At 33.2% G+C, this 144,179-nt stretch overlaps 3 protein-coding genes across 8 annotated transcripts; 1 reads left to right on the top strand and 2 right to left on the bottom strand.

Annotated features, from left to right (window-relative positions):
- Positions 1-41,791: 41,791 nt before the first annotated feature.
- On the top strand, positions 41,792-69,428 carry LOC143243902 (terminal nucleotidyltransferase 4B-like). 2 transcript variants are annotated; one of them, XM_076487670.1, is made up of 11 exons: positions 41,792-42,422; positions 53,246-53,369; positions 53,829-53,875; positions 56,206-56,326; positions 57,483-57,578; positions 57,940-58,080; positions 60,998-61,211; positions 62,760-62,883; positions 65,545-65,727; positions 65,982-66,111; positions 66,394-69,428. In XM_076487670.1, the coding sequence occupies exons 1-11, from the start codon at positions 42,058-42,060 to the stop codon at positions 66,784-66,786; spliced, it is 1,938 nt and encodes a 645-aa protein (XP_076343785.1). In that variant the 5' UTR covers positions 41,792-42,057; the 3' UTR covers positions 66,787-69,428. The 2 variants fall into 2 exon arrangements, with proteins under 2 accessions (XP_076343785.1, XP_076343786.1); XM_076487671.1 differs by having other exon boundaries at positions 41,822-42,422; positions 66,455-66,618.
- Positions 69,429-73,232: 3,804 nt separating this feature from the next.
- Acsf3 (Acyl-CoA synthetase family member 3) lies at positions 73,233-91,940 on the bottom strand. Of its 2 annotated transcripts, none has more exons than XM_076487668.1 (5): positions 90,662-91,940; positions 82,876-83,048; positions 81,526-81,671; positions 75,397-75,633; positions 73,233-74,172 (listed from the first exon to the last, which is right to left on the bottom strand). In XM_076487668.1, the coding sequence occupies exons 1-5, from the start codon at positions 91,490-91,492 to the stop codon at positions 73,787-73,789; spliced, it is 1,773 nt and encodes a 590-aa protein (XP_076343783.1). In that variant the 5' UTR covers positions 91,493-91,940; the 3' UTR covers positions 73,233-73,786. The 2 variants fall into 2 exon arrangements, with proteins under 2 accessions (XP_076343783.1, XP_076343784.1); XM_076487669.1 differs by having other exon boundaries at positions 75,397-75,629.
- Positions 91,941-98,728: 6,788 nt separating this feature from the next.
- LOC143243899 (RNA-binding protein fusilli-like) lies at positions 98,729-124,281 on the bottom strand. Of its 4 annotated transcripts, none has more exons than XM_076487664.1 (10): positions 124,211-124,281; positions 123,547-123,601; positions 120,912-121,022; positions 115,545-115,720; positions 113,649-113,743; positions 112,002-112,217; positions 109,665-109,898; positions 107,211-107,406; positions 105,441-105,694; positions 98,729-100,753 (listed from the first exon to the last, which is right to left on the bottom strand). In XM_076487664.1, the coding sequence occupies exons 4-10, from the start codon at positions 115,633-115,635 to the stop codon at positions 100,595-100,597; spliced, it is 1,245 nt and encodes a 414-aa protein (XP_076343779.1). In that variant the 5' UTR covers positions 115,636-115,720; positions 120,912-121,022; positions 123,547-123,601; positions 124,211-124,281; the 3' UTR covers positions 98,729-100,594. The 4 variants fall into 4 exon arrangements, with proteins under 4 accessions (XP_076343779.1, XP_076343782.1, XP_076343780.1 ...); XM_076487667.1 differs by having other exon boundaries at positions 105,513-105,694; positions 124,211-124,271; XM_076487665.1 differs by lacking the exons at positions 123,547-123,601; positions 124,211-124,281 and adding an exon at positions 121,764-121,783.
- Between the last annotated feature and the right edge of the window lie 19,898 nt (positions 124,282-144,179).

Raw genomic sequence — 144,179 nt, 5'->3', positions numbered from 1 at the left:
ATTCTATCACTAAATACTGGTTAGTTGTAAACATTCTATCACTAAATACTGGTTAGTTGTAAACATTCTATCACTAAATACTGGTTAGTTGTAAACATTCTATCACTAAATACTGGTTAGTTGTAAACATTCTATCACTAAATACTGGTTAGTTGTAAACATTCTATCACTAAATACTGGTTAGTTGTAAACATTCTATCACTAAATACTGGTTAGTTGTAAACATTCTATCACTAAATACTGGTTAGTTGTAAACATTCTATCACTAAATACTGGTTAGTTGTAAAACATTCTATCACTAAATACTACTGGTTAGTTGTAAACATTCTATCACTAAATACTGGTTAGTTGTAAACATTCTCACACTAAATACTGGTTAGTTGTAAACATTCTATCACTAAATACTGGTTAGTTGTAAACATTCTATCACTAAATACTGGTTAGTTGTAAACATTCTATCACTAAATACTGGTTAGTTGGTTAGTTGTAAACATATCTATACTGGTTAGTTGTAAACATTCTATAACTAAATACTGAATAGTTGTAAACATTCTATCACTAAATACTGGTTAGTTGTAATCATTCTATCACTAAATACTGGTTTGTTGTAAACATTCTATCACTAAATACTGGTTAGTTGTAAACATTCTATCACTAAATACTGGTTAGTTGTAAACATTCTATCACTAAATACTGGTTAGTTGTAAACATTCTATCACTAAATACTGGTTAGTTGTAAACATTCTATCACTAAATACTGGTTAGTTGTAAACATTCTATCACTAAATACTGGTTAGTTGTAAACATTCTATCACTAAATACTGGTTAGTTGTAAACATTCTATCACTAAATACTGGTTAGTTGTAAACATTCTATCACTAAATACTGGTTAGTTGTAAACATTCTATCACTAAATACTGGTTAGTTGTAAACATTCTATCACTAAATACTGGTTAGTTGTAAACATTCTATCACTAAATACTGGTTAGTTGTAAACATTCTATCACTAAATACTGGTTAGTTGTAAACATTCTATCACTAAATACTGGTTAGTTGTAAACATTCTATCACTAAATACTGGTTAGTTGTAAACATTCTATCACTAAATACTGGTTAGTTGTAAACATTCTATCACTAAATACTGGTTAGTTGTAAACATTCTATCACTAAATACTGGTTAGTTGTAAACATTCTATCACTAAATACTGGTTAGTTGTAAACATTCTATCACTAAATACTGGTTAGTTGTAAACATTCTATCACTAAATACTGGTTAGTTGTAAACATTCTATCACTAAATACTGGTTAGTTGTAAACATTCTATCACTAAATACTGGTTAGTTGTAAACATTCTATCACTAAATACTGGTTAGTTGTAAACATTCTATCACTAAATACTGGTTAGTTGTAAACATTCTATCACTAAATACTGGTTAGTTGTAAACATTCTATCACTAAATACTGGTTAGTTGTAAACATTCTATCACTAAATACTGGTTAGTTGTAAACATTCTATCACTAAATACTGGTTAGTTGTAAACATTCTATCACTAAATACTGGTTAGTTGTAAACATTCTATCACTAAATACTGGTTAGTTGTAAACATTCTATCACTAAATACTGGTTAGTTGTAAACATTCTATCACTAAATACTGGTTAGTTGTAAACATTCTATCACTAAATACTGGTTAGTTGTAAACATTCTATCACTAAATACTGGTTAGTTGTAAACATTCTATCACTAAATACTGGTTAGTTGTAAACATTCTATCACTAAATACTGGTTAGTTGTAAACATTCTATCACTAAATACTGGTTAGTTGTAAACATTCTATCACTAAATACTGGTTAGTTGTAAACATTCTATCACTAAATACTGGTTAGTTGTAAACATTCTATCACTAAATACTGGTTAGTTGTAAACATTCTATCACTAAATACTGGTTAGTTGTAAACATTCTATCACTAAATACTGGTTAGTTGTAAACATTCTATCACTAAATACTGGTTAGTTGTAAACATTCTATCACTAAATACTGGTTAGTTGTAAACATTCTATCACTAAATACTGGTTAGTTGTAAACATTCTATCACTAAATACTGGTTATAAACATTCTATAAATGCTGGTTAGTTGTAAACATTCTATCTAAATACTGGTTAGTTGTAAACATTCTATCACTAAATACTGGTTAGTTGTAAACATTCTATCACTAAATACTGGTTAGTTGTAAACATTCTATCACTAAATACTGGTTAGTTGTAAACATTCTATCACTAAATACTGGTTAGTTGTAAACATTCTATCACTAAATACTGGTTAGTTGTAAACATTCTATCACTAAATACTGGTTAGTTGTAAACATTCTATCACTAAATACTGGTTAGTTGTAAACATTCTATCACTAAATACTGGTTAGTTGTAAACATTCTATCACTAAATACTGGTTAGTTGTAAACATTCTATCACTAAATACTGGTTAGTTGTAAACATTCTATCACTAAATACTGGTTAGTTGTAAACATTCTATCACTAAATACTGGTTAGTTGTAAACATTCTATCACTAAATACTGGTTAGTTGTAAACATTCTATCACTAAATACTGGTTAGTTGTAAACATTCTATCACTAAATACTGGTTAGTTGTAAACATTCTATCACTAAATACTGGTTAGTTGTAAACATTCTATCACTAAATACTGGTTAGTTGTAAACATTCTATCACTAAATACTGGTTAGTTGTAAACATTCTATCACTAAATACTGGTTAGTTGTAAACATTCTATCACTAAATACTGGTTAGTTGTAAACATTCTATCACTAAATACTGGTTAGTTGTAAACATTCTATCACTAAATACTGGTTAGTTGTAAACATTCTATCACTAAATACTGGTTAGTTGTAAACATTCTATCACTAAATACTGGTTAGTTGTAAACATTCTATCACTAAATACTGGTTAGTTGTAAACATTCTATCACTAAATACTGGTTAGTTGTAAACATTCTATCACTAAATACTGGTTAGTTGTAAACATTCTATCACTAAATACTGGTTAGTTGTAAACATTCTATCACTAAATACTGGTTAGTTGTAAACATTCTATCACTAAATACTGGTTAGTTGTAAACATTCTATCACTAAATACTGGTTAGTTGTAAACATTCTATCACTAAATACTGGTTAGTTGTAAACATTCTATCACTAAATACTGGTTAGTTGTAAACATTCTATCACTAAATACTGGTTAGTTGTAAACATTCTATCACTAAATACTGGTTAGTTGTAAACATTCTATCACTAAATACTGGTTAGTTGTAAACATTCTATCACTAAATACTGGTTAGTTGTAAACATTCTATCACTAAATACTGGTTAGTTGTAAACATTCTATCACTAAATACTGGTTAGTTGTAAACATTCTATCACTAAATACTGGTTAGTTGTAAACATTCTATCACTAAATACTGGTTAGTTGTAAACATTCTATCACTAAATACTGGTTAGTTGTAAACATTCTATCACTAAATACTGGTTAGTTGTAAACATTCTATCACTAAATACTGGTTAGTTGTAAACATTCTATCACTAAATACTGGTTAGTTGTAAACATTCTATCACTAAATACTGGTTAGTTGTAAACATTCTATCACTAAATACTGGTTAGTTGTAAACATTGGTTAGTTGTAAACATATCACTAAATACTGGTTAGTTGTAAACATTCTATCACTAAATACTGGTTAGTTGTAAACATTCTATCACTAAATACTGGTTAGTTGTAAACATTCTATCACTAAATACTGGTTAGTTGTAAACATTCTATCACTAAATACTGGTTAGTTGTAAACATTCTATCACTAAATACTGGTTAGTTGTAAACATTCTATCACTAAATACTGGTTAGTTGTAAACATTCTATCACTAAATACTGGTTAGTTGTAAACATTCTATCACTAAATACTGGTTAGTTGTAAACATTCTATCACTAAATACTGGTTAGTTGTAAACATTCTATCACTAAATACTGGTTAGTTGTAAACATTCTATCACTAAATACTGGTTAGTTGTAAACATTCTATCACTAAATACTGGTTAGTTGTAAACATTCTATCACTAAATACTGGTTAGTTGTAAACATTCTATCACTAAATACTGGTTAGTTGTAAACATTCTATCACTAAATACTGGTTAGTTGTAAACATTCTATCACTAAATACTGGTTAGTTGTAAACATTCTATCACTAAATACTGGTTAGTTGTAAACATTCTATCACTAAATACTGGTTAGTTGTAAACATTCTATCACTAAATACTGGTTAGTTGTAAACATTCTATCACTAAATACTGGTTAGTTGTAAACATTCTATCACTAAATACTGGTTAGTTGTAAACATTCTATCACTAAATACTGGTTAGTTGTAAACATTCTATCACTAAATACTGGTTAGTTGTAAACATTCTATCACTAAATACTGGTTAGTTGTAAACATTCTATCACTAAATACTGGTTAGTTGTAAACATTCTATCACTAAATACTGGTTAGTTGTAAACATTCTATCACTAAATACTGGTTAGTTGTAAACATTCTATCACTAAATACTGGTTAGTTGTAAACATTCTATCACTAAATACTGGTTAGTTGTAAACATTCTATCACTAAATACTGGTTAGTTGTAAACATTCTATCACTAAATACTGGTTAGTTGTAAACATTCTATCACTAAATACTGGTTAGTTGTAAACATTCTATCACTAAATACTGGTTAGTTGTAAACATTCTATCACTAAATACTGGTTAGTTGTAAAACATTCTATCACTATCACTAAATACTGGTTAGTTGTAAACATTCTATCACTAAATACTGGTTAGTTGTAAACATTCTATCACTAAATACTGGTTAGTTGTAAACATTCTATCACTAAATACTGGTTAGTTGTAAACATTCTATCACTAAATACTGGTTAGTTGTAAACATTCTATCACTAAATACTGGTTAGTTGTAAACATTCTATCACTAAATACTGGTTAGTTGTAAACATTCTATCACTAAATACTGGTTAGTTGTAAACATTCTATCACTAAATACTGGTTAGTTGTAAACATTCTATCACTAAATACTGGTTAGTTGTAAACATTCTATCACTAAATACTGGTTAGTTGTAAACATTCTATCACTAAATACTGGTTAGTTGTAAACATTCTATCACTAAATACTGGTTAGTTGTAAACATTCTGGTTAGTTGTAAACATTCTATCACTAAATACTGGTTAGTTGTAAACATTCTATCACTAAATACTGGTTAGTTGTAAACATTCTATCACTAAATACTGGTTAGTTGTAAACATTCTATCACTAAATACTGGTTAGTTGTAAACATTCTATCACTAAATACTGGTTAGTTGTAAACATTCTATCACTAAATACTGGTTAGTTGTAAACATTCTATCACTAAATACTGGTTAGTTGTAAACATTCTATCACTAAATACTGGTTAGTTGTAAACATTCTATCACTAAATACTGGTTAGTTGTAAACATTCTATCACTAAATACTGGTTAGTTGTAAACATTCTATCACTAAATACTGGTTAGTTGTAAACATTCTATCACTAAATACTGGTTAGTTGTAAACATTCTATCACTAAATACTGGTTAGTTGTAAACATTCTATCACTAAATACTGGTTAGTTGTAAACATTCTATCACTAAATACTGGTTAGTTGTAAACATTCTATCACTAAATACTGGTTAGTTGTAAACATTCTATCACTAAATACTGGTTAGTTGTAAACATTCTATCACTAAATACTGGTTAGTTGTAAACATTCTATCACTAAATACTGGTTAGTTGTAATTCTATCATAAATCTAAACATTCTATCACTAAATACTGGTTAGTTGTAAACATTCTATCACTAAATACTGGTTAGTTGTAAACATTCTATCACTAAATACTGGTTAGTTGTAAACATTCTATCACTAAATACTGGTTAGTTGTAAACATTCTATCACTAAATACTGGTTAGTTGTAAACATTCTATCACTAAATACTGGTTAGTTGTAAACATTCTATCACTAAATACTGGTTAGTTGTAAACATTCTATCACTAAATACTGGTTAGTTGTAAACATTCTATCACTAAATACTGGTTAGTTGTAAACATTCTATCACTAAATACTGGTTAGTTGTAAACATTCTATCACTAAATACTGGTTAGTTGTAAACATTCTATCACTAAATACTGGTTAGTTGTAAACATTCTATCACTAAATACTGGTTAGTTGTAAACATTCTATCACTAAATACTGGTTAGTTGTAAACATTCTATCACTAAATACTGGTTAGTTGTAAACATTCTATCACTAAATACTGGTTAGTTGTAAACATTCTATCACTAAATACTGGTTAGTTGTAAACATTCTATCACTAAATACTGGTTAGTTGTAAACATTCTATCACTAAATACTGGTTAGTTGTAAACATTCTATCACTAAATACTGGTTAGTTGTAAACATTCTATCACTAAATACTGGTTAGTTGTAAACATTCTATCACTAAATACTGGTTAGTTGTAAACATTCTATCACTAAATACTGGTTAGTTGTAAACATTCTATCACTAAATACTGGTTAGTTGTAAACATTCTATCACTAAATACTGGTTAGTTGTAAACATTCTATCACTAAATACTGGTTAGTTGTAAACATTCTATCACTAAATACTGGTTAGTTGTAAACATTCTATCACTAAATACTGGTTAGTTGTAAACATTCTATCACTAAATACTGGTTAGTTGTAAACATTCTATCACTAAATACTGGTTAGTTGTAAACATTCTATCACTAAATACTGGTTAGTTGTAAACATTCTATCACTAAATACTGGTTAGTTGTAAACATTCTATCACTAAATACTGGTTAGTTGTAAACATTCTATCACTAAATACTGGTTAGTTGTAAACATTCTATCACTAAATACTGGTTAGTTGTAAACATTCTATCACTAAATACTGGTTAGTTGTAAACATTCTATCACTAAATACTGGTTAGTTGTAAACATTCTATCACTAAATACTGGTTAGTTGTAAACATTCTATCACTAAATACTGGTTAGTTGTAAACATTCTATCACTAAATACTGGTTAGTTGTAAACATTCTATCACTAAATACTGGTTAGTTGTAAACATTCTATCACTAAATACTGGTTAGTTGTAAACATTCTATCACTAAATACTGGTTAGTTGTAAACATTCTATCACTAAATACTGGTTAGTTGTAAACATTCTATCACTAAATACTGGTTAGTTGTAAACATTCTATCACTAAATACTGGTTAGTTGTAAACATTCTATCACTAAAATTCTATCACTAAATACTGGTTAGTTGTAAACATTCTATCACTAAATACTGGTTAGTTGTAAACATTCTATCACTAAATACTGGTTAGTTGTAAACATTCTATCACTAAATACTGGTTAGTTGTAAACATTCTATCACTAAATACTGGTTAGTTGTAAACATTCTATCACTAAATACTGGTTAGTTGTAAACATTCTATCACTAAATACTGGTTAGTTGTAAACATTCTATCACTAAATACTGGTTAGTTGTAAACATTCTATCACTAAATACTGGTTAGTTGTAAACATTCTATCACTAAATACTGGTTAGTTGTAAACATTCTATCACTAAATACTGGTTAGTTGTAAACATTCTATCACTAAATACTGGTTAGTTGTAAACATTCTATCACTAAATACTGGTTAGTTGTAAACATTCTATCACTAAATACTGGTTAGTTGTAAACATTCTATCACTAAATACTGGTTAGTTGTAAACATTCTATCACTAAATACTGGTTAGTTGTAAACATTCTATCACTAAATACTGGTTAGTTGTAAACATTCTATCACTAAATACTGGTTAGTTGTAAACATTCTATCACTAAATACTGGTTAGTTGTAAAAATAGTTGTAAACATTCTATCACTAAATACTGGTTAGTTGTAAACATTCTATCACTAAATACTGGTTAGTTGTAAACATTCTATCACTAAATACTGGTTAGTTGTAAACATTCTATCACTAAATACTGGTTAGTTGTAAACATTCTATCACTAAATACTGGTTAGTTGTAAACATTCTATCACTAAATACTGGTTAGTTGTAAACATTCTATCACTAAATACTGGTTAGTTGTAAACATTCTATCACTAAATACTGGTTAGTTGTAAACATTCTATCACTAAATACTGGTTAGTTGTAAACATTCTATCACTAAATACTGGTTAGTTGTAAACATTCTATCACTAAATACTGGTTAGTTGTAAACATTCTATCACTAAATACTGGTTAGTTGTAAACATTCTATCACTAAATACTGGTTAGTTGTAAACATTCTATCACTAAATACTGGTTAGTTGTAAACATTCTATCACTAAAACTGGTTAGTTGTAAACATTCTATCACTAAATACTGGTTAGTTGTAAACATTCTATCACTAAATACTGGTTAGTTGTAAACATTCTATCACTAAATACTGGTTAGTTGTAAACATTCTATCACTAAATACTGGTTAGTTGTAAACATTCTATCACTAAATACTGGTTAGTTGTAAACATTCTATCACTAAATACTGGTTAGTTGTAAACATTCTATCACTAAATACTGGTTAGTTGTAAACATTCTATCACTAAATACTGGTTAGTTGTAAACATTCTATCACTAAATACTGGTTAGTTGTAAACATTCTATCACTAAATACTGGTTAGTTGTAAACATTCTATCACTAAATACTGGTTAGTTGTAAACATTCTATCACTAAATACTGGTTAGTTGTAAACATTCTATCACTAAATACTGGTTAGTTGTAAACATTCTATCACTAAATACTGGTTAGTTGTAAACATTCTATCACTAAATACTGGTTAGTTGTAAAACATTCTATCACTAAATACTGGTTAGTTGTAAACATTCTATCACTAAATACTGGTTAGTTGTAAACATTCTATCACTAAATACTGGTTAGTTGTAAACATTCTATCACTAAATACTGGTTAGTTGTAAACATTCTATCACTAAATACTGGTTAGTTGTAAACATTCTATCACTAAATACTGGTTAGTTGTAAACATTCTATCACTAAATACTGGTTAGTTGTAAACATTCTATCACTAAATACTGGTTAGTTGTAAACATTCTATCACTAAATACTGGTTAGTTGTAAACATTCTATCACTAAATACTGGTTAGTTGTAAACATTCTATCACTAAATACTGGTTAGTTGTAAACATTCTATCACTAAATACTGGTTAGTTGTAAACATTCTATCACTAAATACTGGTTAGTTGTAAACATTCTATCACTAAATACTGGTTAGTTGTAAACATTCTATCACTAAATACTGGTTAGTTGTAAACATTCTATCACTAAATACTGGTTAGTTGTAAACATTCTATCACTAAATACTGGTTAGTTGTAAACATTCTATCACTAAATACTGGTTAGTTGTAAACATTCTATCACTAAATACTGGTTAGTTGTAAACATTCTATCACTAAATACTGGTTAGTTGTAAACATTCTATCACTAAATACTGGTTAGTTGTAAACATTCTATCACTAAATACTGGTTAGTTGTAAACATTCTATCACTAAATACTGGTTAGTTGTAAACATTCTATCACTAAATACTGGTTAGTTGTAAACATTCTATCACTAAATACTGGTTAGTTGTAAACATTCTATCACTAAATACTGGTTAGTTGTAAACATTCTATCACTAAATACTGGTTAGTTGTAAACATTCTATCACTAAATACTGGTTAGTTGTAAACATTCTATCACTAAATACTGGTTAGTTGTAAACATTCTATCACTAAATACTGGTTAGTTGTAAACATTCTATCACTAAATACTGGTTAGTTGTAAACATTCTATCACTAAATACTGGTTAGTTGTAAACATTCTATCACTAAATACTGGTTAGTTGTAAACATTCTATCACTAAAACATTCTATCACTAAATACTGGTTAGTTGTAAACATTCTATCACTAAATACTGGTTAGTTGTAAACATTCTATCACTAAATACTGGTTAGTTGTAAACATTCTATCACTAAATACTGGTTAGTTGTAAACATTCTATCACTAAATACTGGTTAGTTGTAAACATTCTATCACTAAATACTGGTTAGTTGTAAACATTCTATCACTAAATACTGGTTAGTTGTAAACATTCTATCACTAAATACTGGTTAGTTGTAAACATTCTATCACTAAATACTGGTTAGTTGTAAACATTCTATCACTAAATACTGGTTAGTTGTAAACATTCTATCACTAAATACTGGTTAGTTGTAAACATTCTATCACTAAATACTGGTTAGTTGTAAACATTCTATCACTAAATACTGGTTAGTTGTAAACATTCTATCACTAAATACTGGTTAGTTGTAAACATTCTATCACTAAATACTGGTTAGTTGTAAACATTCAATCACTAAATACTGGTTAGTTGTAAACATTCTATCACTAAATACTGGTTAGTTGTAAACATTCTATCACTAAATACTGGTTAGTTGTAAACATTCTATCACTAAATACTGGTTAGTTGTAAACATTCTATCACTAAATACTGGTTAGTTGTAAACATTCTATCACTAAATACTGGTTAGTTGTAAACATTCTATCACTAAATACTGGTTAGTTGTAAACATTCTATCACTAAATACTGGTTAGTTGTAAACATTCTATCACTAAATACTGGTTAGTTGTAAACATTCTATCACTAAATACTGGTTAGTTGTAAACATTCTATCACTAAATACTGGTTAGTTGTAAACATTCTATCACTAAATACTGGTTAGTTGTAAACATTCTATCACTAAATACTGGTTAGTTGTAAACATTCTATCACTAAATACTGGTTAGTTGTAAACATTCTATCACTAAATACTGGTTAGTTGTAAACATTCTATCACTAAATACTGGTTAGTTGTAAACATTCTATCACTAAATACTGGTTAGTTGTAAACATTCTATCACTAAATACTGGTTAGTTGTAAACATTCTATCACTAAATACTGGTTAGTTGTAAACATTCTATCACTAAATACTGGTTAGTTGTAAACATTCTATCACTAAATACTGGTTAGTTGTAAACATTCTATCACTAAATACTGGTTAGTTGTAAACATTCTATCACTAAATACTGGTTAGTTGTAAACATTCTATCACTAAATACTGGTTAGTTGTAAACATTCTATCACTAAATACTGGTTAGTTGTAAACATTCTATCACTAAATACTGGTTAGTTGTAAACATTCTATCACTAAATACTGGTTAGTTGTAAACATTCTATCACTAAATACTGGTTAGTTGTAAACATTCTATCACTAAATACTGGTTAGTTGTAAACATTCTATCACTAAATACTGGTTAGTTGTAAACATTCTATCACTAAATACTGGTTAGTTGTAAACATTCTATCACTAAATACTGGTTAGTTGTAAACATTCTATCACTAAATACTGGTTAGTTGTAAAAACATTCTATCACTAAATACTGGTTAGTTGTAAACATTCTATCACTAAATACTGGTTAGTTGTAAACATTCTATCACTAAATACTGGTTAGTTGTAAACATTCTATCACTAAATACTGGTTAGTTGTAAACATTCTATCACTAAATACTGGTTAGTTGTAAACATTCTATCACTAAATACTGGTTAGTTGTAAACATTCTATCACTAAATACTGGTTAGTTGTAAACATTCTATCACTAAATACTGGTTAGTTGTAAACATTCTATCACTAAATACTGGTTAGTTGTAAACATTCTATCACTAAATACTGGTTAGTTGTAAACATTCTATCACTAAATACTGGTTAGTTGTAAACATTCTATCACTAAATACTGGTTAGTTGTAAACATTCTATCACTAAATACTGGTTAGTTGTAAACATTCTATCACTAAATACTGGTTAGTTGTAAACATTCTATCACTAAATACTGGTTAGTTGTAAACATTCTATCACTAAATACTGGTTAGTTGTAAACATTCTATCACTAAATACTGGTTAGTTGTAAACATTCTATCACTAAATACTGGTTAGTTGTAAACATTCTATCACTAAATACTGGTTAGTTGTAAACATTCTATCACTAAATACTGGTTAGTTGTAAACATTCTATCACTAAATACTGGTTAGTTGTAAACATTCTATCACTAAATACTGGTTAGTTGTAAACATTCTATCACTAAATACTGGTTAGTTGTAAACATTCTATCACTAAATACTGGTTAGTTGTAAACATTCTATCACTAAATACTGGTTAGTTGTAAACATTCTATCACTAAATACTGGTTAGTTGTAAACATTCTATCACTAAATACTGGTTAGTTGTAAACATTCTATCACTAAATACTGGTTAGTTGTAAACATTCTATCACTAAATACTGGTTAGTTGTAAACATTCTATCACTAAATACTGGTTAGTTGTAAACATTCTATCACCAAAATACTGGTTAGGTTAGTTGTAAACATTCTATCACTAAATACTGGTTAGTTGTAAACATTCTATCACTAAATACTGGTTAGTTGTAAACATTCTATCACTAAATACTGGTTAGTTGTAAACATTCTATCACTAAATACTGGTTAGTTGTAAACATTCTATCACTAAATACTGGTTAGTTGTAAACATTCTATCACTAAATACTGGTTAGTTGTAAACATTCTATCACTAAATACTGGTTAGTTGTAAACATTCTATCACTAAATACTGGTTAGTTGTAAACATTCTATCACTAAATACTGGTTAGTTGTAAACATTCTATCACTAAATACTGGTTAGTTGTAAACATTCTATCACTAAATACTGGTTAGTTGTAAACATTCTATCACTAAATACTGGTTAGTTGTAAACATTCTATCACTAAATACTGGTTAGTTGTAAACATTCTATCACTAAATACTGGTTAGTTGTAAACATTCTATCACTAAATACTGGTTAGTTGTAAACATTCTATCACTAAATACTGGTTAGTTGTAAACATTCTATCACTGGTTAGTTGTAAACATTCTATAAATACTGGTTAGTTGTAAACATTCTATCACTAAATACTGGTTAGTTGTAAACATTCTATCACTAAATACTGGTTAGTTGTAAACATTCTATCACTAAATACTGGTTAGTTGTAAACATTCTATCACTAAATACTGGTTAGTTGTAAACATTCTATCACTAAATACTGGTTAGTTGTAAACATTCTATCACTAAATACTGGTTAGTTGTAAACATTCTATCACTAAATACTGGTTAGTTGTAAACATTCTATCACTAAATACTGGTTAGTTGTAAACATTCTATCACTAAATACTGGTTAGTTGTAAACATTCTATCACTAAATACTGGTTAGTTGTAAACATTCTATCACTAAATACTGGTTAGTTGTAAACATTCTATCACTAAATACTGGTTAGTTGTAAACATTCTATCACTAAATACTGGTTAGTTGTAAACATTCTATCACTAAATACTGGTTAGTTGTAAACATTCTATCACTAAATACTGGTTAGTTGTAAACATTCTATCACTAAATACTGGTTAGTTGTAAACATTCTATCACTAAATACTGGTTAGTTGTAAACATTCTATCACTAAATGTTGGTTAGTTGTAAACATTCTATCACTAAATGTTGGTTAGTTGTAAACATTCTATCACTAAATACTGGTTAGTTGTAAACATTCTATCACTAAATACTGGTTAGTTGTAAACATTCTATCACTAAATACTGGTTAGTTGTAAACATTCTATCACTAAATACTGGTTAGTTGTAAACATTCTATCACTAAATACTGGTTAGTTGTAAACATTCTATCACTAAATACTGGTTAGTTGTAAACATTCTATCACTAAATACTGGTTAGTTGTAAACATTCTATCACTAAATACTGGTTAGTTGTAAACATTCTATCACTAAATACTGGTTAGTTGTAAACATTCTATCACTAAATACTGGTTAGTTGTAAACATTCTATCACTAAATACTGGTTAGTTGTAAACATTCTATCACTAAATACTGGTTAGTTGTAAACATTCTATCACTAAATACTGGTTAGTTGTAAACATTCTATCACTAAATAAACTGGTTAGTTGTAAACATTCTATCACTAAATACTGGTTAGTTGTAAACATTCTATCACTAAATACTGGTTAGTTGTAAACATTCTATCACTAAATACTGGTTAGTTGTAAACATTCTATCACTAAATACTGGTTAGTTGTAAACATTCTATCACTAAATACTGGTTAGTTGTAAACATTCTATCACTAAATACTGGTTAGTTGTAAACATTCTATCACTAAATACTGGTTAGTTGTAAACATTCTATCACTAAATACTGGTTAGTTGTAAACATTCTATCACTAAATACTGGTTAGTTGTAAACATTCTATCACTAAATACTGGTTAGTTGTAAACATTCTATCACTAAATACTGGTTAGTTGTAAACATTCTATCACTAAATACTGGTTAGTTGTAAACATTCTATCACTAAATACTGGTTAGTTGTAAACATTCTATCACTAAATACTGGTTAGTTGTAAACATTCTATCACTAAATACTGGTTAGTTGTAAACATTCTATCACTAAATACTGGTTAGTTAGAAACATTCTATCACTAAATACTGGTTAGTTGTAAACATTCTATCACTAAATACTGGTTAGTTGTAAACATTCTATCACTAAATACTGGTTAGTTGTAAACATTCTATCACTAAATACTGGTTAGTTGTAAACATTCTATCACTAAATACTGGTTAGTTGTAAACATTCTATCACTAAATACTGGTTAGTTGTAAACATTCTATCACTAAATACTGGTTAGTTGTAAACATTCTATCACTAAATACTGGTTAGTTGTAAACATTCTATCACTAAATACTGGTTAGTTGTAAACATTCTATCACTAAATACTGGTTAGTTGTAAACATTCTATCACTAAATACTGGTTAGTTGTAAACATTCTATCACTAAATACTGGTTAGTTGTAAACATTCTATCACTAAATACTGGTTAGTTGTAAACATTCTATCACTAAATACTGGTTAGTTGTAAACATTCTATCACTAAATACTGGTTAGTTGTAAACATTCTATCACTAAATACTGGTTAGTTGTAAACATTCTATCACTAAATAGTTGTAAACATTCTATCACTAAATACTGGTTAGTTGTAAACATTCTATCACTAAATACTGGTTAGTTGTAAACATTCTATCACTAAATACTGGTTAGTTGTAAACATTCTATCACTAAATACTGGTTAGTTGTAAACATTCTATCACTAAATACTGGTTAGTTGTAAACATTCTATCACTAAATACTGGTTAGTTGTAAACATTCTATCACTAAATACTGGTTAGTTGTAAACATTCTATCACTAAATACTGGTTAGTTGTAAACATTCTATCACTAAATACTGGTTAGTTGTAAACATTCTATCACTAAATACTGGTTAGTTGTAAACATTCTATCACTAAATACTGGTTAGTTGTAAACATTCTATCACTAAATACTGGTTAGTTGTAAACATTCTATCACTAAATACTGGTTAGTTGTAAACATTCTATCACTAAATACTGGTTAGTTGTAAACATTCTATCACTAAATACTGGTTAGTTGTAAACATTCTATCACTAAATACTGGTTAGTTGTAAAACATTCTATCACTAAATACTGGTTAGTTGTAAACATTCTATCACTAAATACTGGTTAGTTGTAAACATTCTATCACTAAATACTGGTTAGTTGTAAACATTCTATCACTAAATACTGGTTAGTTGTAAACATTCTATCACTAAATACTGGTTAGTTGTAAACATTCTATCACTAAATACTGGTTAGTTGTAAACATTCTATCACTAAATACTGGTTAGTTGTAAACATTCTATCACTAAATACTGGTTAGTTGTAAACATTCTATCACTAAATACTGGTTAGTTGTAAACATTCTATCACTAAATACTGGTTAGTTGTAAACATTCTATCACTAAATACTGGTTAGTTGTAAACATTCTATCACTAAATACTGGTTAGTTGTAAACATTCTATCACTAAATACTGGTTAGTTGTAAACATTCTATCACTAAATACTGGTTAGTTGTAAACATTCTATCACTAAATACTGGTTAGTTGTAAACATTCTATCACTAAATACTGGTTAGTTGTAAACATTCTATCACTAAATACTGGTTAGTTGTAAACATTCTATCACTAAATACTGGTTAGTTGTAAACATTCTATCACTAAATACTGGTTAGTTGTAAACATTCTATCACTAAATACTGGTTAGTTGTAAACATTCTATCACTAAATACTGGTTAGTTGTAAACATTCTATCACTAAATACTGGTTAGTTGTAAACATTCTATCACTAAATACTGGTTAGTTGTAAACATTCTATCACTAAATACTGGTTAGTTGTAAACATTCTATCACTAAATACTGGAATGAAACTACACAATAATTTATCATCAACCGTTGATTTTTCTGTTATAAATGTTTCTTCTTTTAGCTGACCATCAATTAGTTCGAGAATTTAATGTCATCCTTCAGGATAACAAAGCTCATGCTCTTTTAACAATAAAGTAGCAAACCTTTCTCAGATTACAGCAATTATAAAAGACACGAGCTAACAGCAAGTTAGGCACAGCGTGACTAAAGCACTGTTACTCATCATTATTTAAATAGAGCGTCTGCTACAAGGGCGAACTTTCTACAAACGACAGTTAATCTTAGGGCACCACACAATCAGTACTTGGGCTTCACAGCCAATGCTGATTGTTTACTGACACATTACTCCAAGGATACAGTTTCAACCTCGTAAATTACGTTTAACGTTCATTAATAATTTCAATCACATAAAACTTTCTTTTTTTTCCAAGACAAAAGTTGACAGGTCTTGAAATTGTGTAGCATCCTTCAATTAGAAAATATTCTGTCACGTGAGTTTTTGGTTTGTAATTAAGTACAAAGCCCCACAACGGGCTACTCTGTACCCTGCCAATCACGGGTATCAAAATCCAGATCCTAGCATTGTAAGTCCGCAGATATACCACTGCACCACTAGGAGGGGCACCACATAAGTTACCCACATATTATACCGTATGAGTTAACCGAATGATCTGTCGCAGGTATTGCTGGATTTTGAACAGCAGGAGACATCTTTATATCACACTCATTTATTGGAATTCATTGGTGCTCTGCCCACCACGGGTATCGAAACCCGGTTTCTAGCGATGTGAGTCCGCAAACATACCGCTGTGCCACTGGGAGGTGGATATTATGTTCAATAATGCGGTGCGTCAGCAAACAAAATGTTTTATTTTAAACATATATATATGTTATGACCTTTTTTTTTAATACCTTTCATATAATGATGGAAAACATTCACTGTTAAATAATAAAAACTTGTAATAAGTACTTTTAAAAGTTTCTTTCAAAACGATTAGTTACTTGTCTTTTATCCTTTTTCATCTAACTTCTTCATTTGTTTTAGTTTTTATCTTATTTTCAATTCGTAAAAAATACCCAAAGTGATGGTAAAAAATAAACTCTAAAGAATTACCTTTACAGCTAGTAATGTAACATACCTTTCTCGAGCTGGCAAACCCGTAAAACATTTAAAAGTCCGCAGGTTCCGATGTGCTTGGGATTTGATTTTTTACATATAAATATTTGTGAGCGTTTTTATACCTGAGAGGCCGAGTGATAAAACATTTCTGTGAGTAATATTTCACTTTTGTAATGAAAGCTTCTCTGTACATTACACGGGCCCTCTTCTGAAGTTTTATATTAGATTTAAATACATTCTTTGGTGGAGTTTTATATCGTATATAAACAGTTCATCTAATATACAGACAAAGACATTCGCTGTAGAGTATAGAAGTTAAATATTATTTCCAGAAATGTTTTTTTTTTTCATATAACTTTTCAATTGTGAAAAGCTCTTAAAAACCCCTATGTATGTATATATCAATACTCTTGTTTACGTATGATGTATGTGTATGTATAAATAAATACTCGTATGTCTGTATTTGTTAGATAAAGTCACAATAATGAGATCAGGAAATTTAAATTTAAAATCACTCCGACACAGCTACTGCTCTCCACTCTAGTTTCAAAGTTGGCCACTAGGATATTAAGTTTGTTTGTTTGTTTTTGGATTTCGCTCAAAGCTACACGAGAGCTATCTGCGCTAGCATTTCCTAATTTAGCAGAGTAAGACTAAAGATAAGGCAGCTAGTCATCACCACCCACCGCCAATTCTTGGGCTACTCTTTTATCAACGAATAGTGGGATTGATCGTGCCATTGTAACGCCCCCACAGCTGAAAGGGCGAGCATGTTTGGTACGACGGGGAATAAAACCCGCAAATTACGAGTCGAGTGACTTAACCACCCGGCCAAGTCGGTCCTGTATGTATTTGTATGTTCTTATCCAGCTTTAAGCAAAGTCGACAACTATATTTCTATAATGAGATTAGATTAACGCAAGTTTGGTAATATATGTGTATATATACGTATTTACCAAACTAACAATAGTGCGACTACTCCAGTGTTATTATCTCTGTTGCTAATGGATACCAAACGTAGGTTCGTAGAATAACTTCAAATGCTCTACAGTAGACGTGCGCAATGACAAGTGCAAACTATTACACTTCGGGCATCAGTTTAAAATGTCAAACATATAGAGAGTGAATAGTTTAATTACAAGCTAATAAGAGTCGAGTACTCTATGAAAAAATGTCAAACAAATACGGCCCCCAAAAAATATCATGTACGATTCGTTACTCAATATAATATAGTATATTTGATATTTTAGCATTACAAGACAAGAACCACATTGGTAGTAAGATAATCTCGACGGCCTTAAGTATTGTTACACGTGAAAGAACAAATGTTCGTATTCATAATTCAATTCAGAAAATAGAGATATTTTTGGATACGTATAAAGAACATTATTAGCTTAAGTACTTAGCTGTCGCGAGCCTTTAAAAATGTAACAGTAAAACCTACGAAAAAGATATTAATTACTGACTTTTTTTAATTCGCGTGAACGACTATTAGTTTACATCAATGACCTCCTTAAAATGACCTGCTTAACTACTTAAATTAATTGAATACATTAGTGTTAATGATTTTGATTAAGATATGAGTCTGTTATAATACTATCGATGGTTGCGGGTTCGAATATCCGTCACATCAAACATGCTCGCCTTTTCAGCCATAAGAGCGTTGTAATGTGACAGTCAATCCTACTATTCATTGGTAAAAGAGTGTTCCAAGAGTTAACGGTTGGTGGTGATGACTAGCTACCTTCTCTCTAGTCTTACACTGCTAAATTAGGGAAAGCTAGCGGAGATAGCCCTCGTGTAGCTTTGTGCGAAATTCAAAAACAAACAAACTGTTATAATACTAACACACTTGTTATATATATATACGTCAACCGTTGTATAGTATACCTCAAGGAAAAATGGACAAGTGGTTAGAAAGCTCGACTCGCAGTCTGAGAGCCGCGTATACGTGTTCTAATCCACCAAACATGCTCGCTCTCTCAACCGTGGGGACATTATATTATCACGATCAATCCCACTGTTTGTGGTACCTCCATCGTATTTAAGAAAATACCATATGATATGATATTAGTGTTGAAAGAATGGTTTATTATCATTTTATTATACACTTCATGTTTTATTATTTATTGTTATACTTTCAACACTGATGTACCTTGAGCAACTGTCCTGTTTGCCCAGGTCCTGAGGGCTCTACTAATTTTAACCGAATAACCTGACTTTCAGTATCAAATCAAGCTAAATATACCTTACGATGAACCATACACAGAGAGAGATTCAGAAAGATTATGGGACCATCAGATCTATTATTACAGTTTTAATTAATCTGAAATGCAATAACAATTACAACTGATAATACTGGGTATAAAGATGTTATTAACACGATACGAAAACTCAGAAGCTATGTATGTGAAACGAACCTTTATCGCGCATTTTTGATATAACTGCCCTGTGCTGCCATCTTCTAGCTAAATAATGAGATATAAAAAGAAGTTCCTGTCGTTTAATGCAAAGTCCTCTTGTTGGCCAGCAATAAATTTATAATGTTAAAATCTGAGGTTCGATTCCCCGCAGTAGATATTGTGTAGTTTTCGCTTGATATATTACTCTTGTTTTCTTAATACAAAGCTAACTACACAAGTTGCAAGTCCATAAACGAACCCTTGATCTAACGTGAGAAATACAAAATTTAAACAAAATGAAAATATAAATATAATTGCAGCTTAAAAATCAGACGACATCACTTGCGATATGTTTATACGGTATGATTTAATTTCTTTGTATTCGTTTTACAAATAAAATTTTTTTAATAAATAAATGTTTGTGTTTCATAACCGTAGTAAATAAAGTAAACATCACAGACTCGGGTAAATAAGGCAAACGAAATCTTAATTGAGTGCAGTTTAAAAACAAATTTAGTTAAAAGATGCTACTGTTTCTACCAGCTATTGTTTATATTTCAGTCATAATATGATATTATAAAAACCTGCATTATTCATTCTGATTCTATTGTTTTTTTGGTTTGTTTGTTTTTCAGCACTGTCCTTAATTGTTAAAATGTAAAATTTGTATATTACAGCTTTGTGTGGCAAAGTAAAGGTTCGCCGCAATAATCGTTTCCATGCCCACTTAATCTTACAGAATTATCCACAGTTTCAGTCCTGCATGGTGAAGACCACTTTTTACCTCGTGCTCTTTGCAGGCCCTCCACAAATTTCAATGGTCCTATAATACTGTTTCAACTCCCCATGGCCCCTTGTTCCATATAACCGTGTTTGTTTGTTTTTTAGTGATCTTTTTTAGACTCTCCCTGAAATTACCCTCACTGTAATCACGGGTTACACTTTGTTGATTAAAAATTGCAAGATTCTACTTTTGACCAACAGATGTCAACAGTATCTGTAAACCTTTGAGACAAGCAAAACATTTGTAATCCTCAATACTCATAACTACTTTTAAACTGAATCACTGAAATCACACAAATACATATTATTTTTTTATTTGTGTTTTTACAACCTACAAGTTTCATTCAATGTCTGCTCACTTGTGGTTAATTTGTGTAAATCATGTTAATCAGATATTAGCTGAAACGCATTACAATCATCTCAGTTTCTAATTTAACTATTCAGTTAATTTAAAATACATTTGGCCTAGCGCGTAAGGCGTGCGACTCGTAATCCGAGGGGCGCGGGTTCGCGCCCGCGTCGCGCTAAACATGCTCGCCCTCCCAGCCGTGGGGGTGTATAATGTGACGGTCAATCCCACTATTCGTTGGTAAAAGAGTAGCCCAAGAGTTGGCGGTGGGTGGTGATAACTAGCTGCCTTCCCTCTAGTCTTACACTGCTAAATTAGGGACGGCTAGCACAGATAGCCCTCAAGTAGCTTTGTGCGAAATTCCCAAAACAAACAAAAAATACATTTTATTGGAAAGCAAAACACGAGTTAATATTCTTAACTTTGTTTAACGCAAACTGGAATTTAATGAACATGTAGGACATCGACATATCTTGATGAAGATGTAATAACAAAACATTGTGCTAATAAAGTTACACTCTGGAGATATAGGTCGTGATTTTATTAAAATTTATAGAACGAACGCAAATTAAGATAACAATTGGATTTGATAGTTTTGTAAAAGTGGTCTTCAAATATCAAGATAAAACTTCATTCTAATTTAAATTCAAAATTAATTAAACATATTAACGTTTGTCAGATAAACGCGTTATAAAGTAGACGACAAAATTTCCACATCTATATATTTATAATTAGTTTTGCATGACGAAAGATATTTTTTAAAACGTCTTTTTTTCAATACATTCTAGTAGCGCAAACTGGCCTTGAAATTAAAATTTAGATTTGGTGATCTGTGTACTTATCTTTTTCAATACCACAAAATATTATTCACACGTTATAAACGAGGAACTAGCTTCAAAAAGGATTGTGGATTTCTCATTTCTTCAATTAACTTCCACATCGTAAGTGGAAAACGCCATTAAAACAATTGAATAATAATAATAATAAAACATTTAATTGTATTTTTTCACTAATGTTCATTTCATAAGCTTCCTTCTCTCAACAGCTCAGCGGTAAGTCTAAGAGTTTACAACTGAGTTTCACTACTCATAGTTGGCACAGCCCAGATAACTCATTGCTTAACTTTGTGCTTAACTATAAAAATAAAATAATTTCACAATAAATTTTAAGATGCACCTTTACTGCAAGATATACATTGGGTACTCCAACCCAATTAGTTCTATTTATTAATCAATCCAGTACTCGACGTTCCCCTTTGAGTTGGCGAAAGATGTCACCATGGGCTGTTACACACGAGCTGGATTGTACTCAGAGTTGAGGGCTTACTGCAGGGACAATCAACTAAAATTATAACTTAAAGCTCACTTGGCAGTTCATTCGGATGGTATGAGTGTGTTATGAAAATGACTAGTAACATCTTATCGTTGATGGTGAGTGGTAGGTAAGTTGCTCCTGATTGGTTGCCTTCCTTCAGGCCAGTAGTTCAAAATTAGACAGTCTTCGTAATTTAGCAGTGTAAGACTAGAGAAATGGCAGTTAGTTATCACCACACACCGCCAACTCTTGAGCTACTCTTTAACTAATGAATAGTGGGATTGACCGTCACATTATAACGCCTCCATGGCTGAATGGGCAAACGTGTTTGGTGTGACGGGGATTCGAACCCGTGACCCTCAGATCATATGCTGGGCCTTTTATTCAATGACGAAGGCAGGTTTATCAGTCGAAAGCTCTCGAATTGTATTAGTTGTTATTTGTTTGCTATTCCTTCGCTTCAGGAATAATTCTGATAAACAACAACTGCAAAATTTGTTTAAAATTTAGAATGAGTTAAATAAAAATCTTTGGCCAAGTCCGTTATTTGTACGATTTTATTGTTATTGTTGTGTATGAAATCTGGGCTAAGCTACACCACCGCCCTCTACGTTAGTCATTCCTAATGTTGAACTCATGAACAAATTAAAAACAACCCCTAAAGAAATCTTAGGCTACTCTAGCCGAATAGTGAGATCTGACATTTACTCTTATGACATACCCACGACAAAGTGCATTTCCTGCGGCAGCGGAGCTCGCATTGTAGGCCCTTAGTTTCACAGTTAGGCATGTTCTCATTAGGTCACACCCAGCCCGCACAAAATAACAGCAATAACACGTGAAATTAAAGTAAAAAAACAAGGATAGTATAAGGTATAATGGTGATAAGATGGTTTTGTAACTGACTGCTTATCCAACAACAAATCAAACGAAGACTCGTCAGGACTATCTTATCTGATGTAAGTTGTATTTATTAATGACAGACAGTATTTCACGAGATCGGTTCGAATAAAAAAATAGGACGAAACAAAATGTAGACCAAAGAACTGGTGGATTAAGCCTTTTAACCTACTGCTTAGGGATGTGAGTCAAATTTCACTACTCTGGTTGTAGCTACGTAATCGTGATTTGAAGCACGCAAACCTGATGATTCGTGTAAGTAAAGAACATGAACGTCGTTCGTTATATAAAAGCTTATCAGTCTTTCTGTGATTGTGAATCATATCAACATTTATAGAATAATATACCTTCTTAAACTTTTTGAAGACTTTCCTTGAAAGAACAAACATATTTGGTGAATCTGGGACGCAAAACTTAAGCAGTGCAACATGACTACTCTCGGACGCAGATAAACAAACGATCGTGCGTCACAACACTTACGTGAGTTTGATCGTACAATATATTTATTAAACAGGACAATGGTTTATCAGTTATAAACAATGGAACTTTCACACCGATCAAAAAAGAAACCACGGCTGTTGTTTGTGAGCTATAACTACATTCTGTTTAAACTGTAAACAGAACAAATATGTGTTCTAAACAAGGTGTTTGGGTGAAAACTTGCGATAAAAAGAATTTAAAATATTCGTAAAAACTATTCACAATATTTTACGAACCTCAAAATGTCTAACATTGTATGAGATTACGTTACAGAGTGGATTGTTATTCGTCCAGGCTTCCTGTTCGACATGTCTGTTTTTAGGTCTTTATTTTAATGAAATGTTTCAACTTAACTCAGTGACCTATTGACTTCTTAATACTCTGTCACGCAATTTGTCGTCCATTAAGTGGTTATTGAGTGTAGAAATCCTGGCTTTAAAAAGAGACGTTTCCTGGTGTCCTCTTATCAAAGTTTGTCACGTCACTTATTATGCTTATAAACCGTTGTTTGGTAACTTATTGTTATACTAGCTGAATGTTCTTAATAACATACAAAAGAATCTTTCTTCGTAGAATTTAGTAAAAATCACTGCCATCTTGCATTTACACAAAGTGTTTTGTTACGGTTCCGAAAGAAAGTAGCTGTCGCCCTGAGACTTTGTTTGTGTTATTTTTAAATTTCGCGCAAAGCTACACGATGGCTATTTGTGATAGCCGTCCATAAGTTAACAGTGTAAGACTAGAAGGAAGGCAACTAGTCATCACCACCCACCGCCAACTCTTGGGCTATTCTTTTACCAACGAATAATTGGATTGACCGTTACATTATAACGCCCCAAGGCTGAAAGGGCAAGCATGTTTGGTGTAACGGGGATTCGAATCAGCGACCCTCAGATTACGAGTAGAGTGCTTGAACCACTTGGCCATGCTGGGCCGTGTACTGAGATAGGTCATGCATGTGAATGTTATCGTGACAGTGCAAACATCAGAAATCTCTAGTTTACAGCGTCACAGGAAACTAGCAGTTAAAAAAATAATAAATCAAAAAAGAAAGAAATTCTTAAGCTCAGCCAGAGTAATAACACTCTACTGAAATAAAAAATGAAAATTCGTGAATTATAAAACAATAGTAGCGTGACTTCTCAAAGAATTATGTTTCTAGTCCCCCTATTGCCAAGTAAACCAAATACATTATGAAAATGTGCCTCGACCTAATAGGAATTATTTATGAGTTGTCCCAGCAAATAATATAAATGTCTTTTTGTTTCTTTGTTTATATCCTGGATTTGAAACTTTGAAGCATATAAACCTACCGCTGACCGACTGAGAGACACAAATATATGTATATATGTGTAATGTAGATAACTTTACATGAAAAAGACTTGAGTGCTGATTTAAAACCTTTTTGCAAGCATTTCAAACCCCCTGAATTTTATACCCCAATGGGACAGCGGTGCGTTTAAAGGCTTACGACGTTTATATTTGGGTTTACGTTCCTAACATTGAACAAAGCAGATAATCAAGTGTGGCTTTGATCTAAAACAAACAAGTAAAAACGAATGTTGATTTGGATTTTTTTTAACTTGCTTGTGTTAATTTTAGCAACTTTAAAGAAGATTCAAAAGTTTTCAATGGTTTCGAAGTTAGATAGTTCATCTTTAATAGGTTTATAATCTTTAAATTAATAAAAACCACATAAGTCACTTCATCCGCTTCGCTCTCACACGATCCTTGATAAAAGTTTGAAAACTTTATCATTATGTGGTGTGTTGGTGAAATGAAGATTTATTTTCAACACATTCACTGGATATTAGTAATCGACTCGTTTATCGAAAAGGTTTGCTTGGTGAAAAAGCGAGACACAAGTGTGATAACAATAAGCATTCATTACGATTCCATCACAAGTAATCTACAAGTATAAAACAAACAACCAATATTTGTAAATACAACAAATATATAACACGAGAAAAAAAAACAGTGGCACAAATGAAATGTTTAAATTAAAATAGAATTATTTTGGGAAGGATTTGTGCGTGTGTGGGATTAAGTACATAGATTCACTTCCCACCACATCGTGTCTACCAGTGTGAGTCCACAAACATACCGTTATGTTTCTTGGAAGTTTTTTTTTTAAATTTCGTAGAACGATACACGAGGAAATATTTGCGCTACCCGTAGAGAGAAGGAAGCTACTCATCACCACCAACCGCCAACTCTTGAGATACTCTTTTACCAACGAATAGTGGGATTGACCGTCACATTATAACGCCCCCACGGCTGAAAGGGCGAGCATGTTTGGTGCGACGGGGATTCGAACCCGCGACCCTCGGATTACAAGTCGAACGCCTTAATACACTTCGCCATGCCGGGCCCGTCCATTAATAACACACAATATTCACTAGATTTAAACCTATTTTAATTTAACTATTACATTTGTGCCACACTTTTACACTTTCTCGTCTTATACTAATATATTCAAATTGTTTACTCTTATTTCTGTTGTAATTATATATATTGTTTGTTCGTTATGTAGCTCTAGATCACATGTGATGGAATTTTGATTGTTCCGAAACGTTTAAAAAGTGTTTCCTTTTATCACGCTTGTGCTTTGCTTCATCTACTGGATACTTAAGGAACTATTAATTTAAAAAAAAACTGGTCCATAAATATTTACTTACAAAGATGAATAACTGAGACGAGTAATACAATAGTTTTGGTGAATTGTTTTAACTTTGTTGCAAGAGAATGATAATGAACACGTGACAGCAAAATATCACGAGATTTACCAGTCACGGGAGTTATTTTTAGAAAATCAAGAAAGAGGTGAAGAAAGAATAGAAAACGTGGACAGTAACTGTCCTAACAACGTGGATAGTAAGTAACTGTTTCTGTCCTAACAACCTGAACAGTAACTGTTTCTGTCCTAACAACCTGAACACACTCATGAAATTAAAAATAAAATGTTATTGGTCTGAGGTTTTTAATCATATGTGATTGGTCTGAGTTTTTTAATCAAAAGTGATTGGTCTGAGTTTTTTAATTAAAGGTGATTGGTCTGAGTTTTTTAATCAAAAGTGATTGGTGTAAGTTTTATAATCAAATGTGATTGGTCTGAGTTTTTTAATCAAATGTTATATGTCTAAGTTTTTAATCAAAAGTGATTGGTCTAAGTTTTTTTAATCAAATGTGATTGGTCTGAATTTTTAATCAAATGTGATTGGTCTGAGTTTTTTAATCAAATATGATTGGTCTGAGTTTTTTAATCAAAAGTGATTGGTCTGAGGTTTTTTAATCAAATGTGATTGGTGTGAGTTTCTTAATCAAATTTGATTGGTCTGAGTTTTTATTCAAATGTGATTGGTCTGAGTTTTTAATCAAGTGTTATTGGTCTAAGTTTTTAATCAAATGTGATTGGTCTGAATTTTTTAATCAAATGTGATTGGTCTGAGTTTTTTAATCACAAGTGATTGGTCGGAGTTTATTAATCAAATATGATTGGTCTGAGTTTTTTAATCAAAAGTGATTGGTCTGAGTTTTTTTAATCAAATGTGATTGGTCTGAATTTTTTAATCAAATGTGATTGGTCTGAGTTTTTAATCAAAAGTGATTGGTCTGAGTTTTTTAATCAAATATGATTGGTCTGAGTTTTTTAATCAAAAGTGATTGGTCTGAGTTTTTTTAATCAAATGTGATTGGTCTGAGTTTCTTAATCAAATTTGATTGGTCTGAGTTTTTAATCAAGTGTTATTGGTCTAAGTTTTTAATCAAATGTGATTGGTCTGAATTTTTTAATCAAATGTGATTGGTCTGAGTTTTTTAATCACAAGTGATTGGTCGGAGTTTATTAATCAAATATGATTGGTTTTAGTTTTTTAATCAAAAGTGATTGGTCTGAGATTTTTTAATTAAATGTGATTGGTCTTGATTTTTAATCAAATGTGATTGGTCTGAGTTTCTTAATCAAATTTGATTGGTCTGAGTTTTTTAACCAAATGTGATTGGTCTGAGTTTTTAATCAAATGTGATTGGTCTGAGTTTTTAATCAAGTGTTATTGGTCTAAGTTTTTAATCAAATGTGATTGGTCTGAGTTTTTTAATCTCAAGTGATTGGTCGGAGTTTTTTAATCAAATGTGATTGGTCTGAGTTTTTTAATCATATGTGATTGTTTTAATTTTTTAATCAAATGTAATTGGTCTGAGTTTTTTAAGTAATTTACGGAAACGAACAAAACTTTATATAGGATCTTGGGAAATGAGTACTTTCTAAGACTCGGTGGGACAGAGGTGACTAGATAGTTGTTTCATTTTAAACACAATTTGATTTCGAACGTCATAGTCCGAAATAAGCAATAAACAGATTGGTTTGAGCTTTCTTCGTAACGTTTTCTTTAGCACTAATTATATAACAACAAATGTACCAACTGCAGCAACTTTTGTATCGATGTATTAAAATATAGCTTGTTGATATACGTGAAAACTTATATTTGCTTTTGTCGGAACATACTTCAAATCCAAATTTAAACGTAAAATGGAAAAAAATGAAGAGCAAGATCTTTGATCCATAAGTGTTCATATTAGTAAGATGCTATACCTACCAATATTAGTACGGTAGACACATGTCTGTCAGATTACTTATCCGTCCAACTCTCTGTCGATTTATTTATACGTTTTTGATAAACCTTCAACTGATTTATACGCACATTCACATAAATGTATTGAACAACATACCAAGAAAATCACCACAAAAATACAATTTAGTTTAGCAAGTTAATAAAGTTTCGAATCTGGACGCAAGAATATCCGTTCCCACTGGAGTGTTGTTTGAAATCATACACAACGAACTGTCTGTGCTCTGCCGATCACGAGTATCGAAACTCGGATTCTAGCAATTTCAATCCGCAGGCTACTAGAGGGCCACACCAACTAGTTGTTTTGGCTAGTTGTTTACTTGTTTGTTGACTAGTTGGCTAGTTGTTGCACAAAGCAACAGAAAGAGCCATATGTGCTCTGCATACCACAGGTATTTAACTAAGTTTTAAGTTGTTTTTATTTTTTGTAAAATGTTTCTACTTTATTTAAGTGAAACTGGTTATTCTTAAAAAGGGTAGCTATTAGTATAAAAAATGGGATATTTCCAATGAATAACGCAGCTCTGATGAAACATTTATCATAAAGTAATATAATGTTTATTTTCTGAGTTCGTAAGAAGGACATAAAGAAGGTAGATACGATGTAAAATACAAGAGTACAATATTACATAGAAAACAAACACACTATGTGTAGCTACTTAAAGGATGGACAGCTGCTTTTACTGGAACGGAACTCTTATTTATATCAACCGACTTTTTCAAGATCAAGTTTTCTTTCAGAAAATAAACTATCCTATTTAAATATATCATCCTTTATGTGTTTCAAAACGGCTGGTATGGGTATTAACACCTTTATTTTTTTAATTTCGCGCAAAGCTACTCTAGGGCTATCTGTGCTAGCCGTCCCTAATTTAGCAGTGGAAGACTAGAGGGAAGGCAGCTAGTCATCACCACCCACCGCCAACTCTTGGGCTACTCAACGAATAGTGGGATTGACCGTCACATTATAACGCCTTTACGGCTGAAAGGGTGAGCATGTTTGGTGCGACCGGGATTCGAACCCGCGACCCTCGGATTACGAGTCGCACGCCTTAACACGCTTGGCCATGCCGGGCCCATTTATACCTTTATCAAAATAAAGCAGAGAAAAATGTTTCGACCTTCTTACGTCATCTTTAGGCTAACAAAGAAGGTTAGCCTGAGATACATTTTACTTCAAGTGGGTTTCTTAACATCACGAGTATCATTCTTTACTTACTTGACAAGTAAGGTCACATATACTGAGTGACTAGCACTACACCTATGACTAATGATTTTCGTTCAAACGTAGGTGAAATTAACATTAAGATATTACCTGACCAACCATTGGCAAACATTACTGTCAAGATCAGGGGTGGGCAACTCCATAACCACTGACCACTGACCAACCATTGGCAAATATTACTGTCAAAGTCAGGGGTGGGCAACTCCATAACCACTGACCAACCATTGGCAAATATTACTGTCAAGATCAGGGGTGGGCAACTCCATAACCACTGACCACGTACGACCAGCTCGAGTTTAGGAACTAACATTTTCCATCATTTATTTTTTTTTATCGCAAATTTGGCAATCAACGACTGCACTGCCTCACGTCATCACTATTATCGCGAGCTTCATCACTCATACATCACTCCGCCCATTTTGTAACGTCAGTCTGGTTTGGATGTTTATTATCGAGTGTTCGTTGTTTTAAATGCACTTGCAAACGTATTTCACCGTGCAACTTTCAAGTGTTTAAATATATTTTGTTTTTAATCCCGTAATATGGATAAGTGGATAATTAGAAAAGGAAAGAATCCAGATGATGGTAAACACAGAAAATAAAGACAATTTAAGTGGTGCTGGTATTAATGACGAAAAGAGAATGGCACGTGACTTGAAAAACGTGAAACGAGAATTTAATGAAAGTTGGGAGTTGAAGTGATTGAAGTAAATAATAAGTCAGTGAATCTTTTGCGTAACAAAGTTTTTAGTAATAATAAAGTATACAACACTTTAACAATTTTCACAACGAATTTGATGTAAAATTTCCGGTTGATAGCAAAAATCGTATGAATGAAATTAGCCGTTTGAAAGTACAACTTCATGAACAAAACAGAGGCCTAAATGGAAATAATTACGTTAGCTAACTATAAAGTAGCTTGGGTTTTAGCTCAAAAAAAGAAATATTTTTCTGATGCTGGACTACTGAAAGAAATATTGATTGTGGTAATTGAAACTCTGTTGGAAAATTATGATTCAAAAATAAAAGATGATACTCTTCAAAAGGTAAATAATTTGCAATTAAGTCGAAGAACAATTGTCTGCAGAATGCTAGAGTTAGCGAAAGACAGAAAATCAGTTGCTTGAACAACTAAAAGACTGTTTGTATTTTTATTTAGCACTAGATGAGTCAACAGATGTTAGTGACACTGTACAGCTGATATTTTGGGTTCGATATGTAACTTCAGATCTTGAAGTGAGGGAAGAAATGCTTATCCTTTGTAGATTACGAGATCGAACATGTGGAAAAAAGACATCTTTGAAAGATTTCTTGAAATATAAAAAAAAAAATTCAATCTGGATTTTAAAAAAGTGGTTTCTGTCACAACATACGGTGTTCCCACCATGACATGGTTGAAATTAGGATTTGTTTCTCTTTTGAAGCAACATTTAATTGATAATAATGTGAAGTCCACGCTGCCATCTTTCCATTGCATTTTGCATCAAGAAAATTTATGTGCTCAGATGTCTAAAAGTGATGAATTGAAAAATTTGATGGACATTATTGTAAAAATTGTGAATTATATTAGAAATGAAAGCTCTTTTATCCATCGACAATTTGTTGAGTTTTTAAAGAAAAGCAATAATTTTGCAAATGTAAGATGGTAAAGTAGATGAAAAGTCTTGGAACGATTTACTTTATTATTTCCTCAAATAAAAGTGTATCTTGTTGAAAAAGGTAAGATTGAAGATTTCCCTGGAACTGAAACTTTGTCATAGCAGTGTGGTTTGCACTTTCTGTGCGACATGATGACTCACTTGAATAATTTGAATACGAAGCTTCAGAGAAGAGGTAAAATGATAAGTGGGTTATCACAGTCTATTCACGAATTTGAATTAAAGCTAAACCTCCTTGCGGAACAATTACAAAATAATGATTTGACACATTTTGCAAAGTTGAATAGTTTTCAGAAAAAAATAAGGACTCTGATTTCTCTGATGCTAAAGATGATCTCCATGTAAACTGGATCAAAAATCTATTTAAATTTTAAATCACGTTTCTACGAATTAAAAAACTTAAAACTGATATTTAAATTTTTGCATGACACATTTCAATTTGACTTAGGAAATTTCATGAAGGAAATTACATAATTTTAGTCTTTGGAGAAGTGTGGATTTGAAGGCGAGATACTTACCCTGCAATGGGTAAAACACATAAAAGGTAAACAAAAATGTTCTATCAGAGAGCTGTGGCTCACTATTCTGATAAATTAGTCTTCCAAATTTAAAGATAGCAATTTCAAAATTATTTTCCATGTTTGAATCCACGTGGATGTATGAATCAACATTTTCTACGCTAGATTTTCTCAAGTCTAGATACAGATCTCGATTTACTGACATAAATTCAGAGGCAGAGCTAAGATGCTCATTGAGTATAGATATTAAGCCAAATTTCACGAAACTTGTTGATGAAAACACCCATCAGTTTTCACATTAAAGGTTAGTTGAAATGCAATTATTTTGATTAAACTAACATCTTTCAATTATTTGTTGTTGTTGTTGTTGAATAGTGTAGCTAACGTTGTTTCCATTAGCCACAGTTGTGGCCACTATGAAAAATAAGTTGCCCATCCCTGGTCTAGATTCTTGCACAACGTGCAACATTACAGTCATATTCACTACGGGTATAACAGGTTTTACCTCCAGGAAATGTCAAAAGAACAAAGGCAGCTAAAACGAAATGGCATTAACAACTTACTTAACTATGTGTAATATGTAAACTGCACATACGATAAGTAATTGATGAATTCGAAAAAACAAATGTTATATTGAAATAAAGATCTAAAAATGCATGTGTAACAGTCTAAAATAACATGCTGCTACAACCAGGGTTCAACAACAAAAAACAAATTATTAAACTGAAAAAAATGTGAATAAAACGTAGCTCTTATCAAACATTGACACTTATGTCAGTAAAACGTAACACTTATCAAACATTAATACTCATGTTAATTAACAGTAAAACGTAGCACTTATCAAACATTAATACTCATGTTAATTAACAGTAAAATGTAGCACTTATCAAACATTAATACTCATGTTAATTAACAGTAAAATGTAGCACTTATCAATCACTGATACTCATGTTAATTAACAGTAGAATGTAGCACTTATCAAACATTGATACTCATGTTAATTAACAGTAAAACGTAGCACTTATCAAACATTGATACTCATGTTAATTAACAGTAAAACGTAGCACTTATCAAACATTGATACTCATGTTAATTAACAGTAAAACGTAGCACTTATCAAACATTGATACTCATGTTAATTAACAGTAAAACGTAGCACTTATCAAACATTGATACTCATGTTAATTAACAGTAAAACGTAGCACTTATCAAATATTAATACTCATGTTAATTAACAGTAAAATGTAGCACTTATCAATCACTGATACTCATGTTAATTAACAGTAAAACGTAGCACTTATCAAACATTGATACTCATGTTAATTAACAGTAAAACGTAGCACTTATCAAACATTGATACTCATGTTAATTAACAATAAAACGTAGCACTTATCAAACATTGATACTCGTGTTAATTAACAGTAAAACGTAGCACTTATCAAACATTGATACTCGTGTTAATTAACAGTAAAACGTAGCACTTATCAAACATTGATACTCATGTTAATTAACAGTAAAACGTAGCACTTATCAAACATTGATACTCATGTTAATTAACAGTAAAACGTAGCACTTATCAAACATTGTTACTCATGTTAATTAACAGTAAAACGTAGCACTTATCAAACATTGATACTCATGTTAATTAACAGTAAAACGTAGCACTTATCAATCACTGATACTCATGTTAATTAACAGTAAAACGTAGCACTTATCAAACATTGATACTCGTGTTAATTAACAGTAAAACGTAGCACTTATCAATCACTGATACTCATGTTAATTAACAGTAAAACGTAGCACTTATCAAACATTGATACTCATGTTAATTAACAGTAAAACGTAGCACTTATCAATCACTGATACTCATGTTAATTAACAGTAAAACGTAGCACTTATCAAACATTGATACTCATGTTAATTAACAGTAAAACGTAGCACTTATCAAACATTGATACTCATGTTAATTAACAGTAAAACGTAACTATAAATAGTAATTATTTCAGATAATGGAATCAGAAAAAAGAACCAGAAAAAGACAAAATTAATTTAAAAAGACAATATTCTAAAATAATTCTTATTTATTAATAAGAATATCAAGTGACAAACGGATAATTCACTATGTTGTGACTCAGTTTATGAAACTTATAGAAGGCAACTTATTCAATGCATTAAGCCACTTCATTATCAAAATAAAATCTATTTTATAAAGTTACTGGGTCTATAACACTGCTAAAGAAATGTATTCTGCACTTGTACTAAAACTGTTATGTGATGCACTGAAAACATACTTATTTTAGGTCCAGCATGACCAAGCGTGTTAAAGTGTTCGACTCGTAATCCGAGAGTCTCAGTTTCGAATCCCGGTCGCACCAAACATGTTCGCCATGGGAGCGTTATAATGTGACGGTCAATCCCACTATTCGTTGGGAAAAGAGTAACCCAAGAGTTGGCGGTGGGTGGTGATGACTAGCTGCCTTCTCTCTAGTCTTACACTGCTAAATTAGGGACGGCTAGCTTCGAGTAGCTTTGCACGAAATTCACAAAAAAAAAATAAGCATCTATCATAAACAATATAAGCAAAGATTTATTTTTGGGTCTTGTATCTTTATTGTCTGTTAACATCACTGTATTTAAAGTTTGAAATTTCAGGTAGTTAAATTCTCTATACTTTTATTTGGAAGAACCAATGATGCATGTAGCACTAGCACTTTTAGAGAGATAGTGTCACTGTTTTGTGTATGTAATTTCATACTCTTTGAGTCTAGGATAGAGTTTTTAGACTAAGATAAAGAATTATAAAATATTTCCCTCTACTTTAGAAGCACTTGTCATTTAACTTGATGTTGTTCTATTAAATAAAGATTTATTTTACTTTTTAGCATCAAGTCTCCTCTTCAACTCAGTCAATTGAATTTTCACTTTTAACTTAATGATCCTTCTTTTTTTCATTCCTTCTGTTATTTGTGGTACTGGTCTTACCTGTAAGATAATCAATAACCCTGAAAATACCTCAAAGTTAGTTAGTAAGGTAAAATTATGTAGCTGTAAACAAGATTTATATTTAGAGAGTTTGTTTGTTTTCTAACTTTTAATATGCGCATGTTTTCTGTGCTCTTTGCAGCGTGAGTTTTGCATTTTGGTAAACACTAGAAATGAAACTTTTCAGACTAGGTATGCTTTGTTTCTGCACCCACTGACCCCTATTACGCAAAGCAGATACCTCTCCTATTATTCAACGATACAGCCAAGGAAGACCCCTGGACCACTCATTAGAACATTTCAGGTAGGTTACTGCTTGGAATGGGCGGAATCAATAACTTATAGTGCAATGCCTGAGTCTCGATCGACTCAATCAAACACTTGAAAATAGAACAACTCAGTGACACTTTTTCCTTGGCCACATTGAAGGCACATAATGGCACTCCTTCAGAGAGTTTGGTCGCTTATGCAGAAGATTTGTATCACTTACATGGGAAGGCACATCACATCATGACATCATAAATTTGTTAGGTATCCTCGTGTGAAGTACTGTGGCATCATTTGGATATTTAGGGCATGTAGGGCGCAACAGAAGTAGCATTTGTAATTATTAGTTTTGATGTGGTAACGTTAAGTAAATCACACGAATGATAGAAAGAAACAGTGGCAGCTACAGTAACTGTATCTCATCCAGACTGGTGATCTGAGATACATACAGCTTCATGTATGTACCACTGACTGCTACACAGCTGAAGACTCATGCTGGCGCCACGACACAGCTAAAATGGGCACCAGCAGATACTGGCAATTCCTCTATCTATATGTTGTTCTAGAAAGGAGAATTAAAGAGTCTGTTTTTGTCATATGGTGATGGAGCACTATACAGTAAAGTAAACGTATTTTGCCTTATAACAAAATAAATAAATCTACTCATTGCACCAAATATCAGGAGATGCAAGAGACTTGTAGGTAATATATTACTGCTTCTATTTCTCCCACTCTAGAAAACTAATGGAAACCAAATGGAGTCTGACCACTATTCTTGATGGTGTAGAATTCAACTTGCATTAAAAGATTTGCTGATCAGCCCAGGTCAGTTAAAATTGAGCAGTAGACAGACATGACGTCAAATTCCTGCTTGAAATCAGAGCTACCAGAACTACAGTTAACTTGTTAATATATTAGGCCCTCCAAGTGAGACTATCACTCTGGCAAATTCATAATTTTTTTTTTGTAAAATGGTGATCTCTATTACTTGTAGGTGATGTCACCCACGGGTTGAGGGTAGTGGTCTACAATCTTGATTTGAATATTGAGCTTTTGAGGAGAGAGAGACCCACTGCAAAAGCTGTTCATAAGATTTTCTTGTGTGACAAGTGAACCGTATTTCTATGAAAAAACATTCAATGCTAGTGAGATCATGCTCAAGACACTAGACAGTATGAGTGTGGGTTGAGGAGAGTCGCAATGCTGAAGAGTGTTCTGTAGTGCACTACTGGCTGAGTGTTCTGTAGTGTAGTAGTGGCTGAGTCTAGTGCATTATTATCATCTTCTCTTGTGATGGAGCAAACGTATGAGTCATTTATCTAACAAGAGCTGACACAGTTCTGATGTTCACAGTAATTATGATCACTCAACTATTCACCTTCTTGTACGGAACTGTTAGTGAAACAGAAAGTAAACTGGAGGTAGCTGTACAAATATATGATATCAAAGCAAGTATAAAGCTCCCAGGACACTGGAAGTTGTTGTTTGACTGTTGTGTTTACAATATGGATTCAACACAGCAACGGAAACTTAATTAATTGATTTTTTAGTATCTCGATGTATTTATAGAAACAAGATAGACATTTAGTTGGCCAACAGTAGTTCACGACTACATAGATATAGGTAATGTATTTTCAACAAAACAACCACTGCATGGACACAGATGATACAGCCAGTGCCAAGAGAGTGTGGCTATTTAAGAATGTGTTCATACAACCTCACAGAAAGTACTTCGTTCTTAACAATGGTGAGGGTTAGGAAGTAGAAAAGTACACCAATATTCTTTATTGATTTTAAACGGTTAAGTGTCATGACCTACTTGATGTCTTTCCACTCCCACAGAGAGATAAATGTCTGGATGTACTGAAATGTCTATAATAATTTAGATATTAGTATATTGGGTTGGATGATAAAATCGGGTACAAAACTTCATTCAGCATTCATAATAGTATTTACAAATTATTCCATTATGCCATTGTCCTGTGTAATACACCCTACCACTTTTAAATTGTTGAAGGGACTGACAACAAAATGTAGTGTAATGTGAGAGATGCCTGATCTTTGTTGATGACAGTTAAGTGTTTGGTCACATGTTTCGGTCTGCTTTGATCTTGAGGAGGCTTAAAACTGAAACAAGCAAAGTGCATTTATGTAAATACTGCAGTGGCCAGAGATCAACCCATGATGAAACACGAGGTCTTTGGCTTCTTAGGTTTAGCATTGTATTACCGGCAGTTCTTGGCCAATTTCTCTAGAATTCGTGCAAAAAGCATTTTAGGACTGTAACCAAATAGTTCGATCATTAATGTGTTATTTATTAGAAACTCTAGTGTTAGCATGCTCAAAAAAACAATGCCAATTTCTTCAAGATATTGATACCAGTGATAATAAAATTAGTAGCACTGTTACAAGTGTGGTATCAAGTATAGATGGTTGAATACATTATATTAAAACTGTTTTTTAGCGTGCAAGTAAGCAAGCCACGTGAAAACCACAACATTTATATAAAGTGTGGAATGGAATATACAAGAACTACATTTTGACATCGTTTGATATTCTGATGCCATCGAGAATTGATCGTTTTGGGGAAGTATGTATAACAACCCTTTCCAACACAAAATATTTGTGTACTCAAATCATAGAGGTACGTTCATGTTTGAGAACCAAATTTTCCACGATAGAGAAATTATTTTTAAAACCAATGGAACATGGATGAGCTTGGAGCACAATGAACATCCAGAAAGAAACTGGCAACAAACTGTACACTGGCCGTGGTAAGCAAAGTGTGACATCTTCTAATCCATGAACATAAAGGTTAACGGCAAAAACCATCCTCATGTCCTGGACAACATTATCCAATATGACCAAGAAGGAACCTCCACCTTGAAAAGCTACATAAGTCACAAGAAAACAAGTTGATTCCATGAGTTACTTGTTATACCATAGCATATTTCAAGCAGATGGTCATAGAAATCCGTACTATTACATATACAACATACTTGTCAAATCATCAGACACACCATCTAGAATGTCTGTGTGTTTAAATGATTGAAACAGATCCTGAGGAACTGTAGCCCTCATACATCATGAGTGTTATGGAAAACAACAGGTAGGAAATTTTACTTCGGACATAAAATTATTACAACTGAGCATTTTTCGTTGGAAAATATTCCACAAAGATATTTACAAAATGCAAATTCGTTAAATAAATCATGACTGGCGTGAATACATGAACTGTGAAAACGTGGAAATCCTCAAAATCATTTTCATATAATGTACTTAACCATTAAGTTCATGAGTATGGAAAAAAAAACCACTGAAGTTAGCTTATGCATTATACCGAAAACAAACCTAATGTACGTAAATTAAGGTCTTATTTGTTTTTGATATGATATTGTTTACTCACGCTGATTAAAAGTTTTCATAATACACAGTTTTTATTATATGTTTTTTTAAAGATTTCTGTTCAGGTAGAAGTTCCAAATACAACACCTGTTAGTATGAATTGTATATGTTTTGGCTGGTCTTCTAACAACCAGGTAACCACAAAGTTTGCTTACTATAACATTTAATATAGCAAGATTTGTATTAAACATCACAAGACTTTTGTATTCAAAATATAGATTTTTTTAATTAAGAAATTTTACAAAAGTTTAATTATGAACTTAAGGAATCAAAGTCCAATTCAAACACTGAGTAGTTCGAAAGGAAGATGATTTTCACGTTAAAATTAAATGTATATTTTTCATTTAACTGTTCTCATATTTCATTTGTCTAATCTCTAGAGCCTCCTAGATGAATGTCAAAAGTTTTTCAATTAATATTTTTATTTTATCTGGTATTTTCTCTGCCCTAATACTGTATACAGATTCAATCCATTTGCCATACCTTGTGTCTATTATGTGACAAAAATACGAAATATAAATTACACTATTTTTCTGAAATGACAGCACATTATAATACACAATTACATAAGCCTTAATTTTCGAATCAAAACTAATATATTTTTATTTAGTTTTAGTTTTCATTTTCACTTCGACACTCTCAGACAACCCAACAAAAGTCACTCAGACAGCTTCACACAGAATATTATGGAACGTTATCAATGTCATACATAGCTTTATCCAGGAGAGACATAAATTAACGATTAATAAGGTGAAAGGTTACTGAAATGTTAATGCTGATAAAGCATGGTGTAGTTATATTACCCATTCTGCAAGAGAGATTGGTTTTTGGTTTTTGGAATTTCGCACAAAGCTACTCGAGGGCTATCTGTGCTAGCCGTCCCTAATTTAGCAGTGTAAGACTAGAGGGAAGGCAGCTAGTCATCACCACCCACCGCCAACTCTTGGGCTACTCTTTTACCAACGAATAGTGGGATTGATCGTAACATTATACGCCCCCACGGCTGGGAGGGCGAGCATGTTTAGCGCGAAGCGGGCGCAAACCCGCGACCCTCGGATTACGAGTTGCACGCCTTACGCGCTTGGCCATGCCAGGCCCTGCAAGAGAGAACGAACTCCAAAGTGAAGTGAGTACTGAAATGGGACAAATGTTGTACTGAAAACAATCTACCATGATCGTTTTTGGAGGTTGAGAAAATGTCAAAGTGGGTAATTCGAGAGAAGAAGTTCTCAACATAAACTCCACCTGATGAGAATTCTTATCGACACAACTTCCATTGGATCACTAAGGATGGAACGCACAGTGGATTCACTCGACCACCTACATAGGACAAACTTCCCAAACAAACAGCCAGTGACAAGAAGAGAAAGAAATTATCTCATTTGTATGCCATAGATCATAGATCTTGGTTGAGAAAACCACCAAAAATAAATTGGTGAACAATCAGTTCAATATAGTGTTTTATTTTTGTAATAAAATTATCCAAGAGACTTCTCAATCCAGAACGGGATAATGTTGTAAGCTATATGTTTAATGTGTTAACTTAAACGGCAGGAGTTTGTTTGTTTTTTTGAATTTCGCGCAAAGCTACACGAGGGCTATCTGCGCTAACCGTCCCTAATTTTGCAGTGTAAGACTAGAGGGAAGGCAACTAGTCATTACCACCCACCGCCAACTCTTGAGCTACTATTTTACCAATGGATAGTGGGATTCACTGTCACTTTATAACGCCCCCACGGCTGAAAGGGCGAGCATGTTTGGTGCGATGGGGATTCGAACCTGCGACCCTCGGAATACGAGTCGAACGCCTTAACCCACCTGGCCGTGCCGGGCCTCGGCAGGAGTAGGAATAACTTTACTATTAAAACGTTTAGATGATGTCACAAAAATCTAATCACTGCGATGAATAACTAGAAGTGTGAGTTAATTATGAATACGAACGCTTTCTGGCCCGGCATGGCCAAGCGTGTTAAAGCGTTCGACTCGTAATCCGAGGGTCGCGGGTTCGAATCCCGGTCGCACTAAAAATATTAGCTCTTTCAGCCGTGGAGGCGTTATAATGTGACAGTCAATTCCACTATTCTTTGGTAAAAGAGTAGCCCAAGAGTTGGCGGTGGGTGATGATGACTAGCTGTTTTACCTATAGTCTTACACTACCAAATTAGGGACGGCTAGCGCAGATAGCCCTCGAGTAGCTTCGCGCGAAATTCTAAACAAACCTCAAACGAAAGCTTTCACTTGTTACAGGCCCTCAATTGGCATAGCGATATGTCTGTGGACTTACAACGCTAGAATCCGGTTTTTGGTACCCGTGGTGAGCAGAGCACAGATATCCATTGTGTTGCTTTGTGCTTAATTTCAAACAAGCCAAAGCAGTCGGTACAGTGCTAATTATTCAGCCAAATAATTTAGTTTCATTAAAGTATCTGGATCTGTATTAATTATTGCGTCTGTTCACTAACATGGTTTGGTTAACGTGTACAAGAACATTTGGCCCGGCATGACTAGGTGGATTAAGGCGTGCGGGTCGTGGGTTCGCATCCCCGTTGCACCTAATATATTCGTCCTTTCAGCCGTGGGGGCGTTATAATGTTTAGTCAATCCCACTATTCGCTCGTAAAAGAGTAGCCCAAGAGCTGAGGGTGGATGGTGATGACTAGCTGCCTTCCCTCTAGTCTTACACTGCTAAATTAGGAACGGCTAGTGCAGATAGCCCTCAAGTAGCTTTGCGCGAAATTAAAAAAACTAAACAATCAAGAACATTTACTTTTACATTAAGCGTAGTACCAATAATAAGACACATATGTTTTAATATAACGTGTAAACTTCGGCCTACGACTTAAAACAATGTAAAGAGACGGCAGCTCGTAGAAACGTTGAATATGAAAGAAACTAATTTGTTATCGTTACGTGGATTAGACTTAGTCTTAATTTCACCAAAGAGTTTAAAGGGAATTGCTAAAGAAGGAGCGACGTTACGATAGAATAACCAAAATAAATTATTAAGTTCATCGTGAATTTCTTGTTGTGATTTCTACTTCATTACGTTATGCCCAAGAAATTTCATTAGTTCAGAAATATTTTTAAAATACCATCACTATTTTGTGTGTGTGTTTCAAGAAGGGGGGAATATATTGTATTTGAATATCTTCGTGATATTTAGAGAAATAATTTGAACAGTCTTACAGAACATAATTTACTTGCGACACCTTTATACTATATATTCTATTCTGATTTTATTTGACGTCTGCGCATGTGCAACTGAACTGTACATTCCTGCCGATGTAACACGAATGTCACGAGGGGAAATGGTGTGTTATTATGGTAGGGATTACAGTTAAAGCTTAGCCCGATTTGTGGATCTATTTTGGGCTACTTCTTATTTTAGGTTTTCTATCATAAATGAGTAAGTCATTTACTTGTTGTGTGTAGGCCTAGCTAACGTTATAACTAAAAGTTGCTCAGACGAGACCCTCGAAACAGCCTTTTTTACGTTTAATGGATCCAGCAATCGGGTGGTTTCAGCCAGAACAGAGTGGACCAGCGTCGGAACTGTGGCTTAGGATTTGGGAAGCGCAGCAAGGGATAGAAAATATGGATCTTAACAATCGGTGTTCAACGAAGCCAGGGGACTATATTCCTTTAAATGGAATTGGCTTGAATATATTAGACAATAAGAAAGTATTGGATGCAAAATCGGAATATAATAACACATCGGACACTTCCTCTTATAACCGTCCTAAGAGGAAAAGAGAAAATAGAGCGAGTACGTTTGATCTGAACAAAAATGCTCACTTGATAAAACAATATGGCGGAACTCCATGGCGAGCGAAAGATAAAAACTACACGAATGGAATTGTAGGGTGGGTGTTATTTTAAACTAAAATGTTATTGGACGAAACGTAGATTATGGGGGAAATTAGTATTAAGTTAATTAATGGGTTCTCTTCAAAAGTACAGCTTTCTAAAAGTTTTGGCTTATTTATCACTCAAAACTACTTCTGAAAAGCAAGGTAGTGGTAGTGAGAATCTAATAGTAATAATAAGTGACACCCTTGACCGTAGATGATAAATGGTAATAAAATAGTGAATACAAGTTTTAGATTAAGGTGTTGTTTTCAATTCGTTATACATCTTAATCATGACAATCCTGTTTACCAATTCTTATGAGAATTACGTTTCCATACTTAAACCCATTGTGGCTTTAAATTTAATTCAATCGTAAGTTATGTTTGGTGAAAAACCTGCTTATTATTAAGTACAAAAATTTAATAACTTTTACAATAGGGAAATTATATTATTATAGATATTATAACGTTTCCTCCCATAGTAGTGAGTTGTTGGGTAAACTTGATGTGCAATATGTGGTTTTGATAATTCAATGAATTGAAATGTAGCAGACCAGAAATTTGTTGAAGTATTTGGCAAATTATTAGAACAATAATAAATAGCTTAGCATTCTTTACACAGTTTTTAACTTACATCACCATACAATATAATGGCATGCCCATTTTTGTTTCCTGTAGCAGTTTTCTTTCAGAGTTTATTCTCATGATGTAGGAAGCCATCAAATGCTAATGGTGAAGTTTATCTGTAAACTTTGTCTGGTTGTATTCCCCAAGTTTTTTGGCAAGTGTCTTAAATGATTCAGTTTTAAGGTACCTACATTTTTCTTACTATAAGTTATCAGAAATAACACTAAATGGTGCAGAAAAAAAATTGCAGTTTTAGATAGGCTTAGCATATAAAATATTTTATGATGCAATTATAGCTACTAGACAAAACTGAAAGCAGTTAGTACATGAAGGAACTATTACATGTTGATTGTAAAGGAGCCTCATACATACATACATAGTGCACCATTACAAGCATGTACTAACCAAAATTGGTGATACATGTTGATCATTTCTTTCAGCTGGCCGTTTAATGATACTGGCAATTACATGTATTGTGGCTTTTAGATTATTTTGTTAGTGGTATATATGTAAGGCTGGATTTTTTATTGTTTTTTGTAATAGAGTATTTAGTTAGATAACTGTGGTTTTAAGTGATAAAAAAATATATTATTGCTTATACACTTGTTTCCAGATACTGAATAAGATCTGTGTTATCAATCACTTTAAATGCCAAATTAGACATGTTTCTTCTGTATCTTAGTGTTAGATATATATCCAGCAAAAGCCTAACCGAAGCTGTGTATTTACTGTTAATTATTTAATGTACCATAGTATCTGATTGCTTCAATCAAGTGCTTTAAAAGGGAAGTATTCTTGTTGTTGATTTGTCAAAAAAGGTTTTCTTTGAAATTTGCACAGCTTTTTTAGAAAATAGAATCAAGTGGCATTAAAAATTTATTCACTGTTGTAAAAGTAATGTGTATATATTATGCTTGGACTATATGTTTAATGACAATGGTTCCAGACATTATTTAGTAAGTAGGCCCCACTTATTATGATCAGTTTGGTGGAAAACTACCAGAAGCTTTGTCACGGGTAATGAACAAAGTGCATGAAGTTTGAAAACATCTTGAATGGGTAATGAAGAAAGCTTACATGTTTAACATAGTGACAAGTGTACCATGTTTCATCATCTGGCACATGATGGTGACAAAACCTAGGTGAAATGTTATCCATTAAATATTTAGTTGACTAAAACTTAAGTTATTGAAATACAATAATCATTTAGATACTGGTAAAGTAATAATTGTAAGACCAACTTAAATTGATTTAGAAGACATTCAGAATACTAATTAATACAAGTGTTTGATTGAGTGTAATATGTACTGATTGATTTACATGAGGCAGACATTTTTATTTTTAAAAATTATATCTTTATGAGTTTAATTCTAATTTTTTGTGATTGTTGAAAGTTGTTACTTTTTTGCATTAAATCAGTTATTTTGGTAATTTGGTGAGTATATCATGTTAACAAGATTGTTGTAGAGATATAACAGACATTTATTGAGTTATCTTGGATATTATTGAATAATTTTAATGTAAATGTTATGGTGAGATCATAAGTATTTCTATAATTTTTGTAACAGTAGTACTGACAAATGTGTATCAAAAATGGTAGCCTGTGATATATTTTTGTACAATATGTAAATTTAGGGAAGGTAATACAAAACACAAGTAAGATTCACATTTTCAAAAGTGATCAGAACATAGCACTGCACGTTACAACACCAGATAATCTTTATAGGAACTTATTCTTCTGTCTTTATGAGTCTTTTAGAGCTATTTACTCTGCAATAGCGGATGATTTACCTTGACCTTGAAATAATTGGAAGTCTTGTGAAAAACAAAATTTAAATTGTTTTTAATAATAATCTCTTATTTGTATTAATAAAGGTGGAGTCATCAAATTTTTTTACTTTTTATTAATTGTACTGTTGGATGCTGTTTTGTTTTGTTTTTTTTTTTATTTACTGACACTAATTTTTGTTGTATGTATATTTGAAAACGGCAAATTGGATCTGTAGTCTTTTTCCATTTGCCTTGTTCATCTGCTACTACTATGATTGTGACACCTAAATTATGTTGAAAAATTTTGTTATATTATTTGTACCAATTTCAAGTTAGTTTGTGTGCATTATTGTTATTTTGGAACATAGTTGTAAAAACTTATTTTTGTGGGGGGGGAGTATGGTTTAATTTTAATTTGAAATCAACAAGGAATAAGTTGGTCCACCTAGGCTTCCTGATCTACTAAACTAAATTATTAAAGCTAGTCTTTGTTATTCAAATATTTAATAAGCCTTTCTTTAAACTCCCTTAAATTTATAGTTTCCATTGCAGCTGAAGATAAACCATTTCAAAATTTATATTTGTCCTGTTCTTAATATAAATATGAAGAAAGTTATCTTTATAATTTTAACCTGTTCAGTACCATAGACGAGATAACTCATCCAAGCCGATTGGTAACACAGTGCCATAGACGAGTTCATTCATTTTCAATAATACCTAACTTAAACGCTAGATGTCAGCACCATACATGCATTTGACCTACTTACAAAATGTTTCACTTTCGATCCAAAATGGCATCACGAAAAATGTTACAAAATGAAGAAGCATTAGAGTTGTATTTTGAAGTTGGTTCAGAGCTGCCATAGCAGCTGAAATACTTGACAGTCAATAGGTTAAATGTCTCATTCATACTTTTTTTTTTTTTTTTCTTGGGAGGAAATTTCATAAATCTTAATCTGTCCCCCTATAACAATCTTTCCATTCTCTGAACCTGCAATTTAATGTCCTACCTAAGGTAAGGAGCCCAAGACCAAACACCCAATACTTTAAATGTGGCCGAACCAGTGGGCTATACAACACGAGAAAACCTCTATAACCCTGTATTCAGTATTTCTGTAGATACAACCTAAAGTTTTTTTATCCTAACACTAGCAATGATAGTTACTTATATGGCTTAAGATTGATTAACCAGAAGACCATAATCCTTTTACTGAACAACACTTAGTTTTTTCCATCAAAATCATGATTCAGCTTATGATAACCCAGATTAATTACAAAGGGTTAATTATAATTAGGTTATCTACTACTGATCTGCTGAACTCACCAAGTGATCAAAATGTAAAGCAGTAACAGCAGGACCATCACAGCCAGCAGCAACATCCGTTACCATAATAGTTTTTTTTAACAAGATCAGAATTGATTTGATAACCTTTATTGGCATAGTTTCCATTGAGTAATTGGTTAGGATATGAATACTGAATAAATCTTCACTAACAAGAATTGAAGAAACAATAGTTTAATCAAAATAACATAATCATTATCATATCTCAAAGGCTCTACTCCCATGCTAACATCTTGCTTATCTGTAATATATCAGAAAGTACTTTTAATTTTTACATTTTCAGCCAAACCTTCATATATTCTTTTCAATTTCCAATATAACCAACCCTCTGGGTCTCCTGCGTCTCTCATCATAACAATAAATTTAAACTTAACTTTCTAATTCTCTTCTACACTCTTATCCTTTTTACCCTTTATGAACTAACCTAGTTTTTCATTAGGATCCACCTTTTCCATTTTTACAACAGTGTACATCTTGAATATTTTTTACGTTTGATAAGTATCTTTAATTCATTTGCCGAGTTCACGACATTCAGTTCTGGTCACATCCTACTGGAAGTTGCTGTTTTTTTTTTAATTTGTAGACAAAACTGTGTTATTACTTTATCTCCAGTGAAACATCAAATCTAGTTGAGCAGTATTCACGTACATTCTTCAGTTACCCCCTTTTCATTCATTTTAGTATTAGAAGTTAACAATAAACCTAAAATAACAGTTTCTAGTAGGTTCCCTATTCAGTTGGTGAAGAAAACCAACCTGAACAGTTTCTAAAAATCTGCATGTCTGACATTGAAACCCCATAATTATGACCTTAATAGCCAAAATATTGTTTCCTTTGTAGTGTTTCATATCAGTATCTTCTGATGGTCTGTTACAAATTCAAACTAATTCTTCTATGTTTTTCATTAGAAATGTGATTTATGGTGAAGGTGACCAAAACAAATGTTATCTCGCACCCCCTAGAACACTATCTTGTATCCCCAAGGGGTACAAGCACCCCTGGTTGGGAACCACTGGTATAAATCATTAGCTAGACCAAATTTGGGTATATAAGGGTGCTATTAAGGATAATACCTGGAAGAGAAGGGTTGTCATACAAACACAGGTTAAGATTTCTGAAAATGTCTCTTGATTTGATTTAGATATTGAAGATTGTAAATGGAATTGTTAATATTAACACTTCATCTTTTTTTCCTGTTTAATAGTGATATTGGTAAGCATGGGGAGGCACAAGGTTTGGAAAGGTAACAGTGAACTTTAGCTAAGACAATTTTATTTTGCTAACAGTGTTATTGGCCTTTTGAATGGAGGAATAACTTATCTTCAGATGTGATAGATGCATTTACTTTAAGGGAATTTAAATGGAAGGTTTGAATTATAAGGGTTGGCTTTGAGTGATTTATTCTAGAGTTTAGTATAGTAAATGGAATTGTCTAAATGGACCAACAGGTTGTTTCCTTAAGGTGAAAATAATGTTTGGCTCAGAATTGTAACATTTCATTTTGATTCTTAGAAATACTATGGTACGTTTATGTATCGACAAGTAATGCTATTTAAACCATGACTTTACTAAATGTAGCAACTTAAAATGTTATATTTGTCCATGGTTAAAGGGCAAATCTAAGAACATGAAGCTTTTGGATTGTTCTAATATCTTTTATAAGTTCATGTTGGTAGCTCACTTAAATGATAAAACATTGTGCATCACGTTGAGTAATAAAACTGTAAAAATATGTACTTGATTGGCACTAGGAATATTGCAATGATTTTAGAACCCTAGATGAAACAACAGTTTCTTTCATCCTTCCATGTGTAAGGATTTCTTTCACTTGTATTGTCTACTAACTTATAGATTACCTGACTGAGTTGCCAAACAATCCATTATCAGAACTTAGTACCGAGATCAGCTTTACAATGGGAAAGAGGTATTTTAAGCAAATACAATTGGAACATTTTCAGCTCACAGGAACTGGTCAACTTCAGGCAACATATGATTAACAGTAATTACAAATTAAGAGTGTAAACATTATTCTTTGCAGTGCACATATAAAGTTAAAGTATGTAATACAAGTGTAAATAATAATTTACAATCCACAAAACAAAACAAAGTGTAGGGTGTAAGTACTTGGATTATAATTAAGACAAATGGAAAGGAGTTTGGGGTATTTGTTCAAATAAGGCTTTAATCATGTGGTGGATGAAGCTTTTGTGAATGTTTGGTTTCTTTCAAATGTTCAAAAACATAGGTTGATCCTTTAGAATCTTTGATCATTGTGTTTATTTCTCTTTCAATTTCAGCTAAATAAGAGGGTTGTATTAAACTCTTGAGGTATGGAATTAAACCAGTGTGACTTAAATTCTTGTAGGAAGGTGGTAGGTGGAGGGGGGAGGTAGGAGGTGCTGAGTGGCAATTTCAAACTTAAAATGCTTAAGAACATGTATAACAAAAAAAGTTTTAAACTCTTAATAACATGGGATATTAAATAAAAACCAAAATTAATTTATATAAATTGTCTGCAGTTTTGGAATAGCTTTGTTTCTGTTTTATTAGAAAGCCCTTAGTATTATTTTGTGTGTGTTTTATGGTAACATACTGTTTTTATTTATCTATTTTACTTGATCTATATTGGTTGTTTTTAAAACATCAAAAATTACAAGTTTATATCCTGAAAATAAATAAAACATAATTTGATGTCTGTTTTGATCATACATGAATGTGTATCCAGCTGTATAACATTAAACATGTTTAACATCAGTTTACTGTTTCATTATATATATTTACTTCTAAACTCAGTTTCTTTTCTCAATGGTCAGATGTCACATGTCATAAACTATCAACTAAAGTAAAAGAAAAATCTCACACATAAGTAGTAGATTTACATGTGTATGGACCAAAGTTCAACACAGACTTTCTGCCATTGATCATACTCAGTTACATTAAGAAAATTTGTTTCTAATAATCTACATAGTGAATTCCTTGACCCTAGAGGTCACTGGTAGCATATACGTTGCTTTATCTAGATGAACTTCCTCATATTTTTTTTTTCTCAGTAGTAATTTTAATATCCTTGACAAATTCATTTGGGAATTAGCAACTGAATGTAGCTACTGAAAACCTTAAATATTTGTAAATCATTTGTGCATACTTGATATCATATATGTAGGTTAGGTTTTAAATGTTTTATAGAAGTACTGTTCCTCATTACCATGCATTGATGTCTGTGTGGTATTTAATTCATGGGGAAAAAAATAATATATTACAGAAATTATTTGAAGATAGAATATCTTGCACTTGTTAATTTTGATTCACATGAAATGTCATCTGTAGCAGCAGGGTTATATGTTAAAAATAAGATTTGGATTTCTTACTGTGTTGTGTAGTACTTCCCATAAATACATTTTCTAAAGACAATAAAGAAAGGACAACCACGTACAGATTAACTGCTTTCTTACCTTGAAGTTCCCGTAACACGTACAGCTGTATAAGTGCTTAGCAAACGTGTTATCTTTTAACATAAAGAAGAGCCACTGATATTGGCATCTAATGCTCTCTCATAAAAAACAAAGCAAAAACAATATGAACACTAGCTAGAAATATTGTATGTATACTCAAACATTGTTATTTTTTCATATGCATTATGAAAAATGTCTTGTACTGATAAGGTCTGTGAATATTGGATGGTTGGTTTGTTGTTCATGCACTGTCAAACTCATTAAATTTTGGCTTGACTGTGGTATAAAATTTAAGTTTTGTCACTAACAGTTAACGGTTTAAAAAAAAAGTTTAAAGTTTGCATATATTCTACTTACAGACTTGGTGTATTTGTGTCCCTTACAAATAATATAAGGAAAATACAGGCAAAATATAGTTATATAAACCACATATGATTATTTTAACCTTGTGTTGTAGTTTCTAGACGTATAATGTTATTTGCATAGTTTGACAATAGAATATTGAAATTTCATTATGTATGTGTAGTATGTGATATAATTAACTAAATATTAATACTCTTAAGCAGAGGGTAAAATATAACACCCCATATAAAAGAACTATTTTATTAAAATTTATAATTATATAAAAAGTTTTCCCATCAAGTCCCCATATTTTTACAAACATGTATTTAAACTTTGAATGGTGATTATTTCATACTCTTTTTTTTTTTAATGTAGTAAAGTCACTTTGTTGATGAACATGTTAAATAGCTGTCTTGAAGTAAACCTTGTTTGTCTACTAGTCATTTGATAGAGAACTTAAACTTTTCTTGTTGACTGAATTACTAATTATCAGAATAACCTACTTTTCTAGGACTATCTTCACATTACTGTTTGTTATAATTTCTGAGTATTTCAATTGTTGGTAATTAAATTCTCTTGTTAGAGCAGTAATGCACTGTTTCTTTTTTATCATTGTATTTAAGAAGTCTATTTTCACAACAGCAATATAAAAAATAAATCATTGATGTTTCTTGCTGACTTAGGTAATCGTGTGTTTTAAGTGCAGCCAGGATAATGGTTTATAACTGTAGCCTTTTTTTTTTTTTTAAGTTAAAGCACAAAAGAGTGACTTGTAAATGTGTGTGTGTACATTAACCATAAATTTTAAGCCACAAACAAAACACTAAAATTAAACAAAATACACTGCTTATTTTTAAAAAAGATTCTAGGGTACAAGCTACAACATGATTATAAAATGTATTCTAGGTTTTGGAGGTGGCTGAGGAAATAGGACCCACATTGCAGTGGGTGTACACCATCTGTCAGTCTCAACCTCTAATTCTCTAGTCTCACGTAAGGTTAGAAATTTAGAAATTAGGAGAGCAGGATGTGGGTGCTCAAGCCCACATCATCTCGCATCTGTATCACCCTTCATTACTTTCAGACAGTGATGGAAAGGTAACTGCTAACTGCCAAGTTAATAAGAAAAAAATAGGAAAATAAGGTACTGACATCTGGTGGTAAGGAAGATAAAACTTACCTCTTGAAGTTTGCATTCCTGTTCGCAATATGGTAGAGGCACTAATTCACACGACATCAGTAAAGTGATAGTTCACTGTGACCGTTTTGCTTTTATATGCAGCTCAAGGTGTACATCCACATGAAGTAGTGCCAAGTTCTTAAACTGTCTTACTTTTAACTAAAACTAATTTTTAGTAAAATTTCTCTCATTTTGCTTTCTTTGTATTTATTACAGAATAATTTAATAATTTTATTTAATCCATTAATTGTTAATTTTTTTATCAGTATACCAACATTATTCATAAAATATTGTAAATTATTACAAATTTTACAATGTCTGAATAACTGAGAAGTTATAATGTTTATAATAGATGAGTGTGGCACGTTACTATGAAAGGAGGGTAAACCATAAATTGGAAAATCAAAATCTTGTCTTTTGTCAAAAATTTATATTGATATCTTTTTTATCAATTACTTTATTACAAAATCTAAATGTATATCTGTATTATAATCTTGGTTAATAAGCAAATGTTTTGTTTGTGTAGATAGAGATAACAGTAAATCATTAATATTCTAATGCTAGAACATTTTTGAATGTGAACTTAAAATGATTGTGTATTTCATTAACCACTATTCATTGTGTAAAATAAGATGGAAATATATTAAACTTCTGGATGTCCACAACTGTTTATTTCATACTACTTAAAGGAATTATTAATACTCATAGATCTGTATAAGTGTATCCATAATTATGAGTTGATACTTACAAATAATTTTATCAAGGTATCATAAAAAGAGCTGCACAGTCCTTTTACTCTATTCACCTGACCATGTGGCTTTAGAGTCAGATGCTGTGCTAAATTAATTTGAGTGGTTTAAATCTTTGACATCCAGATTTTTATGTTCAGAGATTCTAAGCACTAACACAAAATCCTCTGCTAAACTAATCACAATGTTCTTGAACTATCTGCTGTTGATGATTGGAGATTCTACAAACCAGCAGTTGTTGTGTTTAAAGTGAAAGTGTGTGGCTGGAAATTATGTAAGCAAATATTTTGAAGTTTATTTGCATACATGTGGAAATTACTGTTGAACCTGTGTTGTACTGCTATGATATTCAGTGTATCCTGCAATGTACCACTGATTGGTACATTGTATATCATCTTGATATACAAATGGAATTTTAGTGAAGACTGTAGCAGAGGTTCAAGGCTTCTGACTCAGATGCAAGTGGACAATTTTATGTTAAATAATTTTCAGAACCCTACATTTTAAAATTCTTTGTGTACTTAATTTCTTTCTGAAATGTTTTGCTGTGAAATTTGGTGATTTTTTTTTTTTTTTCAAGAAGATTAAATTATACTAGATGTAGATTATCTTCTTTCTAACTTACCCAAGTGTGTCTTTGACAGATCTAACAGGTTTATAACAGTTTTTGTCTTTTTCCTAGTGGTGAACTTCAGCTCTTTTCTCTCTCATTTAGTGTTTAAGGATAGATTAAATTAGAGAACACTTTACTAATGTTGCTCTATGTTTCTCCTAGTTGTACAGATCTGAAGCTTGTACTGAAGTTAATGCTTTATTATCATTTTGGATAAAATTCAGTTATCATGAAAATAAGAGGCAAAACAATGTTGTGAAAAATAGAAAAATACTTAGGGATCCACTTTATCGAGTAGTGTTCTTAGTTACATACTCCTAATTGAAATGATTTGATTCTTCTGATGTTACAGAATACCAGCTATTTAATCAAATTTACATTATAAACTATTACTGGATAGAAATATCAGTCTTGTGCAAAAGCATGAAACTAACATATTTGTACATAGTGATAAATGTGTTTAAAAATAACCAGGTTCAGTCAAGAAATTAAACGCATACTGACATGAACCATGCAATACCTATACCAAGGTATTCATAATTTTACGGACTATTTGTCATATTTTATATTGTGCACAGTTCTGAAGGGTGATTTGAAAAAGAAAAATGTAGTAGTAGACCACTGAAAATTTGTTTACTGGATTGATTTTATAAGATGTTCCAAAGAAACCAAACATTTTTACATGTAAATTTTGCAGTAAGATGTCATTAATTGGTTTATTTATATTATCTGTACGTGTACTAAGATCTCTGTAATTTTGCAGCTTACACGAAGAAATCGAAAACTTTTACCAATACATGATGCCAAGTCCTGAGGAACACCAAATGAGGATTAATGTGGTAGAAAGAATAAAGCAAGTAATCATATCCTTGTGGCCTCAGGCAAAGGTAAAATAATAAACAGTTTGTGGCACATTATGGAAACTAGAACTTTAAGATGCATTTTATACAGTTAAAAATAGTGTGTGTGTGTATGGCAGATGCATATAATTCTTCAAATGCATTTGCTTGGTGTGAAATTATATGGATATGAGAGTAACCATTAGGACTTTGATACAAAAGGTACTTAACAACAAAGATATAAAATTTTTGCTGGTGAGAATTATAAATCAGCATTTCGAAATAGCACAGTATTGAAGAATAATTTTGTGATGAGTTCTCTGCTGTTTATCTTCTGTTCAGAATTTGGTATAAAACTTGTGCTATAATTGAGCACTTTTAATTTTTATATTACACACTTATCCTTTATAAAGGTTCCAGATATAATAATAAATGTACAGGTCCATTAAGATCCAATATTTTTGAGAGGACATTAGAAACTAAATCTTGCATTTTTATAATTAATAGGTTGAGATTTTTGGAAGTTTCAGGACAGGACTCTATTTACCAACCAGGTAAAAATCTTATTTAAGTAAATTCATTTGGTGACTTCAACTTAAAATATACCATTATTACCTTCAACTTCCGGGTTCTTAAAGATATGAACAAAATGTGTTTGTCCAGATAAAAACATAATACAAGAAAAAAGTTATAAATGATAGCTTTATGAATAGCTCAAATAATTGTTGAGAAAGTTAGCATGTGTGTGTATGTATATTAGCCTTTAGATTCATACTCAAAAAATAGTGTATTTAGCTGTGATTCAAGTAAACAGTACTGTACTTTAATGATGACGGTAGCTAACTTTATTGTCATGCTGGTACCACAATGCTTCTCTCTACTATAGGTTAATAATGACAACAGAATGTAACACTTTTATTGAATATCTTATCTAAATTAGAAGTGAGAGAAAAATAACGTGTTCCGATCTAATATAATGAAGACAGCAGGCAACAATAATATATCTTGCAGCAGAGTACAGTACTGTATTATATTTTATTGTATATAAAATTGTAAGGCCAAAAGAACCCTATTGAAATACTGTTCAAAATGTAATTGGCAGTCACAGACCTTGGCAATGTACTGCTAGTAATCTAATTGGCTGTTACAGACCGTGCTAAAACAATGGCAGCAATACAATTGACAATAACAGACATTGGTGAAATACTATTAAAAGTTAACATTTACTGTTTATCAACCCTTGTTAATCCGTTGCAACCAAACATGCCACAAATCTATCTTTGTTATGGCGAAGCTACTGAGGCTGTCTACCACTGTTACTATTTTGGAAACTCCGACTAACATAAAGGCAATTTCTCATAACACCTGCTGCTAACTTTATTTAAATTTTATTTTAGATTAATTGAATGTAATCAATAAGAAAATTCCACATCTCATCCTGCTGTTTTTAGTTTTAGTTCAACTTATATTAAATTATTTGTTGGCTTCAAATTCTTTAGATGAGCAATCAATCTTTTAATTTTGTTTATTATGAATAGGAGTGGAAAATTAAAATTTTAAAATATCCAACACTAATGCTCCTATAAAAATGTACACAAACAAGTAAAGTGATACAAGTTGGATAGATTTTTAAAATATTTTCAGTCCTTACTCTTTCTTGGCATTGGGATCCATATAGCTAAATGAAGCAGCTTCAGCTAAATGAAGTACATTCATCAGTTTTATATATTTGTTTGGTTTTTATATGTCCATGGAATGGACACAACATCTATAATGGTGGTTTTAATTCTTGTTAAAGTTACAAGTTTATAAAATTTAATCTTTACTATTGCCTACAGATAAGTGTACACAACAGCCAATATATGGATCAAATTTTATAAGTTTGTAATTGTGGTTTTCATTCTGTTTCTTTTTAACAAAATTCCTCCTTTGTTTTAAAATTCATAGTTTTTAATAAATCTTGTTTATGTTTTATGTTGTACCTATATAAAATATATGTCACATTTAAAAACTGTCACATGTCTATCCATCAATACTTAGCACCATCTGTTGGGTTGAAAAGATATTTAAGTACGTGCATTATATGTTTATCATTTATAAAAATCTTAATATTTATCAGAATATCAAAAGCAGATATCCAAAGACACAGCCAAATAAGTGATAAATCTTGTGGTAATAGTCATGTGGGTATGTAGTAGATGGAAAGTTAGCAACCTTTGTATTGTATTATTAGTACATGTGTATACAAGTTTTGGTTTTAGGATTTAGTAGGCTGGCCTTTCCACACACGGATTATTTGGAATCCTTACCAGACCCTGCTGTTAAGTACTACTATACATTATATTTGCTATATTGCTTTTGGCAACTGCAACTGTTCTTATCCTATAAACTAAGTACTTCTGCTTAACATATTCTATCCAAAGAGGAAGCAATTGCTTTTGTTACATTATCCTTCTGTACATTTATAAACCTTCATACTATGTAGACCAAGTTCAACTGCTGTAAAGTTGGAGTTAAAGTATGAATTGGGAATAAACCAGTTAATATTTTAGCTCAGTTAGTACAAAATTTCTTTAGTATAATTGTAAAATACTTTCTGCATTTATGAAAATAAAACTACACTGTTGTAAAACTAGTTCTGTGAAGTGTCATTCTTAGAGATCATCAACTTTGAACTGTTTTCTTGTAGTACAGTAGGTTAGTACTAACAGTGCTTATAGAGGTTGTCATGTACACGTCTCTGTGAAATTGTATTAGAAGTTGTCTTTTATGAAATTTTTATATATTAATTAAAATCTTTTTCTAGTTTATATTATTTATTATAGAAGTCACCACTTTATCTGTGGTACATACAGTTTATTACAACGAATCCTAACTGTTACAGTGACATCGACTTAGTTGTGATAGGCAAGTGGGAGAGCTTACCATTATGGACCTTGGAAAAAATTCTGATTGAGAGTAGCATTGCTGATCCTTTGTCAGTAAAAGTGCTCGATAAAGCTTCCGTAAGTGTGCAACTTTTTTAAGTGTAACTGAAGTAGGTAAGCAAGACTGAAGTTATGTTAAATTATTAAGCTGCTTGTTTGTATTTTACTTGAGAGCTACATGAACAATTATATAAAATATAAAAATGTATTGAGCTAAATATAATGAAATAACTAATATTTGAATCTCTGAAAACTTTGAACACAATAGATGAGAAAATAATTTCCTACTGAATATTTGTGTATGTGAAACGAAAAAAAATTGTGGTCTGTTTATTGACGACATTTTCATTTGCATCAAGACCTTGAGTGTTGACATTGCTTTAGTTGGTTATATCCTTGTAGACCTTGGACTACTTTTGATGTGCCTTTTGAGATAAAGAAGATTAACATTCTGACACACACAAACAATTAATTTTACTTGCAGACAGTACAGAGGGAAAAATTACAACACTCTATAGTATCTTTATCTTAGCACACGGTTACACAAAAGGATTTCAGTATAAGGAATTGCCTCTAAAACAGCTTTGCTAAGTTAATAAAAAATAACTAACAAAAATTATATATAGAAAATGATGTAATGGAAAGAAATTAGTAAGAATCTTTAGTTTTCTTACTTTAACTTATTTTTCTTGTATTTAATTTTGTTACCAAACTTGGCTGATAAAATAATTTATTCAATGATCAAGGGAGTTGTTAACTTTGTAAGTGAAATGTGAAGGTTGCTGACCAAAGTGAAAATGAGCAACTTTGACCAACTGCAACACATTGTTTTCATGTATCTAGTTATTTTTTACGACTGTGAATACATGTACTTAAAGAAAATGTAACCTTGAACCAAAAGGATTCGTGTGTGTTTTAATGAAACTTGGATTAACATCAGTGTTAAAAACAAATTAAATAATTATTAACTATAGATAATTTATATCAGCTCACATTTTAATACCACAGTTTTTCTTATATTCATTGAAAAACATTTAGTTACTGGTAATTTGAAAACAGTTTTGATGGTATATATTTCTTATTACATATTATTATTTAGTTAGTACTATGTCAAATGTTAATTCAGACTGAAGAGAAGGACTTTTGTTTTCTGTTATTTATGGCTCGGGCAAAACTTGTGTTGATACCAAGTTGGTTAAATTAACTTATTTTGCTTGGTTTCTTTATCATCTAGGTCCCAATTGTTAAACTGACAGATGCCAAGACAGATGTGAAAGTAGATATCAGTTTCAATATGAATAATGGAGTGAAAAGTGCCCAACTTATCAAAGTAAGTTTTCTAGGTGCTTTATTTGCACTTGCCAATAGTTTTAACATAATACTTGCTCAGTTTTTAAATTTTTGGAATGTTTACAGGAAGTTTTGTTTTGTATTAAGTAATATATATTACACCTGAATTTAGATTAATCTTGTCAAACTTAGGTTCATCTTCTTAATTGTGAAGAATTGCTTTTAATAAAAGTTCACATTTTCAAATTTCTGTTATCCTTTTAAGTACCAGATTCTTGTCAGGTTTATTTATAAATGCACTGTGCAAACAAAGAAAAATATTTAATCATAATCTGCATAGAAATCCATTCACCTGAAAGGCTTTACTTTTCATTCTAATTTTGAAAACCTGTTCTTTTCAGGATTTTAAGAAAAGATTCCCCATCCTTCCGAAGCTGGTGTTAGTATTGAAGCAGTTTCTTCTACAGAGAGATCTGAATGAAGTTTTTACAGGAGGAATCAGCTCATACAGTCTAATACTTTTAACAATCAGTTTTTTACAAGTGTGTAAATTCATCACATTTTTATATATATATATATATATATATATAAATAAATATAATAATAAATTGTTAGAGCTCATTTCATCCAGTGATATTTCAAAGTGTAAATGAAGATAATAGTTAATTACTTTCATGGTAGTAAGTAGTTATCAGGCAAAGAGGCCTTGATTTCCTTAACCCTTTTGTGGTAGATCATGGGTTAAAGGCAGTGTCATCACATTAGTTGACTTGCATTCAGAATTTTATGAATTTATGTTAATAAGTTTGGAATAAATTGTAGATTACGATTGAAACTTTAATATTATATATCATTTAATTTCTTAATTTAAAAGTAAATACTAAAAGAACAAACCTAAATATTGATTTTAGTGAGTCATGTGGTATGATGAATGCAGCACTGGTTAAAATTAGATGTTTGTCATGTCAAAATAATAAGTCTATAGTTTCATACACATTAGGAACTCAAATTACCAATATTAACAAACTAGAATATAAAATAAGAACCTCATTTTTTTTATTTTGCTGAGATATGGCTTATGTATTGAATCAAACATGGTGGTCCCATTCACCTCTTTCCATTTTTGAAAACAGTCTCTTATATACACTCACTTCTTCACTACTTGACATGAATAACCAGTCATAAGCTTAGAACATCCCTTTAGTGGTTTTCTCAGCTATTTTAATCTCTCAGAAAGGCTAACACTTTCTTTCAAACCAATATTTAAAGAAGGTTGTGTCTTTAGTCTGTTGAAAGCTTCATATTTTTTTAAACCTAAATGCATCTAAATTATTAAGCTTAATAAATTATAGTGTAATTCTATGGTATTGGTATATATTTTTGATTATTCAACTGTGTGTGTGTGTGTATATATATATAAACCCAACGATAGATATTAAATTTGGTAACTTCCACGTGCAAAATTTTCAAAGGCTTAGCAACCTCTGTCCAGCAACTATGAAGTTCAAAGATCTTAGGTAGAAGAGATAATAGTTTGTTTTACTTTTTGAGTTTTTGTTCTATGTTTTAAGAAAAATTAGTTTAGTTTATTTCTAAGTAGTAATAATCTATATACGTATATAATGTATAATAATTGAAATGTGATTATGTATTACAAAATACTAGTCCATTAAAACACAGTCAAGACAGGGAAGACAAAAGGTCAGTTTTATTTTATAGGACACATCACATGAGTGCCCGTGTACAGTGTGCCAATGCAAGTTATGTAATGTTAGCTAGGCATGATTGGAAGATCAATATAATAATAAACATATATAGCATTATGAGACTTCAGCTACTTACACTAAATATTTGTATTTTTGTGTTATAATATGTAGTTATCTGAGTAAGAAAGAAATCATTTATATTTATTTCTTTATATTTTTATAATGGTTACAAGGCTCATTAAATAAAAGGACCCCCATCCCAATAATTCAGGTATAGAATATAACATAAAATCTTACTGACAACAAATGTCTTGTTTTACAGATCACACAAATAATATTTGAGATTTGGGGGGAGGAAGAACAGTTCATGTTTTAACCATAATGTGGAATCACTTCGCAGATTAATAATGAAACAAACTCAATACTTTCACAAACGATTCTTTAGCTAAAATATTTCATTAAAAATCTAACAAAATACATGTAATCTTTACTAAAAGTGTCAAATTTTGTGAAAATACACATGCTGTATCACACGTTACAATGCACATACTTAATATGTGCAAATGTGTAGATGAACTTGTGTGTATTATACTGAGCCCATTATGAAAGGATTAAATTATTTTTTAATAGAAAAAAAAAATCATTTCACCCACCTAGAAAACACTGGATGGCATCAGAAATATTATTTATTTATTAGATGGAGAGAAAAATAACATTAAGTAAATTCAACACCTAGTATTCCCAGGTTATCTGCCATTGTGGAGCTAATATGTACTGAAAATGGTTTGGATAGAGAAATATGAAGTGTAAAACTACAAAATTAGAAGTACTTCTTTATAAACGAAATTACAAATTACATTATTTGTTTGTTCAGAAACCTAATCTGTACTGTTCTCGAACCTAGGACCATCCGTCCCTTCAGGCTGACATCTTGGGATCATTATTACTGAAATAACAACACCCAAATAGAATTTTTCACCATTACCATAATAATAATATCCCCCTCAAGCCATCAAATTACATTTCAGTCATACAGCACACACAGTATCTCGTGCCAGTCATAGGCCTATGACACTGAATTACTTCAAACTAGCACTATACAGAGCACTTGACCAATTGTCCTGACACTCTACGTACTTCAACTTATCATTGGGGATAACAGAACCCATAGTTAGTCAACCATCTACTCTACAACAATAGGAATACAAATAGTTTCCATTTTGTGTTGCTGTAATGTTACAATTTTTATCTCCAAGTACTAGTCACTTCTAAACTTTCTGGCTTGCAATACAACTTAGTTTTAATTGGAAGATTTATGTTGCTTTACTTTGAGAGCTTGTGAAGTATACCTGTCCTCTGATTTCCATTGTAAAGCATAGCTATAACTAGATATATCGCTTGTCATTCATTCTTAATGCCATCAATTCCTTGGGTCAGCCACTCACATATTTTATTTTTGCCAAGAATACTTCCACTTGGCTAATCAACCCTAATGAGTAACATCTGGTGATGGGAATTTGAACCTATAACCCACATGTTGATATTCAAGAGCCCTAACCACGATACTGTGCCAAGCCAATTAACTAGAAATATTGTAGCATATCAAGTTTTTTATGTAAACTTTAATCATTTAGTTGTAGATGGCACAGTTTGAAGCATTTGCAGTAATGTTCATTATAACATTAAGGTTTTAGTTTTTACAACATGGTGTGTAATAATTGAAATGTTTACTTAAGGAATCTGTTTTATTCAGTTACACCCCACGTACGACCCCACCTGTCCCACGACAAATCTGGGTACCTTGCTTATAGAATTCTTTGAACTGTATGGCCGACATTTCAACTACTTCAAAACAGGTATCCGTATCACAGATGGGGGAGCTTATGTGGCAAAGGAAGAGGTACAACGGGGAATGTCTGATGGTTCACGGCCATCAATATTATGTATAGAAGATCCTCTAACGCCAGGTGAGCCGTTACTATAGAGAACTCTAGAATAGTCAGACCAGTTTGTACAAAGGTGAACAAACACTAAAATGCTGTTTGCATACGAGTATGATTGATCTTCAGTGTTTTGTTATAGAAAAGTTAACTGTAACTTTATTAATATTGTATTTTGATTTTGCAATAGAATGCATCAACACACAGTGTATACAATTGCATCTGTCATCTAACTAGAACATACAAGTATATTTGAAATTCGTACACATCATAAACAAGGTACATTTTCTGTTTGGATCATTAACAGTTTGTATAAATAGGCAAAAGTTCTCTGCTTCTTAGAACTTTTAATGAATGTATTGTATCAGCTGCTCTGTATGTAACTCAGTTGATACTTGTAATGAATGTATTGTGTTAGCTGCTTTCCATGTAACTCAGTTGATACTTGTAATGAATGTATTGTATTAACTGCTCTATATACAACTCAGTTAAGTATAATCCAATCTTATGTTCTGTTACACTAATTTTGTTGGATATGGAAACATAATGAACAACATTTTCTAAATATAAAAACAGACAAAATGTGTTGCAAATTAAGTTATTTAATTTTGTTTTTGGATTTAATGAAACTTAACCAGGACAATAATTAAAGTTATGGAGGCAGACAAGAATTGTTGCCTTGATTTAATTTTTCATTGAATTCAAATACAAATTTTCTTGTTTCATTATTTTCTCATTTGTGCCAATAAATTTTTTAACAGTCAACCATTGTTGGACTTATCCAGTCACATTTACAGATCCAGTATTATAATTGAGTACTCATTAATTATTAATTGTGAAGTAATAACTACAAACATTGTATTTAATGTTAAATGTATAATTTATTACACATTATGTATTTGATAATTTCATTCTGATACAAATACCTGGTAATCAGTGACATTATTAAACTGTTGTTAATCGAGAAAAAATATTTTAAGTTTCAGTATTGAATTTTCTACTTTAGAAATAAAAGTATGCACAACTTAATAGCCAGTAATAAAAAGTTCATTCTAATAGCAGTAACATAAATTATTGATTCAATGCATTTATAATTTGGCATACAACCATGTTCTGCTCTTAACAGATTGAATATTGTTATAAGAGTCATTAGAATAATGGTCAGATTCTATTTAATTTTATATTATGATTAAACTTTAAGCTTTAGATTAAGTTAATTACTTTCAGGTTGTAGTATTTAAAAGTTCATATTTTATTGTGCAGTGGTACATATTAAATAAACTTCCAAAAACCTATAAATATACTATTAATTTTTCTTTTTGCTTCTTCTCAGTGCTGTTATTAAGCATAAATAAATTCATTTCAGAATTAGACAACTGTCAATTTTATCTGGTTATGAAAATATTAATCAGATTCAATTTTGAGTACAGCTTTTATGGAATTTTTGTAAGTTCTTCAGAAACTAATGTTCATGAAATAAAATTATATACCACTCATAATTAAACGTCAGGGATAAATACTGTTTATTTTATGAACTTATTGTTGAAAGTCTGTGTGTTTGTCGATGTTTTCTAGGAAATGATATTGGAAAAAGCTCTTATGGTGCTCTAAACGTTAAAAGAGCATTTGAATATGCTTATCTTGTCCTCACCAAAGCTGTTTATCCCCGTCCATTACATTGGTTAGATACTAAGCACAGGTTAGTATAGTGTTTTAAAGTTTGCTAGTTGTTTTTTCATATGGTGTGAACTCAATTTTTACCCTTAATCTTTCTAATACTTACTATTTATTTGTGATAATTTCCATGCTTGTGTTTAGAAGTTGATCTGTTTAAAGTTTCTTTTATTCAGTCAGTCTCAATATGTCACCTTTATTTTACTTTCTCGGCTATTTATAAAGCAAAACATCTCTAACAGCTTTTCCACAACGTTCTTACGTTGGCCGTGTTGCAACAGTACACTGAAAACTATTTAGAAATGCTTCGTGGAACCCCCAGTGACCTTCGTGACATCACGTAACTTCCTTTATACATCATACATTCAGTTACACCACCATTCCATGTTTATCTCTGAAGAAGAAAGATTCACCTTTTGAAAGTGCTTGGGTTACAGTTGTTTTTTATCATTTGATATTAAAACTTCTGAGATCATGAATGTATCTCCATGTAGTGAACATGGACCCAGTTTAAAATTTGTTGTTATATATGAATAACTAGACCAGGAAGGTGAATCTACCAGATGAAGTCATACCATCACGTCTAGTGTCAGAGTAGGGATGGTTGTGCTGAAATCTCATGGTTGAAAAGTGGTCTATTGTGCAATATTGTTTAAAATGTTACGTGTACCTCCTCATTTAATGGACTACTCAGCAAACGTAAACAAAGGTGTGCAACCACATTTTCCACTACTTGTCACCAAATAAACTGTAAATGTTTTTCTGATTTTTACCAGAAGTTCCCAAACCTTTTGATGTGTGAATAAGATAGTCAAAAGTGGCACAACCTTGGTTTCAAGACTACTTGAGTATTAGATACATCTATCAATATTTAATCTTGGGATTAGTACAATCTGTTGTAACATAAATTGTGAGAATTATGAACTTTTTACAAATTTAATAAAAAACCTGCCTACCCCTAATACTTTATTTTTATTTAAATGAGGCTGAACTTTAGGATTTTTTTAGAATTTATCAAACAAGTCATCAGCCCAGATGGTTACCTACATATAGCAAGTTAAATGAGGATATGTGGGTTACTGTCTGTAGAATTATGTAAGAGTCAAATTTAACTGATGTGAAATCTGAATATTCAGATGATCAGTTTTGTTGATGACCAGTTGTTTTTACTGTTAAAGTTGGATTATTAATCTTGTTTATAAGATATAGGAGGTAGAGAGAAGGTAGAGCAATAAAAATGTGGTATAAAAGCTGGGGTAATGACCCATAATGTTTGTTTCTTGACCTTCTAAAGGTACTTGATTAATGAATGAGTTATATGTATATTATATATCCAGCTAGACTTGTAATAAATGATAGGATGATTATTTTGTGATCTGATGGGAATATGTGGTTGGCCTTACAAAGTTAATTTATTAAGACATCAAATTGAAGAAAAAGCATAAATTTAAATTGACTGATATGACGGGAGACTAAGACGGTTGACTGATATGACGGGAGACTAAGACGGTTGTAGAATATCAAGAAAGTCTGTAAACAGGAAATTAAGATGTGCAAGGAAAGGTTGGCTGGAAATGTACAAGTTAAGGATTTCTTTAAATACTTTAAGGTTAAATAAAATGTTGAAAACATGGTATGACCCTTGAGAGATGATAAAGGAAGGCTAGTATCTGATAGTTATAAAATGGTTTGGTTTTAAAATTTTGCTTTTTCTTTAGTTTTTACTAACAAATTTTTGAACAGTATTCCACATCTTGAACAACTGGTAATTGGAAATGAGATCAAACAAAATGACTGCATTAATTCTGAGCTGGTTGAGATCAATTTAGATTTTAAAACCTGATATGGTTCCTGGGCCAGATAATATTTCCATAAGGGTTTTCAAAGAGGTTAAAGATTGGATATGAGCCATTAACTACTATTTTGTTGTTACTCCAACAGTAGGCAGGTATCAGAGGATCTTATTGAAGTGTTTGAGATTGTAAGTAAATATAATTGATATCTTCATATTTAACTGTGAGAATACTAGAACTAGGGATAAAGGTATAAATTTTGGCAGATAGGAGTCACCTTCAGCTAAGTTTCATTTTCTAACATGGTGGTTGGTCTTTGGAATTAGTTGACTTCAGATATTGTAGCAGCAGTAAATGTAAATGAGTTTTTTTTGTTTTTTTATTTCAGAGTGTGAAACAGTAGAAGTGGACTAATAAATCCCACATTGTCCCAAAACGTTGTTAACTTGTACCACTTTGTGATACACAAAAATGCATTGATTTTAATGTTGGTGTTAGCTTGAGTAACTTGCTATTTGTGTTGTTTTGTGGTCACAGCTATTAGTTATTAGAATTTTGGTAGGTGATTTAAAGCAGTAGTTCTCTAACTTTAATAGCCCAGTAAATTTTTTCACATACACTATAGTGCATTGATGCTTTCTCACTTTGAAAAAAGATTTTCTGTTCGTGAAAAGTTGCATTCCAAATTTAAATGTTTTAATTTGTGTAAATTTACTTTTACAGAGAATGTTTTTGTTCCATAATTTCGGATATGACTTCTGGATCCTAGTTTGAGAGACTTGTTTAACATTATGTACAGTGTTGCTCTGAATGTTTTCTTTAGCTTGGAGTGGCTTATAGAAGTAACAATGATTATTTCAGTACCTGACATGCGTTTCTTTGTTATTAATTAGCATACTGGGAAGGATCGTCCGTGTAACCGATGAGGTCGTGGAGTATCGACAGTGGATAAGTGAAACATTTCCCCTCAGTGAACGTCATTCTGAAATAATTTTGGATTCTCCTCCTGTGTCCCCAAAGGTGCATGTTTCCATTCTTCACCAGACACTCGACAGTGTGAATAATCTTAGATTACAGTAAGCGATTTCTTGCTGCTTAAATATTTAAATCACCAAGGTAATTTCACATAGTTGTGATTATTGTGAAGTTTGAAATTTGAGCACAATTTAGCACAAATGAAATGCAAAGTGTTTTCTTATGATAATTTGCAACATATATATATCTTGTTAATGAATATATAAATAATTCTGTTATATAGATTTGCATTTTTGATATCTGGGGTTCAAATAATCTATTACACATAACTAAATGTGTTTTTGTTTTATTTCAGAAAAATTGAAACACAAGGGACCAATGATAATGAACGATGCTCTGTTGTGTATCTTGATGGACAGTCATCCGGCTCTTCATCGGTATGTAGTACACCAGCAAGTTCAGGGTCCAGCATTAGCAGTGATACAGTAAGTTTTTATAGGAGTGTCTTATAACCAATGTATATCAGAACAAGCTTGTATCTTATATTTTAAGCACATGTAATAGATGCTGTTTCTAAAATCATAATTTTGACAATGTATGTTCTTAGGTGATAAATGTAAAGATAAAAATATTCTTATGCACTTGTAATTTAATGTATTTGAATATTGAAAAAAACTATTTTAAACATTTACACTGGTCTGTTGAGATGATTCTTTTATGTTACCTTTACCAACCAACACTTCATGGTCAGTGTTTGTTTTATTTAGGATTCTGAAGTCCTTGGTGACCCAGGTCAACAGCATACTAACAGAACAAAATCTTCCTTAGGACAGCAGGCAGTAGGGAACCATATACTTCCTAGTCAACCAGCCAAAGACAACATTAAGGGGCAGCACAATTGGGCACCACAGCAAGCACTTGTCAGTAGAGGCCCTTTGACTAACACACAGTTTTTAGAAAAAGGCGACAAGTCCACATTCCATTGGCCCAAGCAACGCCATCTGTCAAATCTAGTTGGTGCTCCACATCAAGGTTATCCTTGTCCCGCCACACTTGGGAATCAGACAGGTTACTATGGTGGAGGTGGAGGACAACGTTATCGTAGTTTCTCCAACAAAAGGAAGAAAAGTAACAACAAGAAGGATAACTCGAACAAGTGATCTCAGTTTCAAGTATAGCTTTCGTTACTGCCAAATTTCAATTGTTCATATAGAAGAACACACAGTGAAACGTGATCAACTTTGAATGTCTCCAAGACCTATACAGTGGATCGTCGTTGAGTAGAAAGGATGTGTGTTTGTATATCATCAGCATTTCTCTTCATTGTTATCATCACAGAAGTAAAACTACACATACAAAAACTGATACACCAAAGATTACTCATATCACTTAACCAAGCTTTGTGTTTCATTGAAGGTTATCTGTTGGTTCATCTGTTGTTGCACTCCAGAAAGTAAATGTTGTCTATGTTATGTATCTAATATACCATACTGTTAGTGGACTGACCTAATTCTGATCATTTTCTGAGGAATGTGAAGTTAGATCAATAAGGATGCAGCAATTGACATGATAGAAGTGCTTTGAAATCCTCTTTTTCTCCCCCTAAATATTTTTTGTATTTATTCTCATCTGCTTAGTTGTGTTCATGTGTTTGTGATTTTCAAAACTGTACATAGCCTGTATGTACATAAATCTGTAAATAATGTATTACAGAACATTCGTACGATTGGTACACGTGCTTTAAAAAGAGCAAAACGTTTATACTCTTTACTACACCTTAATACAGGTCCATAAACACCTTTCTTGTTTGTTTTCATAACGTAAGATTGTATAAGAAAGCAATACAATAAAACAAGATTAAAGGAAACACGCAAGTTAAATTTAGCATTTGAAAATGCTATGACAAAAATATGTATACACTCATGTATATAAAGTAAAGACTTGATATGGATAGATAGATATGGATAGATAGATATTATTAAAAACTAGAGAATTACAAGAGATAGTTTTCTTTTGTGAAAGAAAAACCTTACTTAATTAACATCTAAAAGTTTGAAAGAAAACAATTTGTCAATGTTATCATAAAGTTGGTTTCAAATGAGCTAACAGGTGTTCAAATTTTTTTTTTTTTAATTTATAATGTGAGTAAATTAACAAATTTAACTCAGTGAGGTTTTGAGCAATCTTTGAGTCTCTTGTTTAAAGTCTCTGCAGTTGAATCCAAAAAAGGATTTGAAGGCTAAGTCAATAAATATTGAATTTGAAAATACAATCTTATAGGTTTTAGTAAGTGCTTGAATTATAAGAAAATATCTATCAGGATAAGCCCAATGCAAAAGTAACCTTGTTTATAGACCTGATTTTAAATTTTTCCACAGCAAAAATTCAGAATGTAATGTACAGAGTGCAACACGAACCAATCTCTAAGAGCAAATTAGAGAAATCTGGATCAAAAATTATTTATCTGTAACAAAAGTTGTTTCTTGTTCTCCTGATGCACTAGTGGGAAAAAAACTTGACATTCATTTAGTTATAGAACCATTTTGAATACCTTAGTTCAGTCTAGTGTTTTTTTGTTGCCATAAGATGCATTTGGTTTCAAACGTTCTGATATTTTCTTTTCAGAATTGCTATTCATTCGGGAATGTTACAAAATACTTTTGCCCAACATAACTCGTGTAATCTTATCATAAACAAGTATGAGTAGTCAGGAAAATTTAAACTGCAACAGATGTGATTTCACTTCTTTTCTCAGTTGCACGATGATTGTAGCTTGCTTTAACGAATGCTGAGCATTTTCTGTTTATTAACAACGTGCTTTTCAAATCAAAACAATTAATATTATGAATCATAACTGCATAGTCTTAATGTCTTGATTTAAAGGATGTTAGGTTACCTTTACAAGTTATTTTACAGCACGTAATATAACTGTATATTCACTCAGTATTATACAAGGAAGTGATGTAAGTTTTCAATATTATGCCTTTTTTTATTATGTTTTTGTGACTGATTATCCACTATTTTGTAATATTATCACAAATGAAACTGTTCTTTTCTTGGATCCATGTCTTAGTTGTACTAATATTAAATTGTTTACTGCATGGTTTTTACTTTATCACCAGTAAATCTGTTTACGTTTGTTTATTCACGTAGAAAAAAATTTTAAAGATAATCGTACTTGAATACTGTGTATTTCTGCATCTATATGATGCAACAACAAAAATTCCTAGTGTTGTGGATACATAATTATGAAAAACCTTATGTTTTAATTTCTCGAGTAAGTACGATTTCCAGCCAAAGTAAAAATGATTTATTTGATTTTGTTTATATATCCTAAGCAGACTTAAGTCATGAATTTGTCTTTCATTTATGGCATTCCAGTAATTTGTGTTTGTATGTTCCATTAACCCTAGTTATAATAACCTAAAAGTTAGCATTGATTGAAAATTAATGGAAAAAAAAACTAAAAGAAATATTGAAAACTACCCAAAAAAATTTGAATATGTTTTACAGACAACTGTAGCATTTGAGTAATTTTTTGAATATGCTTTGCAGACAACTGTAGCATTTGAGTAATTTTGTGTTCTTTGTCTTGAATATTTAACTAGAAATGTGTAGAATATTTCTTATACATGGCAAACTGTCATAAAAACTTACACTTCGTAGTCATTTGAGCTGACACACTACTTAATATGAATTAAAGCAACTGTGCTGCCAGTAAAGGCAAGTAACATATGTCAAGAGTGTAATTTCTTACAGTGAACTACATGTGCTGATAGGATAAACTTTTTTTAGTATTTTACGTTGTCTGTGTCTGAAATGTATTCTTGTTTTAAACGAACGTATTTATACACATTGAAAAACATATTAGTGTGATTTATCGATCATGTTACTAACTGTGAATGTGGTGTTCCTAATGTCTTTTCTTCACCCAGTAATGCAACATTCAATTGCATTTGTCAGCTAAAACCTTTGGAAAAAAAATTACATAATTCATCAGTGTGAATTTTAGTAGTAATCATGGGGCCTTATTGTAGCAGTGGATGAGTGTACAATTTTTTTTTTTTATTAAAGTTAATTTAATCTGTAGACCTTAAATTTGAGATGGTGGTATTTATAAATTACATTATCGAAAATTCCATTTTTATTTAAATTTGTCACTTAGAAGTGGTGATAATAACTAATTTTATGTATCACCAATAATGTAATTTTGTTCTCATGGCTGTATAGAGATATTAAAATTGTTCATTTAAAAAAAAAGACCGTTAAATACAGATTTAAAAAAAGTCATCTTTGTGTTAAAGTAGTCCACTTGTTATTTTTACGTATTAAATACATTTACAGTTTAAAGTTCGTATTTCTCCTTCAACATGTATTAAAAATCAGACTAAGGATTACAATGACTTATTTAAATTTGTCCTATAGTACCAGCTTTTGAATAAACTGTAAAAATAAATTTTGTCATCTATTAGCTTTTTATGGTTGGTTAGTTTTAAAACATTTAAATTTTCACACCCATAAGGCAAGAATTCCTGTGTAGTGGGCACAAGTGTAGAGAATTTGTGGGCAAATACCCCCTTTTTTTTTTATAACTTAGAATCGGCACACACACACACACACACACACCCACCCACCCCACACACTCTTTTGTTAATCATGTCAGTAGTTTACTCTCTGTGGTAATAAGGTATCTAATTCTATATACTCTTTGATGGGTTAAATTAAGTAGCACTTCTTGTTTGAAGATATTTGTGTGTGAAGCATGTTCTGAAGTGAACACATTACATTAATTAGGTGAATTGTTTGTGCTGTACTGGAAAGGCAAGAAAGTAGCTTGAAAGAATGAGGTCATCATGACCTTTAGCCAAACACAACAAATACCATTAAATATGAAATTGACATTAACATCTACACTGAACTTATTAAGAAATCAAAAAGTGGAATTTCAAATAGTTCAATAAACTGTTAGCTGAAGCAATGAATTAATATATGCAGTGTCAGTCAGATTGTGTAATCTACTTCTGACATTGTTTTAGGGATTTTTTTAAATATAATAGTCAGAATAAAAAGCACATCAATACAAAGAAATGTTTACAACTCTTATGAGATCCAATTAATCCAATGTTTAAACTTTGGAATTTGGTTACTTTCACAATAGAAAGAAATGCTTACAGATGCTGGTGTTGTTAAAATGATAAAATACCACTAGCACTAAGTTTAATAGCAGCCTTAACGCGTCCTTGGCTGACAAAATGTCACTGCTGTTCACCATATCAGAATTAATTTATTGTAAAAATGATACTAAGTATTTACACTTCATACTTTAATGGTACACACTGAAGTTTTATTATTAAATCAGATGGACTGTAAAGTCATTTTCACCATTTATTTATCTGAATTCAACAGTTTATTTTACTCTAGTTTTAAGGATAGAGTTAAGGGCATTTTACTGCAAACCAAGAAACACACCCACAGTCAAGATAAGAGTAGTATGTATGAAAAGTATTTCATTCATGAGATGGTTTCAAACATCAGTAGTTAAATAACAGTAACACAGGATCTTTGTGATGTTTGACAAAGTTTCATTTGCCATTATGGAAAAACCACTGTATAAATTACCCGTTGAGTTTGAAACCCACATATCAAAAAGACATTGACTAAACAGGCCTGTCATGGATTATCTTTAATGTTTTACATGTTCTACAGTAATTCCTATATCCCAAATTTGAAATTGTACATTTTTCCATATCATTTACAAATTTTTACAAAACTTTGATACTATAGACCAATTGTTGATATAATTTCTCATTTATGGATAGTATTTGTTTGTACATGCATTTTAACATTGAAAAGAGAAATGTCATTCATTCATTGCTATGGTAACAAGAGGTTGTGTAAATGATCTAAATATCTTTTACTTGTGGTAAATTTGTTGTAAAGAAAAAAATGCAAAACATTATAGAATTCATCAAAAACTATATATTTTAGAATAAAATCACAGGCTCTGTCAAAGTTTTGCACCATTTGTGGCAAAGAGGTGAGGTAAGTCTTTGAATTCTGATGGTCTGACATGAGTTTAGAAACAACAGAAATGACTGCTATTTTTGCTCATATAAAGAGTAAGGCTACTATACTCAAAATATAGAGGAAATATTTTATCTGAACCTCCAACTCCTGACCTGTACTCTAAATCTGATGTCATTAGAAAATATGAGGAACTGTTTTCAACCTGAAATTTCTAGTGAACCACAACTGTTCACACAAGTTGAACTTAATGATTTAGTGAAAGGATTCTTCAGATATTCTAGGGTCCTGGCTTCAGGCTAAGAACTTGTCTTTTTTTCAGAAACATATTTTACAAGAACAAAAATTATGAGAAACTGTTTTATCATACATTTTGCTCGAAGGTTCTCTGGTTTATTGTAACAATATGGCTAAATTAATACCAATACTTGGTTCATGGACTGATATTCTAGTGAGTGGTAATTGTTCACTGATTCCTCCAAAAGCTGTTCTTCCCAATAGTAATATGTACATCCATCTGTTCTTGCTCATTCAGTCTACTTGAAGAAAGTATGCACAAATCTCAAACTTCTTATTAATAAGGTCAAATACAAAGAACATAGAACTTCGAAGACATTTAAAAGTCCTTTGCATGTTTTTGGGTCAACAATTCAGTTATACAAAGGTTCTATATTCTTGTGTGTGAATGGAACAGCAGAGCACATCATTAGCACTCGATAAAGAAGCAATGGCCATACAAAGTCAGTCAGATACCAGGATCAAACAACATTGAATGTGAAAGTTTGGTTGACAAAAAAAATTCCTCTTACCTCTATCACATAAGATGGGGCTTGCTGTGAAGCAGTTTATAAAAGCCTTGGACAAAGATGACTGTTTCAAGTATCCATGTGAGCAATTCCCAGATATTCCAGAAGCAAAACTTAAAAAAGGGAATTTTGTTGAGTCTCTGATTAGAAAACTGACTTCAGATGGACAGTTCAAAAGACGAGAAAATTTTAAGAAGCAGCATGGACTGCTTTAAAACAAGGTGATTAATTTGTAGGAAAGAACAAAGACTCACCTTATGAAAATATTGTCAATGACATGCTCAACAAATTCAAAGTGTGGGGTTGTAGTACGAGCCTGAAAGTTCATTGTTTTTACACCCGTATACTGAATACTTCCCTGATAATCTTGGTGCCATTAGTAAAGAACAAGGAGAAAGATCTCATAAAGAAATCCGGGTAAGTGGATCATCAGTATGATGGCTGATTACTGCTGGTCTTTGAAATGAGATGGTCCAGGCAATACACCATATACTTTTGAGGCTAAAAGATGTATATTTAAACAATGACGACATATATTCCTTTGACATCAATGTTCTTCCCTTTTATTCAAATTGTGGTAAGTGGAATAATAATTTGATCCAAGTAAGAGTTTTTTTATTTCACAATTTCTAAAAAATTCTTATATGATAGAAAAAAAATATTTTCAAAAAGATTAAAATCAAATCTTTTACGAAGGTTAAATTTGCAGGTCTCTGTTATACTTTTAAATTTTGGTGAATTTCAGTATGTAAATCAGTTTTACAATACCACAAAAACATGAAAATATCAAATTTATTTAGCAGCACCAACTTGCTTTTCATGATACACTATTACGTAATAATTGTAGTTTTAAAGTGTATAATTAGAATACAAGCATATTTTAGTGTAGATAAAATACTAACTTACTGTGCATATAAAATAAGTAGCACCTCTGAATATTCCTAATTAAACAATACTAAAATATTTCATGATTTATAAAGTCAACAATTACAATGTTCTTAAAAAATATGTATATTACTACCATATATAAACAAATGTAATAACTGTGAAAATCAACTATGTAAGCTTTACATAGAAGGCATACACAAAATAATTTAGCAGTAGTAAAAAAGCAGAATTCTTGATTGAACAAGAGCTGTATAAGATAAACCAACCAGTAAAAACTATTAAAATTTAATCAATTTTACTTTTGGTTTAAGTGGTGTGTTCATTATGAAATGTATTATCATAATTTCCTGTTACTGTAAGTCCCTGTATCGTGATTAATGTACAATTACAACAGTAAAAAAAAAGTATATTATTAGCTAAAATAATGTATAATAAAGGCCAATCAAACATCATTTTTTTTAATGTTTGTAAATACTTGTTTGATAAGGTTCTTTTTATTAACTTTTCCCATTACATTCCTGGGAAGTTCTGGAACATATTCTAACACAGAAGGAATAGCATAGGGTGCCACTCTACTCCTGCACCAGTCACGGAGATCTGAAAGCACTAATGGATCATGTTTGTTTGCTAATACAATAACAGCACCAACCTTCTCTCCCCATGTTATATCTGGAAGACCTACAACTGCACAATCTTTGATGTTAGGATGTGCCAAGAGATGGCGCTCAATTTCCAGTGCACTAATCTTATATCCTCCACTTTTGATTATGTCATAGGAGGTTCTTCCAAGAATCTTGTAAGCACCATCAATATACTGGGCAGTGTCTCCTGAAATAAAGAAAAACATTTCGCAATCTATTTTTTGTACTGTTCTTATCCAGAGAAACCTATGAATTAATTATAAAGTTGTTCATGCTTTTAATTTTTGATAACCTAAATGCTGTTCTTTCAAATTGATTAATTTGAATGATAAACAAAGCTTAAAAACTATAACAACTTATTCAGTTATAATTTTATATTCGTATACATGAATTATATTCTGAAACAGGAACAAAAATAAAACTTTCTCCTTTGACAGTTTGTTTTTCGGAAAAACAAGACAAATTACAATTCCAACAGATACACGAGATACAGTATTTGACCTACTGTCAATCTCAGTGTTATTTAATATTAATAGATTTTAAAATTCAGTTATTCCTTTTAAAATGAGATATTAATTTCATGCACATGTGATTGATATTATATTACACTTATGTAACAAATTTCTTCCTTTTAGAATACAACTTATTTTGTTATTTAACTTGTACATAGAAAGTCTCTGTATTATTACCCCATTTAAAATAGCTTATTGTGGTAGAAATTTTTAATTATTACCTAGTTAAAATATAATACCAGAAATATCAAGTATAGTGGTATGTAATAAGACCAATAGTTTAAATATTGAGTTAGCACAGAATGATATGATTTCAATTAACAGCTTTCAGTAATATGTAATATCATACATATTACTACTAAATGTAATGGTTCACCAATGTAGACACTACAAATCATAAAGTAAGGTTGTTAGACTGTTTGTGTTTACTGGAATTATGTAAAACTTGTCTATTCATACGATTTTCTTTCTCAACTATAGATTAAGATTGATACTTGTAAAATTTGATGACTTAAGTTGTTTTAACAATCAACTATACATAATGTGTAGCAAAAATTGTTTCACTGTCATGTTGATTTTAAGATGAAAATTTAAGAAAACACATTTTAGTATTTCTTTACTAACCTAGAATTTGAAATTATTAAACATGTGGTTAAAAACAAAGGTTATATTGTGTATCTCATACCATTGTTCTGTGGAAGGACAAACTCATGATACTACACCAGTTAACAGTCAGTAATTATCCATACAAGTTAATTAACTATTTTTATCTACCAGCTTCAAACTTTTAAAACTAAGTTGTCCTTTATAAATTAATCATTAAATTGTATCTCATATTTTATCCTCCATAACAAACCAATTCAAGTGTCAGCTGGCCATGAAATAAACGTTGTGCTCACCCGTTTGAAACCATTCATCAGTGGTAAAAGCTGATGCTGTAACATCAGGTCTATTCCAATAACATTTAAATACACTTGGCCCTCGTACCAGAAGTTCTCCAATCTCTTGTTCTCTTCCTTTAGTCTCATAGGTTCGATGAATATTTCCTTCAACGATGATGTCGTAACCAGTAGGAGAATAAACATTTCTAACAGCAATTCGAACTTCAACTCCTTGTAATGGATTACCAACACTGCCTTAAAAGAAAATGCATAGCCCTATTTAATGATGAAAAGCCTACAACTTCAACAGGAAACATTCACTTCATCTCATAAAGGTAGACAGTTAGCATCCTTACTTTGTTCAAATTTGTAACGCATGCTTGAAAAACAATAATCATTCCAAAAAAAATATTTATGGCCAAAATCAGCATTTAAATGTTTACAACACGTGCTCCAGCAGCTCAAGTTTCAGAGTGTCAGCTTCAGTACGAGTCAAGCTTATAGATTAAATTCTTGGCCAGGATGGAATTCTGGACATCCTGCTTCATTACAATGAAAGTTTTGTTTGTTTTTGTTAACAGTCCATTTAAGATGAGTGGATTGTACATTAAACCATTTGTGTTTGTGCCTACCTCTGTAGACAGCTTAGTGTTTTACTTATAATGTTTGGCGAAACAGCCAGATAATGTTGTGAACCTGAGAATGTGGGATTTATGTTTATTGTTATGGTCAAGGGCAGACCATTAGGATTCAAGCCTAAATTGACAGTATGATAAGTTGAACCTGATTATCAATTAACCGGCAGGCTCGGCAATAACTACATTAATCACATTATTCTCATGAGACTTGGATAGATATAAAAACTGCAAAATAGTAATAATTAAAAAACACTACTTTTTGATTATTTTTTAAGAGTTGTGATACTAACTAATTAAGTTGAATGACTTTGAACTAAATGAAAATAATGAGAAATCAGAACATTTCAACTATTTAATCAGAAACACTAATTTCAAACAGCTGATGCTTTTCATAACATTGAACAATTTAATCATAACTTCAGTCGATCAGTCATTTTACATGACACTAATTGATCTAATCAATATTAACAGATAATCATTTATATCAATCCTTTGCACCTGTGCCTGATTCTTCTATGTAAGTCAAAATCTTTTGTGGTATTATATTCAAACTTTAATAATGTAAATTTATCATCAGTTTATATCAATAATTATGATCCTAGTAAGACATCATATGTTCATCACAACCATAATGAGGATGAATTGTACAAAATTAAATATCTTTTGCTAACACTGTGCTTACACCAAATACTGCCCGTTTTGTTAACACTGTGCTTACACCAAATACTGCCCGTTTTGATCACACTGTGCTTACACCAAATACTGCCCATTTTGTTAACACTGTGCTTACACCAAATACTGCCCATTTTGTTAACACTGTGCTTACACCAAATACTGCCTGTTTTGTTAACACTGTGCTTACACCAAATACTGCCCGTTTTGTTAACACTGTGCTTACACCAAATACTGCCCGTTTTGTTAACACTGTGCTTACACCAAATACTGCCCGTTTTGTTAACACTGTGCTTACACCAAATACTGCCCGTTTTGTTAACACTGTGCTTACACCAAATACTGCCCGTTTTGCTAACACTGTGCTTACACCAAATACTGCCTGTTTTGTTAACACTGTGCTTACACCAAATACTGCCTGTTTTGATCACACTAAATAGCACATGTTTTGTTAACACTATGATTACACTAAATAGAACCTATTTGATTAATATCATGATTGTACTAAATTATACCTGTTCAGTTTGTAAAATGATCAGGTTAAGTGTGAGGTTTTGTTCTGAAAACATTATGATAGCACTAACCAGTAGACACCCAAGAAAACCAGATATATGTGAGAAACAAGTTTTACCATCATATCTTACTCACTAGAGAATCACTTTGATTTTTATTACAAATCTTAAATTACTGTTTTATCAGCACTATAAGGCTACAATAACAGTGTTACACTTGAATGGGTAATCAGAGATATCAGTTAATCGATTATGTTTCTCAGCACTGGTTTTAAGACAAAGAAATAAAAGAATCCACTGTAAGCCAACGGTCAATGATAATGTTACCATCATCTCTCTACCATAAAAAACAACAACAAAGCGATGGAGAAAAAGAGAAAAAGGCAATTGGTCTCACTGAATAAACTCTTGGCTATGATTACATCTGAATGAAAGCCAATCTCAAGCAGAACCAGTTTCAAATGTATTGTGAGATTTGCCAGAAATATCCTAAGAAATCACAGTCAAACAAGAAAAAAAAAAAAGAGTGCTTTCTTAAATGAATGTTAGTAGTTCTGTACTGAACAGATTACAGCAAAACCAGCAAAGCTCACATGGCAAGTATGTTATGGTACAGACAAAAATAATCAGATAATGCTGCTATGGTCACAGTAGGTACTATCAGTTCCATAACTTAGTCTTGGGAAGCAATCCATTATAGTGCAGGTAATGTATAAGTTAAAGGAGGTGGAAAACAATAGGTTAACAGTGTTATCACTTCATTCATAAGAGCTGAACATGGTAAACTTCTATCAAACATAGAATTCCAATTCAGAGCAATAGAGAAGGCTGATGTAGACATAGAAGGCAATTACAAAAACAGACAAAAAGCCTCCAAGTTTATCAGGTGTGAAGCAGAAATCCTTAGATGTGACATCAGAGAAATAGTTAGTGGATCAAGGTCCCTCCCTATTTTAGCTGAGAGAAATACAAATAATGCTTTTGTTCTGTATTTAAGCACAAATAGATATTTGTGCTCAGATAATGCTATCATTAACCAGAAAACTATGGTGGTTAAAGCAGTAAATAGAAGAAAGCCAACTATTTTTTAGCAGATCTGGTTCCACTGGGACATGTACATGCATCAGGCATCCTAGATGGTATTGGAATCAAGGGATTTAACTTTGAATTTGGCAGATTTGAAGGATCCTGAAAAAAAGGTCTATCATTAATATCAGTTAATCTTAATAATACAGATATTGGCTCAAACAGCGAGGTTGTAACATTGCTATCAAAAAATAAATCCATTTCTACACCCATTCCACTGTTTGACTCGAAAACTTCAGATGGAAGTTTTATATGCAGTGGAAATAATCCATTACACTTCTCAGTTACAAGGGTTATAGATTAAAATGTTGTCCACTTTAATGGTGTTACATGGGTATGATGGGCCTCAATAGCTTTAAATCCCACACATCAAGGACCCAGGTCATGATTCTATATTTGACTCAAGTTGGCACTGGAAATGAGTCGAGACTAAAGCAAACAAGTTCCTCACTGAAAGCATAATTGCCAATTTCATCAAAACACTACAGTGAGAGATATACTGTAGAACTGGTACCACATCTTTCAGAATTCTTTCAGTCTTATGGCCTACTTTTATTACATGCCCAGCCTTCAAAATAAGGGTTGCTTCTACGTTTATAGAACCGAAAAAAAGGACTCAGGTGTGCACATGCAAAAGGTTCTTAAGGTGACCACTAGAGGGATTATTCAGTTATTGCTTTGTTTTGCTAACATCATAATTGCACTAAAAATACCTTGTTTTGTTAGCATCATAATTACACTATAAACAGTATGTTAGTTTTTCAGCATCACAAATACACATAACAATACCTTATTTTGATAACATAATGATTACATTAAAAAATATGTTTTTATGTTAATATCATGATTATGCTAAGTAATATCTTGTTTCTTTAGCATAAAGAATACACTCATAATACCTTCTTATGGTAACATGATTACTACACTAGATAATAATTTACTTTCATTATAACAGCAATAAATCTTAAGACTTAAAACCTTGTTTTGCTAGCATCATGGCAACATTAAACAGTACCTTGTTTTGATAACATGAAGATTAGACCCAATGGTACCTTCTCTTGTTAGCATCACAGTTAGTCTAAATACAACCTCATGTTAACAGCATGACAGTATCTTGCTGTATTAACAATGTGACTAAGCTATACACAGTGTACTGACAACAACATCAGGGCTGAATCTTGTTATTACATTAACTTCCTGTTGATCATATGTTGGGAGTAAAATGATAAATGGTAAGAATATCATCTCATTTCTGAAGGACATCTTTACAATTACTCCTATATCTCTGTTACCCTGACACGATAATAATGTCAGTCACCGTCTTCTCCTACCTAAGTAACATGCTGATTGGGAACTATTACCTATATATACTCAAGTATGACTTTCAACTGTTTAAAACACCTTCATTTCCAAAAGACTACTGAACTGTTCTCCAATGACTTCATATGCAGTGTGCCAATTAAATTCTTGAAACATAACGTGTCATAACACCAAGGTCCAGGCCTCTCCTTCCCACACACATACACTTTCAATCTGAGTGTATCTCGAGCAATCACATCCTGCTACTTCAAAAATTCTGTACCTGTAAATAATGTCCCCCAGTGGGACAGCAGTAGGTCTTCAGATTTACAGTGCTAAAATCAGGGATACGATGTCCCTGGGTGGACATAGCAGATATCCCAATGTGGCTTTGCTATAAGAAAACATACACAGACACACATGTAAATAACCTTCTGTCTTACTGGGCTTCAGTTCCAAAGGTAATTTTAGCATTTTTCAATATTTTGTTTTCACACTTTCACTTAAAAAAAAAAAACTATACAACTTGGCTTGCTTAATAACACTGCACATCCTTCAAATGAAACAGCATGGACATGCCTACAACTGTTAAATATTTATTTTATATACATTTTATAACCATAATTTTTTAAAAGTCAAAACAAAACACACTAAAATTAAAATATTAAACAAAATACACTGCATTTTAAACAAAGATCCAAGGATACAAGCTACAACGTGGGATTATAAAATGTATCCTAGGTTCTGGAGGGGACTGCTGATGTAGGACCCACATTGCAGTGGGGATACACCATCTGTCAGTCTAACCTCCAATTTGATAGTCTCACATAAGAAATAGACACAATTAGTATAAAAATTAAGAAAGCAAGATGTGGGTGCTCAAGCCCACAACGTCCTTCATCTGTGTCACCCTTAACTGCCTGCAGACAGTTGTGGGAAGGTTACTGCTCTCCCAAGTTAAAATAAGAAAAATAAAAAGATAAGGAAATAAGATATTACCATTTGGGGCAAGTAAAATGAAACTTACCTCTTGAAGTTAACTTTCCTACCCCCAGTATGGTAGAAGCATTAATTAACACAACAATGAACTATATCTATATACTAAGTTTACTGTGACTGTTGTGCTTTTATATGCGGCTCAAGGTGTACATATGCATAAAGTAGTGCCAAGTTCTCAAACAACCTTATTTTTAATTAACACACATATTCATACACCGTGACTGATAAAGAACAATTTAGATAATGTTACCCTTCCTTCCTTCTTCTGTTATTAAATCCCTAATGACCTCAACAAATACTAATTTCATACACTGCTTTGTGGGCAGTACTAAGTGAAAAGGTAACTTATTTAACTGAATAAATACTTGTGTCACTTATGTCTTTAAATTCAAAGCCAAATGTCTATTTAAAAAAAAGTGAAAATGTGCCCTATTTCAGGTTCTTTTTTATTTCCCTTTCTTTACTGGCATAAATCATAAAACATGTCCAGTTACCATAACAAATATTAATTACTGAGCCAGATAACTCTGGGTGATGGAATTCAAAACTCTATAAAAGTGAAAATGTGCCCAAAATTTAGGGGCTTTTTAATATACCTTCTTGAGCAAAAATCCTGAAACAAAATAACTAATGGACAAGCATTAAGACAGTTTCCAGATGTTACATAAAAAGTTCCAGTAATCAAGTCTGACAATGACAGGACCCAAAAGATTACAAGGAGGCTTATTTTTTAATCAATCTTCTCTGCAAAACTCCTAAAAGAAAATAGTCTGTGTACAGTTGTACATCAGACAGTTTTTAGTAGCCATGCTAAAAATTATGATGATCAATCCAGCCAATCTGGGAGATAGTCACTAATGCACAGGTAAATACACATAATAAATCATATTTACAGTATGATGCAAGTCAGAGTTGTCAATAATCGTTATAGTTGAACTCACCAGGAATACGTTTCCCATGAAGAGGATTGGACAATGCCATACCAATCTCAGTCATTCCATATCGTTCCAGAAGCCGATGTCCAGTGATTTCCTCCCACCGTTCTAAGACAGGTTGAGGCAGAGCAGCTGATCCACTAACCATCAATCTGTGTTAAACACAAAATATACCCATTAGCAGTTAATCCATTAACAATAAACATGTCTTAAATACAGGAAATACCCATTAACAGCAGATCCACTAACTGTAAATCTATGTTAAGTACAGTACAGATCCATTAGCAGTGTAATGTAATGAATCCAGTGAATAAATTATCAAAACCTGATTTAAAGAAAAAATTTTTTCATTGCAATAAGTTTGAAACAATGCAGTTGAAAATATGGATGTTATATGTCCTTGGGCTGTCAGAAAGACTGCAAAATATCACCAACAAAACAACAAATATTAAAATGTTTGTCATCTATTAATCATTTAATACTTTATTACTTTAATTGTAGTTATACTTTTCATGTAATAAATACTTTTTCTCTTAAATATTACTAAATGATAATAAATTGTAAAAGGATATAACCATTGAAATCCACCTAAGCCTATAATGTTGTGTAACGTGGTTTCCCTAATAGTTTGTCTTTCAACACCATCTCATCAAATACAGAGGGTTAATCACACCTTATATGAACAATATTCTATTTCATATGTTGCCCTTCAAATTAGTAACTCCATCATCAACCATGCTCAATCTAATACCATAACAGCCATGTTTTCATTGTAACAACCATTGAAAGGTTACATCTTCACACCCACTGTGTATAAACACAATCTTTCACAATCATACACGATTAAGCAAACCAAAATGTAGAATTCCACTTGTGCTATACTTGACAGGAGTGTGGTAGAATGAGAGTGCTGCAAATTTTCTTTAGCCATCTCTCTCATGAAAATAGCCGCTAATATTGAGGTGTGGTTAGAAACTTGTCTGTGAATTTTGTTCACAACCACAAACTTTACAAATGAAGACAATGTGCAGTGCTTAAACCCATTGTTCCAAATGTTTTGCAGAATAAAAACTTGCATTTCCATGAAGAATATGGCTTCTTGCTTTCTTATTAGAAATGTTGTATCCTTTGACTACATATTATTTAATCATTTTTGCTATATAAAAATCATTCCTTGGGAAGAACTGTAATATATTTCTTTAATTTTGGTATTCAAAATACAATATTTTCATCTTCAAGGCCCAATTTTACAACATATAAATCTTATGTATAACCATTTGTGTCATAATAGGAGGGAACCAAAATCTAAATTTCATAAAATTTTTCTTAACCTTGTCCATTACAAATAATACTTACCTTACTTTCTGTATGCACACAGCTTTAATGAATTCTCTTGTTCGAGAGAAAGTACCTGCCTGACAAAACTTGCTGTCATACTCTTCAATTAATTTCACGTACATAGTTGGAACTCCCATAAAAATATTGACTCTAGGTTCAGACTCTTCTGCATCAACTATGTGTTTCCATATCTACTGATAAACAAATAACAGCAAAAGGTCATCAGGGCCAATTCATAACAATATGAGAATAAAACTTTGTCACATGTGAAATAATTAGCACAACAAAGATAACAATGAAACTGATGAAATTGTTTACCAGTGAAACAACAATAAAAGTATTTCAATTTGAGCCTGTTATTATAGAAAAATAATATCCATTTAATGTATTAGGCAAGAATATCTCTTCAACATAACTTGAAAATTTTTTTACAGTATAAAACTATATAACCAGTTGACAATTTATTTTTTAAAAAAAATTCCTGTAAAGAAATATAATATGTAGTACACAGCTTACAAAACCTTGTATGTAACCAAGTCACACAGTGGCAGCTTAGTGGTCACAGAACATCACTGTTATATTGAATTTAATTAAGTTGAAGCTTGTAGTCATACAGTTATGTTCTTTAACATTTGACATCCGCTACATTAATATGTACATTTATTAATATATGTTGCTACTTCTATTAAATGTCAGAGATAAGTTCATTTATTCTAGTGTCATGAATGACATATTTCAGCCACTAGCAACAAAATAGGTTAAGGTGACATTCTTTATTGTGTTACAGTAGTTCAAATCACTTTTAGAACCAGTTTTACAAGTCATACAACTAAGGTTAATCGTTCTTAAAAGTTTAGTTAACTATCACTTCAAAAATTCCTTCACCAATTAACACTTCTACATGAATGTATACAATTTTCCAAATAAATATAATCATTGAACAATCTATTACAAATAATACCCAGATTTTGTCTGTACAGAAATTGAGAGTATGCCTTACTATTTGAATGCACACACACTTCATTCCAATGAATACAAACAAAACTTGGCTGTAAATACACTTTAGTAGACATTTTGTAACATATTTAAAAGCTTGACTTTTTTCTGAAGCCTCATGATTATAAATATCAGAATAGATTTACAAGTTTATTTACTGATAGTATTAAACACAGCAAAATATAGCCCTAACTAGAGTAAAAGCAAAAACCTACACAAGTTCATGTTAATTTATCTCTATCAAATATAGGCCATACTTAATTAAATTTTGATTAATGTTAGGGCTAATACAAGTTGACTTGCAGATTTTGGTGTCTGCATTCAGAATTATTTTATATTATTCTAGAAACCCTATATTTGAATATTTGCAGTCATAATAAAGATACTAATTGACATCAAATGTTTGCAAGTATCTGCTACCTGGTATATAATTCATACCATTTTACATTTTAATGGCAATTCAGTTGTACAAGCTTAAAATTAAGTGTGCAATTTACATTATGTCATATAATTTCTTTACTCATCAATGAAAGGTAATAAAAGCCATACAAGAGGTTAGAGAATCATGGTTTGACATTTGTCTTAATACTGAAGTACCAAACTGACATCTTCCAAAGTCAAATAATAATAAATGTGATTACTTGCAACGTGAGTACCCCATAATTCACAACCCTACTTTCTCAAAGTATGCAAACCATAACGTGTTCTATATAGGCAATTTCTAGGCTGGAAAGTAGATAAGTTAAAAACTGTGAGCAAAGACTATATACCTGTACTGAAACGGAGGAACACCAATAACAAACATGTACCACTTTCTTAGCAACGTGTTCATCACAATCACAATTTTTCAGATTAAAAATTACATCAACATACTAACATTATAACATAAAGTTTAAGGGCAACAAGAGGCCTGTTGGTCCATCAGGCTATTCCTTTCAAAAACTAAACCTTAAAATAAAACACCAGAGGTCAGACCTTATTTATCAACTCTTCCTTTAAAATATATCTGAAGGCAACCCATACCAAAGGTCAACTACCCTGTTAGAAAGTTAATATTTTCCTAAACTGAAAATGTATTTCCAAATACACATTTATCTCCCTCACAACAATCTTTTTTGATTATTATTGCCCTCTATCAGCACAAAGATTTTTCTCATCACTAGACTTGTAATTCCTGCTTCTTTCCACATATGAACATGCAGCAACCCTCCACCAATAGGAAAGCAATAGAAATTACTCATTCCAGATTGGCCATGACTATGTTAACCAATACACCGGAAGTGGGGATTGGTTGGTAGGTTGTTTAAAGTTTATTGGCATGAAGCAACTGGGCTATCTGCACCAAACAGCCAGTAAAAAGTAAAATCAGTAAAATATGTGAAAAAGGAATCATGCTAAAACAGAACATGGTCCAATTTTCAGATTAAAATCTTAAATAAAGTTAAAAATGCCAATGGTCCTTAAAAATTTTATAACACAACTGAGGTGGGTATTATCACCCTTACCAATGACACTGACCAATGTCAAGGGTGAACCCACCATAAAAATATGTTTAAAATGCTGCAGTTGCTCTTGATCATAATGACTGCATGACAGTAAGATGTAGGCTATTGTGACTTGAGTGCAACACAGACCACATATTAGTGCATCAGTACCAGATAAAAGAAATTAGCAAGTTAAAAAACTGTGACCAATGTGCAGCCTGGCCAGAACAACTTCCAATCCTAACAGAAGCAAGGCAGCCAAAGAGCAATAGAAGGTTTGATTTGGAAAATCTTATTATCGTGTTCCCCACTCTAAGTTGACTACCAATTTGCGTGGAGCCAAGCCTTGAATAGAAGACCATAGTTCACATATGGGACAAGCATGGTGGTGATAATACCAGAGCAGACTGACTCAGCAAGCTTGTTCCCATGAATACCAACATGGCTTGGTATCCAGAAAAACTGAACAGAAATAGATGATACAGAGAAATAGGTCAGTCAATTTTGAATATTGACTAGAATAAGGTAAGAATTGACGTGAAGCAATTCCAGGGCTAACAGAAAGCTAAGTGAATCAGTATAAATAGTAAAGTTTGTGTACTGTATATCTTCTATGTGATCCAGAGCAAGAGAAATGGTGTAAAATTCGGCAGTGAACACAAAAACTGTAGAGGGGATTCTGTGTGCAACAACAAAATCACAGCAAACTATGGCAGAGCCCATAGTATCACCTGATTTCAAACCATCTGTATAAATGGAAATAGAAGGACTGTTTGAAAAATGTTTGGCAAATAGAAGGTGATACTTCCAATCAGAAGTATCTGCTTTCTTCAGATGACTCAAAGAAAGGTCACATTTGGAGACAGTAATTAGCCATGGTGGAATGGGCTGATCTGTGGATATCACTATGTCATTCAAGGATAGACCCAATTCATCCAACTGCACCTAAAACAAACAGTGGCAGATGGTCTATTATGAAAAAGTGTGGCCCACTGAGGAAGAAAAACACAACCCCATGTGGAATGCTGTGGAAAAGATTGAAGTTTTGAAGCATACATTAAAGACAGTTGCCAATGATGAAGGTACAGAGGGAGGTTCATGGGACTTCGTGTACAAACTCTGGACTGGAGAAGTGTGGAAGGCTCCTGTGCAGAGTTGAAGCTGCTGATGTTGAACAAGATCCAACATTTTCAAGGTCAAGGTCCTGGCATAGCCATAGACCAGAGATCCATAGTCCAGTTTTGATCGAATAAGGGCACGATAGATTCTTATCATAGAACATCGATCTGCCTCCCAAGAGATGGAAGAGAGGGCACAGAGAATATTCAGTCCTCTTGTACACTTGACACATAGCTGCTTGATGAGTGGAATAAAGGTCAGCTTAGAGTCAAAGATAAACCCCAAGAACTTTGCCTCAAGAACCACAGAAGCACAACTTCACCAATACGGAGTTCAGGATCAGGGTGAATACCCCATTGAAGGTAAAAGTGCATGCAAACAGTTTTGGAGAGAGAAAGATCAAAACTATTTGCTGTGGTCCACTTCAGAAAATGATTGAGGGCAGTCTGTAGCTGCTGCTCAATATACCTCATGTTTGACAACTGGCACAAGATATGGAAGTCGTCAACAAAGAGACCGTTTGCAATTGTAGGGGATAGTTGTCCACTGATGGCATTAATGTTTATAATGAAAAGTGACACTCAAGACACAGTTCTGAGGGACACCAAGTTCCCATGGGAAAGTGTCAAACCCACACGGACCTGTAATAGCTAGCTCATTAAAAAATGTGTAATAAAAATTACTAAATTGCCATACAACCCATACAAGTGGATGTATCACAAGATGCCATACCTCCACATTGTATCATAAGCTTTTTCAAGGTCAATAAATACAGAAACAAGATGTTGTTGCTTGAAAAAACATTCCCCTGATTGATGTTTCAAGTTAAATCAGGCAGAAGTGCTTGATGCATTAGAATAGCTTTTGCCGAGAGAATTGGCAATGCCCTTTGCATCAGCAACTTCCTGACCATCACAGAACAAGATACCCCTCCCATCAATACTAGCACCACTGCAGAGGGTGTTATATCCATTAAAATACCCCAATAGTAAAAAGGGGAATAGTAACTGCTAAATGAGGGCATCAAGGTTTGACTGATTATAGATCTCTTCAGGAGTCAGGTAGGGAGAACAAATAGTGATGGTACGACCCAAGGGAACACGGATGGCTATACCCTCCAAAGCTGTATCAAGTGACAAATACAGGGTGGGCACATGCTGATCAACAAGCAATGCCACTCCATCATGCACTTGTCCATCATACTACCTGTCATTTCTGTACAAGGAAAATTGCCAAAGGGTGACTGTATCAGCAAGTTTCAGAAATGCTTCCTGTAAGAAGAGACACACATAAGATGCTAAGAAGCAACAAAATCCTTAATGTCATCTATATTTCATCAAAAACCTTGACTGTTTTACTAGATAAGAGTGGCCATTTTCACTTAGGTGGAGAAGAATGAGGTGGGCAGACCTTCTGTTTGCTACCACATTTTTTTCTTTATTGGATGAAGATCTATCTGCCTCCATGGATCCTGCCCTGGGTTGAGTAGGCAGGTCTCTGTCTGTGGACAAAGATTCCAGTGACTGATGGCATGAACAAATGGTCGATTTACTTCTCAGGATGGATCCAAGGAAACATTTGAACCTGAAGGAAGTGGAACTGGGCAGTCACTGGAACAAGTGGTAGGGACAGAGATGGAAGAAGACATAGATACAAAAACTTTTTTAATTATAAAGAGCACAAGATTCTTGAGATGTTTTGCAAATAACTCTGTTGGAGGCATGTAAAGTTCTGTCTGCACTCCCACTGTGACAGTGAAATGAAGTGTAGCAGCATATGTCCAAGATGGAGTTAGGGACAATAATTTCCAAGCTTCTGGGTAGGTAATATTATTAACAGTCTTCAAGCACTGCACCTCTTCTACCCATTTAGGGCATCAAATAGAATAAGAGGGGTGTGGACCACTGCAGTTAACACATTGTGATTCCAGGTTGCACATATCAAATAACAATGACATGATGTTTTTGAGTGACCAAACTGCTAACACAGGAAACATCTGAGAAGGTTAGGAACGTAAGGCCACACCTTGCAGTTCATATAACCTGCTTTGACTGTAGCTGGAGGACATGGTGAAGTAAACATTAATGTCAGAACATTGGAAGGGTCCATAATTCCGTCTTTACAAGTGAAAATTCGATGCACTGCAGTAACACCTTGGCAGAGGAAACCAGAGAGGATCTCTGACTCAGGAATGTTCTGTGGAAAATGTTATGGGTGATTAGTATCTATACAGAAATATATTTCCAGTTTAGTAAAATAAAATGTTAACTTCTGATACAATATCTTACCTCCTCTCACAAAAACCTAGAATCCCACACTGAACTGGTGGAGGGCTGGCGAGAAGGTGATCCTACTTTAGAAAGTGGTCCAAGAAAGACTATATAGTATGGAGAAAGAATTAGAAACACCACACAAGTAGAAGACCCCACCACTTCTGAACCAGATGTACCTTTCACCCTTGAGTGATGTCACTAAAACAAAAGGGCAGCAAAAACATGTATGGACCTAAAATATTATCATTATTAATGAGACCTCGAGGTGGCAAGTAGCTATGGTGTGATAGATTGTAAATGGGAGTTCTACCTCAACCAGCATCTGACAGCATCTGGACAAACAAAAGAGCTTTAGGCAGGGAGTTCGACACAATATTCTACACTAACAACAACATAAAGAAGTTCAAAAAGACAAACCATTCAAACTCACCAAGACAACCAACCAAAACTTCTAATCCAGTTCTTTTAAAACTAGTCCCTACATTCATATATCTATCCAAATGTATAAAAAAGTTAAAACTAAATCAAACCATTTAGTAGACCAACTGAGAAGTTTGGGACTCTAATGGAGAAATAATTTTACTCATAAATAAATCAATAATTTACTTACCATAGTTTCATAAATGATAAAATATCACTACATCAACTTCACTTGAAATTCTGCTGTATAATTACATATTTTAAATACATTAATAATGTATTTTATTGTAATTATATTAGTTACTTTTCAAAAATCTAGAAAGTATATATAATGGTAGGTAGAAAAGGTGTAATGAACTACTAGAAAATGAGATGCTATTTACATATGATGAAGTCCTACAGTTAAATGTTGTTTTTCTAAACACCTAGAGTTATATATGAGACATACCTAGCTCCTGTAGCTGCACTGTTTACATTACTCATCAAAAGCAACTGCAGAGCTTGAGAAATCAAGAAGTAAGCAAGTTTTGACCAAAGGTTAAACCACGTTTCATATCAATTCTAAACAAATTTACCAGCAGGCCTAAAATTTGTGACACAAACCACAGAAGTTGCAGTTTTTGTTTTGTTTCTCTCTTCCACATTTCTCTTAATTTCAGATTCAAAATCAGAAGAATGTGGAAACTAAATATTTACATCTAACATGATTTTTAACAAACTTTAGATCCATTGGTGTCTAGTACCTTTCCAGTTTTCAGTCTTTAAATTGTAACTTCTAAACAATCTTAGTTTCTGTAAACAGACAATTTTGTTTCGTTCTTTTATCCCACTTTATTTTACAGCTGCTACTAACAATATATTCCTTGATAATGTAATATAGTTAGGACAGAAGGTTATTTACTTATGATTTATCTTGATAGTTCTGATAGGTGAAAATATGCTTCATAAAAGAAGTTCACACATGATCTACATCCTTTTATAAAGACAACTAAGAATTATGCAGTTTGTATTTATGTAAAAAATAAATAATTGTAACTGTTTTTGTTTTATAGAAAAAAAACAACAATCAAATCAAATACTGTCATTCTAAAAACTTGTTCCATGCTCAAAATCCTCAATACAGAACAAAAATACAAACAAACAAAATAAGACTCAGTGTATTGTGCATCACTTTACCAAAACCATTTTGTTTTTCCTCATATAAAAAACAAACCAATCTAAATATAAGTTATAATAAGAAAGCTGAGTAATAAATTTCATAAGTATAAAAGATTAGGAGTTTCTAATTCATTAAAAGGGCATAGAACTTACCAAAGAAATAACTTTTAAACTAGAAATTACATTACAATAGAACATATAACTTATGAAAGATATAACTAACATATTGCAAACTAGCACTTAAATTCCAAGAGAAAATGCAAAGAGCAATCCAGTTAAGTATTCTGTACAAATACAGTGTGCTTAATTCAATAGAAATAGGTAACAGAATAAAAAATAATTCCTGAACCATACCTCTGAAGGATTAAACTTGGGTAACATGACACAAGTGGCTCCAACTAGAAGTGGACAGAGCAATGCATTCACTATCCCATGTACGTGGTGCAGTGGAAGAGCATGAAGAATAACATCTCTTGATGACCACTCCCAGCTTTGTATAAGACAAGATGTTTGGGCATGTAAGTTGAAATGGGTCAATACTACCCCCTTTGGAGAGCCAGTTGTTCCACTCGTATAAATAATCATTGCATTCTGATTCTTCAAGATGTCATTATACTCATCTATTTCATCAAGTTGAATATCAGGTAGGTCACATCCACTATCTAGGATAATTAATGGTATACCTAACTTATCAGTAATAGGCTTAACTGTGTCAAAAAATTCTGGAGTTACCACCACCAATGCAGCTTCAGAGTCAATTACATAATATGTTAACTGGGAAGGTGGGTGAAATTTACTCAGAGGCACAGCAATGTTGTTTGTTTGCCACGTTGCCCACAGTGCAACAACATAAGAAACACTATTAGGGCATAAGAAGGCAATTCTCTGTTGGCACTTGGAAACAAGCTGAGTACCAAGAGTAGCTTTTATTCTTTCTGCTAAGTGATGACTTTGGACCAGAACATCTTTGTAGCTATGCTTTCCGTTATGGTCAGCTATAGCTATTTTGTTCAAAAATTTCTTTGCCTGTCTAAACACTGGTATAAATGGGGGTGGAAAATTGTAACCACGGCACAAAATCTTTCTACTTTCAACAAAAACGATGGATTTAAAATAATTACTTATTCTCACATTAGTCAACTGAGAAAAGGCTGGAACTAAAAGCTTTCGTGCTAAAGTGTTCATTTTAAAATTAAAATTTCGTCAAAACATATGCAATACTATTATATACACATTTTTGAATATGTTGAATGTGAAACAACCAAGTTTTATTAAATTTACTGTTGTTAAATAAGTAACTTTTTATATTTAAAGCAGCTATTTCATAAAGGTAACTGTTTTTAAGACACTTGGCCCTCTATGTTTAATGGTAATAGTATTACTATTACCTAATAAAATTACTACTAATATAGCATTACTATATTCAGTGTTTAAGCTTTCTAAGCCATCAACAGCCTGTGTCTTAACAATCTTACATCTAGTACTAATAACACCATTAATAAAATAAAAAATAACTATGATCAACAACGTTCAACCACATAACATCAGTGTTACTTTGACACGTTATTTATTTTGTTTTCACCAACATTAAACACCATACATATATACCAGCGTACTGCTACTAATACAACTGTAGGTTGTTTTAGTTTTCAAAATTACCACTAGGTAGTTTTGTTTTGTTTTTTTAATATTTTCTTGTATACAATAATAATAGAGAAGTTACCAAATGTGTTGACTATAAGAACATTTCATTTTGATATCATGGACAAATAATATAGTTACATCTTTAAAACTTTCTAGGTAAACCAAAGCAGCAGCTTCTGGTAACATAAGTTTAAAACATAATTATTTTAACACCATTTACGTCTAAGAATAAAATGTGGCTTTATCTGTGTACTAAAGTTTCATCTTATCGAGAATATTAGGCCTAAAATATAACTCTTCTCTGTGTAAACACTGAATCACATTTATTCGGTGATGTTATTTTATTTTTAATTCAAACGTAAGCGATAATGTATTTCAACTTGTCACGCATTTTAGCCGCTGATATCCAAAGATTTACGATTACAGTTAAAATTTATATATTAAACACTATAAACTATTTGGTAACTGTTCTATGGAGACACTCCTCCCCAGTAACACAGCAGCATGCCTGCGGACTTTTACTGCTAGAAACCGGGTTTCGATACCAGTTGAGGGCAGAGCACAGACAGCCATTTCTATAGTTTTATGCGTAATAACAAACAAACAAGCCTATCATAATTACATTTTATTTCTGAGAATGCATCTTATCTTTATTTGTTTGCTTATAATTAAGCACAAAGCTGCGCAATGGTCTATCTGTGCTTTGTTTGCCCAGCACGGGTATATAAAGGGTTTCTAGCATTGTAAGTCCGTAGGCATACCGCTATACCACGGGGGGTTTTTATCTTTAAATTTTTGTTGCTGTTTCCTGTTTTTCAAGCGCAAAGTTTTACACTTATAAATGCTAAATTTCAGGGTAAGTTTCTAAAGGCACCATATCTGAAAGGACAAGCATATTCAAGAACAGGAATCAATCCCGAGACCATTAGATTATTAGTTGAACATCCTAACAATCTTGGTACAACTAACAATCTATTGGCCTCGGAATCGATTCCTGTTCCTGAATATGCTTGTCTTTCAGATATGAGGCCTTAAAATATTTCAGTCAATCCCACTATTCGTTGGCTAATGGTAACCTAAGAATCGATAGTGGATAGTGTTGACTGTCTGCCTTTATTCTAGTCTATGACTTCAAAATTGGGAACGGTTTTATAGATAACCCTCGAGTATTCTTACACGAAATCAAACGAAACAAACAATTAATAAGCACTCAAGCGTTCTGTTGAGACATCAGGAGAAGCAACTTGGTTTGTTTGTAGTTAGCACAAACTACACAATGGAAAATCTGTGCTGTGTCCAATGCAAATTTTGAAACTCGGATTTTATCATAAGGTCCATAGACTTGTCGCTGAGCCATTAGAGAATGGCTGATTAAGGATTAGTTTTTGTTTGTATTTATAACATTGTAAATAAAAAATAAATTACTAAATAATTGTAACTTTTTGTTTGTTTGTTTCTTAGCAAAAAGGCAATAATATCATTTACTATAATTCTAAAAAGTAGTTTCTTACTCAAAAACCTCACTAAGTGAAGGGATGCTAGGCATGATCTCAAATATAACATATTGGGCTGCTAATCAAAGAGGCCAGGATTCGCGGCTCGGCATGGTCAGGTGGTTAACTCACTCGACTCATACTACGAGGGTCGTGGGTTCGAATCCCCCTCACACCAAACGTGCTCGCCCATTTTTGCCCGGCATGAACAGGTGGGCTAAGGCGTTCGACTCGCAATCTGAGGGTCGTGGGTTTGAATCCCGGTCGCACGAAACATGCTCGCCCTTTCAGCCGTGGGGGCGTTATAATGTGACAGTCAATCCTACTATTCGTTGGTAAAAGTGTAGCCTAAGAGTTGGCGATGGGTGGTGATGACTAGCTGCCTTCCCTCTAGTCTTACACTGTTAAATTAGGGAAGGCTATCGCAGATAGCCCTCGCGTAGCTTTGGGCGAAATTCAAAAAACAAACCAGGATTCGCGAGGTGAATATTCTCCACACTTTGATTCGTGTGTACGTTATGAAAGTAGCAGTCTGTTCTTATTATTGGTTCAAAAATCTGGATACATTGGGTGTTACTGTTAGAAGTCTTTCCTCTTTATAGTAGTTCAATATTAAGAACGATTATGCCTGATTTCTTATAATTTCTGACCTGAAAGCAGAAGTTCTCAAACTTTTCAGGCTCGCATAAAACTTTTTGGTTAAACTTTTTTTAGGTAAAAACCAAGATCTAATTATTTAAAAAGCTAATAGCATAAGTGAATATTAGTACCATTAGCCCACTAATGAAAAGGATGTTTTTGTTGGGGTTTTTGACACAATCAAATAACGTGCTTACAATTTTTGTGAGATTAAAGAGAAGAAAACACTGGTGAATGTATATAGATGGAGTTTCTGAGTCTAGAAACATGCAACGTAGTGTGTATATTTACGCAGGAAGCTCAATAATGTTATTACAAAGGTTATAATTTTTAGGGGGCGAGGTCTAAATGTACCTGAAGCCCCCATCCTAAGGTTGTAAACCGAAACACCAATGAAGACTTTGATTGCTAATTTTTTCATTACGTTCTTTTGGACACGACCCACATACGTTGCACGTACCATAAATGGTCGTGTACTACGAGTTGAGAATCCCTGCTTTAGAATATAAATACTTACTACAGAGAGATGACTCCCCGGTTGAGCACGTACGATGAAGCGGAGCTTGAGGGCTCGAAACCTCCTCTTGGCCATAAATTCTTAAATTTGTTGGAAAACCATAAACATACCAAAAAAATGTTATATTCAAATAGCTGGATACTTATCTCTAATCTCAACTACATTGATTATTTTCAGTAAAACTCAGGGCATTTCCCAACACCCACTCACATTGGATTTCGCCCTTCCTTGGGATAGGAATTGTTCAGCCACATCATCTAACTTTGATTAAACATGATGATTTATTATTATTAACAACTCAGTGACTTTCCATTTTATCACAAGTCGGTTTAAGCCTTTCCTACATAAAATTATATATAACATTTTTGTTCTTTAAATCTCTAACATCTCTTCTAACCATCAGTCCCTTAAGGCATTCTGGGGTGTTTGGTTTCATTATACTTTTCTCACTAGATTAAGGCTTATTTTTAACAAATTCTGGTATGAGTATTTTACTTCTGGGTAGCACAATGACTGCTCTCCTTGTTTTCATGAATAATTCATGTTCTAGTATAGTAACTGTCATGGGTTGCACAGGGATTTCCTTGTCGTAAATTGTGAAGCTATTTGAAGTTAGCTTAAATTCAAATTCATGTCTCCGCATGAAGTAAGTTTCCAGTACACATGCTTCCTTGATGTCAATTGCCCACACATCATGAGGCAAAAATAAGTTTTCTACAGAAGGGTAACTTTTAGTTTTCTCTTTCTGGAAATTTATGTCTACTTGCTGTTCACAACAATCCTTCTTTCTTCGTTTCTGGTGTCAATTCTCCATCTTTCATTATCAAATCTGATCAACTATTGTAGCTGTAGAACCAGTGTTAATCGACATTCTGCTGGCATTCCATCAATAAACCTATGTGTTTGTGTAATGTACACCTTAAATAATGAATTTCTAACTCAGTTGTGGTAGATGTAGTATTTCCGTCTGGACTTCTCTTCTTAATTCTCCATTTAGTAACAACTGTTGATTTCTTACTTTTTCAGATTAAATAACTTTACTTCTCACAGTTATAACAGTTCTCCTTTTGTTCAGGAGCTCTGATTTCATATTTTACTCTGTTTACAGTTTTTTATGTGCCTTTAGTAGTTTATCTGCAACTTTAATGGATTCAAATTTCACTCTTTAAAGGTGTACACCTTCTTTGCTTCAATCTAGCTATCATATTCTTGTCGGTATCTAAAAATTGGTATCGTGCCTGGATCATCTGGATGAAATAATTGGTCCAGCTTTTCCAAATCTTCCGTAAATTTGACTAATGACTCTTTCTTCCTCCATGCCATTTTCTGGAACTTTGCTCTGAATATTTGGTATATCAGTCTGGACCTGTTAGACAAGTCAGCTACCAATGCTTGATAGCGATTACAGCCCTCAGTTAGAAAGTTACTATAATGTTGTAAAAGCTGTTACTTTTAAATGTGCAGCAAGATAAATAGCTTGTTGTTCAATATTCCATATGTTCGCTCTGGAAGTTATTTCATTCTAAGTCTGGTGTGCCTGCCATGGTATCTTTCCATCATAGTCTGTTATTTTCTCGAGGGGTCAATGCTGAACTAGCTAACTAAATTCTGGAACTTGATTAGGTAGTGTCATTTGTAGTCCTAAAGTTAATCTATCCTTAACAAATCATTGATGCAAATCCAGTGATGTCTTTATGGTTTTTTGTGGGACATTAATGAGGCTAAAAGTGAAGTGGCAGTAGAAGGGGTGGCTCAGTTTGGTTTGAAATTTTTACAAAGCTACACCGGAACTATCTGTGCTAGTCGTTGTTAATTTGGTAGTGATGGACTGGAGGGAAGGTAGCTAGTTAATACCATCCACTACCGATCTTTAGATACTCTTTTACCAACGAAGAGTGATGTTGACTACTACTTGAAAAGGTGATCATGTTTGGTAGGATGAAGATTCGAGCCTACGACCCCGAGCTCTTTAGTTCCAGTGCTACATCATACAATGACATTCTAGAGAATTGTGTGCTTCCAACTTTGTGACAACAGTTTGGGGAATGCCCTTTTTTGTTTCAACATGACGATGCCCCCGTGCACAAAGCGAGGTACATAAATACGTAGTTTGCCGAGATTGGTGTGTAAGAACTTAACTGGCCTGCACAGAGCCCTGACCTCAACCCCATCCTACACACTTGGGATGAACTGGAACGCTGACCGCGAGCCAGGCCTTCTCGCCCGACCTCACTAATGCTCTTGTGGCCGGATAGGAGTGAATCCCCACAGCTATGTTCCAAAATCTAGTGAAAAGCCTTTCCAGAAAAGTGAAGGCTGTTATAGCAGCAAACAGGGGACCAACTCCATATTATGCCCATCGTTTTGGAGTGAGATGTTCAACAAACACATATGGGTGTGATGGTCACATACTTTAGGCCATGTAGCACATATATATATGTAAATATTTCTTCAGCACTGTTTTCACTAAGAAAATATCTTATAATATATTAGACTTTTTATGGAATGACACTAGTTTTTGTTAATTAATGGTTTTGTTTCTTATTTAAAACACTTTATGCAGTTCTATAGCAAAATTTCAAAGCGATGTTGTTATTGTAAAGAACATTAAGTGGTTAAATTGCCATTTTGTTACACATAACCATAAAAACTAATTATAATTATTGCAAGTTACAGTAGAAATTATTTATAAACATAATTAGAAGTACTCACGAATGCGTATCAATTAGTTTAATTTGTAGTCATAGCTGGAAGTATGCAATTTTATACAACAAAACCTTAATTATTATAATGCACGATTCATCGGTTGGGTGCCCTTGCTGAAAGCAATATTTGACCAGCTACGTGTTTTTTCGTATTAAAAATATTTAGAGAAAAAATAAAGTGTCTTAAAGTACACTTGATCCTTTTTAAAGAAAAATAAATTGTATTCTATATAAAAATGTTTAACATTACTTAATTAAATCTAAAGATCAAAATTATGGTTTTTATTATTCCAACTTTTGCTTTGAACTTTTTTATAATGCATTCATCTTTTTTAAACAACCACTGTGTTTCTATAACATTTTAACCTCATTAAAGTAAGTAATCGATATCAAAATATAATAATACCCACGTTAAAAAATAGGGAAATTACATTAAATAATGAGAATGAACTACTACACTTAACCCTTTTATTCCAAAAAACTGATTCGTTACGTATTCTCAATTTTTAGACTAGTCCACTTTTTTATTTATTTAGATAAATTTTAGTCAAGTACCTTAACCTGTTCAGTGCCGTAGACCACATAACTCGTCCAAGCCGATCGGTAACACAGAGCCACGGACGAGTTAATTCGTTCTCGATACTGTGTTCTCAATGTGTTTTTAAAGGTGATCATGTTTGGTAGGATGAAGATTCGAGCCTACGACCCCGAGCCACGGACGAGTTAATTCGTTCTCGATACTGTGTTCTCAATGTGTTTTTAAAGACATGCATTTGACCTACTTACAAATTGTTTCACTTTCGATTCAAAATGGCGTCACGAAAAAGTTACAAAATGAAGAAGCATTAGAGTTGTATTTTGAACTTGGTTCGAAGTTGCCGTAGCAGCTGAAAAACTTGGCAGTCAACAGATTAAAGATACTGAATAAACATTTAATCACAGTCATGTTACAAACTATTATCAAATGTATAATAAATTATCTCGGCCAGAAAAGTTTGATTTATTGGCAATAATAAGACCAAAAGAGAACTACATGTCTTTTATATCTATTAGTTGTTCAGTGTGTGACAACCTGTGATTGGCCAAAATATTCCGAAATTAAACAGTAATACATTCATAAAAAATAAATGAAGTAAAACAAACTTGCTTACAACCCATCGTAGTTTCAAATACAAATGGGACGAGGCTTTCTACCATCTGTCATGTTTTTTGTTAAAATGAACAGGAGATTATAAACAAATGTTTTATGTGTATTTTTTTGTATTACTCGCGAGATGCATATCATGATACTTTTCCTTATTAAATAAGGAAAATTTATACGGTAATAATTTGGAGACCGTTACGATTTTAATTATAAAAGTATTGATGTACAATTAGTTTGAACGTTCGATTGGAACTTCTCGCAGAATTAATACACCATAAGTTAATTCACGCAAGTTTAATTCAAGGTAACTATTGCAGTTTAATACACGTATCTCAAAATATACAATCATCTCAACTTAACTCTCTCTAAGGCACTCAAGCTCTATTTAACTATCAAAATGTAGGATCGTTTATTTTTACAAGTGCCTTGTATACAGTTTTTTGTTTTTGTAAAATATATAGTGTAAAAATATTTTCACTTTTTCCATATCATTTACAAGAATCTATTGGCTTAAGTGAACGTTTAATATTTCACATAAAACATAGAATAAATCACAATAAACTGCACATAATATTTATCGAATCATGCAAATTAAATTACAGTAAATATGTTTCAATCTCATCTGGTAGTTGCATATTTAATTATCTTTGCAAAATACGTGGTAAGGCAAAACTTTTTTATTTTATTTTTTGAAATCCATAACAGAAAACTTTAATACAATTATTTAATCTATTGAAGCTAAACTTCAAGTGAAAGTTGCATACTTTGTTTTAATTAGGCCTAGTTTTTATTATGTAAAAGTGCTTTTATTGTAAAACCCATAGAAAATAAAATACTTATAAAAGAACTTGCAATTCTTTTTTTTTTTCAAAATAAAAGAAAGTCTGATATTTTTGAGACAACATTGATGCAAGTGTGAAACAGGCACGATGAGGCAATCGCAAAATTTCTTTGAAGTTTAAACTTCTATATAGCATACAAAATTGTCACTATACATAAAATATATACGAAATAAGAATATTACACACACACATTAACTTCATTTTTAAAGATTCATTCACTTAACACGTCGTATTACTCGAGTTTTTTTAAAAACTCTTAGCCATAATGTATATCATCCAGCACGTGAAAAGTGAATTAAAAATGCAATTAAAATTCATGAGCGATTTCTAAACTCATTTCATCTATCGATAAAAAGATACAATAAAAATTAATAACTAGTGAAATATACATGGTAGATATGTTGATTACAGAACTGAACGCGTTCATACAAACTGAAGAGTTCTAGAAGACTGAATCAACAACCCATTAAAACAATCTACACTGCACGTACAAAACACGCGAAAATAAACAAGGTATTCGTGACGGCGGCTTCTTTTGATTGCTATATTATATTTCTGTTCAGCTAATAAACGTTAAAAAAGGCTTTGAGATATTTTCTCTCTCTCTCTAAATATATATGTATACATAATGTTCTAATATAAGTCACAAAATAACACGCGCAATTTCAATTGTCATTATAGCATAAGGCACTTGGAATGCACTTCAAAACTGTGAAAAACATGTTTTCTCATAAAAATAACTTACGCGAAATGACATACAGAACACAGTAATACATATATAAAACTAACAATACACACACAAAAATAAAAGCTGGAAAAATCTTCAATTACAATAATACAAAATTCATGTCGTTTAAAGAGAACCGCGCAACAAAAGTGAAGAGTTTCTGTTTTGCACTCAAGAAAAGATATAAAAAAAGTTATAATATTCAAGACAATTCAAGATAATGGTATTTACTAAAAACCACGAACAAGGTACAAGTTAACATGTATATCAAAGAAACACTAGACTGCTATACAAATGCGTTTTTATCCTCATTAGTCACTAGGAATTTACTATGACAAGGAAGAAACCATTATTGGAAGACGTCGATTCTGTTGTCATCGCAAGATCTACAAAAAATATATTGTACTGAATCACTAATAAAAACTCGAAAGAATCGCTATCTTGCATGTCTAAAAGATAGTTAAGTTTCTGTGCTTCAACAATCCACTTTATAATCTCACCACAGCTAAACTTGGATGTCATCAGAAGTTATATAGTTTCGAATAGCCAACAAATGCTAGGTTCTTTTTGTCTATTTCAAGCCATAAAAAGTTCAATGTAACGATTTCCGATGTTCTGGCGGTTCTTTTCCTGAATAGCACGCTCCGCCTCGGCTCTTGTGGAAAATGTCACTAAAGCTTCACCGTTTGGTCGACCTTCTCCATTTCGTTGTAGCTGGATACAGTCGGAAGTTAACTGGAAAACGTGAAATCACAAAAATATTTTAGTCGAAACTTGTTTCAACAGAGATGGTGTCTGTAGCGAAAGTTTCTCAAGTGCTGACGTTTTGGGGAAATTAGTCAAATATTTTAACGAAACGAGGCACATAAAATCACCAATAAACCATTCCTTTAATCGAAGATGTAAATTACAATAACCGACACGTGAAGTATAGGATTGTAACATATAAACACTCACCCAGAAGTTGTGTTAATTTATTTAACGTTCACGCAGAAAACGGACCTAGTCAGGCCTGATTGTTAGACCACTTGGTTTGCACTTTACGGCTTCGAATCTCAGAGCTAAACATGTTCGACCTTTCAGTCAATTCTACGATGCGACTCGAGTAACTCAAAAGTTGGCGGTGGGTATTGATGAGTAGCTGCCTTCACTTAAGCCTATCGCTTCTAAATTAGAGACGACCAGCACAGACAACTTTGCGAGAAATTCATCAAAGAAAAAAACATACAAAATACGGTAATTTAAATGTATGCTCTAAACGTATTATGATGCTTGTCCACACACACGTATATAAGTATTTATATTTTAACAGAAACATAAATAATTTAAAATTTGCTTCAATTTTAAATACTGAAGTTAAATTATAAGAAGTATCCCCCTTTTAGTTCTAAAATAACTTCAAACCTGTACTTGTAACTGTCATTAAAAACACTTTCAAGATTGAACAGCATATAATTAACATCTATTATTTAAGTTTATTTTGTTTAAAGAGTTTGTACGTTTGTCTTAGAACAAATCCACATCAGGCCATCTGCTGTGTCCACCGAGAGGAATCGAATCGCTGATTATAGCGATCCGTAGACTTACGTATACTGATGGGACAGCGGTTAGTCTTCGGACTTATAAGGGGAATTAAGGGTTCAATTCTCCTCGGTGGACACAGCAGATAGCTCGATGTGGTTTTCCTATAAGAAAAACACCCGCAGACTTATTGCTGTCTCAGCGGGGGGCAGATTTTGTTGACGAATTAATAAGAATCAAAACAAATTACCTTTGGAACAAAACTCCCACAAAGACAAGTACCCTTGGAACAATACTCTCATAAAGACAATGAACTTATTAGAATGAAATAATTTCAGAACACAAAACTTCGCTCTATTAAATAAAATGTATTGTAGAGAATCTGTAAGTTCATATTTCACTGCCCATCGTTGATAAAAAAAACGATCAGCACGTTAAGGTCATAGATGAGTTATAGGTGAGACTGTCAGATCCACTCACTATAAGGTCACAAAACAGAAGACTAACCTAAAAAATTACAGTAGGTGCTATCAGGACCGTAGCTAAAATGAGCATATTCTTTTTATGAAAAATGGACTTAACTTCTTTTTTAACAATCTCGATAGAAAAGGAGCCCCTTGCATTATGAAAACACTTTAAAATACAATAATTCATAAATTTATGCTAATAGAATACAAAATTTTGGTTCACGTTTAGACTACATCACCCGTCTATACTAGCCGGAAACAACACTACTTATTTAGCACGAGACAAAAACATTTTCGTTTTCGTCTCGTGTCAACCGGGCACATTCTTTTGAATATTCACGTGACTTTCGGGTTCATTTGGCGTATAGAACGCGTTCATTTCTCATATTACTTTTGTTACGCATCTACAATTGTAAAATGTGGAAGGTAATGAACGACATCTAGCGAGTTCAAACCTTGGAATCCTCTCGATACGCAGTACAGCTCGTTAATTTATGGGCTACACTTGGACCTTCACACGGAATGCAAGTGAAAAATATGAGAAATAAATCAGTAACCAGACAGGATAAGAATGAGATAACCAAGTAAAGTAAAATTAACAAAACGATGTTTATTAGACAAATTATTTCTTTACTATTTTGTTTGTGTTTTCTCAACTCTACATAAGGGTATCTTCGTATAGCCGACCTTAATTTTAAACTAATAATGTAGAGAGAATGTCATCAGCACCAACAGACGTAGACAGTGGCGAGATTTTGGAGATAACCTATAAAGAACTATTTTTCCTTATATCATTCCACATCTAAGCTAGCCTATAAATCATTTTGTTTGAAGTTACGCACAAAGTACAAAACACCACAATGGACTATCTCTACTCTACCCACCACCGATGTTAAAATCCGGATTCTAGCGTTGCAAGTCCATAAAATACCTTTATGCACCTGGGAGAGGGAGGTATAAAGCTCTTTCTTGGTTTTAGCAATGTGAAAACATTTTCACAATTCCAGTCTAGAGTTATCGATACCTACGAGGCTTTACGTTTCGGCCATGTGGCAGTATTTTCCCAGTAGAGGAACTTTCCACACGCAAGAAGTCGGAATAATGATGGGTGTTTATTGTGAAAGTTCTTGTGGCCGACATACTGTTACACAATCAGCTTTACAATTCCTCTGATCATCTGCTGCACATTGTAACACAAAGATAACAAAATATTAGTTGTTTAATACACATACATATTGTTCAATTCTGTAGATTAACTCTCTTGTTTACATGTAACAGTCTAAATGTTTGTTTGCTTCTAGTTAAGCACAAAGCTACACAATGAGCTATATGTCTCTTCCCACCACAGATATCGAAACCCACATTCCGGCTTCAACATTTCATCGCAGTTAACTACCCAAAATATTTCATTTTAAACCCCGATATTCTATTTGGATATTTTTTCTGACAATAGAAAGCTGTAAGAAAACCAATACCCAAAGTCAGAAGAAAGGGAGCTATGTTTTGGTATTCAATTTTACTTACATATAATGAAAGTGTTTATATCCGATATTAACACACTACAATCCAGTCTTTGTTCTACGAAGATAAAGATATAACTTACTGTTTTCAGTGTAATTATTTCTTATAGGTATTTAAATGTACTTCTTAACCAAAATCAACTGGTTATAAGTTTTGATAGCTTTCAGTAAAATATACGACTTACAGAAGGTCGTGGTTCCTGTATCTTTAAACATACATACATTTCATGATTAAGTTTGTATCCTATTAAAAAAATCTTAATTCCACACGTTAAGAAATCGGAAGAGCACAACTTGTTTCGATATAAATAATGGATTTCACGTACATAAATTCAATGAACTAAACGTTTCTTAAGGTCGCTGATATGAACTTTTCTTTCTCGTCCAAACACTACACTAGGTGTGGTCAAGACCGGATTAACCAAAAGGTGGAGTAGGCAGTTATCCATGACCCCAGGGTGTTAAGGAACCTACAATTATTATGCTGGTTTTTGTTTGTTAGTTTTCTCAGATGCATTTAATTTCTAAACTATAGGATTTTAAAAGCGCTATTTTTAGTAACAATGTTAATCTGATTGGCAAAATATCAATGCAAACAAAAAAAAGCGAGATAGAATGATATTGTGGAGATAGAAGGAGCCACAGAACTGGAGTTGCCTTTGGGACAACTCTGGTCTTAATCCGGCTCTGGGTGTGGCCACCTTCAAAACCTGAAGGATCAGAAAGAAAAAATAATAATTCAAGACATACAGGGCACAAAAATTTGAGAAACAGTTTAGCAATTACACACTGTTGCTCAAAGTTTCGCGTTTGTTTGAATTTCGCAGAAAACTACATGAGCGCTATATCCCTAATTTAACAGTGTAAGACTAGAGGGAAAGAAACAAGTCATCACCACCCATTGCCAACTCTTGAGATACTCTTTCACCAACGAATAGTGGGATTGACCGCACACAATAACACCCCCACGGCTAAAAGCATGTTTGGTGTGAAGGGGATTCGAATCCGCGACACTCAAATTACAAATCGAGCGCACTAACCAACTGGCCACACCGGGCCGTTTCACTTTCCACTACATTAATAAATTGATCAACAGTTTCATATGTTATCGGAAAATGCTACTCTAGCGTATAAGATTTTATAAATTCATTAAAACGAACGAAATTTGTATTATCTACCCGTAAATTAAAACTTTTCAAAGAGTCCCTCCATAACCACTAACCACTGAGCAGCCGAACTACGCTACGAGATAGTGGCGCCTCCATTTCGTAATCAATTCAAAACAACAAGAAAAATAAATAAATGATGAACAAAAACACGTACAACTTTTCTCACGCATGACTAGTACATCCCATAATATCTAAATATTTTTCTCCCAAAAGGGAGAAAAATAAAACGATAATACAGAAAACACATCTATAAATTTATTTTAAAAAGTTATAATTAACTAATCAGTCATTAACTGAAAGCTACTTCGATTATTCTAATATATATTGTCCAGAAATCGGAAACCTATAAAAAATTTTAACAACGCAAAAATTTATTTTTTTTTGAAATTTAGAACGACTTGAAAAAATTAGTGTTGTATATATATATATATATACACACAATATTTTACTAATACATACACATATATTATATTTATGTATATATTAATGTCTTATTGCCACTCTGAGATGTTTCAAACGTTTGACCAAGACTGCTACCGATATGACAATGCATGCAATTTCATTTCAGACATGCATCATTAAAACTAAAATCCACCAAATAAATTTGGAATCCCTCCACCTAGCGGAAATGGACAGACAAGAACTTTTTATATCTCACAGAATGTTAAAAGAAGCTTCATAGCTGACAGTCTAGTTCAACAGGCAAAAAAAAAAAAAGCAAAGAAATAGCTAGAAAGCCCCTAACCTCTGAAAACCCCTGGAAAAATTTGAGAATGTCAGCTACAGAAGAGTTAAACGGAAGCCCCCGCATGATTACCATGGTAGGCCCAGTGTGACTGTAGTAAGTAGTAGGAGACACAGGTGGACTCGGATAAGGCCAGTAGAAAATTTGCGGATAGTATGTAGGCACTCGTGGCGTTAGAGGAGCGACTGTCGGCAACATTGGAGTTGTCTGTACGTAAGGATATGCACCATACGGTGGTGGCAGCATTGTTCCTCCTAAAATAATAACAAAAGCCGCAACTGTATCAAGTAAACTGGAAGAGATGCATCTAATAACACATTATATAATGACTTGCTATTGTTGTTATTTTATCATATTATCCAAAGTTTAACTTAAAGAAAGTATTTGTTTTTAATCCAGAATTAAAATAAATATTTAACTGAACTCAAGATAACTTGTTCATTATTTAATATATGTATTTCAAGGAAAATCAGGAAAGTTAAAACATTAATATTTTTACGTTTTAATAAAACACTTTTGTTTCCCATCAGTTATTTATGATAAGTATGAGGTATTGTTTTTACAATACGTTTAATCACACGAAGATTTCAGTTTAGAAACCTGGCAAATTTTCAAAACAAAATACAATTTCTAATGTCGAAAAATAACTCAAGCTCTAAATAAAAAACATCAACCTACACCCTTGTGGAAATTAATTAAAACAAATGGTCATTTTACAATATTTTTAGCATGGCAGCCGGTGTAGGCTCGCAGGACCCGCTGATTTCCTTTAATAATCTTTTTTTTTCACACAAACGACGTCATTAGCTGTGTTTTGCAATACGGTCGATCTATATTTGGGATATATGACGAAATTTTGAGGAATATTACGTCATTCGAAATTGCGTTAGAAGGGCAAGGAGACCAGTCAAAAAACAACTTCTTATCAACTCAATGAATAAAAAACGGTATCAATGGGGTATGAAATACAAGAACTGGACGCAAGAACAATGGAGGAAGGTGTTATTCAGTGACGAGACTCATTTCTTCGTACAGGGTCAAAGTAGTCTGCATGTTCGCAGATCTCCAGGTGAGAAACTTCGAGAATCTCACACCAATCAGTTCGTAAAACATCCCTTGAATGTTTTGGGGCTTTTTCAGCTACTATGACGTCGGAGGCTTACATATCGTAGAAGGTATGATGCGAGGACCACAGTACATCGAAGTTTTGCAGAGAAGAGTCGTTCCAGAATTGAAAAAGAGATTTCCAGATGGATCTGGCATTTTTCAGCAAAATCTGGCTCCATGCCACACATCGAAACTAGTGAAGAATTTTATGACTACAACGCGAATAAAGGTGCTGGACTGGCGTGGAAACTCTCCGGACTTAAATCTTTGGGCGATTTCTAAAGAAATACTTCGGGGAAAAGACTGTACTACGAAAGATAAGCTAATTAAGGCCATAATTGAGGTGTGGTACCGCAATCCAAAAATTAGTAAAGATTGCAATCAACTCGTGGACTCGATGCCAAAGCGGATTAAAGATCTTCTGAAAAATAAAGGCGGTCATATCATGTATTAATTTGTGAGTAATTTATGGATTCTTAGAAATAAAACGCAAAAAATTGAAAAAATCGTGATTTTCCGTCATGTTTCAATTAATTTGCACAAGGGTGTATATGGGTGACTTTTCAGGTCAAATAAGCTGTATAGAGAGAACAGCTCCAACAAGGGCAACTTATCTCGATAAACGAGTGTGTGAAACGAACATCTCCAACAAGGGTAACTTACCAGGAGAAATAAGCTGTCTCTGGATGGGAATTCCACCAGTGAGAACAAGGTTCATATCATCCACCGAACACTGAAAAACTTCTATGTAACGCTGTTTCTTTCCAAAAACCATGTAGCGATGGTGGCGCTGCTGTGCTGCTAGATAGGCTGATTGTTCCGAATCCATCTGGATAAAAGCTTCCCCAGATGGCTGCCCCTATAAGTAATAGAGTATTTAATAAAAGTTCGACAAACAAGTATTTTTAACCCTGCTACAGTTAATATACACTGACAATTACCACTCTTGATTAAAAACCATCGGTCGTAATTTAAAACACTCAAGCATATAACACCCTCAGTTAAGATACAGAAATATATAACACATTCTGTTACAATACGGTATACTAAATACAATTGAAATGTGCCGATATGTAATTTATTTACAATATACTGACTTAAATAACCCCAGTGAAAATAGGCAAGAAACCTTTTGTTTCATATAATTCACCACTTTCTTCACCATTCTGTAATATTCATGTGAAAATCGTTCGTTTTTTTTTCGTTTTTGAAACAGTCACTTTTAGCCTAACTTTAGTGTAACCTGTAATTACGTATTCATTCAGTATTACGATAAAAATGAACTCCATAATGACAAAATGTAATCAATGCACTTCAAGTCTTACAAACCTTTCTATTCTTTTTGAAGAAAACCCCAAATCTCTATATTCTTAACCCTTAATTTATTTTTCGCATGCCAAGAAAAACCCCAACTTTGTACATCATTAATCTTCATTTTGTCTTTCAAAGGCCTATAAAACCCGACTGTGACCTTTTTAAACCATAAAATACAATTTTAAGGCCTAACGAAAAACCCGCCACTGTCCGCGCTCTTTATCTTCAAATGGTTTTTCATATTAAGGCCAGTAAAAAAAAAATTATCTACAAATTTTAAATAATTTGTCAGATGTCAACAGAATGCTAGGATATGTGTTCATTTTTTTTTCATTTTCAAATAATTTTTTTAAAAATAAAAATGTTCAACTCCTATTAGTCACGTCTTTTTCAACATGCTTTTAATACTGAAATTTCAGTTTTGGCAAACAGTTAAATTTCCTAGTCAAACAAACATTAACTATCAAATAAAATATTAAAGTAATAATAGATTTGTCCAAAGTTACGTTTCAAATAAATTACTGCTATCTAATGGCTTTTTTCTATCTTACACTCTTCACTCATTTCAGACATGCGCCTACTTCTCTATCTTTCCATCGTTTTACATACTTCTCTATCTTTCCATCGTTTTAAATCCACTCCCATGTTTCAAATCGAAAAAAAAATAATAATAATGAATCTTTCAAAGTTCTACCTGATAAACAGTTTTATGTATAATGTTATTTGATCTGTTAATTAACAAACTCTTAATGGTTTTTAAAATGCGACAACACTTTCTCGGTTATCGTATTTTGATAAATAAACTATGCTACTAAAATTAATACAAAAAAAAACAGTATAAAAATAAATGGAATGTTTTCTCATTACAAAATTATATCAGAAATGTGTTTCCATAAAATAAAATGTTCGTATAAACCGATGTGTGAATGCTTTAAAAAAAATTGATCGTTATGTTTGTCTGCTGATCAAAATTGCTAAAAAATATATAAAAACTACTAAAAAAATCCTTATAAATTCAAAATCAGTAGCTGTTACAGTCACTTAAGTTAATATTTGGAAATATCTGAGCATATGCGTGTCAGCTTATAACTGGCAAACCGCTGGACAGATTGTCACCAAAGCTGGCATATCTGATAATCTGGTACGACACCAGTACAAAATATATTTTATATATTATATAAATAATAATATAATAAATAAAAAAAATATATATTATATATATATAATATATAAGATATATTATAATCTTATAATACGTTCCTGAGTGGAGTAACATACAAGTAGTTCTGCTTTAATTGGTTTTTTCACACAATTTAAATATTAATTAACACAAAATATTGTTGTTAGTAAGAGAAGTAGTGATAAATGTACGTCCGTAAGCTATTTTTGTTGATACGGGTAATTCAGTGAATATTTATTTTTTATTTTTTTTTTACTTCACGAGAAGCATTTAGTTTAATGGACCCAAAATTCAAGCACTGAACAAATCTGGTTAACGAAATGATGCAATTATTCAGTATTCTAGAATTAAACGGCGGTTTCAAGATGCTGAAGAAAAATTTGTTCCTTAGATCTAACCTTTGTAGCAACATTTTTATATTTTTTGTAATTAATTACTGTTTTTATTTCTTATTGTATGTTATTATCATTGTAATAGTCTCCAAACGATTTATAATTCTTAAAAACTGATCTTAGTTACCCAGCTTATATAAATCACTAGTTTTTTTTTAAGTTATTTGTTAAAACAAAATAAAACGATGTAGTTTGTTAGTATTATTTCTGCATTCTGACGAAATCACATACTTGAGCATTGTAAACCATGTGAACTCCTTGGAAAACGATGTTTTTGGAGTGGTCTCCTAAGAACTCGAGAATATGTTCCACCTGCGCCTCGTATGGTAATCCCCGAAGTCGTATACAATCTTTTCTGGATCCAGAGGGTAGTAATTGCTGGGGAAGCAAAGGGACTTGGGGAATATTCGCTATCAAAGGTTGCTGCTGTTCATAGGTTCGGGGGTCCATGCTGCGATTTAGTACCTGGTCAACGTAAAGTGTATATAGTGAAATTACTGTCCAATAATATATAGTGCCCATCTGTATTAGTTATATAGTGAAATTACTGTCCAATAATATATAGTGCCCATCTGTATTAGTTATATAGTGAAATTACTATTCAGTGACATCTAGTGCCCATCAGCGTTAGTTATTGCTGTTGTTTAGCAACCATATAAGATTTAAACTACTGCCGTATACAACAGTATTAGTAAACCATGCTCATGAATACGAAGAGAAACAAATAATGTTGTGATGAAATGAGATAAAGTGATAAAGCTTATTTAATAGAGCGTTGTTACGACAGCGAAAAAAAAATATTTATTTCGTAAAGCTAAATCACACTTTCAGCTTTTAATTTAACTTTTAGTTATGCAAGGGAAATCATACATTTGTAGAAGTGAGTTTATAACTTCAAACTCATCGGCTAGGTGGTAGTACTGTCTATGTAGGGATGACTCAGTTTGTTTATCGAAACGGTGTTTTAAATATCTCTTCAAGTTTCACTGTGTCGGTATTTGGGTATTGATGTTGTTAAATACCCAGGAGGGTCAGGTACATTTGACCTCTTCCTCCCTCCCGAACGATTATAACGTCTGTCTTTAGGGTTTTTTTTATTATTATTATTTTTTTTTTTTGTAAGCTTTGGGCCAGAGTAATAGAATGACATCATACTCAGGCCCATTTCAGGGCTCAGTCCATGCATGGACGAACAAGAAGTTTTTGTTTTTTTTTTGTTTTGTTTTTTCCTTCATTTCTTTTTTTTTTTTTGGTATTTTCATATATATATATATATATATTTTTTTTTTTTGTATTTTTCTCCCTTTTCTATCTCTTCAAGAGATTTTGATTTAGTTTGTTTTGAATTTCGCGCAAAGCTACACCGGACTAGAGGGAAAGCAGGTCATCGTCGCCACCCACTACAAACTCTTTTACCAACGAACTGATGGGACTGACCATCACATTATAACACCCCCACAGCTGAAAGAGTTGGCATGTTTGGTGTGACGGGGATTCAAACTCGTGACGCTCGGATTAGGAGTCTAATGCCTTAACCACTTGGCCACGCCAGGCGGCAGTGGGATATCAGAGCGTTATACTATAGAGTGCGTTTCTTTTATAACAATATTTATGCAATAACCGAGTTGAAGGTTCTGGTATTGTCTATAAACATTACTGTAAAAAGTATGAACTTGTTCTTATTTCTTCTGTTTCTTTTGTATTGCATGATAATATAAAAACTAAAACAATGATGTCAAACAATTTCACTGAGGTGACATAGTTTTAACTGAAGTATCAGATTTTATAAGAATAATTAATAACTGGTAGCATTTTTTTTTAAATCATAATTCCAGTGTAGACGGTGTTATTGTTACCCTTTGAATATTTTTTTTTTTTTTTTACAGAGTGAAACAAGAATTACCAGCTAATAACAGATAAACAAATAATATTATATTTGAATATCACTGTATTTAGAACTTGGTTATAAATACAACCTTTCTGTGTCTATTGAAATACTGCATTAAAAAACACGCAAACTTTTCAAAGAGGAAATAAATGTCTGGATGGCTGACATCAATCCTTGAAAAACAATGTAAACACGATAGAAAAGATGGCGTTTGCATCACTAATACATAATATTACAAGCAAGAATCAACATATAGCAATATGTATAACCATTCAACCACCGTTAGGTTTAATTTATCCTATTTCTATCTTTTAACACACTACAACACTGCTTGTCTGTGTTATAACATATGGGGTGATGCACATGCCATCCCTAATATCTTGTTTACATTGTTTATCAAGGATTTATATTAGTCATACCTACATTTACTCCTTTTTTGATAAGTTTTTCTTTACTTGCGTCTATAACTTCTGCAATATGTTCATGAAAGTATCCAAGTTGTGCCAATACGAAAATTAAAATTGAAAGTCATGTTTAATTGGATAATTTTTTTTTAAATAATACCGCAATGTAAACATGATTTTTAAGACCGAATTACAATGCTTTTGTTTCAAAACATTCTTAAGTTTACAAATTATCTATTCTATCATCGACATGCGCACTATAAAATGTGACGTCACCTGTTGAACCTCAGCTGTTGTACTACGAAACAATTCAATGTAGCGAGAGCCAATTAGCTCTCTATGTTTCTGAAGAGCACGTGCTGCCATATCCTCAGACTCAAACAGCACGAATGCATCTCCAGTCGCCCGTCCATCGGCTTTTCTCACAAACAAGACACCCTCTTCACCGTCAAGGATTTGGCAGGGGTTGTCTCCACTACCGAAGAACTCCAACTACAAGAAAAGGCTTAAGTTTAAGAGAACTAACTGCTTCGTTAAAAAAAAAAAAACGTTTATTACGCTTTAAAAAAAGTTTAATTTTAAATTATATAAATATATAACACAATAACAGCAAAATATCACATTTTAAATCACATGATAAAAGTATAAGTCTAAAGTTAAATGAATACATACAAAGTGTTATATGATGTTTTAAGACTTGTCAACTGAAAGAAGTTGCATCACAAGCGGTCGTCACAGTTGTTTTAGAGAATGCAGGCTAAATACGATATGTATCAATACCAACGAAATGAAATTCAAATAAACCTCAGGAACAAAAACCTTTCTTTGGTACTAGTGACATTGAACTCTATCATTATACTGTTTAAAACAGTCATACGTAAACACCGTCAACAAAACACTTCTATAATACAATTGTCCATACTTTAGTACAGGTTTCTGAACTTGATTACAAGTTCTAAAAGAACCGGATGTGACCAACCTTGATGATCCTGTTCTTAGAAGACAGACAAGTTTGAACATTTCACTTATGGCTTGTCAATTTTTCAGACATGACCGACTTGCACAAAGAATCGTTAAGTTGGTTTTAATTACTTCTTGTTGTTGTTGTTTTTACCATACTGATTCTGTATGGAGTTGAAAAATTCGAAAACTCTAGTTTCCCTTTTCAGGGTGTTAATGGAACTTCCTTAATGACGCGGTTGATGTGGCATCCTGGGATTTCTTAATGGATTTGGTGGTGTATATAATGGTAAGCTAGTTGTTGCAAAGAAATAAATTATTTTTTTCGTTTCGTGGGTAATTTGTCTTTACATTTTGTCCTCTTTTAGTTAAGGTATGACCAGTAAATTTGCCGCTTAGGCAATTTACTATTACAGATGTCAAGAACCTGTCACGTGCCAATAATTAGGTGTGTTAAGCTATAAAATTAGATACTGTTCGTTCATTTTTAACAACGTTGTGCCAGTCTTCCTTTCATGATTAAGTTATACGTTTTCAAACTGTCAATATAATATTTGTCGAATCTCTAGTTATTTTATTAATTAACCCGTCGATTAATATTTCCATTGGGAACACTACATCAAATTCTACATATTAAAATGGGTGATAAATTAGATTATGGTTAAATCCTTCATAAGCATGGTACATAGGCTCTGGTGCTAAACTCCGGCTTAATTGGAACCAGCGGATGAGAATGATGACATATTCTCTGTGGAAGGGATGCCAGTTCATCACAGGTCAACCCCACCATACAGCTGGCTAGGCTGAAACAATAGAGGTGAAGTGCGTTGCTCAAGGACACAAAAGAATAACGCAAGCCAGCCTCGAGCTCACGACCAACCGATTACGAACCCAAGCGTGGAGCAAATGCGCCATGCTGCCCTCCAAAATAAAATTACAATTGTTTGAATTTTTTTTACTTACCACTTGCTTAGCTGTACAATCATAAGGAAGACCTCTCATTCTCACAATGACTTGTCCACCGCGTGAAAGGAATGTTTGAGCCTCATTATTACTTCCTGAAAAATAGTTCTATTTTATTAAAGAGTGGTGGTAAAGTTTTTATTGTTACAAAATAGCGGTAAAATTATAATTGTTACAGGGTAGCGGTAAAGTTTCGATTGTTACATAGTAGCAGTAAAGTTATGGCTGTTGAAAAGTGTTTGGTATCAATGTAACTAATTATAGTAGCAAAGTTAAAATAACAACGTATTGTAAAAGTTTAACGTTCGAACCCTGTTTTAGTAAGCATGTGTGGTTTGTTGTATGACATACGACCGCAGTTTTCTTCACTTTAATTTAACTATAAATATAAAACGTAATTACTACGATACATTACTACGTGTAATTCCATAATTTAGGGCTGGGGTTAGTGTATCTGAACTGAGAATCCGAGAATTCAAAGTTCACAACTCATTTCCGCAAAAACGCACTCCGCAATTTGGAGCTGTGAATGCGTTTTAAGGGAAACAGTCAAATCTCACTATTCAATCAGACGAGAGTAGCAGCCCAAGAGCTGACCATGACTATTATTGTCTATCTGCTTTCTCTTTAGTCTATCAGTTACAGACTGGGGAGAGGAGGCTATGCGCAACCAGCTCTTGTATAACTTTGCGCAAAACTTCCGAAATGAACAAGTCATAATTTAGTTTCTTGTTGCTCTCCTGCAAGAACATAAAAATTTCAATAAAGTAATTTCTCAGAGTTCTTTAAAACGATAAACCAAAGACTGTTTAGTCTGTCCTTCTGAAGCTACAGTTGTTTCTAAATTCGCTTCATTGAATAAAAATATTATCAATTTGCTCCTACTGATATCATTTATTTCACCAAAGCATCAAAGTACAAGTACTATGTATAGCAGATAGTACTGTGGGTTAAAATAGCTTTTTTGAAGTGGAAAAGATAATGAATAAGATTTAGACTTTAAACACTCTCCCTACAACCTTTGAAACACTAGACACAGCAAACTGCACGGCCATTTTCACTGTTTGTACCCATGTTACCGAAATTAACACCGCTCCCTATATAATAGTCGTCTCTAAATTTTGTTGTTTTTTTAATACTAAGTAAACACAGCGTTTATTTTATCATATTCACCAAATTAGTTTCATAATAATTTGTTGAAGCTGTAATATTGGACGCACAAGATATTTAAATCGTTTAATTCTGGGGAATACATTTAATATTAATATTTTTAAAAGTGTAAATTTCACTCGACAGTGCTACTTAGTGTCGATAAAATACAAATTTATTTTAAATAGAATCACGTCGTTATGTGGTTCGGTAGAGTGTTTTCTTAACGGAATACACTACACAGGTTTGGTTTGGTTTTTTGGAATTTTGCACAAAGCTACTCGAGGGCTATCTGTGCTAGCCGTCCCTAATTTAGCAGTGTAAGACTAGAGGGAAGGCAGCTAGTCATCACCACCCACCGCCAACTCTTGGGCTACTCTTTTACTAATGAATAGTGGGGTTGACCGATACATAATAACGCCCTCGCGGCTTAGAGGACGAGCATGTTTGGCGCGACGCGGGCGCGAACCCGCGACCCTCGGATTACGAGTCGCGCGCCTTACGCGCTTGGCCATGCCGGGCCAAAACAAACATCATTGTTTCTAGTTATTATTTACTAATCTGAGAAGAAGGTAAAAAGACGGTTAAACGTTTCTTTGTTTGTAATATAAAAATCTTTAGACATTTTCTCATTTATTTATAATGCTTTTTGCATAACGTACAAAGTAGTTTTATCAATGGGAATTTTTAATTTGTGGAACAAAGAGTTAGTCTGCGAGTTACAGAAGAAAAGTAGTTAGGCCTTACCTCCTGCAATATTAACGAAGTCTTCTCCCGATGCTCTATAGACTTCAATGTATCTTTGCCCAATATGATGTTTATGTCTCTTTAAGGCCATGTCTCTGTGCTCTTGATTGACGAACCTCACAAGAGCTTCCCCATTCCTCCGTCCTTGGGGACTCAGACAAAGAGCTACTCCTCCTCTGTGGGGAACAGTAACAAACACCGATTTCATCATGTTGCTTATTCAAGAAACTCAATATACCATAGAGACGCTCAGTCGTTATATGAAAGGTTCAGAACTTACGGCCTAATTAATAAATCAAGTCAGACCACGTTTTCTTGTTGCCGAAATCGAAGCTTATCCCTTCAATCGTAAAGAAAAAATTACCGCCTAATCTGAAAGTAGTTAACCCTAAGTTGTTTGAGACTGACTTCGATAACGAATTACTGTTCAAGTTTGCAATAAAACACTATCATAATTTCAAATGTATTTATTTAACAATTATTTTCGATTAATTGGATAACTTAAAAACGTCACTTATCACCATGAAATAGCTCCTGAGAGGAAAATATCCTAGATAAAAAAAAAAATCAGTGAGAATTCTCAAATCAGTTAGACTTGTGCTAGTTACAAGGAAATGGTCTGTGTCATACTTCTCTTCATACGACACCTAACTTAGAACAACGAAAAAATAAAAACAGAATCTCAATTGAATCAAACTCAAAACTTTTATAATGAGCACAATTCTAGCACAACGGAATCACAACAAATAAATTAAAAAAAACAAATAATTTTTCTCTAATTTCAGAAACTCAGAAACATACGAATTCCCACAACAAAACAGAACTTACAAACAGAGAATCTCACTACATGCCACCTCCTTTTATATCAAAATCAATGTGACTGAGTGTTGTATTAAAGAAAACAGCTCTGTTGTCAGTGAATACAAAACCCCGTGATAAGAATGGACAGTGTTGATAATATTACTTAACATTAATGTATTGTGCTTTTCTCGCGTAAGAATTCGCTGTTACGTAAGCCAACCAAATGTTCACATCACGGACAGAGAATTGTGTTTGAAGACTTGATATATTCCAACTTTAACGTATGGTGACGTGTCACTCTAAAACTAACTTTATTCAAAGACCATTAAGATTTTCTTAAATCTTTGCAAACTTTTTAAAGTTTATTCTCTGTAAAAATACTTTAACATGTTGTTATTTAATTTCCCTGTTTATTTAAATCAAACTCGTGAATTCTTTTGTGTAGCTAAAATTTTGGAGTATATTAATTCACGAGCAAACTGCAAAACAACAGTTGGACACAACGAAAACTCAAGAAAAAACAGTAATAGAGCTTCAAATTAAAGGTGTCCCACATTTTTGCTGACCATATTATACTTATAAAATTGTAATATACAAATAATATATATTTAGAGAAGCAATGCATGTATCTAACAAGAAGAGTTGAGTAAACTTCCGTTTACTGTGAAATTGAAGAATTGCTGATATAATACCTTTAGAAGCCAAGTGGCGGTTACAACTTTCAGCCCATCGCTTGGGAAACGTTGGCTTGAATCACTAATTGTCAAGGCGTTTTATTAAATTCAATACTCAGGTTTTAGGAACTGTTGTGGATAATAAATCAAACAATGTCTTATAAGTTTTTATATTTTACCATATTTAAGAATACTGCGGAAAAATCAACCTGTTGTTAAAGATTTCCTGAAATATTCGCGAAATGACAAACACATTTTGTTTGAAAAATATATTCATGAAAGAAATTCATGCAATAACTTAGAAGTTTGGAAAATTATTTTTAATAAGAAATATATTTGTCAAAAACATTTTAAACCACAACACTTCATTGCTGGTACTAGTGAACCCCATAACTTATAACTTCATACAATTTCTAAACTGTTGAAAATTATGTCCGTCTATAGAAGGAAATGGAAAAACACAGCATTATATAAATATCCAATGAGAAAGCTTTATTTTATTACATTTGCGGAAATGGCAGATAAATAAGAAAGAGACGTAGAAATAATATTTCAAACGGCTACTAAATTATTTTTTTTATTTTCATTCCAATTAGGGAAAACTCAATGACGGTGTAAGAATTTGTTTGGTTAAGGTTGGAAGTGAGCTATGTGATATCATGTTGTTTGTAGCCACGGCTTAGATACATGACTTGTATGGACAGCTGGGTTTGATTTGAGAACAAATCTTTATTTAACCTTTAAATACAAGAGAAAGAAAATTAATACTGGTTTAAAAACTTTATCATTAGAATTGTTTACTTTGAAAAACAAAGAAAACAGTGGTAATCCACCTGAATAAAAAGAGAGGGTAATGAGAAAAAATCGAATACATCAGTCTGCAGATCTGTGTTACAACAATTAGCTGAAGGTACCCCTCAAGGAAGTAAAACTATATAAAGACAATGTTGATTTTGGTTTCGTTTGTTTTGAATTTTCGCGCAATTCTACATGGAGACTATCTGCGCTAGCTGTCCCTAATTTTGCAGTGTAAGACTAGAGGGAAGGCAGCTAGTCATCACTGCCAACTCTTGGACTACTCTTTTACCAACGAATAGTGAAATTGAATGTCACATTATAACACCCCCACGGCTGAAAGAACGAGCATGTTTGGTGTGACGGGACAATGTTGGTGCATCTCTTTCTTCTGTCTTTTGTTATTAACTCCCTAATGATCTCATTAGACGCTAATTGCATATCTTGTTTTGTGTAGAGTAAGAATTAAACCATTTAAATTAGTAAGTACTCGATGTTGTTGCTTTTTGTTTCTTTGTTTGTTTTACATTAAAAGTCAAAAGTGCATAGTGACGGTTCATTAGTCCGAGGTCGCATTACTCCGAAGGTCTGATCGTTCGGAGATGCAAGTGTTCGTTGTTTTTAACATTTAAAATATAAAATTGATTGTTTAGTTAAATTTGTGAAATGTTATTAGAAAAATACCCTGGATATGATTTAAAGGCTGCAATTTCACTTGAATGGATGGATGAGATTTATCCATCATCATTTCTCTTATGTTATTTTATTGTAAGCACAGATAGTGTTAGCGGAAGAGACCACATCAAGATTTGATTTGGAAATGTAACTCTTCGGAGAAAATGAACATTGAAGATTCTTATTTGTAGTGATGTGATAAGGAACCCTTATGTCTGCGGACTTACAACTCTTAAAACAGGGCTTCAATACCGGTGGTGGGCAAAACACAGATAGCCCATTGTGTAGCTTTGCGATTAATTGTGGCAAAGAGTGTTGTAACCCTGTCTCATTAAACATGTTCAAATCTTCTAGTCAGTAAAATTATCCTGGCATCGAGGCAATGCAGTGAGCTACACATTACATTATCGATTCAAATATTTCTCTTGTTTCTATTTAAAACAAACCTTCAGAAGCAACCGGTCCCTCGAAGCCCCTGCCAAGATGTACCCTTTAAACTTTTAACTTCAGATTGCATTCATCTATTATGGATTTCGAAATTTTTTTTATTCATTCAATCTTGACTTATATTACACCCCCTTAGTGGCACAGCAGTAAATACCGAGTTTCGATACTCGTGGTGGACAGGGCGCAGATAGCCCAATTAGTAACTTCGTGCTTAACTTCAAATAATATTTATAATGTGAAAGCCAAAACTCTGCGACTATCGGGCCTTCAGAGTACTGGGCGATCACCGATCAATAAACAAAATGAATATATGCCTTGTTTCAGAGTCTTTATTCCCCATTTCTAGCGAAGTTCCTTACAGAAGATCATCCGTGTACACCAAGTTACCACTGATATACTTATGGTAATCGAACTAGCCAACTCTGAGTAATGCAAAGCAAAAGTGGATAAACCAGTGGAAATGTGCTCCATTGGCTTGACGTATTCTGCCGCTCTCTGCAAATACTGACTGTGCCAACCCCTCTTCTTGTGGCTTGACGTATTCTGCCGCCCTGTGCAAATACTGACTGTGCCAGCCCCTCTTCTTGTGGCTTGACGTATTCTGCCGCCCTGTGCAAATACTAACTGTGCCCCCCTCTTCTTGCACATCAACGAATTTTAGGAGAATTATCTGTATACTTATCAGAATTGTTGTGCTCTAACTGTACATCTGTTCTACCTGACGAAGAATTGTGTACTCGGCCATGGAGCAGCGAGGGACCAATTTCAATTTTGTTTTTTTTTACATTCATTTTTGTCGCTCCAAAGAACCTTTGCTGCCCTGTGCAAATCCACGTGATGCACGCCTGGTTTCGTCGCGTCTGGTTTTATTTCAGAGTCTTTTTATCTCCTTCTCAATAAAAAGAAACAAATCCTAATACAACAAAAAACCCGTGTACATCGTCAGACAGTTTCCAATTACCATATCAACAATTACGGTAATCCAGTCAACTAACTCTGAATACTAACTGACATATTGGAACATTTTTACGGTAAGCTGATCTCCATGCAAGAATTAGCGTACTAAATCTCTCAATCCTCAATATTTAGACATATTGCACTCTACAATATTTCTCAAATATATTTGTTGTTGTTTTATAGGTTGTATTTTCAGTTTTATTTTTTGTACACTTTTGTATTATTATTTCTGTTCAATACTTAAAAACGTACCTTCATTGCTTGTAATTGCAGTTACATTGAGAATATATAGATATTAATAACAAAAGTGTTCCCTCCAGTGACACATCGGTATGTCTGCAGACTTTCAACGCTAGAAACTGGGTTTCGATACGCATGGTGAGTAGAGCACAGCTAGCATATGTATATTTATGCTTAACTTCAAACAAATATAATAATAAAAGTATTATTTAAGAAAATTATTATCAATGTTAACACCCTTTAGAGCATTCGTTTTTGGTTGGGTTTTTTTCAGTAATATGACGTTGTTTTTAAAGGAAATATTTATAAAATCTGTTATTTTATCCTGTGAACAACCTTAAAATATTTAGTTTTAGTTTTTAAAACACAACAAAAGGTGCCTTTGGATAATTTATGTAGAGTAACATGTCCTTTCGTCTGTTTTGTTAAATTAACTATTATAAAGTTTGAATTCAATACTTTTTTAAGTGCGAATTTATCACATTATAAACAAATTATAAAAAATATGTGTTTGTAGTTTCCTGATATTATGTCTTTTTCTGTTCCTATGCATCAACATAACTCTGGATAAACCGTGAAGATTTGAACTAAGTAAAATAACGTAATGGAATTTTCAAACAATCTACCGATGTCTCCAGTTATCCATTTAACCACTACAGAACAATAAACTCAGTAAAGAATGGTTACTGAAGCTACAAAACCGATTACAGTTGATGAAAAATATTATAATTATATTATCTACTTTTTTTTCTTCTAGGCATTAAGTTTTATCACTTACTTGACTATGTTCAAGCCTCTAAAAAATCGAGCTATGTCCTGATCAGACGACTGCCATGGCAACCCACGTGCTCTTACTACTGTATTGTTATCGACTACTTCATTCTTGCTGCTGTAAATACATTTGGGAAGAATTTATTCAACGGGACAAAAAAAAAGGAGAAAGATATTATTTGGAATAAACTGGTAAGGAAATACATAACGTAGAATAGAATACATACATTCGTGTCTCGTGTCATTATAGCTATATTGACTGTTTTGGTATATAAAAAGAGAAAAAACAGATTTAATGACACTCGACTGATTTGTCAGAAAAATGCATTCTTTCCTTTCAAAGTTTATATACTTTTGTAAACTAAAGTGAAGATCTCACAACCGGTCTTCAATTGTACTATCGATTTGTTGTAATCTATTAATAAAATATGTTCAAATAATTAGTACACATTTCAGGAATATAGAACAATGTTACCTAAAAATAACTAAACATTTTACTTTCATAGGTACTTCACTGCCTTCTAATTTTGGAATTCTATGACCCACACATCCCACAATAAAACAAATAGTGATTTGCGTATTATAACTGCTATTCTTGTCATCGTATTTAAAACAACTAGGATAAACGATACAAATTCATTAACTGGGTAATTATAATAATAATTGTTAATACACGATACAAGTCATTAACTGGGTAATTATAATCATAATTGTTAATTAATTCGCGCATGTTTCATCAACATATCATATCATTTTAATAAACGTAATTATTATATAAAATATTACGAGGCGTACCTACTGGTTTTTGTTTGTTTTAATACATATTAACTTTTTAAAAGGGTAGAGAGAATTCACTTACGACGGTTAATCGTGTTCTGCTGGGTCTGATACACCGTGTTGTATGTTCGTGAGAAAAAAGAAAAAGACGAAACTATAGCTTGGTGTATTCTTGAACAGTTAAAAATTATTCTTATTATTACAACAACAGGTTCAACCGAGTCTCTAAATTTACTTTTACACAATCCTGACCTTGACGGAGGACAAGAACCTGCACGTGCGCAACAAAAACTAACAGGTGAACGTTCAGATAAACGTCCTGACGAGAAAGAAGGCCACTTGATCTAACTGAAGTAAAACCTGGCCCATACTGCTAGATATGTTACCAAATATGAAAGTTGAAAAACCTTTTAAACCAAGAAATGACAGTAATTTGTCAAAATATGCTTAACTAGACTCGTTACCTCTTTCTTAAACATTTAATTAAAAGAACTTTAATGGTTAATATCCTAAAACTTTTAGTAATAATTAAAGACTGTCGTGCCCCTCAGTGGCTCAGCGGTATGTCTGTGGACTTATAACGCTAAAATCCGGGTTTTAATACCCGTGGTGGTTAGAGCACAGATAGCCCATTGTGTAGCTTTGTGCTTAATTCAAGAAACAACAAAGACTATCGTGCCTCTTGAAATATATAAAAGCTATAAAAGAATATTTTCTATTAATTTTCACAGCGACATCTTGATCAATGATAAACAAATATAAAGTTGTTGAAATAGTAAACTGTCGGTTTATTACTATATCTGACATTTTACTTTAAAACAGTATGAGAAGATATCAGCTATCGTTTACACACAAGACACTGCGTGTGTCATATAATAATGTTCCTGTTTATTTGACAAGCACAGCATTTCTTGCATGAAGAATTAGATTGAACTAACTGGTAGTGACCAATATTGTTAATTCTGACTCTTGGATTTTGCGCAAAACTGTTTTAGGGCAATCGGCGCCAGCCGTCCCTAATTTCGGAGTTATAATTAAAAAAAAAAAAAAGAGGCAGCTAGTTAATACCGTCCACCATAAACTCCTGGCATATGCTATTCGAAAAATGGAATTAACTATTACTCTTGTAACACACCCAACCCACCTACCCCCACTGCTATGTCATACTGAAAAAAAAAAAAGGTACATAAAGGATTATTAACATTTTATCCATCTTTCAAACCTTTAGCAGCTAGGTCACCAATTTGTAAACCTAAAGTTCCACTACCAAGTTAAACCTGTAGATACCTGTAGAACTATTTATGGCATTAAAATTTCATGGGTTTTAGCTTTTGTTTTTGAATTTCGCACAAAGCTACTCGAGGGCTATCTGCGCTAGCCGTCCCATATGTAGCAGTGTAAAACTAAAGGGAAGGCAGCTATTCATCACCACCCACCGCCAAACTTTTATCAACGAATAATAGGATTGACCGTAACGTTATAACGCCCCTACGGCTGAAAGGATGAGCATGTTTGGTGGGAAGGGGATTCAAACCCGCGACCCTCAGATTACGAGTCGCGTGCCTTAACTACCTGGCCATGTTGGGCTTAAGACGTTTACTTTTAATGTAAATTATAAAATGGTAACTGTGAATCTGTTAACCTATACAAATCACAATATTTAGTTTAATAATTTCTGTATTATATTTTCTGTTAATTGTGGCTCAGTGGCAGGTCTGCGTGGTTACAACACCGAAAATTTGGTTTCGATACCCGTGGTGGGGAAAGTACAGATAGCTCATTGTGTAGCTCTGAGCTTTACAATGAGTCAAGCAAATAATTCTATCCACACAAACGCTTAGTTTTAATGAACTGATTTTACTCACCATATGCCTGGTTCCAATCTTTCGTTAATCTTATCCGGATTTTCAAATTTATAGCCTGGAAATACAAAGAAAGTTATAAGTATTTGCATCAAGTCAAGTTTTCTGTGAGCAGGTTTGTTTGTTTTTAAACAAACAGTTAATGTACTGTAGTGGCGATCTCAGTTTGGTCTGTTTTGAATTGCGCGCAAAGCTACACGAGGGCTATCTGCGCTAGCCGCCCCTAATATTGCAGTTTAAGGCCAGAGGGCTTGTTTGTTTGTTTGTTTTTGAATTTCGCACAAAGCTACTCGAGGGCTATCTGTGCTAGCCGTCCCTAATTTAGCAGTGTAAGACTAGAGGGAAGCCAGCTAGTCATCACCACCCACCGCCAACTCTTGGGCTACTCTTTTACCAACGAATAATGGAATTGATCGTAACATTATGTCGCCCCATGGCTGAAAGGGCGAGCATGTTTGATGTGATGGGGATTCGAACCCGCGAACCTCAATTTACGAGTCGATTACTTTAATCACCTGGCCATGCCGGGCCTTCAGACATGCTTTCATTTTTAAACTACTGAGTAAAGGGAAAGCAGCAAGTCAAGCAACGCCCAAATAACAGGTTTGACTGTAACTTTTATAACAAGACTACAGCTGTAAATGACAAGCGTGCGTAATAGCATCACCTCAAACTTCAGACTTTATGACACGCAGCCCAACAAACTGACCACCAGGCTAAACCCAACCGGTTTTATCGATCAAAATTAATAAATTCTTGAAAAATTAAACTGTTTTACGTAATACAAACTACAGTTATACTAGACAGCGATGTTAAAACACTTTGTACGTAAAACAACAATATTCGAACTGATAACTTCGTCAATCTTACTTCTTTAGACAAACTCCAGGATGAGCTGATAAGAGAGTGCACTATAAAGACGATTTTGTGTCATGGGGAAGAACATTGTATCAGTAATTTGAAACTTGATAATAAATGTTACAACACTCGGTGCAACAGACAAAAAACAAGGGAGATGAAATCACTCGTTACTTATGAAACACACAGACAAGTAAGGGGGGATGAAATCACTCGTTACCTATTTAAAACTCAGACAAAAAATGGGAAGAAACCGCTCGTTACCTATATAACACACAGACAAAAACAAGGATGCAACCGCTCGTTACCTATATAACACACAGACAAAAACAAGGATAAAACCACTCGTTACCTATGTAACACACAAACAAAAAAGGGATAAAACAACTCGTTACCTATATAACACACAGACTAAAAATGAGAATGAAATCACTCGTTACCTATGCAAGACACAGACAAGAATGGGGGATGAAATCACTTATTACCTATGTAACACACAGACAAAAACAAGGATAAAACCACTCGTTACCTATATAACACACAGACTAAAAATGAAAATGAAATCACTCGTTACCTATGCAAGACACAGACAAGAATGGGGGATGAAATCACTTATTACCTATGTGACACACAGACAAAAAATTGGGATGAAACCACTCGTTACTTATGTAACACACAGACAAAAAAGGGGGATGAAATCACTCGTTACCTATGTAACACACAAACAAAAAAAGGGATGAAATCACTCGTTACATATGTAACACACAGACAAAAAAGGGGATGAAATCACTCCTTACCTATGTAACACACAGACTAAAAATGAGGAAGAAATAACTCGTTACCTATGTAACACAAGACAAGAAAGGGAGATGAAATCACTCGTTACCAATGTAACACACAGACAAAAAATGGGAAGAAACCGCTCGTTACCTATATAACACACGGACAAAAAATGGGATGAAATCACTCGTTACCTATGTAACAAACAGACAATAAAAAGGGATGAAATCACTCGTTACCTATGTGACACTCAGACAAGAAAGGGGGTGAAATCACTCGTTACCTATGTAACACACAGACAAGAAAGGGGGATAAAATAACTCATTACCTTTGTAACACACAGACAAAAATGAGGGATGAAATCACTCGTTACCTATGTAACACACAGACAAAAAATTGGAAGAAACCTTTCGTTACCTATATAACACACAGACAAAAAAGGGGATGAAACCACTCGTTACCTATATAACACAAACAAAAAAGGGGATGAAATCACTCGTTACTTATGTAACAAACACACAATAAAGGGGGATGAAATCACTCGTTACCTACGTGACACACAGACAAGAAAGGGGGATGAAAACACTCGTTACCTTTGTAACACAGACAAAAATTGGGATGAAACCACTCTTTTTCTATGTAACACACAGACAAGAAAGGGGTGAAATCACTCCTTACCTATGTAACACACAGAGTAAAAATGAGGATGAAATAACTCGTTACTTATGTAACACAGACAAAAAATGGGAAGAAACCTTTCCTTACCTATATAACACACAGACAAAAACAAGGATGAAACCGCTCTTTACCTATGTAATACACAGACTAAAAATGAGGATGAAATAACTCGTTACCTATGCAAGACGCAGACAAGAATGAGGGATGAAATCACTCATTACCTATGTAACACACAGACAAGAAAGTAGGATGAAATCACTCGTTACCTGTGTAACACACAGACAAAAAAGGGGATGAAATCACTCGTTACCTATGTAACACACAGAAAAAAAGGGGATGAAACCACTCGTTACCTATGTAACACAGACAAAAAAGGGGATGAAATCACTCGTTACCTGTGTAACAAACAGACAATAAAGGGGGATGAAATCACTCGTTACCTATGTGACACAGAGACAAGAAAGGGGGTGAAATCACTCGTTACCTATGTAATACACAGACTAAAAATGAGGATGAAATAACTCGTTTTCTATCTAACACACAGACAAGAAAGGGGGATAAAATAACTCATTACCTTTGTAACACACAGACAAGAAAGGGGGATGAAATCACTCGTTACCTATGCAAGACACAGACAAGAATGAGGGATGAAATAACTCATTACCTTTGTAACACACAGACAAGAAAGGGGGATGAAATCACTCGTTACCTATGCAAGACACAGACAAGAATGAGGGATGAAATCACTCATTACCTATGTAACACACAGACAAGAAAGGAGGATGAAATCACTCGTTACCTATGTAACACACAGACAAGAAAGGAGGATGAAATCACTCGTTACCTATGTAACACAGACAAAAAAGGGGGATGAAATCACTCGTTACCTATGTAAAACACAGAAAAAAAAGAGGATGAAATCACTCCTTACCTATGTAACACACAGACTAAAAATGAGGATGAAATAACTCGTTACCTATGTAACACACAGACTAAAAATGAGGATGAAATAACTCGTTACCTATGTAACACACAGACAAGAAAGAGGGATGAAATAACTCATTACCTTTGTAACACACATACAAGAAAGAAGGATGAAATCACTCGTTACCTATGCAAGACACAGACAAGAATGGGGGATGAAATCACTTATTACCTATGTAACACACAGACAGAAAAAGGATGAAATCACTCGTTACATATGTAACACACAGACAAAAAAGGGGATGAAATCACTCCTTACCTATGTAACACACAGACTAAAAATGAGGATGAAATAACTCGTTACCTATGTAACACAAGAAAAGAAAGGGGGATGAAATCACTCGTTACCTATGTAACACACAGACAAAAAAAGGGATGAAATCACTCGTTACATATGTAACACACAGACAAAAAATGGGAAGAAACCGCTCGTTACCTATATAACACACGGACAAAAAATGGCATGAAATCACTCGTTACCTATGTAACAAACAGACAATAAAGGGGGATGAAATCACTCGTTACCTATGTAATACACAGACTAAAAATGAGGATGAAATAACTCGTTTTCTATGTAACACACAGACAAGAAAGGGGGATAAAATAACTCATTACCTTTGTAACACACAGACAAAAATGAGGGATGAAATCACTCGTTACCTATGTAACACACAGACAAAAAAGGGGATGAAATCACTCGTTACCTATGTAACACACAGACAAAAAATTGGAAGAAACCTTTCGTTACCTATATAACACACAGACAAAAAACAAGGATGAAACCGCTCTTTACCTATGTAATACACAGACAAAAGAAGGGATGAAATCACTCGTTACCTATGTAACACACAGACAAGAAAGGGGGATGAAATCACTCGTTACCGATGTAACACACAGACTAAAAATGAGGATGAAATAACTCGTTTTCTATGTAACACACAGACAAGAAAGGGGGATAAAATAACTCATTACCTTTGTAACACACAGACAAAAATGAGGGATGAAATCACTCGTTACCTATGTAACACACAGACAAAAAAGGGGATGAAATCACTCGTTACCTATGTAACACACAGACAAAAAATTGGAAGAAACCTTTCGTTACCTATATAACACACAGACAAAAACAAGGATGAAACCGCTCTTTACCTATGTAATACACAGACAAAAGAAGGGATGAAATCACTCGTTACCTATGTAACACACAGACAAGAAAGGGAGATGAAATCACTCGTTACCAATGTAACACACAGACAAAAAATGGGAAGAAACCGCTCGTTACCTATATAACACACGGACAAAAAATGGGATGAAATCACTCGTTACCTATGTAACAAACAGACAATAAAAGGGATGAAATCACTCGTTACCTATGTGACACTCAGACAAGAAAGGGGGTGAAATCACTCGTTACCTATGTAACACACAGACAAGAAAGGGGGATAAAATAACTCATTACCTTTGTAACACACAGACAAAAATGAGGGATGAAATCACTCGTTACCTATGTAACACACAGACAAAAAATTGGAAGAAACCTTTCGTTACCTATATAACACACAGACAAAAAAGGGGATGAAACCACTCGTTACCTATATAACACAAACAAAAAAGGGGATGAAATCACTCGTTACTTATGTAACAAACACACAATAAAGGGGGATGAAATCACTCGTTACCTACGTGACACACAGACAAGAAAGGGGGATGAAAACACTCGTTACCTTTGTAACACAGACAAAAATTGGGATGAAACCACTCTTTTTCTATGTAACACACAGACAAGAAAGGGGTGAAATCACTCCTTACCTATGTAACACACAGAGTAAAAATGAGGATGAAATAACTCGTTACTTATGTAACACAGACAAAAAATGGGAAGAAACCTTTCCTTACCTATATAACACACAGACAAAAACAAGGATGAAACCGCTCTTTACCTATGTAATACACAGACTAAAAAAAATGAGGGATGAAATAACTCGTTACCTATGCAAGACACAGACAAGAATGAGGGATGAAATCACTCATTACCTATGTAACACACAGACAAGAAAGTAGGATGAAATCACTCGTTACCTGTGTAACACACAGACAAAAAAGGGGATGAAATCACTCGTTACCTATGTAACACACAGAAAAAAGGGGATGAAACCACTCGTTACCTATGTAACACAGACAAAAAAAGGGGATGAAATCACTCGTTACCTGTGTAACAAACAGACAAAAAAAGGGGATGAAATCACTCGTTACCTATGTGACACAGAGACAAGAAAGGGGGTGAAATCACTCGTTACCTATGTAATACACAGACTAAAAATGAGGATGAAATAACTCGTTTTCTATCTAACACACAGACAAGAAAGGGGGATAAAATAACTCATTACCTTTGTAACACACAGACAAGAAAGGGGGATGAAATCACTCGTTACCTATGCAAGACACAGACAAGAATGAGGGATGAAATAACTCATTACCTTTGTAACACACAGACAAGAAAGGGGGATGAAATCACTCGTTACCTATGCAAGACACAGACAAGAATGAGGGATGAAATCACTCATTACCTATGTAACACACAGACAAGAAAGGAGGATGAAATCACTCGTTACCTATGTAACACACAGACAAGAAAGGAGGATGAAATCACTCGTTACCTATGTAACACAGACAAAAAAGGGGGATGAAATCACTCGTTACCTATGTAAAACACAGAAAAAAAAAGAGGATGAAATCACTCGTTACCTATGTAACACACAGACAAAAATGAGGATGAAATAACTCGTTACCTATGTAACACACAGACTAAAAATGAGGATGAAATAACTCGTTACCTATGTAACACACAGACAAGAAAGAGGGATGAAATAACTCATTACCTTTGTAACACACATACAAGAAAGAAGGATGAAATCACTCGTTACCTATGCAAGACACAGACAAGAATGGGGGATGAAATCACTTATTACCTATGTAACACACAGACAGAAAAAGGATGAAATCACTCGTTACATATGTAACACACAGACAAAAAAGGGGATGAAATCACTCCTTACCTATGTAACACACAGACTAAAAATGAGGATGAAATAACTCGTTACCTATGTAACACAAGAAAAGAAAGGGGGATGAAATCACTCGTTACCTATGTAACACACAGACAAAAAAAGGGATGAAATCACTCGTTACATATGTAACACACAGACAAAAAATGGGAAGAAACCGCTCGTTACCTATATAACACACGGACAAAAAATGGCATGAAATCACTCGTTACCTATGTAACAAACAGACAATAAAGGGGGATGAAATCACTCGTTACCTATGTAATACACAGACTAAAAATGAGGATGAAATAACTCGTTTTCTATGTAACACACAGACAAGAAAGGGGGATAAAATAACTCATTACCTTTGTAACACACAGACAAAAATGAGGGATGAAATCACTCGTTACCTATGTAACACACAGACAAAAAAGGGGATGAAATCACTCGTTACCTATGTAACACACAGACAAAAAATTGGAAGAAACCTTTCGTTACCTATATAACACACAGACAAAAACAAGGATGAAACCGCTCTTTACCTATGTAATACACAGACAAAAGAAGGGATGAAATCACTCGTTACCTATGTAACACACAGACAAGAAAGGGGGATGAAATCACTCGTTACCGATGTAACACACAGACTAAAAATGAGGATGAAATAACTCGTTTTCTATGTAACACACAGACAAGAAAGGGGGATAAAATAACTCATTACCTTTGTAACACACAGACAAAAATGAGGGATGAAATCACTCGTTACCTATGTAACACACAGACAAAAAAGGGGATGAAATCACTCGTTACCTATGTAACACACAGACAAAAAATTGGAAGAAACCTTTCGTTACCTATATAACACACAGACAAAAACAAGGATGAAACCGCTCTTTACCTATGTAATACACAGACAAAAGAAGGGATGAAATCACTCGTTACCTATGTAACACACAGACAAGAAAGGGAGATGAAATCACTCGTTACCGATGTAACACACAGACTAAAAATGAGGATGAAATAACTCGTTTTCTATGTAACACACAGACAAGAAAGGGGGATAAAATAACTCATTACCTATGTAACACACAGACAAAAAAGGGGATGAAACCACTCGTTACCTATGTAACAAACACACAATAAAGGGGGATGAAATCACTCGTTACCTATGTGACACACAGACAAGAAAGGGGGATGAAAACACTCGTTACCTTTGTAACACACAGACAAAAAATGGGATGAAACCACTCGTTTTCTATGTAACACACAGACAAGAAAGGGGTGAAATCACTCCTTACCTATGTAACACACAGACAAAAAATGGGAAGAAACCTTTCGTTACCTATATAACACACAGTAAAAAACATGGATGAAACAGCTCGTTACCTATGTAATACACAGACTAAAAATGAGGATGAAATAACTCGTTTTCTATGTAACACACAGACAAGAAATAGGGATAAAATAACTCATTACCTTTGTAACACACAGACAAGAATGAGGGATGAAATCACTCATTACCTATGTAACACACAGACAAGAAAGTAGGGTGAAATCACTCGTTACCTGTGTAACACACAGACAAAAAAGGGGATGAAACCACTTGTTACCTATGTAACACAGACAAAAAAGGGGATGAAATAACTCGTTACCTGTGTAACAAACAGACAATAAAGGGGGATGAGATCACTCGTTACCTATGTGACACACAGACAAAGAAGGGGATGAAATCACTCGTTACCTATTTAACACACAGACAAAAAATGGGGATGAAACAATTCGTTACTCATGCAACATACAGACAAAAAAGGGGATGAAACCACTCGTTACATATGTAACACACAGACAAAAAAATGAATGAAAACACTCGTTACTTATGTAACACACAAACAAAAAATGGGAAGAAACCGCTCGTTACCTATATAACACACAGACAAAAAATGGGATGAAATCACTCGTTACCTATGCAAGACACAGACAAGAATGAGGGATGAAATCACTCATAACCTATGTAACACACAGACAAGAAAGGAGGATGAAATCACTCGTTACCTATGTAACACACAGACAAAAAAGGGAGATGAAATCACTCGTTCTCTATGTAACACACAGACAAAAAAGGGGATGAAACAAGTCGTTACCTATGTAACACACAGACAAAAAAGGGGATAAAATCACTCGTTACTTATGTAACAAACAGACAATAAAGGAAGATGAAATCACTCGTTACCTATGTGACACAAAGACAAAAAATGGGATGAAACCACTTTTTTCTATGTAACACACAGACCAAAAATGGGAAGAAACCTTTCGTTACCTATATAACACACAGTGAAAAACATGGATGAAACCGCTCGTTACCTATGTAACAAACAGAGAAAAAAGGGGATGAAATCACTCGTTACCTATGTAACACACAGACAAGAAAGGGGGATAAATAACTCGTTACCTATGTAACACACAGACAAGAAAAAGGGATGAAATATCTCGTTACCTTTGTAACACAAGACAAGAAAGGGGGATGAAATCACTCGTTACCTATGTAACACACAGACAAAAAAAGGGATGAAATCAATCGTTATTTTTGTAACACACAGACAAAAAATGGGAAGAAACCTTTCGTTACCTGTATAACACACAGACAAAAACAACGATGAAACCGCTCGTTACCTGTGTAAAATACAGACAAAAAAGGGGATGAAATCACTCGTTACCTATATAACACAAGACAAGAAAGAGGGATGAAATAACTCGTTACCTATGTAACACAAGACAAGAAAGAGGGATGAAATCACTCGTTACCTATGTAACACAAGACAAGAAAGGGGTATGAAATAACTCGTTACCTTTGTAACACACAGAAAAGAAAGGGGGATTAAATCATTCGTTACCTATGTAACACACAGACAGAAAAAGGATGAATTCACTCGTTACATATGTAACACACAGAAAAAAAAGGGAATGAAATCACTCCTTACCTATGTAACACACACACTAAAAATGAGGATGAAATAACTCTTTACCTATGTAACACAAGACAAGAAAAAGAGATGAAATCACTCGTTACCTATGTAACACACAGACAAAAATAGGGATGAAATCACTCGTTACATATGTAACACACAGACAAAAAATGGGAAGAAACCGCTCGTTACCTATATAACACACGGACAAAAAATGGGATGAAATCACTCGTTACCTATGTAACAAACAGACAATAAAGGGGGATGAAATCACGCGTTACCTATGTGACACTCAGACAAGAAAGGGGGTGAAATCACTCGTTACCTATGTAATACACAGACTAAAAATGAGGATGAAATAACTCGTTTTCTATGTAACACACAGACAAGAAAGGGGGATAAAATAACTCATTACCTATGTAACACACAGACAAAAAATGGGATGAAACCACTCTTTTTCTATGTAACACACAGACAAAAAATGGGATGAAACCACTCTTTTTCTATGTAACACACAGACAAAAAATGGGATGAAACCACTCTTTTTCTATGTAACACACAGACAAGAAAGGGGTGAAATCACTCCTTACCTATGTAACACACAGACAAAAATGGGAAGAAACCTTTCGTTACCTATATAACACACCGTAAAAAACATGGATGAAATCACTCGTTACCTATGTAACACAGACAAAAAAGGGGGATGAAATCACTCGTTACCTATGTAACACACAGACAAAGAAAGGGATGAAATCACTCGTTACATATGTAACACACAGAAAAAAAACAGGATGAAATCACTCCTTACCTATGTAACACACAGACTAAAAATGAGGATGAAATAACTCGTTACCTATGTAACACACAGACAAGAAAGAGGGATGAAATAACTCATTACCTTTGTAACACACATACAAGAAAGAAGGATGAAATCACTCGTTACCTATGCAAGACACAGACAAGAATGGGGGATGAAATCACTTATTACCTATGTAACACACAGACAGAAAAAGGATGAAATCACTCGTTACATATGTAACACACAGACAAAAAAGGGGATGAAATCACTCGTTACCTATGCAAGACACAGACAAGAATGGGGGATGAAACCACTCGTTACCTATGTAACACAGACAAAAAAGGGGATGAAATCACTCGTTACCTATGTAACAAACAGACAAAAAGGGGATGAAATCACTCGTTACCTATGTAACACACAGACAAGAAAGGGGATGAAATCACTCGTTACCTATGTAACACACAGACAAAAATGAGGATGAAATAACTCGTTTCTATGTAACACACAGACAAGAAAGGGGATAAAATAACTCATTACCTTTGTAACACACAGACAAGAAAGGGGGATGAAATCACTCGTTACCTATGCAAGACACAGACAAGAATGAGGGATGAAATAACTCATTACCTATGTAACACACAGACAAGAAAGAGGGATGAAATCACTCGTTACCTATGTAACACACAGACAAGAATGAGGGATGAAATCACTCGTTACCTATGTAACACACAGACAAGAAAGGAGGATGAAATCACTCGTTACCTATGTAACACACAGACAAGAAAGGAGGATGAAATCACTCGTTACCTATGTAACACAGACAAAAAAGGGGATGAAATCACTCGTTACCTATGTAAAACACAGAAAAAAAAGAGGATGAAATCACTCGTTACCTATGTAACACACAGACAAAAAATGAGGATGAAATAACTCGTTACCTATGTAACACACAGACAAAAAATGAGGATGAAATAACTCGTTACCTATGTAACACACAGACAAGAAAGAGGGATGAAATAACTCATTACCTTTGTAACACACAGACAAGAAAGAAGGATGAAATCACTCGTTACCTATGCAAGACACAGACAAGAATGGGGGATGAAATCACTTATTACCTATGTAACACACAGACAGAAAAAGGATGAAATCACTCGTTACATATGTAACACACAGACAAAAAAAGGGGATGAAATCACTCCTTACCTATGTAACACACAGACAGAAAAAATGAGGATGAAATAACTCGTTACCTATGTAACACAAGAAAAGAAAGGGGATGAAATCACTCGTTACCTATGTAACACACAGACAAAAAAAGGGATGAAATCACTCGTTACATATGTAACACACAGACAAAAAAATGGGAAGAAACCACTCGTTACCTATATAACACACAGACAAAAAATGGGATGAAATCACTCGTTACCTATGTAACAACACAGACAATAAAGGGGATGAAATCACTCGTTACCTATGTAACACACAGACAAAAAATGAGGATGAAATAACACTCGTTTCTATGTAACACACAGACAAGAAAGGGGATAAAATAACTCATTACCTTTGTAACACACAGACAAAAATGAGGGATGAAATCACTCGTTACCTATGTAACACACAGACAAAAAAGGGGATGAAATCACTCGTTACCTATGTAACACACAGACAAAAAATTGGAAGAAACCTTTCGTTACCTATATAACACACAGACAAAAACAAGGATGAAACCACTCTTTACCTATGTAACACACAGACAAAAGAAGGGATGAAATCACTCGTTACCTATGTAACACACAGACAAGAAAGGGGATGAAATCACTCGTTACCTATGTAACACACAGACAAAAATGAGGATGAAATAACTCGTTTTCTATGTAACACACAGACAAGAAGGGGGATAAAATAACTCATTACCTTTGTAACACACAGACAAAAAATGAGGGATGAAATCACTCGTTACCTATGTAACACACAGACAAAAAAAAGGGGATGAAATCACTCGTTACCTATGTAACACACAGACAAAAAAAATGGAAGAAACCACTCGTTACCTATATAACACACAGACAAAAAACAAGGATGAAACCACTCTTTACCTATGTAACACACAGACAAAAGAAGGGATGAAATCACTCGTTACCTATGTAACACACAGACAAGAAAGGGGGATGAAATCACTCGTTACCGATGTAACACACAGACAAAAAATGAGGATGAAATAACTCGTTTTCTATGTAACACACAGACAAGAAAGGGGGATAAAATAACTCATTACCTATGTAACACACAGACAAAAAAAGGGGATGAAACCACTCGTTACCTATGTAACAAACACACAATAAAGGGGATGAAATCACTCGTTACCTATGTGACACACAGACAAGAAAGGGGGATGAAAACACTCGTTACCTTTGTAACACACAGACAAAAAATGGGATGAAACCACTCGTTTTCTATGTAACACACAGACAAGAAAGGGGTGAAATCACTCCTTACCTATGTAACACACAGACAAAAAAATGGGAAGAAACCCTCGTTACCTATATAACACACAGAAAAAACATGGATGAAACACTCGTTACCTATGTAACACACAGACAAAAAATGAGGATGAAATAACTCGTTTTCTATGTAACACACAGACAAGAAATAGGGATAAAATAACTCATTACCTTTGTAACACACAGACAAGAATGAGGGATGAAATCACTCGTTACCTATGTAACACACAGACAAGAAAGTAGGGTGAAATCACTCGTTACCTATGTAACACACAGACAAAAAAAGGGGATGAAACCACTTGTTACCTATGTAACACAGACAAAAAAGGGGATGAAATAACTCGTTACCTATGTAACAAACAGACAATAAAGGGGATGAAATCACTCGTTACCTATGTGACACACAGACAAAGAAGGGGATGAAATCACTCGTTACCTATTTAACACACAGACAAAAAATGGGGATGAAACAATTCGTTACCATGTAACATACAGACAAAAAAGGGGATGAAACCACTCGTTACATATGTAACACACAGAGACAAAAAATGAATGAAAACACTCGTTACCTATGTAACACACAAACAAAAAAATGGGAAGAAACCACTCGTTACCTATATAACACACAGACAAAAAATGGGATGAAATCACTCGTTACCTATGTAAGACACAGACAAGAATGAGGGATGAAATCACTCATAACCTATGTAACACACAGACAAGAAAGGAGGATGAAATCACTCGTTACCTATGTAACACACAGACAAAAAAAGGAGATGAAATCACTCGTTCCTATGTAACACACAGACAAAAAAAGGGGATGAAACAAGTCGTTACCTATGTAACACACAGACAAAAAAGGGGATAAAATCACTCGTTACTTATGTAACAAACAGACAATAAAGGAAGATGAAATCACTCGTTACCTATGTGACACAAAGACAAAAAATGGGATGAAACCACTTTTTTCTATGTAACACACAGACAAAAATGGGAAGAAACCTTTCGTTACCTATATAACACACAGTGAAAAACATGGATGAAACCGCTCGTTACCTATGTAACACACAGAAAAAAAGGGGATGAAATCACTCGTTACCTATGTAACACACAGACAAGAAAGGGGATAAATAACTCGTTACCTATGTAACACACAGACAAGAAAAAGGGATGAAATATCTCGTTACCTTTGTAACACAAGACAAGAAAGGGGGATGAAATCACTCGTTACCTATGTAACACACAGACAAAAAAGGGATGAAATCAATCGTTATTTTTGTAACACACAGACAAAAAATGGGAAGAAACCTTTCGTTACCTATATAACACACAGACAAAAACAAGGATGAAACCGCTCGTTACCTATGTAAAACACAGACAAAAAAGGGGATGAAATCACTCGTTACCTATATAACACACAGACAAGAAAGGGGGATGAAATAACTCGTTACCTATGTAACACAAGACAAGAAAGAGGGATGAAATCACTCGTTACCTATGTAACACAAGACAAGAAAGGGGATGAAATAACTCGTTACCTATGTAACACACAGAAAAGAAAGGGGATGAAATCACTCGTTACCTATGTAACACACAGACAGAAAAAGGATGAAATCACTCGTTACATATGTAACACACAGAAAAAAAAGGGAATGAAATCACTCCTTACCTATGTAACACACAGACAAAAATGAGGATGAAATAACTCTTTACCTATGTAACACAAGACAAGAAAAAGAGATGAAATCACTCGTTACCTATGTAACACACAGACAAAAAATAGGGATGAAATCACTCGTTACCTATGTAACACACAGACAAAAAATGGGAAGAAACCACTCGTTACCTATATAACACACGGACAAAAATGGGATGAAATCACTCGTTACCTATGTAACAAACAGACAATAAAGGGGATGAAATCACTCGTTACCTATGTAACACACAGACAAGAAAGGGGATGAAATCACTCGTTACCTATGTAACACACAGACAAAAAATGAGGATGAAATAACTCGTTTTCTATGTAAACACAGACAAGAAAAGGGGATAAAATAACTCATTACCTATGTAACACACAGACAAAAAATGGGATGAAACCACTCTTTTCTATGTAACACACAGACAAAAAATGGGATGAAACCACTCTTTTCTATGTAACACACAGACAAGAAAGGGGGATGAAATCACTCGTTACCTATGTAACACACAGACAAAAAATGGAAGAAACCCTCGTTACCTATATAACACACGTAAAAAACATGGATGAAATCACTCGTTACCTATGTAACACAGACAAAAAAAGGGGATGAAATCACTCGTTACCTATGTAACACACAGACAAAGAAAGGGATGAAATCACTCGTTACCTATGTAAACACAGACAAAAAAAAAAGGATGAAATCACTCGTTACCTATGTAACACACAGACAAAAATGAGGGATGAAATAACTCGTTACCTATGTAACACACAGACAAGAAAAGAGGATGAAATAACTCATTACCTATGTAACACACAGACAAGAAAAGAAGGATGAAATCACTCGTTACCTATGCAACACACAGACAAGAATGGGGATGAAATCACTTATTACCTATGTAACACACAGACAGAAAAAGGATGAAATCACTCGTTACCTATGTAACACACAGAGAAAAAAAGGGGATGAAATCACTCGTTACCTATGTAACACACAGACAAGAATGGGGATGAAATCACTCGTTACCTATGTAACACACAGACAGAAAAAGGATGAAATCACTCGTTACCTATGTAACACACAGACAAAAAAAGAGGATGAAATCACTCGTTACCTATGTAACACACAGACAAAAATGAGGATGAAATAACTCGTTACCTATGTAACACACAGACAAGAAAGAGGGATGAAATAACTCGTTACCTTTGTAACACACAGACAAGAAAGAAGGATGAAATCACTCGTTACCTATGTAACACACAGACAAGAATGGGGATGAAATCACTTATTACCTATGTAACACACAGACAGAAAAGGATGAAATCACTCGTTACCTATGTAACACACAGACAAGAAAGGGGATGAAATCACTCGTTACCTATGTAACACACAGAAAAAAAAGGGATGAAATCACTCGTTACCTATGTAACACACAGACAAAAATGGGAAGAAACCACTCGTTACCTATATAACACACAGACAAAAAAAAGGATGAAACCACTCTTTACCTATGTAACACACAGACAAAAGAAGGGATGAAATCACTCGTTACCTATGTAACACACAGACAAGAAAGGGGATGAAATCACTGTTACCTATGTAACACACAGACAAAAAATGAGGATGAAATAACTCGTTTTCTATGTAACACACAGACAAGAAAGGGGATAAAATAACTCATTACCTTTGTAACACACAGACAAAAATGAGGGATGAAATCACTCGTTACCTATGTAACACACAGACAAAAAAAGGGGATGAAATCACTCGTTACCTATGTAACACACAGACAAAAAAATTGGAAGAAACCTTTCGTTACCTATATAACACACAGACAAAAAACAAGGATGAAACCACTCTTTACCTATGTAATACACAGACAAAAGAAGGGATGAAATCACTCGTTACCTATGTAACACACAGACAAGAAAGGGGATGAAATCACTCGTTACCTATGTAACACACAGACTAAAAATGGGATGAAATAACTCGTTTTCTATGTAACACACAGACAAAAAAAGGGGATAAAATAACTCATTACCTTTGTAACACACAGACAAAAAAGGGGATGAAATCACTCGTTACCTATGTAACACACAGACAAAAAAGGGGATGAAATCACTCGTTACCTATGTAACACACAGACAAAAAAAATGGAAGAAACCTTTCGTTACCTATATAACACACAGACAAAAAAAAGGATGAAACCGCTCTTTACCTATGTAACACACAGACAAAAGAAGGGATGAAATCACTCGTTACCTATGTAACACACAGACAAGAAAGGGGATGAAATCACTCGTTACCTATGTAACACAGACAAAAATGAGGATGAAATAACTCGTTTTCTATGTAACACACAGACAAGAAAGGGGAAAATAACTCGTTACCTATGTAACACACAGACAAAAAAGGGGATGAAACCACTCGTTACCTATGTAACAAACACACAAAAAAGGGGATGAAATCACTCGTTACCTATGTAACACACAGACAAGAAAGGGGGGATGAAAACACTCGTTACCTATGTAACACACAGACAAAAAAATGGGATGAAACCACTCTTTTCTATGTAACACACAGACAAGAAAGGGGTGAAATCACTCGTTACCTATGTAACACACAGACAAAAAAATGGGAAGAAACCTTTCGTTACCTATATAACACACAGTAAAAAAACATGGATGAAACACTCGTTACCTATGTAACACACAGACAAAAATGAGGATGAAATAACTCGTTACCTATGTAACACACAGACAAGAAATAGGGATGAAATAACTCATTACCTATGTAACACACAGACAAGAATGAGGGATGAAATCACTCGTTACCTATGTAACACACAGACAAGAAAGTAGGGATGAAATCACTCGTTACCTATGTAACACACAGACAAAAAAAGGGGATGAAACCACTTGTTACCTATGTAACACAGACAAAAAGGGGATGAAATCACTCGTTACCTATGTAACAAACAGACAATAAAGGGGATGAAGATCACTCGTTACCTATGTAACACACAGACAAAGAAGGGGATGAAATCACTCGTTACCTATGTAACACACAGACAAAAAATGGGGATGAAACAACTCGTTACTCATGTAACATACAGACAAAAGGGGATGAAACCACTCGTTACCTATGTAACACACAGACAAAAAAAAGAATGAAAACACTCGTTACTTATGTAACACACAAAAAAAAATGGGAAGAAACCGCTCGTTACCTATATAACACACAGACAAAAATGGGATGAAATCACTCGTTACCTATGCAAGACACAGACAAGAATGAGGGATGAAATCACTCGTTACCTATGTAACACACAGACAAGAAAGGAGGATGAAATCACTCGTTACCTATGTAACACACAGACAAAAAGGGGATGAAACAACTCGTTACCTATGTAACACACAGACAAAAAAAAGGATAAAATCACTCGTTACCTATGTAACACACAGACAAAAAGGGGATGAAATCACTCGTTACCTATGTAACACAAAGACAAAAAATGGGATGAAACCACTTTTTACTATGTAACACACAGACAAAAATGGGAAGAAACCTTTCGTTACCTATATAACACACAGTGACAAAACATGGATGAAACCACTCGTTACCTATGTAACATACAGAGAAAAAGGGGATGAAATCACTCGTTACCTATGTAACACACAGACAAGAAAGGGGGATAAATAACTCGTTACCTATGTAACACAAGACAAGAAAGGGGGATGAAATAACTCGTTACCTATGTAACACAAGACAAGAAAAGGGATGAAATATCCTCGTTACCTATGTAACACACAGACAAAGAAAGGGGATGAAATCACTCGTTACCTATGTAACACACAGACAAAAAAAAGGGATGAAATCAACTCGTTATTTATGTAACACACAGACAAAAAATGGAAGAAACCTTTCGTTACCTGTATAACACACAGACAAAACAAGGATGAAACCGCTCGTTACCTATGTAAAATACAGACAAAAAAAGGGATGAAATCACTCGTTACCTATATAACACACAGACAAGAAAGGGGATGAAATAACTCGTTACCTATGTAACACAAGACAAGAAAAGGGGATGAAATCACTCGTTACCTATGTAACACACAGACAAGAAAGGGGATGAAATAACTCGTTACCTATGTAACACACAGAAAGAAAGGGGATGAAATCATTCGTTACCTATGTAACACACAGACAGAAAAAAGGATAAATCACTCGTTACATATGTAACACACAAAAAAAAAGGGAATGAAATCACTCCTTACCTATGTAACACACAGACTAAAAAATGAGGATGAAATAACTCTTTACCTATGTAACACAAGACAAGAAAAGGGATGAAATCACTCGTTACCTATGTAACACACAGACAAAAAATAGGGATGAAATCACTCGTTACCTATGTAACACACAGACAAAAAATGGGAAGAAACCACTCGTTACCTATGTAACACACAGACAAAAAATGGGATGAAATCACTCGTTACCTATGTAACACACAGACAAAAAGGGGGATGAAATCACTCGTTACCTATGTAACACACAGACAAGAAAGGGGATGAAATCACTCGTTACCTATGTAACACACAGACAAAAATGAGGATGAAATAACTCGTTTTCTATGTAACACACAGACAAGAAAGGGGGATAAAATCACTCATTACCTATGTAACACACAGACACAAAAATGGGATGAAACCACTCTTTACCTATGTAACACACAGACAAAAAAATGGGATGAAACCACCTCTTTTCTATGTAACACACAGACAAAAAAATGGATGAAACCACTCGTTTTCTATGTAACACACAGACAAGAAAGAAGGGATGAAATCACTCGTTACCTATGTAACACACAGACAAAAAATGGGAAGAAACCTTCGTTACCTATATAACACACAGAAAAAAACATGGATGAAACCACTCGTTACCTATGTAACACACAGACAAAAATGAGGATGAAATAACTCTATTTTCTATGTAACACACAGACAAGAAAGGGGATAAAATAACTCATTACCTTTGTAACACACAGACAAGAAAGGGGATGAAATCACTCGTTACCTATGCAAGACACAGACAAGAATGAGGGATGAAATCACTCGTTACCTATGTAACACACAGACAAGAAAGGAGGATAAAATCACTCGTTACCTATGTAACACACAGACAAAAAAGGGGATGAAATCACTCGTTACCTATGTAACAAACAGACAAGAAAGGGGGATGAAACCACTCGTTACCTATGTAACACACAGACAAAAAAATGGGAAGAAACCTTTCGTTACCTATATAACACACAGACAAAAAATGGGATGAAACCACTCGTTACCTATGTAACACACAGACAAGAAAGGGGATGAAATCACTCGTTACCTATGTAACACACAGACAAGAAAGGGGATGAAATAACTCGTTACCTATGTAACACACAGACAAGAAAAGGGGATGAAATCACTCGTTACCTATGTAACACACAGACAAAAAAGGGATGAAATCACTCGTTACATATGTAACACACAGACAAAAGGGGATGAAATCACTCTTACCTATGTAACACACAGACAAAAATGAGGATGAAATAACTCGTTACCTATGTAACACACAGACAAGAAAAGAAGGATGAAATCACTCGTTACCTATGTAACACAGACAAGAATGGGGGATGAAATCACTCGTTACCTATGTAACACACAGACAAAAAAGGGGATGAAACACTCGTTACCTATGTAACACACAGACAAGAAAGGGGATGAAACCACCTGTTACTTATGTAACACACAGACAAAAATGGGAAGAAACCCTCGTTACCTATGTAACACACAGACAAAAAAAAAGGGATGAAACCACTCGTTACCTATGTAACACACAGACAAAAAGGGGATGAAATCACTCGTTACCTATGTAACACACAGACAAGAAAGGGGATGAAATAACTCGTTACCTATGTAACACACAGACAAGAAAGGGGATGAAATCACCTGTTACCTATGTAACACACAGACAAAAAAGGGGATGAAATCACTCGTTACCTATGTAACACACAGACAAAAAGGGGATGAAATCACCTGTTACCTATGTAACACACAGAGAAAAAGGGGATGAAATCACTCGTTACCTATGTAACACACAGACAAGAAAGGGGATGAAATCACTCGTTACCTATGTAACACACAGACAAAAAGGGGATGAAACCACTCGTTACCTATGTAACACACACACAAAAATGGGAAGAAACCACTCGTTACCTATATAACACACAGACAAAAAAAGGGATGAAATCACTCGTTTACCTGTAACAAAAACAG

The sequence above is a fragment of the Tachypleus tridentatus genome, chromosome 2 (genome assembly GCF_004210375.1).
Source record: "Tachypleus tridentatus isolate NWPU-2018 chromosome 2, ASM421037v1, whole genome shotgun sequence".
Classification (NCBI taxonomy): domain Eukaryota; kingdom Metazoa; phylum Arthropoda; class Merostomata; order Xiphosura; family Limulidae; genus Tachypleus; species Tachypleus tridentatus.
Note: the sequence above shows the minus strand (reverse complement) of the source record. Positions and strands in the feature narration are given on the sequence as shown.

Bases quoted from the DNA above. Each gene is read 5' to 3' on its own strand.
- LOC143243902 (XM_076487670.1), top strand. From the start codon at position 42,058: ATGGATCCAGCAATCGGGTGGTTTCAGCCAGAACAGAGTGGACCAGCG. The intron at 42,423-53,245 runs GTGGGTGTTATT...GTAATTTTGCAG, and splicing joins TACACGAATGGAATTGTAGG to CTTACACGAAGAAATCGAAA. The intron at 57,579-57,939 runs GTAAGTTTTCTA...TGTTCTTTTCAG, and splicing joins AAAGTGCCCAACTTATCAAA to GATTTTAAGAAAAGATTCCC.
- Acsf3 (XM_076487668.1), bottom strand. From the start codon at position 91,492: ATGAACACTTTAGCACGAAAGCTTTTAGTTCCAGCCTTTTCTCAGTTG. The intron at 75,634-81,525 runs GTGAGTTCAACT...TTTTCTTTTAAG, and splicing joins TCATGGGAAACGTATTCCTG to GCAGTGTTGGTAATCCATTA. The intron at 74,173-75,396 runs GTGAGCACAACG...TCTTTATTTCAG, and splicing joins TGATGAATGGTTTCAAACGG to GAGACACTGCCCAGTATATT.
- LOC143243899 (XM_076487664.1), bottom strand. From the start codon at position 115,635: ATGGCCTTAAAGAGACATAAACATCATATTGGGCAAAGATACATTGAA. The intron at 113,744-115,544 runs GTAAGGCCTAAC...ACTATTTTTCAG, and splicing joins CTTCGTTAATATTGCAGGAG to GAAGTAATAATGAGGCTCAA. The intron at 112,218-113,648 runs GTAAGTAAAAAA...CTTTTCTTGTAG, and splicing joins ATTGTACAGCTAAGCAAGTG to TTGGAGTTCTTCGGTAGTGG.